The sequence below is a fragment of the Dasypus novemcinctus genome, chromosome Y (genome assembly GCF_030445035.2).
Source record: "Dasypus novemcinctus isolate mDasNov1 chromosome Y, mDasNov1.1.hap2, whole genome shotgun sequence".
NCBI lineage: Eukaryota > Metazoa > Chordata > Mammalia > Cingulata > Dasypodidae > Dasypus > Dasypus novemcinctus.
The window spans coordinates 21,225,837-21,370,015 of record NC_092216.1 but is presented as its reverse complement, the minus strand read 5'-3'; the positions used below and the strand labels follow the sequence as shown (position 1 = coordinate 21,370,015).

Below are 144,179 nucleotides of genomic sequence, written 5' to 3'. Positions count from 1 at the left end.
GAGCAGTAAGTGCGACTCCTTTGCTGACCTTCCGACTCTTCTTGAAGTATCTTAACCATGTAAACTCATTTGTCTTTACCATGTTCCCCTATTTTTCAAGGTTTTTTCCTAGTTGCATCTCCAGCTGGTGATTGGGAGTAATCCCTGGATACCAGGCAGGCTGATCTGCGGGAGTCACGTCCCATGCTGGGGGGGAAGGTAACGCATTCACATGCTGAGTTTGGCTTAGAGAGTGGGAGGTAACTCTTAGGCACACTGCAGCTCTAGGCCTAGTTGGAATTTCAGACACACAGGCTCATAAGCATAGTCATTAGCATCAAGGGCTCATCACTGGACCATCCTTCCTCACTGGTCTTTGCCCTTGCACCTGGGGGATTGTTGCTGTTCCACTGGGGAATATGGCAGAGCTCCCCTGGCTACAAACTCAGCAATCCCTCAGTTGTCGTTTTTAACTCTACTATGAACTTGCCCAATGAGTATCGGAACATTTTTATATACCCTATCTACATGCCCTGGAGAACACCCTCTCAACCATGTGTCCACCATCAAAAATACGCCGCACCCGTGTTCCTCTCCCACCATAGTTCTACCTCTCAAAAATGAAGGCTAATATATTGCCAAATTCAATTACTAGGAAAATGAAATAGTAATGTTAGGTTTAAAGGTTAGAAATAGAATACATATTAATTTAGAAAAACTAAAGTAAAGCTAAAAAATAAATTGGGGTATTAAAAAATGAAAAATGTCATAAAACTTTGTTTTTGACATTTTGCCTTTTATCACTGTAGTAGGTGTTGCCTTATATGTACAGTGGCTGGTAATTTCTTTCATTCCTTCCTCAGTGTCTACATCCTTTTATTTTAACTTTTTAATTTTTTCTTCAAAAATGTATTAGATCAATTTAAATCAATATACAATATAGGAGACTCGCATTTATCCAAAATCAAACCCTTTTACCTCCTCCCCAGCAATGATATTTTTACATGTTCATGTTTTATTGGCCGCAGCTGATGTACTGATATTGAAACATAGCTACCAAACATGTTGCATTTTGGTTTATATTATGGTTTATATTTTAGACTGTGTACTTTTCTAAATTTTTAGCTACATTATGTTTTACATTATGGTTTACATTTTAGACTACACACTTTTATACATTTTTGGTAAAATTTAACATGTCCTATATCCATCATTGCACAGTCTTGTGGAACACTTCCAGTGCCACCCAGTTACCCCTGCTTCCATCTATTCTGTTTCTCTCTGCACCTCCCCTCAGGGCCCACATTGACAACCAAGCTTCACTACTTGGGTACTAGGTTCACAGATATGTGTAGCAAATGCTGAGGGCTTGATGTACTAGACTGTCCTCCCATATTGGGAGGGACCAATTCTCTCTCTCTCTTTTTTTAAGATTTATTTATTTATTTCTCTCCCCTCCCCACTGCCCTCCCTCCGCCGGTTGTCTGTTCTCTGTGTCTATTTGCTGCATCTTCTTCTTTGTCTGCATCTGTTGTCAGTAGCACAGGAATCTTTCTTTTTTGTTGCGTCATCTTGTTGTGTCAGCTTGCCATGTGTACGGTGCCATTCTTGAGCAGGCTGCACTTTCTTTTGCACTGGGTGACTCTCCTTATGAGGCACACTCCTTGCACGTGCGGTTCCCCTACGCGGGGGACAATTCTGCGTGGCTTGGCACTCCTTGCGCGCATCAGCACTGCACATAGGCCAGCTCCACATGGGTCAAGGAGGCCCGGGGTTTGAACCGCAGACCTCCCATGTGGTAGACGGACACCCTAACCACTGAGCCAAGTCCACCACCACCAATTCTCTCTTGAGACACCCTTCCCTCTGTTTAGAAGATCAGGCCTCCCCAGGATGGGGGAACACCTTCTCACACATGGTATGGGTCTCCACCCAGTGCTGTAACACACAATGACAAGATGAGTGCTCACACCCTCCCTAGAAGTCTGCCCTTGTGCCAGATGCCCCCTTAAAGTACCATAAACAAGTAACCATTCCTTATTAGATTTGCCAAAGACCTATCTCAACATTATAGTTTCAACCATATATCCTGTAATCTCCCATTTCCATCTATTTCCCCAACCCTCCCCCAGGTACTTTGGCCATCTGACCCATCTTGCCAACCCTAGCCCCATCAAGTCTGCAAAGGCCTACCCAATAGTAACCTTATGCCCCCACCTTATCCATTCCCTGTACAACTTCTTACCTCCATGTAATCATAGATTTCACCCATGTAGGCATCAGCTCACAAACTTCTTCTCCCCACAATTTCCTGTAAGCCTATCATCCAGCCTCTTGCTGTCTGAGACAGCTTGGTTTGCTAATTTAATATTAGAGAATTCATGCAGTATTTGTCTTTCAATGCCTGGCTTGCTTCACTCAACATAATGTCTTCAGGATTCATCCACCTTATCCCATGTGTTTGTATTGTATTCCTTCTTACAGCTCAGTAGTATTCCAAGGTATGTATATACCTTACTTTGTTCACCCTTTCATCTGGTGATGGGCGTTTGGGTTGATTTCAACTTTTGGCAATAGTGAATAATGCTGCTATGAACATTGGGGTGCCTATATCACCCTTGTTTTCAGTTGTGTCCTTCTTTTCAGTTCTTCTGGATATATACCCAGGAGTGGAATTGCTGGGTCATGTGGTAAATCTACAGCTAGTTTTTTTGAGGAACTGCCAAACTGTTCTCCAGAATGGCTGGATCCCTCTGTGTTCCCACCAGCAGTGGATGAGGGTTCCTATTCTTTCCTATCCTCTCCAACACTTGTAGTTTTCTGTTTTTTTGTAATAGCCGGCAGTACAAGTTGTGATAGATCGTATCTCATTGTACTTTTGATTTGCATTTCTGTAATAGCTAGTGATTTTGAGCATCTTTTCATGTGCTTTCTAGCCATTTGTATTTGTTCTTTGGAGAAGTATCTGTTCAAATCTCTTGCTCATTTTTTAAATGGATTGTTTGTCTTTATATTTTTGAAATACAGGATTTCTTTATATATGCAGGGTATTAGTCTCCTACCAAGTATATGGTTACCAAATATTTTCTCCCATTGGATAGCCTGTCTTTTCACTTTCTTTTCAAACTCTTTGGAGGTGCAAAAGGCTTTAATTTTGAGGTGGCCCCATTTATCTATTTGTTCTTTGCTGCTTATGCTCTGGCTGTGAAGTTCATGAAGCCATTCCCAATTACAGGGTTTTGTAGATGCCTCCCTACATTGTTTTCCGAGGTCTTTATGGTCTTGGCTCTTATATTTAGGTTCTTAATCCATCTAGTGGATTTTTGTGTAAGGTGTGAGATCGTAATCCTCTTTCATTTTTTTTGCATGTGGATATCCAGTTCTCCAAGCACCATTTGTTGAAGAGGCCCTCTCTCCCAGATGAATGGGCTTGGTGGCCTTGTTAAATATTAGATGAATGTGTATGTGAAGATCTATATCAGAACTCTCAATTCAGTTCCATTGGCCAATATGTCTACCCTTGTGCCAATACCATGCAGTTTTGACCACTGTTGCTTTATAGTATATTTTAAAGTTAGATAGTGTGATTGCTCCAATTTCATTTCTCTTTTTCAATATGCCTTTGGTTACTTGGGGCCTCTTTGTTTTCCAAATAAATTCAATAGTTAGTTTTTCTAGTTCATTAAATAATGCTGTGATGAATTTTATTGCTATTGTATTAAATCTGTAGATTAGTTTGGGTAGGATAGCTGTCTTAATGATATTTAGTCTTCCTATCCATGAACAGGGAGTATTCTTCCAATTACTTAAGACTTCTTTGATTTCCTTTAACAGTATTGTGTAGGTTTCTGTGTATAAGTCTTTTACCTCTTTAGTTAAATTTATTCCTAGGTACTTGATTTTTTAATTTACTATTGTAAATGGCAGTTGTTTCTTCAGTTTCCTCTCAGATGGCTCATTACTGGAGTTCAGAAATGCTCCTGATTTTTGCATATCGATCTTATAATCTGTGACTTGACTAAACTCATTTATAAGTTCTGAAAGTTTTGTTGCAGATTTCTCAGTGCTTTCTAGGTATAGGATCGTGTTGTCTGCAAAAAGTGAAATTTTGACTTTGTCCTTTCCTATTTGGGTGAATTTTATATCTGGTCTTGCCTCAGTGCTTGAGCAAGTACTTCTAGCACAATGTTAAATAGGAGGGCTAATAGTGGGCCTCTTTTTCTTGTGGCTGATTTTAGAAGGAAAGATTTTAGGATTTCATCATTGTAAATGATGTCAGCTGTGAGTTTTTCATTACCACCCTTTATCATGTTCAGAAAGTTTCCATCTATTCCTATCTTTTGCAGTGCTTTCATCAAGAAAAGGTGCTGTATTTTGTCAAATGTTTTTTCCGTGTCTATAGATATGATCATGGGGTTCTTATCCTTTGATCCTTTGATCTGTTTATGTGGTGTGTTACATAGATTGATTTTCTTATGCTGAACCATCCTTGAACACAGGGATGAGATCCACTTGGTCATGTTGTATAATTCATTTAATGTGTTGTTGAACATGATTAGCAAGTATTTTGTTGAGGTTTTCGCATCTAGATCATTAGAGAGATTGGTGTGTAATTTCCTTTCTTGTGGTGTCTTTGATGGGCTTTGGTATTATGTTAATTTTGGCATCATAGATGAGTTAGGCAACATTCTTTCTATTTTGATTTTTTGAAAGGGTTTGAGCAAGAAAGGTATTAGTTCATTCCGGCATGTTTAGTAGAATTCAACTGTGAAGCCATCAGGCCCAGGTCTCTTCCTAGACAGGAGGTTTTAAGTGACTGTTTCTATCTCTTTTACTTGTGATTGGATTGTTGAAATCAGCAATTCCTTCTTTTGTCAATGTAGGCTGCTTATGTGTTTCTAGGAATTTCTCCATTTCCTCTAAATTGTCCTTCTTGTTGGCATACAGTTTTTCAAAGGATCCTCTTATGATAGTCTGTATTTCTGTGAGGTCAATGGTGATATCCCCATTTTTGTTTCTTATTTTGTGTATTTGCATCTTCTCTCTTTTTTTCCTTCTTAGTCTAGCTAAGGGTTTGTCAATTTTATTGATCTTCTCAAAGATCCAGCTCTTTGTTTTGTTCATTTTTTCTAGTGCTTTCTCATTTTCTATTTCATTTATTTCTGCTCTGATCTTTGTTCTTTCTTTCTTCTTCCTTTCGGGGTGGTATTTCATTTATTTGTTTATTTTTTCTAATTTATCTATATGTGCAGTTAGGTCTTCAGTTTTAGCTCTTTCTTTTGTTTTGATGTATGAAAGTTTATCTATGAATTTCCCTCTCAGAACAGCTGTTTCTGCATCCCATAAGTTTTGATAAGCCGTGTTGTGATTTTCATTAGTTTCGATGTAGTTACTGATTTCTTTTGAGATTTCTTCCCTCACCCACTGTTTGTCTAAGAGTGTGTTGCTTAACTTCCATTTCTTGGTGACTAATCTGGGTCTATGGCCCTTTCAGAGTTCCAGTTTCCTTCTGCTGTGGTCAGAGAAATTATTTTGTATGATTCAATCTTTCTGAATTCATTGAGATTTTCTCTATGGCTTAGCATATGGTCTGTCTTGGAGAATGATCCATGGGTGTTTGAGAAGAATGTATATCCTGCTGTATTTGGGTGGTATGTTCTGTAAATGTCTGTTAGGTTCAGCTCCTCTAATACATTGCTCAAAGTCTTTGTTTCTTTATTGAGTCTCTGTTGAGATGTTCTGTCCAATGGTGATAGTGGTGTATTAAATTCCCCCACTATAATCGTGGAGTCATCTACTCCTCCACTTAGTTTTTCCAGTGTTTGCCTCATATATTTGGAGGCACCCTGCTTAGGAGCATAAATGTTTATGATTGTTCTTTCTTCTTGTAAGTTTATCCCTTTCACTAATATGTAGTGTCCATGCTTTGTCTCACTGAACGGTTTTTCTTTTAAAGTCTATTTTGTCTGATTTTAACATAGCTACACCTGCCTTTTTTTGGTTTACTATTTGCTTGTAAGATTGTATTCCAGTCATTCCCCTTCAACCTCCTTGAATCCCTGGGTCTACGATGGGTTTCTTCTAGAGAGCATATAGGTGGGTCATATTGCCTTATCCATTCTGCCAGTCCTGGTGCCTTGACAGGTGAGTTTAATCCATTGACATTCAGTGTTATTACTCTCAAGGGAATTACTTATATTTTCTATATATTCTTTGGATTTGTGTATGTCATATGTTGTTGTATTTTCTTCTTCTCTTTCTGTATTTTCAGTTGTTCTAACAGTCTCCTACAACTCTTTCTCTCCTATTTTTTCTTTCATCCTGCAGAACTCCCTTCAGTGTTTCTTGAAGGACAAGTTTCTTATTGGCGTACTCTCTTAGTTTCTGTCTCTCTGTGAATATTTTGAACTATCGGTCATTTCTGAATGCCATCTGTGCTGGATAGAGTATTCTTGGGTGGAAAAAAATTTTTTTTCACAATGTCATACCACTGCCTTCTTGCCCCTGTGGTTGCAGATGAGAAATCAACACTTAGTCTTATTGAGCTTCCCTTGAATGTGATGTTTCTCTTTTCTCTTGCTGCCTTTAATATTTTCTCTTTGTCTTGAGCATTGGATGATTTGACAACTATATGTCTTTGAGTAGGCTTGTTGGAACTTATGCTTTTTGGGGTGTGTTGTGCTTCCTGGACATGTCCTTCCATCTCCCTCAGTAGATTCGGGAAGTTTTCAGTCATTATTTCCTCAATACCCCCCTGTGTCCTTTTCCTTCTCTTCTTCTTCTGGGATGCCTGTCAGGCATGAGTTTGTGCATTTTGTGTTGTCATTCAGGTCCCTACGTCCCTGCTGTATTGTTTCTGTCTTTTTATCTATCACTTCTACAATCTGTTTGATTTCAGGTGTCCTGTCTTCCACATCACTAACTCTTTCCTCTGCCTCTTCAAATCTGCTGTTACTTGCCAAGAGTGTGTTTTTGATTTCTTGGATTGTGCCATTCATCACCGTTATATCCATTATCATTTTGCATAGGTTTACAATTTCCTCTGCTTGCTCTCCAGGTGTTTTCTTAATACCCTTAGTCTCTTGCTTCACTTCATTAAATCGGCCCATGATATTTATTTTGAGATTTTTGATTAGTTGTTTGATGTTCTGCTCCTTTTCCTGGTTTTTAGTTTGTTCATTGGATTAGGCCATGTTTTCCTGATTATTGGTGTGGTTTGTAATTTCTCTCTCTCTCTCTTAAATGTTTCATTCAAAAAATATAAGAGGTCCGCATATACTCCCCTCCCCATTCACACCACTCCTTTCACATCAACAATCTCTTTCATCATTGTGGGACATTCATTGCTTTTGGTGAATACTTTTTGGAGCACTGCTGCACCACATGGATAGTGGTTTACATTGTAGTTTGCATTGTAGTTTACATTCTCCCCCAGTCTACCCAGTGGGCCATGGCAGGACATACAATGACCAGCATCTGTCCCTTCAGTACGATGCAGGACAACTCCAAGTCCTGAAAATGCCCCCACATCGTATCTCTTCTTCCCTCTCCCTACCCTCAGCAGCTACTGTGGCCACTTTCTCCACATCAATGGTACAATTTCTTCCATTACTAATCACAATAGTTCCAAAGTAGAATATCAGTAAGTCCACTCTATTCCATACAGTACTCCTCCAGGCTGTGGACCCTGGGATGGTTATATCCACTCTACCTCTTTATCAAGAGGGGGCTTAGATTCCACATGGTGATGGATGCAGTTCTCCTGTTTGCAATTGTAGGCACTTTTGACTCCCTGGTGTGGTAGTTGACCTTCTTCACCTGCCTGTTAGCTGGCCAGGGAAAGTTCAATAAACCAGAGGGTAGGAGTTGGAAGTGTGCTGCTGACCGGGGCCTGGCTGCCACATGGACAGTCCAGAGATTCAGGTCTCCTGAATAAACACCAACCCCAGGGTCAACCACAGGTCCATTAAAAGTGACAAAAGAGACATGTGTAGAAAGGTCACATCTGAGTCCAACTCCATCACACACAGGAACAAAAACTCCAAAGTGGGACCCTCTGACCTGGCACTGAACTCCAGAGCCATCTGCCATGACCGTAGAAGCTGTGGGTCTCTGTAGCCCTCAGGAGAACCAGTACCTGGGCTTGTATCTACTTTGGCTGTGTCTGCAGCCCTGCTGCGGTGTGCATAAGTGTGACCCCTCTGATGTTACTGTCAGGTCATCCTTTTATGTTGATGGGGTTGCTCAGTTAGTTAGCTTCTCTGTCTAGTCGTGGGGTTTATTTAGGTGCTTTTGTGTGTGTGTGTGTTAAGTCTTCGTTCTTATTCTATTTCTTTGTTGTTGTCTAAGTTCTCTTTATTGGGGCCAGGGAATGCAATAGAAGTAAGAAAAATATATATATAATAGTCGTATTGGTAGTAAATGTAGGCAGAAGAATTATGTGACAACTATGAGAATGAATATTAAACTCATGTAACCTGGGTAGATTTATAACAATAAAAATGTGGAGAACGCACAATAAGATGGGAAACTGAACATGGAGAATATTGTATCAATTAGAAAGCCAGTGCTGTCAGGAGAGAGGGAAAGAGAAAAGAAAGGAAAATAGCATAAAGAGTGAATAAAAGATTGAAACCAGAATAGAGGTGTTAGAAATAAAAGTCAGAAACATTTGGGCTAAACAAGGAGAGGTGGAATGTGTGAGAAAAAACAGAAGATGGAAGATAAGATAGATATAAAGGAAAGGGGATAGTTAGCATTGGTAGCTAAAATCAGCATGCATAGAAAAGAGGATCTAAAGGATGAGGAAACACAACAAACAACAAACACTGCCTGCAGCACTTAATAGGAAAAAAGAAAAAGAAAAAAAGGAAGAAAAGGGGAAAGAGTGAAAAACAGTGTGTGTGGGGGGGTGGATAAAAGGAAGGAGAAACAAGAAAACAAACAAACAAAATAGACCAGACAAGGCCTCAAGCAAGGAGTCCTCTTTGCAATTGAATAAACTGCTCAGGGGGAAAGAGTGTAGACTACAATGTAGACCACTGTTCATGTGGTGCAGCAGTGCTCCGAAATGTATTCGCCAGGTACAGTGAATGTGCCACGATGATGGAAGAGGTTGCTGATGTGGAAGGAGTGGGGTTTTGGGGGGTTGGGGAGTATATGGGGACCTCATATTTTTTTTAATGTAACATTTAAAAGAAAATAAAGAAGAAGAAGAAGAAAAAGAATCTGTCCTTTCTCTTTCCCCCTTCCTCACTTCACTCCCTCCCAGGGCAGCAGGAAGCCCATGTGAGAGCTCGCCTCTGAAATTCAGATGGGATCCTGGTGAAACATCTCACCACAGATCATGACACTTCATCTCTTTGAGAGAGCCCACCCCTTGCTGGGAGCTCTAAATATGCTTTTAGAAGCCTACCAAGCATGTCCTACTGGATCCCTCCCTTAGGTGTGTTGCATAGTTCTAGTTCATTGCCTGATTCCACCTTCTCCCAAGCCAATTTTCCCTATCCCAGGGCATTTAGGTAATTTGGGCCACCTCAGCAGATTCACCTCTCATCTCTTCTTAGCATCTCCACAAGCCAGCTGTCATGCTCCTCATGGCAGAAGGGAAAAGAATGTACCTAAGCTTTTCCTGTATTTTGCTATTCCTTTAATCAATATTGAATATCCACTCTTCATTTTTCAAATATTTACCTTAACACTTTATATTTAGCCTTGTCTTGGCGCCAAGAACTAAATGTTTAGAGGACCCATTTCCTAAGTTATTTATTTTTCATTACCATCTTAAAGTTTTATTTATGTAAAGTGGAGAACAGTAATTGACTGATTAATTCCCTTCCCCACCTTTGGTCTTTTTCTAAACGTTTTTGTTTACCTATTTTTTATATCAATGTTACAGGTTACTCAGTTAACACAAGACTACCACTACAATAACCACAAATATGCTCTAGTCAGTAGTTACATTCCCCCTTCACTTTTGTTCATTTTTTAATCTTGATGGGGCAATGCTAGTTCTGACTGGCTCAAGCTGAGGAGGGATATAGATATTACGGGGAAGTGGAAAGGAATTGTTTTGCTTGCAGTTGAAGATAGTCCTTGCCTTCAGGAAGAAGCTGGTCCATTTTCACCATTTTATTAGTTGACAAGGGCAATGCTGAAGAATGGGAGAGTGGGAGTTTGACCATATACCTGCTAGGTTGAAGGGCTCAACTGGCATAGAAACAGACTGAAGGCTTTAAGACTCTCAGAAAAATACTTACAAGTAAATTGAAGATTATAGCTTCAAATAAAAGAAGAATCATGATTAGGTGATTTATAAATGGTAGAACTATGTGATACAGATGAAGTAGCTTGTCTTACTTTTCCAGATAGAGCCCCTGGAGGAGGTGTTGATTGTAAACATATGGCTTGCTTTTGGTGTCTAGCCCTTGGGAAAACTTTAGTTTGAGTTTTTCTTTACATGGCACTCTGTGAAATCTACCTGACACCTGCATAAGCGTAACTCCTAGAATGATCTCCTGGCTCACTTTGATATCTCTTAGCCATAAAAACTCTGTTTTATTCAGTGTTTCCCCATTTTGGCCTAGGTCTTTTTCCAAATGCATTGCTGATTAATGCTTGGTAATCTCTCCATGCCAGGGAGGCTCATGTCTGGGACTCATGACCCATCCTGGGGGGGCAGGTAGGGACTGTATTAATGGAATGCAGCTTAGAGAAAGGCCATACTTGAGCAAGTAGGTGTTCAAGAGGCAACCCCTACTCATTAATTATATTTAGGCATTGCTTAGTATAGGAATAAGATTCATAGGTACAAGCATTAAGATTGAGGGGTTGGCTTATTAACCTGTTTTCTTTTACTAGGCAGTTGTATATATTCCAGAGCTTTTAGCCATGTTATTTGAGAAAATAGCAGGTATTTCCCAGGTGGGAAGTTAATATTTTTTAAGGTACTGTGAGGGCAGTAACCTTGTGGCAAGGAAAGGCCTCTCTTCAGAAAGCATACCCATGACAAAAATGGAAACATTTATATCCCACAGAAGTATGTACCTATATAAAGTTCAAGATGTTCAAAGGCCCTGTCCATTGAGACACTTGACCTTGCTCCATGTTTACCTTTTTCCAAGGGTTATGTTAATTGACATGTAGAACCTAATTGATATAATTGCCTTGCTTCTCATGTACACTTCTCCTAGCTCATCTTTTTTTCCCCTGAAGATGAAGCTTTGACCTGCAGCTGGCCACATGCACTTTCAAATAAGCCTCAGAGTAAAATATTGTAACTGACAAGGAAATGTGCTTGTTTCTGTGTCATGGAAAATTATTCTATAAGAATTAAAAATACAATATTTCTGTTCACCCACCCTATTGTCAACAGTTAACATTGGTGGTACCTTTGTTACAATTGATGTGAGAATGTTAAAAATATTACTGCTACTATAGCCCATATTTTGCTTTAGGTGTATTTTTCCATATATACCACCCTATTATTAACACACCGTATCGGTGGCATATTTAAGAACATTCTTACATTTTTATTATTAAGCACAGTCATCCACAACAGGGTTCACTGTGTTATACAATCCATGGTTTGTCCTCCAGCTTTCCTTCTAATTACAGCCACAACCCAAAACTTCTCCTGTCAACCACGTTCACACAAATACTTCATCACTGGTAATTACACTCACAATAACATGCTACCATCTCCTCTGTCCTTTTCCAAACAGTTTCTATCAACCTACTTATAAACTCTGAAGCAGCTAAGCATCAGCTCCCATTCTCTACCTCCATTCTATCTCCTGGAAACCTATCGTCTAGGTTCTATATCTAATAATACATGACAATTAGTTCACTCATCATAAGGTCTTTGAGGTTCATCCATGTTATATGTGTCAGTACTTCATTCCTCCTTATATCTGAATAATATTCCATTGTATAAATATATACTACATTTTGTTTACCCATTCATCTCTTGATAGACACTTGGGTTTCTTCCCTCTTTTGGCAATTGTGAATAATGCTTCTATGAACGTCCGTGTGCTAATAGCTTCCTGAGGAAATGCCAAGCTGTCTTTCACAGCAGCTGAATCTTTTTGCAATCCAAATCTTTTTGCATTCACTGCTGAGTGAATGAGTGTTCCTATTTTTCCATATCGTCTCATACATTTTTAGGTTTCTCTTTTTTTTTTTTAAGGTGGCCAGTCGAGTAGGTAAAATATGATCTCTCTTTGTGGTTTTAATTTGCACTTTCCTGATTGCTACTGATGTTGAACATCATTTCTGAGTGTTTTCAGCCATTTGTATTTCCTCTTTGGGGCTACTGACTTTACATTGTAGAGCTGTAGGATTTCTAGGTATATTCTGAATATTAAATTTTTATCGGGTATGTGATTTCCAAATATTTTCTCCCATTTAGTGGATTGTCTTTTCACTTTCTTAAACTCCTTCGAAGCACAAGTGTTTAATTTTGAGGAGGTCCCATTTATCTCCTTTTGCTATCATCACTTACGTGTTGAGTGTAAATTCTAGGAAACCATTAATGACGGAAAAATCTCAACGATGCTTTCTTACAACTTTTTTCTAGGTGTTTTATGGTTCTGGCTCTTAAATTTATGTCCATTTTGATGCATATTGGATTAATTTTTATAGGGTATGAAATAGGTTTCCTCTTTCATTCTTTTGCATATGGATGTGCAGTTCTCCCCACATCACTCATTGAAGAGACTATTCTGTCCTAGTTTAGTGACCTTGGAAGTCTTACAAAATATCAGTTAGCCATAGATGGGAGGGTCTCTTTCTGAATTCTCAGTTCAACTCCATTCATCAGTGTATCTACTTTTATGCCAATACGATGCTGTTCTGACCACTGTAGATTTGTAATACGCTTTAAAGTAAATAGTAGGAATCTTCCAACTTCATTGTACATCAAGATGTTTTTGGCTCTCAGGGGCTCCTTACACTTCCAGTCAAATTTGATAATTGGGTTTTGATTTCTGCAAAAAAAGGCCACTGCAATTTTATTGTGATTTTTATTGTGATTTCAAACTTGATAATTGGGTTTTGAGTTCTGAAAAAAAAAAAAAAGGTCATTGGAATTTTTATTGTGATTTCATTGACTCTTTAAATCAATTTGGGTAGAATTAACATCTCAATAATTTTTGGTCTTCGAATCTGTGAACATGCAATGTCCTTCCATTTATTTAGGCCTTCTTTTAACAATGTTGTGCAGTTTTCTGTGTACAAGTCTTTTACATCATTGGTTTACATTTATTCCTATATATTTGCTTCTTTTTCTAATATAACTGGAATTTTTTCTTGATTTTCTCCACAGATTGCTCATGACTAGTGTATAGAAACACCACTAATTTTTGCATGTAAATCTTCTAGCCTGCTGCTTCGCTGATCTTGTAGCCTTGTTGTTGATTTTAGTTTTGTCATTGTGATTGTGGCTTTGTGCTGTCATTGTAGTGTTGGTATTTGACTTTGTGTTGTCATTGAAGCTTGGTGTCCATTTAGCTTTTTTTTTTTGCTTTTAAAAATTTATTTTTTAAATTGTATTTTGTTGCAGATACATAGAACAAAAAAGTGTTACATTAAATAATGTAAGAGGTTCCCATATACCGCACCCCCCCCACCTCTCCTCCCACATTAACAACCTCTGTCACCATTGTGGCACATTCATTGCATTTGGTGAATACATTTTGGAGTACTACTGCACCGTGTGGATTATAGTTTACATTGTAGTTTACAGTCTCCCTGAGTACATGCAGTGGGTTACGGTAGGGTATATAATGTCCAGGATCTGTCCACGCAGTATCCTTTAGGACAACTCCAAGTCCCGAAAATGCCCCCACATCTCCTCTCTTCTTGCCTTTACCTGCCCTCAGCAACTACCATGGCCACTTTCTCCAGATCAATGCTACAGTTTCTGCCATTACCAGCTGCAGTAGTTCTGCAGTAGAATACCAGTAAGTCCACTCTAATCCATATTTTACTCCTTCATCCTGTGGACCCTGGGAAGGTGATGTTCATTCCATCTCTATATTTAGCTTTGTGTTGTCATCATAGCTGTTGTTTCTAATAGCTTTGTTGTTGATTTTTGAGAATTTCTATATATACGGGATTATGTCATTTGCAAGTAGAGAAAGTTTTATTTATTCCTTTCCAATTTGGATGACTTTTCCTTCCCTAACTTCTCTACTAAGAACTTCTAACACAATATTAAGTAAGAGTGGGGACAAAGGACATATTTGTCTTGTTCCAAATATTATTTCATTACTGAATGTGATGTGGGTTGTGAGCGTTTCATATAAGTACTTTATCACATCATATCTATGTCTGTGTTTCAAAGTGATTTTACTAAGAGAGAATGCTGGGTTTTTAAAACACTTTTCTGCATTGACAGAGTTGATCATGTAATTTTACCCCTTCAATTTGTTAATGTAGTATATTACATTAATTGTTTTACTTGTAGATGTAAGACCCATTTGATGATTATGTTTAATTCATTTAATATACTATCGGATTTGATCTGCAAGTATTTTTGCATATAAATTCGTTAGAGAAATTGTAGTTTTCTTTTCTTATTGCATCTTTATCTGACTTTGGTTTTAGAGTGATGTTGCCTTCAGAGAATGAGTTAGGTTAAGTCTTCTCTTGTCATTATTTTTGAAGAGTTTGATCAGAATTGGTATTCTTTTTGGAATGATTAATAGAAATTATCTGTGAATCCATCTGGACCTGGACTCTTCTTTTCTGGGAGGTGTGATGGTTAGGCTAATTTGTAAACTCAAGCAAGTAATTGTGTTCAATTGTTTTGTCAATCAAGCACTGGCCTAATCATAATAGAAGGATTTTAGTAATCAGTGCGCTTACTGCATTGATGACCGATCACATCTAAATCAACCAGGGAGACTGCCATCCACAATGAGTGATGCTTTATTCGACCAGTTGAGTGCCTTAAAAGGGGAAGCAATTTCAGCATCCAGAGAGAATTTCCCAGCTTGCCTTTGGACAGGCAACATCTCCCAGAAGCTCATTGGGCTTCCATCAGAGCCCCTGGTTTACAGCCTTCCTGCCGAACCTGTGGTTGTGCATCCTGAAGGTCATGTAAGAGACTCTTATAAAATCTCATACTATTTACAGGTATCTCCTGTTCATTCTGTTTCCCTCTAGAACCAGGTTTTGATGACAGATTCAATTTCTTGACTGTGATGGGTCTATTGAGGTATTCTCTTTCTACTTGATTGGTGTAGATTATCCATGTGTTTCTATCCATTTCACCTAAATGTTTAAATTTGTTGTCCTACAGCTTAGAGTAACCTCTTGTGATCCTTTTTACTCCTGTAGGGTGTGGGATGATGTCCCCCACATTTTTCTTTTGCAAATTGATTTTATTGATACATATTAATAAATCATACAGTTCACCCAAACTAGACAATCAGTGGTATTTGGTAGAATCACACAGTTGTGTATTCCTCACTTCAATCATTTGTAATGGATTTTCATTATTTGAATAATGCTGCTATTAGTAAACCAAAAACCAGACAAACTAGAATCTTTATCACCTCTCAATTTCTCTGATTCCCTCCTGTACATAGCCGCAATTTCTGACTATTATTGCACAATTATTTGCTTACTTATTAAGCAGTTTTAATTCAGATATATTCACATACCATACACTCTATCTGAAGTCTATAATCAATGGCTTTTAGTATAATCACAATGTTGAGCATTCATCATCACAAAAGTTTTAGAATTATTTCATTATTTCAAACAGAAAAACTCCACACCCCTTAGCATGCCTTGCCTAGCCTTACATGACCACTAATCAAAGTTAATCTCTGTAAATTGATATATATTTACATTTTATATAAGTGGAACCATACAATATGTTACGCAGTGTCTTTGGCTCATAGTAACACAATCATACAGTATTTGTCCGTTTGTGTCTGGCTTGCTTCACTCAACATAATGTCCTCCAGGTTCACCTATGTTGTCATATGCTTTATAAGTTCATTTCTTCCTACAGCTATGTAATATTCTATCACGTTGAATATACACAGGTTGTTTTTCCATTCATCAGTTGATGAACACCTGGGTTGTTTCCAACTTTTGGCAATTGTGAACAATGGTGTGCAGATGTTTCTTTGTGTCCCTGCTCTCAGGTCTTCTGGGCATATACCCAGTAGTGGTATTGCAGGGTCACATGGCAAGTCTATATTCATCTTCTTTAGGAACTGCCAAACAGTCTTCCCCAGTGACTGTACCATTCTGCATTCCCATTAACTGTGATAAGTGTTCCTATCTCTCCACATCCTCTCCAACACTTATAGTTCTCTATTTAATAGAAGCCATTCTGATAGGTGTGAAATGATATCTCTTTGTAGTTTTGATTTGCATTTCCCTAATCATTAGGGATGTTGAACATTTTTTTCATGTGTTGTTTTGTCATTTGTATTTCTTCTTTGAACTAATGTCTATTCAAGTCTTTTGCCCAGTTTTCAATTGGTCATTTGTCCTTTTTGTTGCTGAGTTGTAAGATCTCTTTATATATCATGGATACTAAATCCTTATTGGACATGTGATTTCCAAATGTTTTCTCCCATGAGCTGGCCATCTTTTTAGTCTTTTGACAAATTCCCATGAGGTACAAAATTGTTTAATTTGAGGAGATCCCATTTATCTATTTTTCATTTTGTTGAGTGTGCTGTGGGTGTATGGTCCAAGAAGCCACCATTTTTCACAGATCTTTAGGATGTTTCCCTCCATTTTTTTTCTAGCAGTTTTATGGTCCTATTTTCATATCTAAGTCTTTGATGCATTTTGAGCTGACTCTTTTATAGGGAGAGAGATAGGGCTCCTCTTTCATTCATTTGGTTATAGATATTGAGTTCTCCCTGCAACATTTGTTTGAAGAGACTGTTAGTCTCCTTAACATGTATTTGGTACATTTGTCAAAAACTAGTTGACCGTACAGGTGAGGGTTTATTTCTGGACTCAATTCTATTTCACTGATTGATGTGTCTATCTTTATGCCAGAATCATGCTGTTTTGACAACTGTAGCTTCGTAATACATTTCAAGGTCCGGCAATGAAATTCCTCCCATGTCCCTCTTCGTTTTTAGAATCCTTTGGCTATTTGAGGGCACTTTCCCATCCAAATGAATTTGGAAACTGCCTTTGCTAATTCTGTAAAGTAGGTCATTGGAATGTTGATTGGTATTGCATTGAATCTACAAATCTGTTTGGGTGGGACTGTATCCCACAATATTTAGTCTTCCAATCCATGAACATGCAATGTCTTTCCATTTGTTTAGGCCTTTATTGATTTATTTTAGCATTGTGTTGCTTTCTGCAGGTAGGTCCTGTACTTCTTTGCTTAAATTAATTCATAGGTATTTGAGTCTTTTTGTTGCTATTGCAAATGAATTTTCCGACCAATTTCCTCCCCAGATTGTTCAGTACTAGTGTACAATAACTTTACTGGTTTTGCATGTTGATCTTGTATCCTGCCTCTTTGCTGAACTCATTTATTAGCTCAGATAGCTTTGTCACAGACATTTCAGAATTTCTGAAATACGGGATCATGTCATCTGCAAATAATGAGAGTTTTACTTCCTCTTTTCCTACTTGGATCCTTTAATTTTTTCCCCTTTTCTAATGTCCTAGCTAGAACTTTTCTCTTTTCTAATTGTCCTCGCTGGAACTTCAAAATTGAATAACAACGGTGACAGTGGGCATCCTTGTCTTATTCCCAGTGTTAGAGGAAAAGCGTTCAACATTTCTCCATTGAGTATGATGTTGGCTTTGGGTTTCTCACACATACCTTTTATCATTTTGAGGAATTGTCCTTGTATTCCTATCTTGTGAAAGGTTTATTATCAAAAAAATTGTGCTTGATTTGGTCAAATGTCTTTTCTTCGAGATGATCACGTGTTATTGGTTTTTTTCCCTTCAATTTCTTAATGTGATGTATTACATCGATTGATTTTCTTATGTTGAACCAGTCTTGTACACCAGGAATAAACCCTATTTGGTCATGTGCGGTCACCCCTCGGGCTGAAGTGTGGTTTGCAGGCCTGGCGGGGGAGCGGCCACGGCAGGCCAAGCCGCTGCCCCCATAATAGGGTGGCTGGTCGGACTCACCGCCACCCCTGAAGGAAGCTCGGCATGGGTGCAGAGTGCCCTCGGGTCTCCCCTTCTCGGCAGCCATGCTTCCGCGGCCGCCCCTCCTCCCGGATGGCGCCACCCGATGCCTTGTGGGGCGGCACTCTTCTTCTTCCTTCTCCCTGAGCAGGCGCAGGGCGGAAAATTCCAGTCTGCCCTTTTCCCCTCCCCCAACAGCAGCAACAGCCAGGCGTGGGCGGAAAAATCCAGTCTGCCCTTTTCCCTCCCCCGACAGCAGCAACAGCCAGGCGTGGGCGGGAAACTCAAGTCTGCCCTCCACCCCAGCAACAGCAGCCACCAATCCCTAAACCCTGCCCCTTCCCCCAGCAACAGCGACAGCCAATCCCTAACCACCACCCCTCCCCTGTCCAGTACCACCCACTGACCTTTCGCCGGCAACCAATCAGAACAGGGCGTGGCTTCGACCAATCAGCCTTCCCCAGCCCCTATAAAACTGTTCCCTCTCCCTCAACAAAGTGAACTTGCGTGTTTACCTTGTCTCCGCGGTAGTTCTTCTGCTGTGCGCCCTCCAGTCCTGAGAGCCCCCGACAAGGGCCTGGCCTCCCTTGTCCCCAGTTCGTCGCCTGCTTCTCCGGGCGACCCCTTCATCGCCGGCTTCGCCAGGCGACCCCGTCAGCCGAACCGCGCAACCCCTGTGAGACTGATCCCTCGTCTGCTGCTGGACCGACCCCTGGTCCCAAGTGGGACCGACCCCTCATCCAAAGCGGGACCGACCCCTCGTCCGTAGCCAGACCCCACCTCTGCCGACTGAGCAAGCCATAGCAGTTGGCGCCCAACGTGGGGCAGTGCAACCCCACCTCTACCGACCGAGCAAGCCGCCGCAGTTGGCGCCCAACGTGGGGCAAGGCAACTCCACCACAGCCTCACTCCATAACCTGGCGGGCCCCCCCCTCCTCTCTTCTCACCATGGGACTTCTCTCATGCAACATTGCTGCTACCTGAGCCTTGGCTACCTCATACGATCCACGGCAGTCTGGGAGAATCGCTGGATGGCTTTCTCCTTCCATGTTGGGGGCTTATACCGACCCGCTATGATTAAGAGGAGCCTTGGATTTCTCGGGAGCGCGCGCTTGCACGTCTGAAGTAATCCTACCACAGCCCTACGCCCTCCTCTCTTCTCACCTTGGGACTTCTCTCGTGCAACATTGCTGCTACCTGAGCCTTGGCTACCTCATACGATCCATGGCGGTCTGGGAGAATCGCTGGATGGCTTTCTCCTTCCATGTCGGGGGCTTATACTGACCCGCTATGATTAAGAGGAGCCTTGGATTTCTCGGGAGCACGCGCTTGCACGTCTGAAGTAACCCTTCCATAGCCCTACGCTCTCCTCTCTTCTCACCCCTATCTTTTCGCTCTGCATTGCTGCTCCTGAACCTTGGTGACCTCATACGATCCACGGCGGTCTGGGAGAATCGCTGGATGGCTTTCTCCTTCCCTGTCGGGGGCTTATACCGACCCGCTATGATTAAGAGGCGCCACTAAAGCTCTCAGGAGCACGTGCCTGAGCACCTCCACCCCTGCCTTCACCTCTGCCTCCTCCCCTCCGTGCTTGCTCCCCTTTGCCTTGCTCCACTGCTCGTCGTTCCGCCCTCCCCTCGTCGGGGCCTTCTCTTGGCCCGTGACCACCATCGGAGTCCCATCGGCTCCAAGCCCTCGTCTCACAGCGCACCTCGGCTCCCATTGCCGCGCTCTCAAGGATGCCGCTCAGCCAATCTGGGTCCCCGGGAGATACGTCAAACCCGCCACCTCAGCAGCGGATGTCCCGCAGGGAACGGCGCCAGATGCGAGTGATCCAGCACCAACTGAGCCAGCTCACCCTCCACCCCGAGAGGCAACCATCCAACCCTGAAGTCCGTTCGCTGCTCGCACTCTACCATCAGTGCAGACGCCGCAACCCTCGCCATGCTGCCAAGCCAATTAACATAGTCTCTCTCCTTCTCCTTATGCTCTCCCTCGCCACCTCTGGCCAAGCTAACCCCTCTCACCAGCCCCGCTAAATGGCCCGCAACCTGCTTTCCCTGGTCCGCGGCTTGCGGAGCTTCCTCCTGTCTCGACCTCACTCCTCTTCTCAGCCATCCAAAGCATCCTTTCTCGTCCCCCGCCCCCTCCTTTTTTTTTGCCTGAACCCCCACTGCGTTGCAGATTGGGCTGCCCCATGTTGGCCCGCCCCATTAACATCGGCCTCTCTCGCACCTGTGAAGACTTTGGCCTTCTTATTGTCCTCGCCTATGTCTCCACCACTCCCGACGCTGCCGCCACCACCATCGCTGGTGCCCTGACGTGACTTGTCCTCACAGCTGCGATCCTCCAGACCATCACACAGTCTGCCTCTGCCGCTCTTCACCGCCAAGAAGAGATCAACTACCTGTAATGCGCTGTCACCCTGGACTTTTAACAACGGATGGATCTTACAGCCCCCGAGATCAACAAGAATTAGACATTGGCCACCCTTGCTTGCAATGGCAAAATACCGCCCCCTAAATTGTACATTTATATCCCAGTCTTACTCACCTCCCTCTACAGCCCCGCCTCTTGGGCCTCGGCTACTTGTTACTGCTGCCATCCTGGCCCTTATTTGAAAAGAAGGGGGAAATGCGGTCACCCCTCAGGCTGAAGTGTGGTTTGCTGGCCTGGCGGGGGAGCGGCCGCGGCAGGCCAAGCCGCTGCCCCCGTAATAGGGTGGCTGGTCGGACTCACCGCCACCCCTGAAGGAAGCTCGGCATGGGCGCAGAGTGCCCTCGGGTCTCCCCTTCTCGGCAGCCATGCTTCCGCGGCCGCCCCTCCTCCCAGATGGCGCCACCCGATGCCTTGTGGGGCGGCACCCTTCTTCTTCCTTCTCCCTGCGCAGGCGCAGGACGGAAAATTCCAGTCTGCCCTTTTCCCCTCCGCTGATAGCAGCAACAGCCAGGCGTGGGCGGAAAAATCCAGTCTGCCCTTTTCCCTCCCCCGATAGCAGCAACAGCCAGGCGTGGGTGGGAAACTCAAGTCTGCCCTCCACCCCAGCAACAGCAGCCACCAATCCCTAAACCCTACCCCTTCCCCCAGCAACAGCGACAGCCAATCCCTAACCACCACCCCTCCCCCGTCCAGTACTGCCCACTGACCTTTTGCCGGCAACCAATCAGAACAGGGCGTGGCTTTGACCAATCAGCCTTCCCAGCCCCTATAAAACTGTTGCCTCTCCCTCAACAAAGTGAACTTGCGTGTTTACCTTGTCTCCGCGGTAGTTCTTCTGCTGTGCGCCCTCCAGTCCTGAGAGCCCCCAACAAGGGCCTGGCCTCCCTTGTCCCCAGTTCGTCGCCTGCTTCTCCGGGCGACCCCTTTGTCGCCTGCTTCTCCGGGCGACCCCTTCGTCGCCGGCTTCTCTGGGCGACCCCTTCGTCGCCGGCTTCGCCGGGCGACCCCGTCAGCCGAACCGCGCAACCCCTGTGAGACCGATCCCTCGTCTGCTGCCGGACCGACCCCTCGTCCCAAGTGGGACCGACCCCTCATCCCAAGCAGGACCGACCCCTCGTCCAAAGCGGGACCAACCCCTGGTCCGCAGCCAGACCCCACCTCTGCCGACCGAGCAAGCCGTCGCAGTCGTGATATATAAGTCTTTTGATATGCCCTTGGATTTGATTTGCAGATATTTTGTGGAGAAATTTTGCATCTATGTTCATTTGAGAGACTGGAATGTAATTTTCTTTTTTTCTAGTATCTTTATCTGGCTTTAATATTAGATTGATGTCGGCCCCATAAAATGTGTTGGGTAATTTTGCCTCCTCTTCCATTTTTTGGAAAAGTTTAGACAGGATTGGTGTTAATTCTTTATGCGTGGAAGAACTCACCTGTGAAGCCATCTGGCCCTAAATTTTTCTTTGTTGGGCGATTTTTGATTATGGAGTCCATCTCTTTAAATGTGATTGGTTTGTTAAGTTCTTTTGTCTCTTGTGGCATCATTGTGTGTTGTTTGTGCATTTCTAGGAATTTTTCCATTTCATCAAGGTTGCCTAGTTTGTTGGCATACAGTTTCTCAAAATATCCTCTTATTATCCTTTTAGTTTATGTGGAGTCAGTGGTAACTTCTCTTTCATTTCTCATTGTATTGATTTGCATTTTCTCTCTTTTTTTTCAGGCCAGCTAAGGGTTTGCCAATTTTATTGATCTTCTCAAAGAACCAGCTTTGGTTTCGTTGATTTTCTCTATTGTTGTTTTTTGTTTGTGTGCGTGTGCATGTGCGTGTGGATTTTTCCCCCCTCAATTTCATTTATTTCTGTGTTAATCTTTATTATTCCATTTGCTTTGGGATTGGTTTGTTGTTCTTATTCTAGTTTCTCTACACTCAGTTAAATCTTTGAGTTTAGCTCTTTCTGCATTTTTAATATAGGCATTTGGGCCTATAAATTTCCTTCATAAGACTGCCTTTGCTGTATTCACGTAAGTTTTGATTAGCTGAGTTTTCATTTTCATTTCTCTCAGTGTATACACTGATTTCCCTTGCAATTTTTTCTTTGACTCACTGATATTTAGGAGTGTGTTGTTTAGCCTCCACACATATGCAACTTTACCTTTTTCCTGTCTATTATTGATTTCCAGTTTCATTCCATTTTGACCTAAGAAGGTGCTTTGTATAATTTCAGTCTTTTAGTATTTATTAAGACCTGCATTGTGCTCTAACATGTGGTCTATCCTTGAGGAAGATCCCTGGGCACCAGAGGAGAATGTACAACCCAGTGAATTTGGATGTGGTGTTCTCTCTACGTCTCTTAGATCTAACTAGTTTATCACATTGTTCAAGTTTTGTTTCCTTGTTGGTCTTTTGTCTAATTGTTCTATTTCATGATGTGAATGGTGTGTTTAAGTCTTCAACAATTATTAAAGAGATTTGTACCCCTACCTTCAGTTTTGCCAGACTTGGTCTCACTTATTTTGAGGCACCCTGCTTAGGTGCATAGATATTTATGACAATTCTATCTTCCTGGTCAATTGTCCATTTTATGAATACATAATGATCTTCTCTATCTCAGTACTTTTTGCATTTAAAATCTGTTTTGTCTGATATTAGTATAGCTACACCTGCTCTTTTTTGGTTACTGTTTGCAGTGGGTTATCTTTTTTCAACCTTTTACTTTCATCCAGTTTGTATCCCTGGGTCTAAGATGAGTCTCTTTAAGCAGCATAACATAAGGGATAGCTTATGTTTTTTTGTTTTGTTTTATCCATTCTGTCAGTCTATATCTTTTGATTGGGAAGTTCAATCCATTCACATTCAATGATATGACTGTAAATGCCTTATTTATTTCCACCATTTTATTCTTTGGTTTTCTCAGGTCATATCAAATTTTTGTCTGTGTTTTTACACTTTTGGTTATGCTTTTTACTATTCTTTCTTCTATACTCTCCTTCAGTCCTATTTCTCCTGTCTTTTTTCCAAGTCCTAAAGCTTCCTTTAATATTTCCTCCAAGGTGGATTCTTTGCTTACAAACTCTCTTAGTTTCTGTTGGTGAATATTTTACACTTATCTCCATACATGAAGGACAATTTTTCTGGATAAGGAATTCCCAGCTGGCAGTTTTTCTGTTTCATATCACTGTCTTCTTGCCTCCATAGTCTCTGATGAGAAAGCCACACTAAATCTTACTGGGCATCCCTTGTATGTGATGATTTGCTTCTTCCTTACTACTCTCAGAATTTTCCCTTTATCTCTGACATCAGACATTCTGAGTAGTATGTGTCATGGATGAAGTCTTTTAGGTTGTATTCTTATGGGGTACAGTGTACTCCTCGGATATGTAAGTTCATTATTTTTTATGAGAGTGGGAAATTCTCTGCTGTTATTGCCTCAAGTACACTTTCTGCCTCCTTTCCCTTCTCTTCTCCTTCTGGAAATCCCAAGACACACATGCTGTTCAGTTTCATGTTGTCATTCAGCTCCCTGAGCACTTGCTCAAATTTTTCCATTCTTCTCTGTCTCTGTTCTTTTCCCTCTTTAATTTTTGCTGCTTTTTCTTTAGTAGAACTTATTCTTTCTTCTGTCATTTTGAGTCTGCTCTTTGTATACCTCTACTGTGGTTTTTTTTTTTTTTTTTTGGGGGGGGGATTCTACTGTGTTTTGTTTTTAGCATTTTATTTTTATTTTTTATAGGTGCTTAGATTACATAAACATCATGTTAAAATGTAAGGGATTCCCATTTACCCCATTCCTACACGTCCCACACTTTCCCACATTAACAACATCCTTCACTACTGTGCTACATTTGTTATAATTGATGAACACCTGTCGGTGAATTGCCACTAAGTACGGATGGTAGTTTACATTATAGTTTAAACTCTCTCCTGCACATTTTTGTAGGTTATCACAAGATACATTATAGCCTGTATCCACCACTGCAACACCATTCAGGACAATTCCAATATCCTGAAAATGCCACCATATTACACCTTTCTTTTTTTGTTTAAAGCTACTTAGGTTATACAAATGTTACATTAAAAAAAAAAAAAGGAGATTTCCATATGCCCTGCTTCCCACACCTCCCACATTTTCCCACATTAACAACATCCTTCATTAGTGTGCTACATCCATTGCAGTTGATAAACACAATTTATCTCTGCTCTAGCCTTTGTTTTCCCTTGTTTTTGGCATCCTTTGGTTTCTCTTTCTAGTCTCTCCAGTGGGCAGTTAGGTCATTGATTTAGCTCTTCATTTTTAATGTAGATATTTAGGGCTATACATTTCCCTCTTAGCATTCTTTGCCCTATCCCATAAGTTTTATATCTTGTGTTCTCATTTTCATTTGTCTCTGGATATTTACTAATTTCTGGTACAATGTCTTCTTCAACCCAATGATTGTTTAAGAGTGTGTTAACCTCCACGTATTTGTGAATTTTCCACTTCTCCTCCAAGTATCAATCTCCAGCTTCGTCCTGCAGCAGTCAGAGAAAGTGCTTTGCATAATTTCAGTATCTTAAATTCATTGTGACTTGTTCTGTGTCCTACTGTGTGGTCTATCCTGGAGAATATCCACGATCCCTTCTAAAGAATATATATCTCCTGATGTTTTGGGGTGCAGTGTTTCTGTATATGTCTGCTAGGCCTCGTTCTTTTACAATATTATTCAGTTTCTCTGTTTCCTTATTGACCTTCTGTCTAGATGTTCTGGCTATTGCTCAGAGTTGTGTATTGATGTCTCCCACTAGTACTGTGGATATTTCTATTTCTTCCCTCAGTTTTGCCAGTGTTTGACTTATGTATTTTGCAGCAGCTGAGTTAGGTATGTAATATTTGTAACTGTTCTTTCTTCTGGATAGAGTGTCTCTTTTATTAATATGTGGTGTCCTTCACTTAAATAAAAAATATCAGGTTTGCCATTTAAAGTCTGTTTTGTCTGATATTAAGGATAGCTACCCCAGTTCTTTTTCTTTTTATTAATTTTATTATTATTATTATTGGTTACTGTTTGCATGGATTTTCATTTTCCAACTTTTCATTTGCAAACGTTTGGTATCTTTCAGACAGGATGTAGATAGCTCTCTTTTTTCTTCTATTTGCCAACCTATGTCTCTTCCTTGCAGGGTTTAATGCAGTAACATTCAGTATTATACTGTAATGGCAGTACTTTCTTCAGCCATTTTATTCTTAGGCTTTTATATATCATAACTCATTCTTGTCTCTCTTTTTACCCTTTTACTCATCCTTACTGATAATCATGATTTCTCCACTCTCCTTGAAACTTTCCCTCTTGTTTTTCTGTTCATTCTGCTGAATTCCCTTTCATATTGCCTTTAGGGAAAGTCTCTTGCTGATCAATCCTCTCAAATTCTGTTTTACTATGAGTATTTTAATCTTTCTCATTTTTGAAGAACAATTTTGCTGTATGTCTTGGCTGACAGTTTTTTCTCTTTCTGTTCCTTTAAAATGTCATACTACTGTCTCCTCACCACCATGGCTTCTGATGAGAAATCAGCACTTAATTATATCAAGAATCCCTTGTATGTGATTGATCATTTTTCTCTTGCTGCTTTAGGGATTATGTCTTTATATATGGCATCTGACAACCTGATTACCATGTGTCTTGGCATAGTTCTGTTAGTATTTATTCTGTTTGGTGCATGATGCACTTCCTGGATATATACGTCCATATCCCTCATAAGAGCTGGGAAGTTTTCAGCCATTATTTACTCAAATGCTCCTTCCACCTATTTCCCTTCTTATCTTCCCTTTGAGACGCATATCATGAATTTCATGTTGTCATTCAATTCTGTGGAACTCTTTTCAAATTTTTTCCAGGTCTTCCTCTATCTCTTCTGTGTGTTTTCAGAATCTTATCTCCTAGCTCACCAATCCTTTCTTCTGCCTATTCAGATCTGTTGATGTAGCACAGGAGTGTGTTTTTAATTCAAATCTGCTGAGGGATGACTGGATTGTATTTTTAAACTCATGAATTGTACCTTCCTTTTTCATTATCCTAACTTGTTATTTTTCTTTGCCTGTTTTCAAATTTTTTCTTTATGTTAATATCCTTCATCATTTTTCACCTCCTTGAATAGGTTTAGGCAATTTGTTTGGTCATCTTTAATGGTTCCCTCTGTCTTTTTCATCTGTTTCTTCAACTAGGAAATATATTCCCATTTCTTAGTATGGCTTATAATTTTTTGCTGATATCTAGCCATCGATTCGATTGTCTTGATGAATTTACTCTGATGGTCAATGCATCTTTCTTAGGATTTTGTTTTGTATGTGTGTTAAGGCTCTTCTTTGACACTTAATTCAACTTATTCCAAATCTTTAGAATTGCCTGGGTTTAACTGATCAAAACTATGCCAGGGACACATGAGGTTCTAAAGGGACTTTTCCTTTCTTTTTTGACTTTGCCCAGTAGTTTGTGCTTTTTGTCCAGTGGTTCACCACTGCCCTAGCAAGGGGAGTGTTTTGCTGTTGGGTTTTTCCCTGTACAGCATCCGCTCTTATCAGGGTTGGTGTTGCAAACAATGCCAAGGGGGAGGTTTGACCTGGCCATCTGGAATTGCAAGTCAGCTGACACCATGGGATCAAAACATCTGATCAGAAGCCTGGCTTGGCCGTTGTCCCTGCCCCAACCTGTTTCCAGGGAGGAAGGTTCCTCTGCCCACCTCAGTTCATGACAGCTAGCCATCCCCAGTCTGTACCTGAGGCTGCTCGTCTCAAGGGTTGGGGATGGGCACCAAGCTGGAAAGCAGTTGACTCATACTTGTCCTGATACCTGGCTTGCTTCTTCCTAGATGCTGTACCAGGTTCTCTAGCCTCCAGAGTTTGAACACCACCACCTCAGGGATTTTCTGCCTATATTTTTTGACATTTCTCAAGGAGGAATGTGCCCTGCTGTTACCTATTCTGATATCTTGAAACACCTAAATTCTTTTCTATAGCAGCATGAAAGTGAAAAGTAATCCAAGTAGGGCATGCAGAGAAAGAACTATTAAGGATAGCTCAACCTCATCTAGATGATCAAAAAGAGTGAAATGTGTATGAAATCTTCAGGGAAGAGAGTGGTGTATTTAAAGCCTCAGACTAAATAAATCAGGATATTCCAGTTTTGGATTACTGTAAGGGAAGCATGTAGAAGGACAGAAAGGAAACCATTGTTTATATACTTTCAAGTGCTGATTATCGAAGGACAATAGGGAGAGGAGAGGAGTACTTAGCCTCAGATCATGTCTAGCCTTAAGATACCATTGTTTTTAAAATAATTCATGTCACCATACCTCTTTGCAAGGAAATTTACCTTCTCTTATTGACCAAAACCTATGGAAGGGGAAATTGAATAAAATGTTGTTGTAAAAAGGTGGTAACAGAGACAAAACGGTCATTAAGTGATGGTGGGCTGATACAGGAAAATATGAAACAATGAGATAGAGAAAACTAATTTTCTAATTCCTCACATATAATTTATGCGGCATATGGAATTCAACATGAGACTTAAGGCCTTCATACTTACATTACGTGGTGACAACATTACATGGTGTCAACACAAAAAAGAGAATTTAAATGTAAGAATTCAGATAATTGAGCTCAATAAAGTGGGAAATAAAGTGTACCAAGTTTTATGAAGAGAGTGTAGCTCCACTATCATCAAGCAAAACAGACTTTATGTAAAGAAACACTGAGAATCATATAGGATTCTTTCATTTATCCTAAAGTCAATCCACCAGGAAGACACAACAATCCAAGTCAGTGTATATCAATAACATAGCTTCCCGTCCTATAACGGAAGAGCCATCAGATGTAAAGAAGAAATAGGCGGATCACAGTAATAGTCTATGTCCTTTGCTGATAGAACAGACACTAAAGAACGTAAGTGGGGATACAGAAGTGATTGATCAGATTAACAGAATGAAACTCATTGATATGTACAAAACAAGAAATCTCAGAAGATAACAGAATTTACTGTCTTGTCAACTGTACATGGGAAGTTATCCAGTAGAGGCAAGTAGGGAATTAACAGGCTTTTTCCACAAGTGAAGAAAGGAGAAGATGTATTCATTTTCTATTGCCACGTAAAAAACCGACACACATAGAGTGGCTTAAAACTACACCTGTTTACTACCTCATAGCAGTTGAGTAGTTAGTATTCTGGGCAGAACTTAGCTTGGTCCTCAATACGAGCTCGCATGGGACTGTACCCAACATGCGGGCCAGCTCTGTTCTCATTTGGAATCTTCTGGAAAAGAAATGACTTCCAATATCATCCCAGTTGGTGGCGGAATTAATTTTCCTCCACCCAATAAACTGAAGGCCTGGGTGCTTGCTGGCTACTGTGTGAAGGCCTCAACGGTAGTCGCTAAGTTCTTCAAGTCAACAAAGAGAGTCCCTCTTTCTCTGGAAGAAAAAGAAGGCTCTAAGAGTTGACATGTAATAACTCCAGGGACATCCATCATCCTTGCCATATTGTATAGGTTAGAAGCAAGTCACATATCCCTCCCACATTTAAGGGTGTGGAATACACAAAGGCATGGGCAAATAGAAGAAGATCCTTAGGTGTCTCCTTTGTGTCCCTCTAGACACCACTGAGGAAGACAGGTCCTAGGTTTCCTGGCAACATAAGCATATCAGAGAAGGTATCTTATTTCTGTTCAGCTTTTCCCACCTAGCAGTAGCACAGAGGATCTTTCTTTAGCGTTTTCTCCTCCTAAAAAGGAAGTTCCCTCTAGCAAGAGATAAGCATTCTCCTAGCAACCTGAGAACGCCGCAATACATCTGTGCTGAACATTGCGATAGCCATTATCCCTGGATAGTTTCAACTGTACCATTTTGTTTCCTTTAATATTTAGTGTTTTATACCCATGAGTCAAAAATAATCTACTATCCTAGTATTTACTTTGGTGGTGGAACTTCCTTTATAGCATTTCTAAAAATACTGTGGAGAAATGAAATCTTCTAAAATATGTTGTGAGTGGTTTTTACCAGATCATATACCCATCTCATAAACAAAATCCAGATCACGCATACAGTGTTCGGAAAAACTCCTAAAGTTCTTTCATCCCTTTCCAAACAAGTGCCATCACCCAGGTACGATTTCTTTTCCATAGTACACAAAGAGGCACTTGCCTTTACCACCTTGCCTTATTTGTGCTTTACTCCCCAGCAAGTTTCTATTTACAGAAAGGTCATGCCAGTGGGCAGCCCAAGGGTTTACTATCAAAAAAGAGCCAGAAAGTGTCCGCAAACCTGCATTTGGTTAGATGCTATAAATGGTTGCTTAGCCTTGTCCTTTTACATTTCTCCATTCACTGACACAGAGACTCAAAGACAATTAGTAGGGAGAGTTGAGGCAGCAAACTGTATCTTCTCTGTGATCAAAACCCACACGCATAGAGACATACATCAGCTGTATTTCCTTGACGATTTACTTTTTGTAACCCAAGAAAAGGGGTCATCTAATAAACAGTAAAGAATTGATCGGAAAAAACAAAGAAGATTTTTTAAGAAGTAAGTGAGAAAGGGAAAACAAAAAGTCAAACAAAGTAATGAACATAATTTGAGAAAAAGCGTGAATCTGAAATTCTAGAGAGGTTTCCTGAAATCCTGAGGATTGTCTTTAACAGCTATCAAAGTTGTTCCTGAGTAGATTTTTCTCTCAGGATTTTCAGATGTGGAGACCCAGTATTCAAAACTGTTCCAAAGTCAGATCTGACAAACACTTCGAGTGCCAACTTTGGGATTTGAATAAATTGTTTTTTGAGTTTATCATTTTTATTTATTTCTGTCATTTTTTATACAGAGAGTAAAGGGAAGTGAAGGAAATTAAAATTATGTTTTTCCTCCTCAGATGCAAAATAGGATCGATTATTCCTTGCAGATTTTATTAACGTATTTACAGTTTTACCTTCATTGCCCACTAGTTAACTAGCTCAAAAGTGTTTTACCTTAATAAACATTAAAGATGTGTACATTACAACGATAAAAAGAAAAATTGAAGGATTATCTATAGTGTGGATAAAGTATATTATACATATTGCTTCTAGAGTGTATTGAGCCTGAGCCGTAAAGCATTTCCCCAAGTTTCCTTTTGGTGGCCTTTACGCAGTTGCCTGGATGAAAATCTGAAGGCAAGTGGAGACAGATAAGCCTCACAGGTCTCAAGGCTGTCCATTGTGAGCCCACACGTCTGGATTTTATCCCAGCAGCAAAGGGAAACGGTCCACTAAATCTGGCCCTCATGCCTTGGCTGGAAGAGGCCAAGGAAAAAGCTCTTTAAACAGCAGGCCACATTGCCACTAATCATTACTGCAGCACAATGGATATAGCTTGTGGAGCTAAACTGCTGATGTTATGATATACACAACACAAAACATCACAAATGCAAGTGATGTTGATACCCTATAGGATCTCACTAGCTATTCCTTCAATAAACACTCCCTCATCATGACTGCTTTCTCCTTCTTCCCTGAATTAATTAATGCAGGCCCTTTCTACTGTGCCTTCATATTTCAGAGCATTCAAATGTTTGAATTTCTTAACACAAAGGTGACATCAGATTTCTGTTAACTAATAAATGGATTCGTTTGAAATTTTCTTAGTTTTTGAATAATCATTTTGATCTTGAAAAATGTTGGTGCATAAGTCTTAAATTGACTGTCATAGTATTCAGAAGACCTTAAAATTTTATATTTACAACCACTTCCCTTCATACAAATCTATTAATATCTTTAAATATTTGTAAGATTAAGAATCCTTGAATGTCAGTAATATCAAATTTGAATTTTACCGCGGCTTCTGCTTCATCACATGGAAGTAATTAACAGTTTACTTCCCGACCACGGGAAGGGAGGGAAATATTCTCTCTCGGGAGAAAGTATTTTATCAGTAAGCCTTACAAGATATGTACCACGAAAGGAAAAATAATAATGGGAAGAGGGTGAGTATGGAAAAGCAGAACAGACGCTCCAGAAGAACGACTTCCAGGAAGTCACGGTCCTGTGAGTAAGTCCACACACGGTGATGAAGGAGCCCCTCTATCAGTCGTTTTCATAATTGGATAGGCTCAAGAATGAAGACCCACCTTCCCCTAGCTTAGGAAAGACTTTTTTTTTTGGTTTCCTTGTCGTCCTCCCTGCCGTCTTTTCTCTTCAATGAGGCAGGTGTATGGGCGAGGGGGGTTTCAGGTAGGCGGCCTAGCGCCCCCAAAATGAAACTTAGGGGCAGAACAGAGCGCCTTTCCGGGCACCGGTGCTCGGCTGCCAGGGCGCAGTTTTCCCGGCTCCGCTTAGGTTTTGTGGGCGGGATAATCGCTGCGGGCAGCCAGATCCTGTATGGCGGGGTCTGCCTCCATGGCTTAGGAAATTCCGCCCCAGAACCAGCCGGGGTCCCCGCGCGGGCCCTGACCTGACCTTCACTGAGCGCCACGCACGTTCCCCACCAGCCTGCTGGAGGTGAGCAGCGCCCTGCAGACTCGCTCCCTCGAAGGCTGGGCTGCGGGTTGCAGGCGCAGGCTTTGCTCCAGCCCAGTGTGAGGGCGGGGCAGGAGCGGGGAAGGGCAGGAGCGGGAGGGGCCAGGGCTCTGCGCCGCCGGAGGGGTGGGGGGGGGGGGAGCGGCGTGGGGCGTGGAAAGCGCGGCTTTCCCCGTCACTGGCCGTCGTGCCGTCACCAAACGCTGCGCATGCGCCCAGGACGTCTCCAACGCCACAGGCTGCCGGGGCCCACCCGCGTAGCTAGGGGGCGCTGCTGTACCCGCGGGCGTGGCCTGGGGAGAGCGTGTGCGGGGTCTTTCCCTGCACCGGCCCGGGCCACATGGCGAGTGAAGCGGGTCCTGGCGAAGGCCCGGCTCCCCAGGCACGCTCAGAACACCTCGTTGGCCTGGCAAGCGGCCCTCTGGTAGGAGAGTCGCTGGGGCCTGCCGGCGAGCGGTCCCCACAGAGCTGCAGGGCAGGGCCGGAGGCACAGGCCCCAGCTGGAGGGAAGGAGTCGGGGGAGGCCCCGGTATGTGGGGAGGTAGCCTTCCAGGCAACCGAGATCCGGGGAAAGAAAGACGAGGCAGAGGTGGGGAAGGATGTGGTAGTGGAGAATATACTGGAGGTGGCGGTTATAGTAGTAGAGGAGGAGCGAGAGGAGAAACTAGCGGAGAGGCGGAAGCAAAACAGGCAGGCACGGCCAGAACGTGGACCCACCAGTACCCGACCCTCCTTGGAGCAGCTGTTAGCCCTCAGTTAGATCTGGAGCCAGTGAATGCCGAAGCCAGCAGGGCCTTCTTTCGGCTGAAGCGTACCCTGTGGCAGAGGCGCAAAAAACACATGGACAACAGAAAAGCCGTCATCCAGGGTATTCCTGGTTTCTGGGTCAAAGCCGTATCCTTCCTATTGCTCACACGTGGTGGCCTCCATGGGGTTCACCTAGGGAAATGGTGGTTAGAGAGGGCACTGCCAGTTGGCGAGGGGTTACTCACAGCTGGGGTGGGTACAGTTGGGAACCAACGGGCCCAGGGATGAGACAACGGCCTTTCTTGAACCACACTCACGCAAATCCTAGGCAAAAGGTGCCTGAAACCTTTGGGCTTATGCGTAATGTGGGGAAACTTCGTGGGTGTTTACGTATGTGTGGAGATCTGTATGCAGCATTAAAAACAGCATAAAGAAACTTTCACATACAGCAGGTACGTGTAGCACACTTTTTCGTGGAAAATAACCGACCGGATGTTGTGCAAACTCCCATCCTGTCATGTACGTGCTGTGTTGTCACTGCCACTATTTCCTTGCCAAACACCACATTTTCCAAACAGTGATTTCCTTTGTGCTACAGCTGCTGTCCCTTGCTTGGCACCATCTTCACTGCATGCGCTCTTCCTCCAAATATATATGCCATCTCCTTGTACTGTGTGATGCCAGCAGAGCTCCAAACATAGCCATGTAGCTCATGTTAAACCAGAGGACATTTTTCAGGTCATAGCCTTATGTGAACATCCCCACGTCCTCACTGAGAGCCCAGAGAGCACACATCCAGACCCAAGAAGTATCAGGGCAGAAGAGACAGGAGGGCACATAGGAGAGAGAGGGATCAAGAGCTCCTTAGAAACAAACAGTCCATATGTGAGTACAGACAGCCACAGAAAACCGAGAGGACCGTAGAGCCTAAGCAACCTCTCATGAAGGATGGCAATTGAGAGAGAGCTCTACAATGGCAGATTATCTGGTAGATGTCCTGCCTTATGTTGGTCGCTTGCCAGATATGCTTTGCCTGCTTTTAACCCTTTCATTCCTAGCTTAGAAGGCTCCTTGACTCAATGCAGATTCTGAACCATCCCCAGATATCAGCCATGATCACTGACCAAGATGAAGACATGCTTAACTACATGACCAATCTGGAGGTGAGGCAGGGAAGACTGAGGTGCTGGAGCTGGGTGGGGGCCAGCAAGGGGAAATAATTCATCCATGGAAACAGGCAGGGGTCTTCTAGGAAGAGATTGTACATGTCTACTCCATGTCGTCATGGCAGGTGGAGAACAGCCAAGCCAAGAACCACTGCAAGATCACGTTTTTCTTTAGGAGAAACCCGTATTTCCAGAATGAAGTAATCATTAAGGAGTATGACTTTAATGTCACTGGTAAGAGATGGCTTTCCAGGTGGATCATGGCAAATGGTAGGGGTGGGCCTTAAACCGAAAGGATCCAGTCCCTGGATCACATTTTCCTCTTTCTACAGGATATAGGCCCTCTCATTCCACTCCAGTCCAGTGGTTCCGGGATTATGGACGCCAGGCCTCCCGTCACAGGCATCACAATGATAACTTTAACTTCTTCAACTGGTTCTCCGACCACAACTTTGCAGTGTATAACAGAATTGCTGAGGTGGGGCAACTCTGGGAATCATCAGAAGTGGCCTTTGTTGGCCTGCCCCTAGCTGCTTGGGGAATGAGGTTCTTACCCTGGCCTAACCCTACCTGTTTCCTCTATCAGATCATCAATGAGGACCTGTGGCCCAATGCCCTGCAGTACTACCCAAGGGAGGAAGGGACCAGCACAGAGAACGGAGAGGATGGGTGAGGATAATGGGCAGTGGGGACTGAAATGCAGTGGTCATTTGCTGGGAAATTCATTTCTGTGGTGGAGGAACTGAGGTTAAGAGTAAGACTTTATGCACCCCAGGTCAGGCAGGGAGTCATTGTGAGACAGGAACATTGGAGAACTGTTTCAAAACAGGTTCTGGATGGGGAAGTTTAAGCCTAATAAAGGAGCATGACCAGCCCAGGCCACTCATATGGATGGAAGGCTGAATCTTTAGCTCCATTTCCCTGAAACATCATTCCATGGGTTTCATTTCCACAGTCAAACTCCTACATTTAGGTTTGGCTCACCCTAAGGCTTTATAACCACCTTCTCCGAAAATGACTACCAATCTCTATGGAATTACTCACTAGAGTGTTCCATCACTTTTCTATTCATATAATCAGTCTTTTAATTGTCATGTCTATCTCCTGACCCCTCCCACAGCAATATGGATAATATAGGCATGCAGGGATTATATGAACTCATGGGGGAGAAAGTTTAAGAAATCACAAGTGATGAAGGAATAGTCTCCAGTACAGGACCTGTAGGAATTAACTTAATATTCTAATATTGCCCAGGAAAAAAATACAGCTTTTAGTGTGTGTGTGTGTATGTATGTGTATCTGTATACTTTTCTATGTGTTCATGTTTCAGGGCTCGTAGAGCTTTTAATATGAAAATGATAGAGCAAATATCAGAAGGCATAAAGAGCTACTTCAGAAACAAGAAATGGTGGCAAGATGCTTCTCCTGGGCAGGAGAGAAATGAAGAACTGGGTAATAAGAGAGGAAGACACTGAAGTGATAGTAGTTAGAAATAAACACAAACACGTATGTCTGTCTTTGTGTGTGTATTTATATGATTTTTTTTTTTTTTTTTTTGGAGTAGATGCAATAAATAGAACTCCTTGTTTAGGGCTTCTTAATATTCTCTAGGAAATTCCTAGTCTGGAGAGAAGGAGCCAGGGAAAAGGGCTTGGCCTACAAATGTGGATCGTATGTATTATGCTTTGGGTGTCTAAATGAGGGCACAATTATTTCTACTAGTAGAGGCACTGGGGAGGACAAGAAGAAGAGACTAGTTGCTAGAGATAGGTGTTCTTTATTTCTTAGGAAAGTTCTGGGTTTACAGTGAAATCATGCATAAAATGCAGAATTCCCACGTACCACCCTAATAACACCTCACATCAACGTGGAACACTTATTACAATTGGTGAGAGAACATTTTAATAATCATAATATTAACTATATTCCATGATTTAACTTGGTGTTTCCTGTCTGTATAGTGTAGTTCTATGGATTTAAAAGTTTATTCTGTTACCAAACATATGGTCTAATATTTTCATTTTAAAAATCATTATAAACTTCCGAGAAGTTTTAACTACAGAAAAGTTACATCAAAAGTATAGGGGATCCCTGTATTACCTATACCCACCCTCATACACATTTTCCCATTACTAATGCCATTCATTAATGATGGATATTTGTTCGACTTGATGAACCAAATAGAAGCACTGTTACTAACCAAGGTCTATAGTGTGTCTTTTGCACTTCACACTGTTTAGTTTTATAGGCTTTGGCAAACGTATAATGCCCTGTGTCTGTCACTGCAGTAACATACAGGACAATTGCAATGCCCTAAAAGTAGTGTTCTGCCTGCTTATCATTCCTTCTCCCTCTGAAACTCTGGTAGTCACTGTCTTTTTATCAATGTTAAAAGTTCTTTGTTACCACATGATACCAAAAACAATAAGTCTACCTAAGTCCATGATTAACTGTTTTGCTTGTAACTGTAAATTCTCCCCACTTGGGGGATGGACTTGCCCACCATCATCATTTCGTTAGTTGTCCTGGACAAGTCTGAAGAGCTGGAGAGTAACTGTTGGTCACGACTCTGCTGGGATTGAGGGCTCAATTGGCATACGAACAGTTTGAAGATTCACATCTCTAAGACATATGTTTGATGGTTGTGAAAACTACAGATGGAAGTAAAAGGGGAGAAGAATCACATGTAGGGAATTCCTGTGTAGCCAGCTGAACAGGTATGGATTTCATGGACCTCGGTGCCTTGCATATAGTGTAGAGATGTCCGTAGGGCTTTTGTTTGAAGTTTTGTTTAGTGTGGTAATTAGTGAAGTCCCCCAGAGGATCTGCATTCATTATCTAAAATTTTTCATAAATTAAACATTTTCCTTTTAAACATAACTCTCCATTCTCTTTTCCCAGCCTTCTAATCTACTTTCCATCTCTTAATTATTTTAGATGCTTCCTAAAGGGTAATCAACAGTATTCATCTTTTTGAGTGTTGTTTCATTCAGTACAATGTTCAGAAGATTCATTTGTGTCATGGCTTAAGAACTCTATTCCTTTTTATGACTGAATAATGTTTTATTATTTGCCTATACCAAAGTTGTTTTTTTTTTAATCCATTCATCTGCACTTGAGTTTTCCACCATGACATAATGTCTGGGATGAACTCTGCACTTTTTGAAGTCTTTTGGCCATAAAACATATTTAATGCGCCCTCATTTTGGTCATAGTCTATTTCCACATGCATATTTGGTTGTTGGTGCTTGGTAATAAACTCTCAGTGCCACGAAGCTCATCCCTGGGAGTCATTACATTTTCCTTTCAGTAGCATTCAGGTATCTATATGTACTTCGGTGGTAATAGCATTTACAGCGTTGTGCTACCATCGTCACCATCCATTACCACAACGTTCCATCCTTCCAAACAGGATAGAGGATATCTTAAATTTTAGTCCATTATTGAAGAAAACATTCACCAAAGATTTTTGAATGCAAGAACCCTTTGCAGTGACTACCAGTCACCCTGTCAGGACCACTCTTCAAAATTAGAGTTTAGGGACTTGATGTGAAATATATTCACAGGCACTTTGGGAAAAGGAAACTTGCATGTGGAAGGTTCAGATTTTCCAGGGCTTCTGAGTCTGGTGAGTACAGGAAAATCAGAACTGCAAGAAGAAAACATTTCTCATAATGAAAAGTGCAGTGCTACCTTTCCTTTCTTTGCATTTCATTTTTGGTGCAAAATGGATCTAGTCAGAGGTAATGAGATCTAAGTGTGCATGCTGGTGTAAACAAGTGTCAGGCTACCCATGTACACTCCTTCCATGATGACCCTAAATGTAATCACTTTGTTTTTAGCCCTCTTCTGACAGCCTTGAATCTTTTGCCCAAAATCAGCATTGGGTGACTCCACATATTGCTTTGCATTTCCCCACAAACCTTCAAGTTCTTTTCCCTTCTAGTCACAGCAGCCTTTCACTTCTTAAAAGTTCCACAGCAAGCCTTGAGAAATAATTTTGTGAGCTCATGACTGACAGTTTTAATCTATATGCTTAGACTACTCTCCCACAAACTAAGAATACACTGATCTTTGAACTGCTTGACTACTTTTGTATCAGTTGCCCCTATGTGTAATGACTAAAGATGTAACTTCAGCCCTACTGACAAACCTTGAAAATGCTCATTTTGGGTAATTGTGAAAGTGTAACTTCTGCCCTGTTGAGAAATATTGTCAGTGTCCAGTCCTCAATTATCTGTCCAGAGCGCTACATTTTAAAATCATGCTTTCCATGCATATGCCTGTGGGAAACAAAGGCATTTGTTTCCGTAACAGCAAGTTACTTCCGTAATAACTGGGCCATGCTGTCCCTACAGGTGCACGTGCCTGGCGGAACCAGGACTTGATAGCACGAACGACCTGGGCAACAAGATTTATGAGTGTATTTGTTTCAGTAACATAATAGAATATTGTGAGCTTTGGTCACTATCTAATCCACCGTATTCTTAAGGATAACATAATGGTAATGGTTATCTAGAATAGTTCCTGCTAGTGGTAATAGTTATCTAGGATAGTTCCTCTTCTCACGACCTGTTGGGGTATATAAACAAGCCCCTGAGACTAATAAATTTGTCTGACGAGCTTGAGGCTTCAGTGTGATCGGGGAGGACGTGGTGCTGGAGAATATCATGGAGGTAGTGGAGGGAGTGGCCGAAGAGCAGGTGCAAGAGCAGGAGCGAGAGGCGGAGCAGAAAAGCCTGGAGGAGGGGCAGGAGGAGTGCGGGCGGGCCCAGCCAGGGTGCGATGCCGCGGAGGCCAGGACATCCCTGCAGGCGCTGGAGGTCCTGCAGTTAGAGCTGAGCAGCCTGCAAGCCCGAGCCAACCGGGCCCTGTGCCTGCTGAAGCGCAAGCTGAAGCGGAGGCTTAAGCCGCACCTGCAGCGCAGAAGCAGCATCATCGAGGGTATTCCTGGCTTCTGGGTCAAAACCGTATCCTTGTGCAACTGCGTTTAGCTAAAGTCCAAGCGCAGGCAAAGCTCCTTTCTGGTGATAGAAAGTGCAGCTTTCTTAAGTGCAGGGAGGGAATTTGGCCGAAGAGACGCAAAGAAACTTTTGGGGGTGGTGAAAATCTGCTAAATCCTGTTTGGTGATTATGTGGGTGTGTAGAGTTGTGGCTACTGAACAGATTAAGGGCTGGACATTTTATTATATGTTGATTATATTTTAATACAAAAAGATGATAAAAGCCCTCCCCCAAAAAACACCAAAAAAAAAAATACCAACAAAAAACGTATCCTTACTGCAATTCCAAGGGGAGTGGACTAGGGGTGAGGGTCATGGGAGGAAGTCACAGCTGGGGAAGGAGGCAGTCCTAGTTGTGAGAGGCAGTGGTGCAAGAGGAAAGAGGTCCTGTTGAGGAAAAGGGATGGACACAGCCACACACAGGGGTCTTGGGAGGATATTGATTCTGTGGGTAGTAATTTTGTCTTCCTTCTTCATGTGTAGGATTTAGCTCTATGTACTGCTTACTTAGGCGGATACATTCAGCACATGAAGTCCTATGTACACTTTTGCACCCTCACCAGGAACTCAGAGACTGCCTTTCGTGCATAATTAGTAGCATACAGACCCCCACAGATTTGTAAGAGAGCGCTCAGGATCTCAGGAAACAGACTTTCCAAGTGTGAGAGCAGACGGCTATATGGGAACAGAAAGCCAAGAAAACAGTAGACGAAAGGTAGTCTATGATGAAGGGTGTGATTGAAGGAGACCATCCAGCAATGCCTAGAAATCTGGGAGGTGCACTACCCATGTCTCATTGCTCTGTGGATGTACACTGCTTGCATCTATCCCTTCCATCCGTAGCATGTTAAGGCTTCTTGACCCGGTGCAGATTCTGAACCACCTCAGATGTCAGCCATCATCACTGACCAAGATGTGGACATGCTCAGCTACATGATCAATTTGGAGGTGAGTCTGGGAGCATCAGCCCTCAGGGATGAGCTAGCTATTGAGGGCAAGTGGTACTGATTCAGAACCGAATCAGGGAAAGGCTTGTTCCATAGGGAGGGGTCACCTTTCTCTACCTTTCCCTGTCAGGTGGAAGAATTCAGCTATCCCAGGAAGAGCTGCAAGATCACATTTTCCTTTCGGAGCAACCCCTACTTTGAAAATGAAGCCATCATTAAGATTTATGACATTACCATCACTGGTAAGATGTGGTTTTCTGGATGGGCCAGGCACGGAGGTGTTCAGAATCTTTTCCCACATCTTCCTCTTCTTCCAGGATACTGGGAATTTTACTCCACTCCGATCCAATGGTTCCACACTTTTGAACACCAGGCCTACAACCGCAGCCACCACTGCACCAATTTTAAGCTTTTTAACTTGTTTTCTGACCACAACTTTGCAGAATCTAATAGGATTGCTGAGGTGAGGCCATCATGGGGAGCATAAGAAATGGCCTTGGAGGGCCTCCCAGCTACTTGGGTAGTGGGAATAGGGTCCATACCCTGGTCCCACCATGCTTTTTCCACTACCAGATCATCTGTAAGGATCTCTGGCTGAATCCCCTGCAATACTACCCAAGGATGGAGGAGGCAAGAAGAGGGAACAGAGAGGCAGACAGGTGAGAATGGGATGCAGTGGGGGTTAAATCTGTGTGCCAGCTGCCTGGAACTTTCGGTTCTCTAGTGAAGGAACTAAGGGTAAGAGAGAAGCAGTGAGTAACCCCAGGTCTTCAGGGAGTTATTCCAAGATAGGAACCCTGGAGTAGTGTAATGAAAACAAAGTTGTCACTGGAGAAGCTTAATCCAGCTAGAAAGCAAGTCCAGCCGAATACACTTAGATGCAGAGATAATCTTCTCCACTCCTAAGCATAGTAACATGGGCATCAGCCCCAGCCCCAGCTCCAACATTTTGGTTTGCTCACCCTAAGATTGAGCTTGAATTGAAAACTGTCAACTTACCTTTATTTTCTCTGACCTACCTGAAATCCAGTATTCCTTCACTTTTGAATTAAGCAGTAGATTACAGTAGTGTTCATCTCATGTCACATGACAGTTGCATAAGTTGAAAAATCACTAATAATCGTGGTTTTTTTAAATTACCATAGTTGTTAGACATGACACTTGTTGAGTATCTTAAAACTCTCTGATGCTACATTTTGAGGAAGCGCCCATGATTTTCACCTGACTGACCAAGGGATCCATGGAACACAATAAGTTAAGAATTCCTGTTTTAGACTTTTCTAAATTGCTGCATAAAAATAACTTACCTATGGAAAGTAGGGTCTCTAATGGTGAAGTGAGGGGGTATAGCAGCCATGGAATTATAATTTGGGGCATAGTGGTTCCTACCATTTCATGGACTAGGGATGATGAGAGAAGAGAGAGGCCAATTAATTTTGGGTTATCGTTTTTACAAGGGGAAGAGAAGACAAAAGGTATAGTGAACAAGCAGCTCACGGGTTGGTAAAACCTTTATGTGCTTAATTTTTGATGTTTCACCTAATATCCTTTCATCCTGAATATTCTTATGAAAATGAACAAAACACAAGATGGAGGAAATCTTAAAACTTTTCACTTCTAAACAAAATGTTTTCCAAATCTGTATTAATAACACAGTTCTTCATAGGGCAACTTGTCAAGATAGTGTTTCTAAACAATAGTTTGGGCAATTCAATGTATTTAAAGATTACTGAGTCAGTGTCTGAAATTTGGATTAACTCTGTGGACACAGGCAGATTTTGTTAATTAGTTGCACAACTAATTATGAAATATTGTGCATAACAAGCAACTTCAAGAATCTCAGCAGCTTACAACAAAAATATATTACGTGCTAATGATGCATTTTTATTTACGTGCCTGCATCAATAGGTGATAATAGTGTGTCAGCATGTATGTGTTAAGTATAGCAAGTTCATTCTCAAAACTGAGTCTGATCTCAAATACCTGGATAAAATGCATATTGCTGAGTGCCACCCAGAGAGATACTGACACAGTTCAGCTGGCGTGAGGCCCAGCACTTTATTGTTATAATGAGGTGAGTATAATACAGGTGATTTATGCAGAACACACTTTCAGAAACAATGGAATAATTGTTTGAATAAGCTCTAGGGACAGGCTACTGGTGCTTCAGTTCTAGGCTTAGGCAAGAAACTTGCCTCTTTTTTTTTTCCCTCTTTATTTTTTTTTTAAGTTACATTTAAAAAATGTAAGAGGTCCCCAAATATCCCCCATAGCCTCCCCCGCACTCCTTACACATCGACAACCTCTTTCATCATTTTGGCACATTCATTGCATTTGGTGACTACATTTTGGAGCACTGCTGCACCACATGGATAATGGTTTATATTGTACTTTACACTCTCCCCCAGTCCACCCAGTGGGCCATGGCAGAACATATAATGTCCAGCATCTGTCCCTGCAGTACCACCCAGGACAACTCCAAGTCCTGAAAATGCCCCCACACCATATCTCTTCTTCCCTCTCCCTACCCTCAGCAGCTACCATGGCCTCTCTCTCCACATTAATGCCACAATTTCTTCCTTTACTAATCTCAGTATTTCCATAGTAGAATATCAGTAAGTCCACTCTAATTCACACTCTGTTCCTCCATCCTGTGGATCCTGGGATGGTTATATCCACGCCACCTCTGTATCAAGATGAGGGTTAGATTCCACATGGATGCAGACTTGCAACTCCTACACTCTGGATTATTGGACTAAACTTGCCTCTCTTAAACTGAGTCCTCTCATCTCTGAAAAATGAACCATAATAATACCTACCTTGTGAGGTGGCTGTGAGGATTAAATGAGATCATGCATTTAAAATATGTGTCTACAATGTAAACCTTAATCCGTGCTTAGTGGCAATGCTCCAAAATGTGTTCATCAATTGCAAGGAATGTACCACACTAAAGAAGGATATTGTTTATGTGGGAAAACGTGGTAGGTGTGGGGACTGAATCATGTGTGTCCCCTATTTTTCTTTAATGTCCCATTTATGTAACCTAAGTATCTTAAAAATAAAACAGGTGTAATATGATGGCCTTTTATGACATTGGAATTGTCTTTAATGATGTTATAGTTACAGATACAGGCCATTGTATATTTTGCCATAACTTATAAAAATGTGTGGCAGAGATTTTAAACTATGATGTAAACTATAAACCACACTTAATAGTGTCCTCCAGTATGTGTTCATCAATTGTAAGAAAAGTACCACGCGAATGAAGGATGTTGTTAATGTGGGAAAGTGTGGGAGGGGTAGCGACTGGGAAATATGGGAATTGTCTGCATTCATTCATTTATGTAACATATATATAATCTAAGTATCTTTTAAAAGGTATGTCTCAAAAAATGCAGGAAATGTAGATTCCTGAGAGGAGGTGGTAAAGGTGCCATTGATCTTGGTAACTAATGGAAAGGGGATCTATAGGAAAGAAAGAGATTGGCTCATAATTGCCTGGGCTCAGCTGAATTCCTTGTTTTACTCAGGCCTCTCCATTGGGGATAGAAGGTGGAATGGCAAGTATGCAGATGCAAGGTTGTCCCCAGGGTATTCCTAGTGATGACACCAGGTATTTTACCTCTGTTAATAGCTCTCTTGTCTACAGGCAGGCTTAAGTGTTGTGCCAAGCCCAGCAGTAGGTGGTTCATAGGAAAATGTGGGGTCTCTATGCCCTCTGTGAATACACTTCTTGGCCATGAAACCCTCTATTAGAAGTCTCCTACTTATTGTACGGTGCACCACACAGTTGCTATCACAACCAGTGCTTGTGCATCTGGTGGTCCTGTCCTTTCCTATGTCGTCATTTAATAATGCATTAAATTCAAAGAATGGGACGGTCTCCTGCAGAAAGACCCACACCTGGGAAAACTCCCTCAGCAAGGGCAGACACTTCAGCTCTTCCTCCCTGAGAGTGTAATATCCTCCCAGAAGCAACTCTAGTCCATGGGAACAACAAAGGGGAGACCCTGCCCATAACTGTAAATGGATATTCATTGTTTCACCCAGGAACTCCTCCCCATGATCAGGTAAGAGTCCACATGAGCATCTCTGTCATCGCCATAACTATATTGACATTGCTGGCTCTATATCGACTCTGTCCCCCCTGCTAATTTTATGGCAGACTTAATGTTGTGTATCACAGCAGCACTGTCAAGGCACAGGATTTGATATCAGAATTCATGGATCTTCCTTGCCCCTCAAGCATTAGATATCACCTCCTCTATGGATTTGACATTCTAGAAGATGCCGTGGCCCCCTTTTTAAGGGGGGAAGCTTAAACTCTAGAAAAGAAGCCTAGATCAGCTTTGGCTGCTGTTCCTATCACTCACCCCACAGATGGGACTGACAGAGGCCTTTCCAGTTCCAGAACTTTAGATTTCAAGGGGCCCTTACAGTTCTTATCATGCTACTGATATGGGCTATGTGTGGGGGCTGTGTGTTTCTTCATGAATATCTGGGCTGTTTGTGTAAACTTGCTAAAACTTAAAATTCCAGCAGAAGCCATGTGTGCATGCAAAGAATAAGAACTGCAGCCCCGCCTATGGCCAATGGTTCTGGTGCTGTACAAAGGACAAAGAGACTAGAGTTCATATGCTTGGTATCTGCCCATCCATTTCCATTATTACAAAAAAGAAAAAGAAAAAAAAATGAAAAGAAATAAAAAGAAAGACCAAAACACCCATGACTTATACTGCCAAGAAATTCCAATTCACATCCCTTGAAGCATAGAGGGGGTTGAGGGATTATTCAAGCAGAACCCACTTGTCTGTTCAGGGACAAGATGTCTGGGGTTTATACAGGCAACGAGTGCACATCCTAGATAGGGAAGGATGCCTGGAAAAGGATATGAGCTAAACAGGGTCCATATAACCGGAAAGTTGTGGCCATATACATGCAGAAGGATTCCAGCGTTTTTATACTTGGAAAGCCCACGTAGATCTATACTTTAGGGAAAAAGGAAAGGATCACTCACACATGTCAAATATGCAGCTTCTCTAAAAACAGTCTTCTGTTAAATGTGTTAATATGTAAATATCATACAACCCAGCAATTGCAGCCTGGAGCTTACGCTGGAGATGTGAAAACCTGTGTTTCCATAAATCTGCACAGGCATACCATAGCAACTTCTTCTTTAAAAGCCAAACACTGGAAAGAACTCCAAGATTCTTGAATGGTGACTGTTTAAAAGTGCCACGGCACCTAATGTCATGGAAGAGTAATCAGCAAGGAAAGGGATTAACATATTGACCCCTTAGTCCCACAGCCGGCAACCTCACTTTGGAAATTCAGTTAAGCAGGTGAGCAGAGCTTAAAGTGGCCATTTGTGCTGCGTCTCCAGGGGCTGAGGATGACTCTGCATAGAACAGTGCCAAGGGACCAGATGAAATGCCCCATGTTACAGATGATGCGTGACTCCATGTTTATTAAATCCTGTGTCGGGCAAAATTATGGAATTTAGATGTTTTCATGTCCCACTGTTAAGGGTAGGACGGGAAGCAGGTGATACGGCTCTTTGCTGCGGTATGTGCCACGTACCACAGCACTACTGTAACCTACTAATAGTAGGGGAATCTGTGTGTGGGTGTGTAAGGAGGATGGGGCAGGAATTCCCGGAATTTCCAGTGGAAATTTTCTGAAAACGTTTCTAAAAACAGCTTTTATGTCTAAGTCGGGGGTGGGGGTGGGGGGGCTTGAGGTGGTGAAAATGTCCTGTGGTTGTGGTATTGTGCTAGAGTTTTTCTTTTAACCAGATATTACCTGTGGGAGACAGTAACGGGTCCAACGGCTTTGGATTCGCTCACTGGCGCACGTGAATCCACAAGGAGGTGACTATAGAGTTAATTAAACGAAAACAATACATCTGAACTGCTGGCGTTCGCTGAGGCTGCAGTGTACTTCCCATCGCTGCTTGGAAATCCTGGCAGCAGACGGGAACCCAGTCAGCGTTCCCCTTAACAAAGACAGTCCTCCCTCAAGCTCCAGGACAGCAACTCGTGGCTCTGCAGGAGAACCAGGCAACAAGAGAGCAATTCCCCAGAAGAGGAGGCAAGCGCTCCAGGAGCAGCCTGCAACAAGGAAGGCACTGAGACCTAGGAGTGGGCCTCGCCCTTCCCGCGCCGTCTAACCTCGCCCTTACTTCCTGGCCTCAGCGGTCAGACCTCCTACTGCGAGGCAGGCTGGGCGCAAGGCCATCCGCCCTCAGCCTCCGTGGCCTCCCTACGAGCCTGCGACGTCCCGCAGCTGCTGTATAACAAGTTTGGGGTGTAACGGGCGACTCGGTCCAGAGTCAGTGTACAAGCACCCGGTAACGGTGCTCCTGCTGCAGAAGGACTGCCTGCTCTCTCAGGCAGCTGGAGGCCAAGGGCGAGCGGAGCTTTGAGCCGGACAGGCGGCTGGAAGGCTGCAGGCGGGGCCGCTTGCACCACGGGACCCACTACCGCGAGGTCCGCCAGGTCCGCTCTGGCCGCCACCGGGTACGCTTCTTCTTCCTCACCGCGTGTGCGCCCGGTGCGCGGAGAGCGTCCTGGACCACCTGCGACGGGGCGAGCACGCCCCGACGTGGCCGTCATGAGCGCCTGCCTCTGGGACCTGTCCAGGTACGGCCGGGGGTCCTGGCGGAGCTACAGGGAGACCCTGCGGAGGGTGTTGGGTGGTCTGAGCCGCGTGCTGCCCGCGCCCTGCCTGCTGGTGTGGACACCGCCGAGCCGCTGGCTCAGACTTGTCCGCGGGCTTTCTGCCGCGGGAGCGCTAGCCCGGGGCCGCCCGCCTGCGTCGTGGGAAGGCGTTGTGGAGGCCAACTTCTCCAGCGCCCTTGAGGCCCGCAGACGAGGATTCGAAGTGCTGACTTCCGCTTCCACTTCCCGCAGACCGCGCAGCACCGGCAGCAAGCCGGCGTGCGCTGGGACCAGCGAGCTCACGCCATCTCTCTCAGCTGCTGCTGGGCACCTGGCTGACGCCTGGGGCGTGGACCTCCCGTGCCGCGCGCGTGCGGGCAGGTGGATCCTGGACGGCGCGGCGAGGGGCCGTCGAGAAGGCGCAGCCGGCAGGGAGCCCCAAGACAGCCGACATGGACGCAGTGAACGAGCTGCACCTCCCTTGCCGTCCAATCCCAGGTCTCTGGGCTCCCTGCGGCGCCCGGGCCGCCCAGGCCCCAGGCTAGACCAGGAACCCTCCACCCAGGCAAGGCACCTCTCTAACCTCCCACCTAATCCGCAGGGTCGGCCTGCATCTGGGGTCCTCATCACGCCGCACAGATGAAGCACGCGAATCCAGCTGCATGGCTGGAAGACACACCCCAGCAGGCCAGGTTCCCACAACTTCTGGTCCTCACAGCGACCGCCGAGTTCACGGGGGATCCCCAGGTGATCGCCCGCGTCCCTCGCCCTCCTCATGGAGAGGACGCGGCAGGCTTTCAGAGAGAAGTCCTGGGCGGGGCCAGAGGCAAAGCCTCGGAAGCCACACTTAGTCCAGTACCCTCCCGAAGTTGACAGGGCGTGCCTGCTGCCTGCCCTTCCCCTCCCCAGACGTTTTCTGAGTATCTGATGTTGTGGCCATTACCAGCCCTGCCACGACGGGGACCTTTTGCCCCTTGTTCTCACAAGTGGGCAGCCTGGCCAATCCTGTTTGCCGGTTGCCGTCCTCTTCCTTGAGAGAGGGTGGGACCTGCCTGGATCCCCACTGCCTTTCTCTTAGGATGCAAAAAATGAAAACAAAAAGCTCTTGCTGAAACACTGTGGCTGGCTTTGGGACGCCTTTCTGGGGCTGCACCCTGGGGCTTTGTCTCTATTTCATGGAAACTGCTTTGCTTTTCCATGGGCTTGAATATCCATTAGGCTTAGGACTAGGTGGGGCTCAGAGCAGTGCTGGGGTACCCACTAAATACGATGTCCAGAATGATTGCTGGGCTGGGGGTGTGGGCAGGAGCTACATCGAACGTGTCGTTCTCTGTGCAAACTAGCAGGAGCTGAACCTCTTGGCCTCGTGGTTTCCTGGGGCTCTCAGAGCATCGCTGACACATCTAGGTATGCAGAAGACATAAGTTTCAGTCTTCAGGTTACAGAGAAGAGAGGAGAGGCTGAGAGGTGAGTAAGTCTTGTTGACGGTCAAATAGCTGACCAGCAGCTCCATCAGGGTGTGTACCGTGGACTAGAAGTCCCTGCCTCCAGGTTACACTCGCCAATTCTAACAACACAGGGGTGTGCCCTGAGGAACACAATACCATGAGCTGAGGGTGGAGTCTGGCAAAAACCTAGGCAAGCCAGGTTTTTGATGGGTGACGCCTCTTGCAGATTACTCTAGCTTTTCAGTAATATCTGAACTGTGGAGATGGGAGTACTCCAATTCTGATGCTTTGGGATGGGTGTTCTAGAAAGACAAATGCATTTTATTGGTATACCCATTAATATTCTGCATGTACCTACACAGTTGCATGCCCACTGTGCTAAACAGCCATGCAGATAAGCTGTCAGTATCCTTTTGTTTGCCTCTATGATTTGGCCTTTTATAAGTGTGCAGGCCAGGATGCTAGGAGCATCCATGATACAGGAGCCTAGGATAGAGCATAACCTCTAAAACTCACATCTAGATACAAGGCAAAAGCAGCCAGTGTCTGTACCACAGGGAGTGCCCAGGTCCACCCAAAGAGGAAATAGCTTAGAATAACAACCTAGAAAAACTCTCTCAGAGTCAAGAAATAAAGGTCCAGGGATTATAAAGTTTAGGAAGATTGCATTCATATGCAGGAGAATAGGTTCTAAGGGAACATCTTACAATGATGAAAGAAACGAAGCAATATTTGTTTTTAATTTTTTAAAAATTATTTTATTTTATTTCTTATTTGGCCTTGTTTTGGGGGAGATTTTGGACTGCAGATGGGTTGCAAATGTGCAGGGGAGGATTACTGGTGGGGGGCGGTGGTGGGGGCATGCCCCTATGGAACATGAATGTGTTCAAGTGCTCATGGGTTGTTGTCTTGGTGGATGAGATCCTTACAATAACTGAAGGGATATTGGATGCCCACTCTGGGTACTTCTGCTTCTCTCTCTGATAGTGTGGCAAGAGTCCCTAGAGTACATGGGCAGTGCCTAGCAAAGGAGGACAGACCAATACACCAACCTCTTGATATTGACGCTTGCAGGGATGAACCTTTTTTTGTGAAATGGAAACTTAGCCAGTGATACATATTGCCTAAGAGTTACCCTCTGAAAGCCTCCTTGTTGCTCAAATATGGCCTCCTGTTTGGCCAAACTCAGCATATAAACTCAGTATCTTCCCCCAGGCTGGTGCATTGTTGCAAACTGAGGCATAGTGGTCTCACAGGGAGACACTGCTGTTTCCATGGCTACGCTTGCAACCTAAGGAATGCAGTAATTAAGAGTTCCTGGCAAATAGGATGAAGCTGTTAAAGGCTGAAAGAAAAGATGAGCACATACCTTTTGAAGTAAATAGAACACTTAGACTTTGTACCTTGAGATAAGATTTTTTTGAATTCCTTAGACTATGAGTAATGCTGATAGTTAAGTGCCTGTTGCTGCTTATTGTCATGTAGGCTAAGTGTTGCTGCTTGTCACATAGACTGGGGTATATAGACAGCCCCTTGTAAACAACAAATTGTCTGATGAGTCTCTACTAGCAGACACCCTGCTCCTAGCTCTCTCGTTCGTTCTTTTTCTTCCTTTCTTTCTTTTTATTTCACTCTCTTTTTTCTCTTTCTTTCATTCCCGATACCCTTCCGGTTCAAATCTCCAACAGTGAATGGTTCCTGGTGGTGAGTCTCCCTGGCACTGAGAGATTATAAGCAAGTGACTACTAGGAATGCTTGGGAAAAAGACTGTGGAAGGGGGAAATATTAAATGCATATGAGTTTTTTATATGGCTAAGGTATTATTTCAAATGGAATCGAGAGTTCATTCCAGAGCTTATGGTTATGCATGTCTTAGGAGGCTCTCACTGAATGTCACAGCAAACTGTGCCCAAAGCACAGGAGCTCCTGAAGGTTCTGGAGACATCTTGACACTATAGGCAGGGCAGACAATCCCAGAGAATTGGCATGCTGTTGTTGGGCCTTTCCTTGGAATATATGATGGCCCATTTGTCCAGGGTTTCAGAATTAGACTCACTTATAGTTTTCCTATATGGTTCTTCTACCCCTTACACTTGAACCCACAGTTAGCGCTATACCCATTTAATCTATGTCCCAGAGACTTAAACCTCCTAGCTGTTCATAGGTTGAGCCCTGAATCTCAGCAGAGTTACAGTTCATTGCACTCACCAAGGACAGCTAACACAAGGTGAATGATGGACAATGCCCACCTACAATTGTGAGCAAGATGGTCCCCTTCATCTACCCCACAGGATCTAAGCCCCCACAATCGGAAGGAGAGTGGGCATCACCATCCCCAAATCCTGAAGATTGAGGAACAAACAGAACATAAGATGGGAATGCATCTATGGACTAGTCATTACTATTCCAGAAATGGAAGAACTTGTAACAGTGACATAAAGACAGTTGTCACCAGAGGTTCAGAGGGAAGGGAGAGGGGGGAATAGATGTAACACTGGGCATTTGGGCAACATTGAAATTGTCCTGCATGACATTGTAATGATGATAGAGTCCTTCATATATTTCATCATAATCTATAAAACTATGCAGGGCAAAGTGTAAACTATGATGCAAACTGTAGTCCATGGTTAGTAGCAATGCTTCTATATGTGTTCATCAATTTTATCAAATGTTCCACACTAAGGAAAGCTGGTGTTAATGGGGGAAAGCATGGGAGGGGAAGGAGTAGAGTATATGGAATCCTCCAGATTTTTGATGTAACATTTATGTAATCTAAAGCTTCTTCAAAGTAAAGAAAAAGGAAAAAAAAAAAGAATACTAGTTTAGGAAATACAGAAGCCTGCATTTGAGTAGCTGGAAGCTCACAGCCATATACAAAAAGGTAATTCAGGGTTTATATATTCTGGAAGTCTATGTCAAATAACAGTGATCAATATTCAAGACCTCATCAGCCTAAGAAGCTCGCACTTGAGTATAAGGTTCATTCAAGTTAGGTTTATATAGCAGGAAAACTAGCATTATATCCAGTTAAGAAAAAAGCCTGAATTTATGTGCTCACATTCACAGGCAAAGAATTGGAATGCAGTTATATTCAAGAATAATGGAACCCCAGAAATATTCAGCTAGGAAGGTACACCAAATGCACAGAAAGAAACATGATTTGTTTACCTAGGAAGATCATACCTATGTGCAAGAAGGAAGTAGGCCGGGGTTTATACACATGAGACCTTTCAAACTTACTGAAATGAGAAGGAGGCCAGGGCTACACAACTGAGAAACTTATACAAATATCCAAAGAAGTGGCTATGGACATTTGCTCCAGAAACTTGAAACCCATATTTTACACCGAGACCTCTTTTCTTTGCCTTTTTTCCTTTGGTATTGCGTGCATCTCCGCCCACTGAGACAACACCCAGTGACCACAGGAACACATTCCTATTCCCTAGCAGCATGTCCCAGGTGCACCCATCCCCACACATCCCCCCGCGATGGGCACCCTGTGCTAGGGACTCTCACCTGCCACTGTTGCCAAAAGAATTCCCCCACAATGTTTTCTAAGCCACAGTCGTCCGCTGACAGAGTTCACCTGGGAGTGGGTTTCCTTCAGCCATCCCCCAGGTGTACAGAGAGCCAGCCTAAGGCTTCCCTGCTCGCTCTTGGGAGTGTGAATGGTCTAAACCTCTTTGGTGTTTGGAATCCTAAAAATCCATTTATATTATTTGAAGCAAACATACATTGAAAAAAGAAGAAACAGAGATAAATGGGTTAGGCACAATTTGGAAAAAAAAAGTCAAACACAATATACTGACAGTATTAATAATGTATAAGTCACATTTCATAAGCCCAAAGTATTGAGTGAGAAAAAGAGGAAGAGCATAAAATGCTAAAATACAAAATAAAATACCTGAAATATATACTTCTTCTGTCACAAACATAGAAGAGATGCAAAGGGTGTGAATTAATCAAATTTAAATTATAGTTGGAAATTTGGATACACAGATTCAGCAATCAAAAAAAAGTCAACTACATACTAATACCATTCCATACAAACTAATAATATCATCTTTTCAAGATAAAAACATTTATCAGATATTCAGGTTTTAGTGCACTCATTTCTTTATACTTTATTTGCTTCTTTGGTATTTTTAAAAGAAATTATGAGTTTAGAAAGCAATCATACAAAAACAGATAGGATTTCCATACATTACCACACCAACAATTCCTTGCAATGTTGTAGAACATTTGCTACAATTGATAAAAGCACAATTTTTAACTATGGTGTTAGCTTAACTTAGGTATGATTTCCTCATAAAGCATCCTATTATTAACAGCATGTATTTGTATTGGATATTTGTTACAATTCATGTGAGAAAGTTCACATAATTATATGGTAAACCACAATATATCTTCCACCACAGGATTTACTGTGGTATATAGTCCCATGATTTGTGCAATCCATCACAGGTGTATACTCAGTGGCTCTCATTTTCATTACAAAGTTGTGTTGTCATCACCTCAGTCCATTTTAGAACATTTTCATTACTCCAGAAAGAAAAATTCCTTACCCCTCCTCCCCAAATCCACAAATGTGGATGATACCTACCTTTTAATTTTAAATTTGACTTCCAAAAGATAAAGGGGTCAAATGTTTCAAAGCTGAGGAATCTTAACTCCTTGAAAATGTAAAAATAATCAGGCACCTTGAGCTTCACTGTTCCCATTAGTGTTTAACAAATAAATTTTATTGTAGATACATGTTAATACTCCATAAATCCATATAACGTGTACAATCATTGGTATTCCATATAATGACAGTCATACATTCTATACAATCACTTAAATCGTTTTCAGAGCATTTTCAGTATTCCAGTAATAATAATAACACTAACAAACAAAAACAGAAGTAAAAAACTCATCACCAATTGATCTTTCTTTGCTTTCACACCATACATAGTTGCTATTCTGTTTTCTTCTTTCTAGTTGATATGTATAAATGGAATATCATCCATATGTTTATTTGACATGAGGTTTCACCATGTTATACAGTCCCATGTTATGTTTTTAGCTTTCCTTCTAGCAATATACATGACCTTAGACTTTCCCTTTCAACCACTGTCATACCCATGTAATAGCTCTGCTAGTCACTAACACTATGTTGTGCAATCACCATTTCCATTCATTTCCAAAGATTTACAAAGAATATTTTAACCTATTCTGCACAGATTTACCGTCAGCTTTCCATTCCTTACCTCATTCTAATTTCTGGTGACCTATGTTCTAATTATTATATCCATGAATTTACATAATGTATTTAATTCACATAGTGCAATCCTACAGTATTTGTGCTTTTATGTCTGGGTTCCTTCACTCAACAAAATATCCTCCAGGTTCATGCATGTTGTCGTTTGCTTCACAACTTCATTTCTGCCTACCACTGCATAACATTCCACTGTGTATGTATTCCACTGTTTATGACTCCTGGCTTGTTTCCAAATTTGACTATAGAGAATAATGCTGTTATGAGCATCAAAGTGCATATACATATTATGCCACTGCTCTCATACCTACATTCTTTTCTTTTCTTTTCTTTTTGAATTATGATGTATATTTTATTGAAAACTTCAACTAGAATATAAGAAGAAATTTTACTATGCATAAACCAATGAAATGAAAAAGAAGTCCCAGAAATACACGAATTAGCCAACTGATTTTGACAAACTTGAAAGTAACATCAGTGGAAAGAATAGTGTATATTTAAAGAAATGATACAGTAATAATTGGGCATTCCTATAAAAATAATAGAAACAGACACATAAGGTACACCTGAAAACTTAAAAATACAGCTCTTAAAGGGACATGGAAGTCAATGCAACATATAAAACAATAAATTCAAGAAAAATATACTGAAAATATTGTCCCAACCCAAGTGGTTAGTATTTTTTCCCTTTTATACAGAACTTCATTCACTCTCCTGGGTCCCCAAATATTTCCTCCCCACTAAGCCCAGGAAGCCCTTGGCACTTGTAGGGTCTGGGATTAGACATCAATAGGACCAGCTGGAGCCTTCCTCGCTCACTAGCTGATGGTCTCTCTCCTCTCTCAGGGGAGAGCAGGATGGGGAGAAGGCAAGACTCCCTCACTCTCTAGCTCTGAGCCCCTGCCAGACTAATTGCCAGGGCATATGCCCAGGGTATATAGTAATGTCTAGATATACTCATAGTGGAAACAATTAAAAACAATAGCTGGGGGGGGGCGGTACTGGGCCCCTGGCCGAGGGGTCACTGTTGTGGACCCTGGGGAGCAGCGGCAGTTCCCCAGGTGCAACAGCAAGAACCAGGAAGGAAGGAGGGCCCAACAGTGGGCTCCTGATACTTATGGCTATGCTTTTGAGCCTATACACCTCCAATAAGAATAAGGTCTAGAGTAGCACTGTGCCTGGGAGTTTCCTCCTGACGGCCTTCATGATACTCAAATGTGGCCACTCTCACAGCCAAACTCAGCATGTAAATGCAGTGCAGTCCCCCCAGCGTGGGACATGACACCCGGGGATGAGCCTCCCTGGCACCGAGGGATCACTACCACATATCAGCTGAAGATGCAACTAGAAAAGGACCTTGAATTAAAGGTTCAACACGGATCAGCAGAAAATCCCTGTCTACATATAATAACATGACTTCAAAATGCTGTTTGACCTAATGTAAGGGGGAAATGGAAAAGAGAAATGAGAATATAAGGCTATGAGTCTCTAAAAAAGAGTCTGGAGGCTGTCAGAAGGAATGCCCTTATGCACAAATGAGCAGAGTCTGAGAGACAGATAAAGTAGATACAACCCCAAGTATTGGTTCTTTTGAGGAATAAAGAGACCCACGGGTTCTATGATCATGGCAGATGGGGTTCACTGCCATGGCAGATGGCCCTTCTCTGGAACTGGTGTTTCTGCGTGATGGAATTGGACTCAGAGGGGATCTCTTTTCACAAGACTTGCATGCTACTTTAATGGAATTGTAGTTGGTGCTGGGGTTTTAGATATATTTAGGGGATTTGAATCTCTGGACTGATAATATGACACCCAGGCCCAGAACCTCAACAGACTTCAGCTCCTACACTTTGATTTATTGGACTTACCCCACTCAGCTAACATCGAGTTGAAGAAGGTCAACCACCACACCATGGAGCCTAGAGTGTCTACAACTGAAAGCAGGAGGAGTGCATCCAGTATCCATGTGGATTCTAAGCCCCCACTTGACATAGATGTGCAATGGACACAACCAATCCAATGTCCACAGAGAAAATGTGGAATGGGTGTGGGAAGGGTAGCAATAGTGGCTGCTGGGTTTGGGGAATGGGAGGAAGAGATGAGATGTGGAGGCGTTTTCGGGACGAGGAGATGTCCTGGGTGGTGCTTCACGGAAAATTACGGGACATTGTAGAGCCCCCCAGGGCCCACTGGATGGAACATGGGAGAGTGTGGGCTATGATGTGTACCATTGACTAGGGGTGCAGCGATACTCAGAGATGTACTTACCAGGTGCACAATGAGGGAAGAGAGTGTTGCTGTGGGGGGAGTGGGGGGTGGGGGCGGTGGGGTTGAATGGGACCTCATATTTTTTTAATGTAATTTTTAAAAATAAATAATTAAAAAAAAAAAAAGAAATGCTGAGAATTCATAAAGCCAGATGCTCAAGATGGAGGAGATAGACCTAGGGGTAGTCAGGTGGGAAAAAGTATCAGAGGACTGGCCTTTTCTTCTACACTGTGCAAATGTGCAGGAGCATGGTCCCAGTGCCTGAGCCTGACATTCAGCAGGCCAGCCCCAACCCACACCTGAATCCCAATTCTACTCTGATTGTCCTGATATTACAGGCATTGTCACTGGGCAGAGGGCTAGCAAAGAGTCTTGATTTTAGGGAGCTTTCAATCACTAGCCTGACCATCCTGCCCTTCTTCAGGGGCGCATAACATACCCTCTGTCTTTCCTTTTTTACTTTATTTATTTTAGTTTATTATTTTTTAAATTATCTTTCTTAAAATTAAAAAGGATCATGCAAAATGTAACATTAAAAAGCATAAGAGGTTCCCATATATCCCACTCCCAACCCTCCATCCCTTTCAATTTTTTAACTGTATATTTTTGAAGATACCTAGATCATAGAAAATGTTACATTAAAAAACATAGGAGCTTCCCATACACCCCACTCCCCACCCGTCCAACCCCATCAAATTTTTAAATTGTATTTTTTGAAGATACCTAATCAGAGAAAATGTTACATTCAAAAGTATAACAGGTTCCCATATACTTCCCACCCCACCCCCTCATCCCACTCCTCCCACGTCAACAACCTCTTTGATCATCATGGCACATTCACTGCATTTGTTGAATACATTTTGGAGCACTGCTGCTCCACATGTAAAGTGGTTTACATTATAGATTGTACTCTCACCCAGGACATTCAGTGGATTATAGCAGGATGTGTAATGTCCAGCATCTGTTCCACAATATCATTTAAGATGAGTCCAAGTCCCAAAAATGCCCCCATATTACAACTCCTCTTCCTTCTCCCTGCTCTCAGCAACTATTGTGGCCACTTTCTCCACATCAATACTACAATTTCATCCATTGCCGGTCACAATAGTCCCATAGCACAATATCAATAAGTCAACTCTAATCCATATTTTATTCCACTGTCCTGTGGAAACTGGGTTGGTAATGTCCACTCCACCTCTATATTGAGAGGGGGCTTAGATTCCACATCGATGTTGATTGCAATTCTGCTTGCAGTTGTAGGCACGCTCGGTTCCCTGGTATGGTGGTTGACCATCTTCACCTGCCTGTTAGCTGACCTGGGAATGTCCAACAAACCAGAGGAGTTGCCCAGAGGCTCAGGGCCCAGCTGGCATATGGGCAATTCAGAGATTCAAGTCTCCTGAGTATTCAACAACCCTAGCAACAACCACAGGTTCAGTAAAAGTATCAGAAGAGGCATGTGTAGAAAGGACATGTTGGAGTCCAACGCCATCAAACTCAGGCACATGAATTCCAAAGTAGGATCCACTGACATGGCACTGAACTCCAGAGATGAAAGACAAAATGTCAAAGACAAAGCTTTATAATATTCTTCATTTTTTAATACTGGAATTTATGGCAGATGGCTCATACCTTCTTTTAAAAGTTATTTTGGCTATTTGGGGCCCTTTACTCCTCCAAATAAATTAGATTATTGGAATTTTGATTTATGCAAAAAGGATTATTAAGATTTTGATTGGAATTGCATGGCTCTCTAAATCAGTTTGGATAGAATTATCATCTTAACAATATTTAGATTCTAGTCCATGAATATGGAATGTCCTTCCATTTATTTTAGTCTTCAGTTTCTTGTAGCAAAGTTTTGTAATTTTCTGAATACAGGTTCTTTATGTACTTGGATAACTTTAATCCTCAAGATTTGATTCTTTTAGCCATTATTAAAAATGGATTTTTTTTTCTGATTTCTGCCTCAGATTGCATTTCAGAAGCATATAGAACAGCTATTGATTTTTGCATATTAATCTTATATCCCACCACTTTATTGAACTCATCTATTAATTCTAGAAGCTTTGTTGTGGATTTTTAAGGATTCTCTAAGTATATGATCATATCGCAAGGGAATAGTGAAAGTTTTACTTCTCTCTTTCCTATATTTGTGCCTTTTTATTTCTTATCTAGCCTAATTGCTCCCATTCAATTTTCTAGCACACAATTCAATAATAATGGTGAGAGTGGGCATCCTTGCCTTGTTCCTGATCATGGTAGGAAAGCTTTCAGTCTTTCTACGTAGAGTACAATACTAGTTGTAGGTTTTTCCTACAAGCCCTTTCCTTTATTGAGAAAGCTTCTTTTTATCCCTATCTTTTGGAGTGTTTTCATCAAGGAAGTGTGTTATATTTTGTCAAATGCCTTTTCTACATCAATTGAGAGGATCATATGTTTCTTTTTCATCAAATTTTCAGTGTGGTTAAATACACTAAATGATTGTCATGTGTTGAACTACCCTTACATACCTTGGATAAAACCCACTTGTGATGTGTGATTCTTTTTAATGTGCTTTTGGAGTCCGTTAGCAGATACACTTTAATTTATACTTCCTAATCTTCATTTTTAAACTCTTCTCCAAGTCTCTGGTCCATGTTTGTTTGGTTTTTTTTTTTTTTTTTCCCTTTCTGACTGCAGAACTCTCTTTAGTATCTTTTGTATTTCTTGTCCTTTAGTAAGATATTCTGTCAGTTTTTGTTTGTCTGTGAATTCTTTGAACTCACCCCCCAGTACGTGGAAAAATTTTAATGAGTAAACCTAGAAGTGAAAAATCACGCAGAAGGCTTTGTTAATCAGGACACCAGTGCCTCACTGGTCGGTACTTTTCATATTTCAGAGGGATTAATGAGAACTAGAACAGTGAGCACATTGCCAAATGTGTTTTCTGACAAATAACAGATAGGGTGCACTCCAGGGAATATTGTGGTCTTCCCTGGGAAGGCTGGACACTTTCTTGAGGACTGGCACATAGACCTTGCAAAGTAGTGCCCAGGGAGAATTGTGGTCTTCCCTGGGAAAGCTGGACACTTTCTTGAGGACTGGCACATAGACCTTGCAAAGTAGTGCCCAGGGAGAATTATGGTCCTCCCTTGGAAGGCTGGACACTTTCTTGAGAACTGGCACATAGACCTTGCAAAGTAGTATCCAGGGAGAATTGTGGTCCTCCCTTGGAAGGCTGGGCACTTTCTTGAGGACTGGCACATAGACCTTGCAAAGTAGTGCCCAGGGAGTATTGTGGTCTTCCCTGGGAAGGCTGGACACTTTCTTGGGGACTGGCACACAGACCTTGCAAAGTAGTGCCCAGGGAGTATTGTGGTCTTCCCTGGGAAGGCTGGACACTTTCTTGGGGACTGGTGCACAGACCTTGCAAAGTAGTGCCCAGGGAGGATTATGGTCCTCCCTGGGAAGGCTGGACACTTTCTCAGGAATTAACACGTGAACCTTGGGAAGTACTGCCCAGGGAGTTTTGTGTTCCTTCCTGGGAAAGCTGGACACTTCCTTGGGAACTGACGCAGCCCCCTCAAGTTGGCATCTATCGTATCAATTTCATTGATTATGAGCCAAATGAAAGGGACAGGCCCTGGTCAGGACAGTGAAGTCCACCCTGGCAGAGGGTGCTCTGCACAGGTGTTGCTTTCACTCAAGACTCTGGTTTTGGCTGCTGACTTGGGGCTTCCCAGCCTGAGATAGATGTTGGGGAGTTTTTATTAAGACTCTTCTATTTCTCTCTTATTTTGTGAGTCTCTTCAATGATGATTTCATCTTTTCACTGATTGTGGAATTCTTGTCTCTCAATCTAATTGTCAAGATAAACTTATTAAACTAGATATGTATATACAAATTTATTTTTCATCCATTTGGGACTCTGGCCAGAGGTGGGCCAGGTATGTTGGTGTGTCCCCTGGAGAGCCAGGTATGTCAGTGGGTCCCCAATTTGGTGAGCTCATATCTACATCATAAAGGATTATGATGTAGCAGTTGGACCCCTGTTTGTAGACAATCCTTTCCCTATTTTATATGCTCCCAAATATTAACCAAAGTTTATAAATAAATAAATAAATGTCATGCATGTCTTTCTTATGCTTGAGTTAATTGAATAATTATATCAATCTCTTTCTCTCTACTCATATATCTATATAGAAAGCTTTTATCTAGCAGAAAATTATGGCATAATTGGCAGGATTCAATTACTATTACATTAGCAGGATGACTCTTTTCTAGCACTCTCAGGTAACAGAGGGAAATCATGTTGAACCACCTGTGCAGGGAAAGGTTAACTCACAAATCAACATACTGCACTTGCAGAAGTGCTGAATAAGGTTGCACCAAGGAAGTCTTTGTTCTGGATAACAGAGTCTTGGGGGTGGGGGTCTTCCAGCAGCCATCTGGGGGGTTACTGATGTCCACGTGGACTCTTTGCCAGGTTCCAGTTCTATCTATTAATTCCCTATCTTACCAGCCTGCTTCATTCCCCCCCTCAGAGAGTTTTGCTGAAGGAAGATGCTCTTTCTTCTGTAGCTACTTCCTGCTGATTAGGGGCTCACAGACCCTACCTGACAAGGTGTAGAACTCTCCTGCTTCTCTATCTTGACTGGAGGAAGACGAATCTGGTATCCTGTATGAAGATGGATGAAGTCCCCATATGGCTAACAAGATGTTGATCCTGGGAAAAATAAACTTAATTAGAATTTTGAGAATATGTGGTCCTACTGAGAGGACACCGGACCACAGGAGTAGAAAAGGCCAGGTGTTTATAAAGGCTGCATTTCCCTGACATCCTTGGGTTTATTTTCCAGGTTTTGAATACTGTTTGGGACTATTTTAGAGTAATTTACATAGAGATTGCATTTTTCCTTAAGGAAAGGACAAACCCTTCCCTGTGCTGCAGTTAGCATTTTAAGTGTCCTATGATTTTGCATCACCATAGCTGCAAGAGAGTTTGCTTGCTGTTTTAGAGCTTTTAAGGCATGACTGGTTTCATTTATGCTGTTAGTTATTTCTAGGGAGTAATTGAAATAGATCATTAGATTTTGTATAGATTGCCAACCCCAATTTTCAACAGTGGCAGTTATGCCTAAAGCAGTTAAGAGAGGGATGAGAAGGGACACTGCCTTTTTCAAAAGAAAACAGGCAAGGATTTTTAAGGGATGTTTGGTTTGTTCTCCCCTAGCAGTAGACTTTGAGCTAGAGTTAGTGGAAACAGCTGATTTTGATACAGACACTATTTAGCTTTTGTTCTCAAAGAGGCATGTCAGGCCATCCAATGACTGGCACTTGTACATTCCACAAGGTGCTTTTGGTGAGCTGGCACTTTCCTGGACCGATGATTTCATTCAGGATTAGTGCACCAAGCTGAATATTCCATTAACTTGAATAAGGGCTATGAGGGAGACCTGGGCTAAGCACATTCATTAGTTACTTAGAAAATGATGTTTACCAGGACTTTTAACATGTTTAATGTCCCTCTGCACAGGATCTAATAGAAAAGATAACACTGTAATCATCAGGCATATATTTAGAACAGGATACAGGTACAATACTTAATGCTAATTAATGTACTACTAAATGCATAAGTTTCTCTTTGAACTCCAATTAATAAATTCAAGTTTCAGATTGGCAATACCTTACATGTTATCTCTCCACAGGAGCCGGCCATAATGCCAATTTGCAATTAAGCTCTACTTGCAGAACTCTGGTTAACTATGGCTTCACTTGATATGTCTTTCACACAGTGAGCAAGCCACAATATTGTTGATCCTAGAGAGAAACTAAGAAGGTAATTTCAGTATTTTACTGGCCTGATACATAGCATTCTTTGACACTATGAAACAGTGCAAGTTTGGAGGTGGTATCCATGGCACGTTTTGCTATATTGAGCCCCCATTGGCTGCTTCAGGAGTTTGAAACTGCAACATAGTTTTCATCAACTTCAGAAGCACAACCAGAGATATAGTAAATATCTTTCTTGTTTGAGGGGTCAGTGACCAATCTAGTGAATAACTCATATAGAGAGGGAACCTGCAATGTATTCAAGGCCTGGTTTGAATGTACAAGAGAGTTTGACAATGCTGAAGTCTATCTCTTGATTTTTGTATACCTTAAACATTTCCAGTGCAATGTGTTACATATCAAATGAACTTAACTTTTTATTACTTTGCTTTTTACTCCTACACTTTTACTAGGAAGATTTTATTTTACTTTAGCAGTAGAAGCAAATTATTTTTTCCATTTTTAAAATGAAAACTGAAGCTACCCAATGGAATTAAGGTAACTTGTTATTATTACCCCTTGAATATGTACATCGAGGAGAATTTTAGGCAGGTTTCATTGCTATGAAGTAACTTTTTGCCATTAATATCAATCTAGGTTTTAAACTGAGAAGTTTAAGGTTTATGTCCTCATTTCTTTAAGGAGACATGACATGAGGTTCCTGGGCCTCAGATTTATCTGTTTTCTTTTTTTACAGTGATTTAAATAGAATTCAGGATTCTATGCAGAGGCTGCTCTTAGCTATACTGTGGTCATGTGGACCAGCAGTAAGCACAGTTTCTGATTCCTACAAGACTCCTAAGGGGAGTTTGCCAATAGGCTAGAGACTTAGAGCGTGGTGGGTATCTGAAGAGAGACTTCAGTTCCCCTCATGGAAGATACTGATGTGAATTTTTACAGTACATCAAAAGGTAAGGAAACATTAGTTCATAGGGAGGGGATTAGTGTCCAGAGTACAGTCTTGGGTCAATAAAGGGCTGTAAAAGTGAATTCTTGTGTATGGCTTGGTGGTGTGTTGGACTAGGAGGTAGGATTTTCTTGGAATGCAGGAAGGTTTGATGGCCCAAAAGTAATGAGGGCCTTTATCTACTCCATTCCCACTGTGATATGGCTCATTCCTGGGGAGAGATATGGTACCTTCCACAGGTAGGCAGTTTGCTCAGTCGATCAGAATGGAGCCACAGCATTATGACCTAGTAACCATGAAAAACCTCTAACTGAGGTCTCAATACATCACTCTCAGCATTGGATAGAACATTTGGACAAAGGATCAGTAAAGAAATAGAGAGCTTGAATGGTATGATAAATGGACTAAAACCAATAGATATGTACACAACATTGCATCCCCAAAGAGCAGGATATGCCTTCTTCTCAAGTGCTCATTGTTCTCTCTCCAGGATAGACCATATATTGACTCATAAAGCAGATCTAAATAAACTTAACAGTATTTATACAAAGTTCTTTGTCTGATTGTAATGGAATAAAGTTGGAAATCAACTATAGGCAGCAAAAAGGAAAATTCACAAATATATGGAAGTTAAACAATGCACTCTTAATCAGTTGGTCAAAGAAGAAATTGTGAAAGAAATAAAATATTTTGAGATGAATGAAAATGAGAATACAACATAGCAGAACCTATGGAATGCAGCAAATGCAGTTCTGAGAGGGAAATTTATAGCCCTCAGTGCTTACATTAAAAATAAAAGAGTTGAAATCAGGGACCTAACTACACATTGAGAGCAACTAGGTGAAGAATAGCAAACTATTCACAAAGCAGAAGGAATGAAATAACAAAGAGCAGAGAAGAAATAAAACTGAGAATAAAATCAATAGAATTAACAAGCCTAAAAGTTGGTTTTTCAAGAAAATCGATAAGCCCTTAGCTAGACTGACAAAGAAGAAAAGAGAGATGGTGAAAAGTCAAATTTGAAATGAAAATGGGGACATTACTATTGACCCCACAGAAATAAAAGAGATCATAAAAGAATACTATAAACTGCTATACACCAACAAAATAGACAATGTAAATGAAATGGAAATTTTTCTAGGAAAATACAAACAGCCTGTACTGGCCCTAGAAGAAATAGAAGACCTCAGCAAACCAGGCCCAAGTAAAGATATTGAAATAGTCATCACCCAACTACCCAAAATGAAAAGTCCATTACCAGAGGGCTTCACAGATGAATTCTACCAAGAAATCTAAGAACATTTAATATCAGTCTTACTCAAACACTTCCAAAAATTGATAAGGAAGGAATGCTACCAAAATCATTCTTAAAGCCAACATAATCTAATACCAAAGTTAGATAAAGACACTGTGCAAAAACCAAATTACTGACCTCTATCCCTAATAAATAATGAGGCAGAAATCAATAAAATGCTCTCTAAACAAGCCCAACAGCACATTAAAAGAATTAGTCATCCTGATCAAATGGGTTTTGTACCAGACATGAAAGGGTGGTTCATCACAAGAAAATTAATCACCATAACATACCACTTTAATAAATCAAAGGAGAAAATTCCCATGATAGTCTTGGTTAAAGCCAAAGAAGTGTTTGACAAAAGACAGCATTCTTGCTTGATAAATATACCTTTAAAGATAAGAATTGAAGGATATTTTCTCAACATGATAAAGAGCATGCATGAAAAACCCACAGCTGAACAAGTAGAGCAAGAAAAAGAAATAAAAGGCATGAAAATTGAAGAAGAAATAAAACTTTTACTCTTCACTAATGATACAGTCATGAGAAATCTACAATAAAACTTCTAGAAACGGGCTCAGGAGGATGGAAGATAACATATAAAAATCTGTAGGGTGTAACAAATTAACACCAATGGAAAAATGTTGGTAATGGGGGAAAATGTGAAAGGGCTGGAAGTGGAATATATGGGAATCCCTTGTATTTCTGATGATGTAACATTTACATAATCTAAAGCTCCTTTAAAAATAAGGAATATTAACATTAAAAAATCTGTAATATTGTACACTAGTAAAGAGCATTTTGGGGAGGAAGTCAGGGTAAAAAACTGTGTTTACAATAGTGACCAAAAGAATCAAATATTTAGGAATAACTTAAAGAAGGACATAAAGCATTTACTTAGAAAATCATAATGCATTACTAAAAGCAATCAAAGTAGATCTAAATACATTGATGAATACTCTGTGTTCATTGATTGGAAGATTAATTATCACTGAGATTTAAATTCTACCCAAATGGTATACAAATTCAACGCAATCATGATAAAAATTCCAACATCCTTATTTAAAGAAATGGAAAAGGAAAACCCAAATATCAAATGTATTTGGAATGGTAAGGGGCCTTGAGTAGCCAGAAACATCCTAAAAGCTACAGTGGTAAAAATGTTGTATTTGCATAAAAATAGACAAACCAATAGAACAGAATTGATGGATCAGAAACAGACCCATTCATCTATGGTCAAAAGAATTTTGATAAGGCTAAGCCAACCCAGGTCAATCATAACAGTCTGTTTTAAAAATTGTGTTGGGCGATCTGAATATCTATATCCAAAGGAAAACAAAAGAGGACCTCTATCTCATACATTATACAATAATTAACTCATCTCTTAGTTATTACAGAAATATTGAGGGAAAAACAGTAAAGCATTTGCTTTGTCAGTGAAGTGGAATCATGGTTTAACTGATCTGCCTGTGGTTCATGCAGCTATAATAGCTTAGGTACTAGTGATAGTGTACAAGCCACTTTAAGTCTTTGTTTTGTCAAGTAAGTTTTTTAATCAAAACAATTTTATTGTTACATATTAATAAAGTATAAATCCATCCAAAGAGTGCAATCAGTGGTATCTGGTTTAATCATATATTTGTGCATTCATCACCCCAATCATTCCCAGAGCACTTTCATTTATTCCAATTAAAAAAAAACTCACCTCTCAATCTCTCTATGTCTTGCCTGCCCTCCGTAGCTGCTATTCATTTTCCTTATCTCTAGTATGTTTTTATTTATATTTTGTAAAAAAGAGTTTTATATATGCAATATTCCCCATATTTGTGTTTTATGTGATAATTTACTTTACTATACAGTCCTATGTGATAATTTTTAGCTTTCCTTCTAGTAATATACATGACCTTAGACTTTTCCTTTCAACAACTGTCATACCCATACAAGAGCACTGCTAGTTACAAACATCATGGTACTTTCACCATTTCTATTCATTTCCAACAATTTTCAAACAACCTTTTTACCAGTTCTGCACAGTAAACCTCAGCTTTCCATTCTCTACCCTCCTATTTTCTGGTGACCTATACTGTAATTAACTCTGTGAGTTTACACAGTACATTTATTTCATAATAGTGCAATCATATAGTATTTTTCCTTCTATATCTGGCTTTCTTCACTTAACATAATGTCCTCCTGTTTCATCCATGTTGTCATGAGCTTCACAGCTTCATCTCTTCTTACCATTTCATAATATTCCACCCTGTGTATACATCGCAATTTGTTTATCCACTCATCAGTTGAAGGACACCTGGGTTGTTTCCAAATTTTGGCAATTGTGAATAATGCTGCTGTGATGCCTGTTAGTGTCTTTGCTCTCAGTTCTTCCCAGTATATCCCTAGTAATAACACGGCTGGATCCCATGGCAAGTCTATATTCAGCTACCTTAGGAGGAGCCAAACATTCCTCCACAGTGGCTGTACCATTCTACATTCCCACCAACAGTGTAGAAGTGTTCCTAGCTCTCCACATCATCTCCAACATTTACAGTTTTCTGACTACTTAAGAACAGTCAAATAGGTATGAAATGATATTTCATTATAGTTTTGATTGACATTTCCCTAATCACTAGTGATAAGTGTCTCTAACTTTTGAAGGACAGTTTTGCCAGATACAGAGTTCTTGGCTGGCAATTTTTCTTTTTCAGTACCTTAAATACATCTTACCACTTTCCTCTAAGCTCCATGGTTTCTGATGATAAGTCAGCAATTAATCTTACTGACTTTTCCTTGTATGTGATGCTTTGTTTTTATTCTTGCTGCTTTCACAACCCTCTTTTTATCTCTAATATTTGACATTTTGAATAGTTGGTGTCTCATGGTAGGTCTGTTTGGATTTATTCTGTTTGGGGTGCATTGCCCTTCTTGGATACTGATATTTTTGTCTTTTGTAAAGATTGGGAAGTTTTGGTCATTATTTCCTCAAATATTCTTTCTGCCCCTTTCCCAAATTCTCTTCTTCTGCAACACCAGTAATGTAAATATTTCAGAGTTTAGCTTTGTCATTCAGTTTTCTGGGACTCTGTTCTATTTTTTCCATTCTCTTTCTCTTCTCCTGTCTCTTCCATTTGAGATGTCCTGTCTTGGAATTACTAATTCTGTCTTTGAGGAGTTCAAGTCTGCTCTTACATGTCTCTAATGTATTTTTATTGTCATCCATTATGTCTTCCTTTCATTCCCATAAGCTGGTTACCTTTCTGTGTTGGCTTTCAAATTGTTCTTTATGTTCACCCAGTGTCTGTGCTCACCAGTGTTTTAATATTATTTATTTCATTAGTGGTATTTTCTTTAAATTCTTTGAACTGATTTAAGGGTTGTGTGATTATCAGTGATTAATTGTCTTAACTCCTATATCGGCTCAGGGTATTTGGTTAGTTCCCCACAACACGCCCCCTCCCCCCACCACCCCACAGAATTTAAAGAATACTTTATTAGTTTCTATAATAAAACCCATGTAGATAAGACCAAACATATTTAATACAGTACATTACAATGGAAAAAGATTAAATTTAACATTTCTGCATCAATATGCTTGTTAATTTATGTATAATCCCAACTCACCATGTACAATTGGGATAGCTTTTCAAAAGTTGACAGCACAGCTGAAGTTTCCAAATGGCTAGTTCTTTATCTTGGGCCATCTTTTCCTGTTTCCTAGTATGGCTTGTAATGTCTTGCCAATGTCTAAGCAACTGAAAATGTTGGTGAATTTACTCTTATGGTCAATTTCTCTATTTTGCCTATGTATTTTTCCCCACAGCTCTTTGATATTTGGCTCAACTCTGTCTTTATAATTGCACAATTTAAGTTATCAGAATCAGACCACACACTCACTAGTGGTGTTCAGATTTTCTCCTCGGGTTAGAATACAGAGTGAACTGAGAACAGATTTGTTCATGCAATTTCCAGACCATCCAGGAGATGGTGCACGTGAATGCACCTCTCCAAGGAGGTGTTTCAGTCTGGGATTTTCTGTGTGGAGATTCAAAGCAGGCAAACTCTCCAAACTCTGAAGAAAAGCACCTCTATTCCCCTTTCTTTTTCCTTTGAAACTCCTGACAGAAAGAAAGACGTCTCTTCTCTCAGTCAGCTGTGGTAAGCCATGGATTTTACCCCAGTTTATAACTTGGAGATAGAGGAGGGGATCCCTTTCCAGTCACCATGGGGGCTTAGTAGCTCATTTTTGATGTTGTGGCTTCTTTGTCTCTGTCTCTCACCTTTTTGGGAGTTGTGTAATGCTGTCCTGGCCTGCTGAGCACCAAAACATTTCCTGCAGACAGCTTTGGGCTTTCTTTATTGTTTTCATGCGAGCTTTGAGCTCAGCTTGTTAGTTTGACTTCATCTTCCCACACTTTGCCAAGTATACTTTAAAGATAACATTTACCAGGTTTGCTTTTATTAGCTTTTCCTTTGTTTTGGAGTATACATCTTAAACTTTTGCTGTTGCAGTAGTGATTTTTAGTCTTAGTAGCATTTTTTGTTGAGGAAGAATTGTGGATAAATGGAATCATTTTGAGATTTCCTTGTAACCTTAAAAGAACATTCTTAGACCATATCTGTGGGAAATACAACATTTTAAACTCATAAAAGTTTATAAATAATTTCCTAGAATATTTTATTCCACAAAACTGCCTTTTTTCCCAATTTTAATTTTAACTATTTTTGTACCTTCATTAAATTTTGTAAGCTGTCATGGCATGTGTTATAATAATTTTTTTTGAAAGGGTTCTGGACCAATTAAGTATTTGTATAAAGAATACATAGTTTTCTGAATATTATAAAATAGGATGCAAATTAAATTATTTCTTTTGTAACAATAGGATATAGCAACTTATTAAAATGTCATATTCTGATGATACCTTGTGCTCATTGTGTTTTATTAGCTGATAGATATCTGAAACATGGCCTATTACCCATGCCTGATTAGAGTTAAAGAAATATCCAGTGATAAATTAAAATGAGCACTTTTACTATCAGTTATGTTTTTTTAGTGCTTGAAACTTTGATGATCATTATTATGATAATCCAAATTTACTAGCTAGTTCTTTGAAATAATATTCATTTGTTTTATTTGACTTCATTGTTTCACTAAATCATGGCCATGAATTTGTTGGTTTTTGTGTAAAGATTTAAGCATTTTGTTTTTCTCCAATTCCTTCTTTTCTTTCTAATCTTTAAAGGAAATATCATTCTGCAGTGGAAGCCTATAACAACTTTTGATGACAGAAAACCTTCCTTCACAAGTAAAAGCTATGGTATTATAACAGTTAGGTATATAAAATTTACTTTTAATTATACATTAATGTGAGGAGGTTTCTCTTCTGATGAACAATATTTATTTACCCTTCTCCTTCAAAGGCAATTTTCATTAGAAATCTTTTTTTAATGTTTATAGTTGACATATTTTGCTATTTTCTTTGTCTCTAACATAACATGCATGTCAAATGTGTGATTTATGTGTTATGTTTTTCCATTCTTTATCCATTGTTGGTGTAATTAATCTGAACCCATCAAATATCCATCTACAATGCTTCCTACAGCAAATCCTTTGAAATTCCCAAATTTATCCCCCAACACTTGACCACAGGAGGAATTAAAGTACTTCCTTGAGCTTACCATGCTTGGAAGCTAGAGGTACTAAAATTATTCACATAGCCTTTGTGTGGGTGTTAAATTTTTTTCATAGTTTGTTGAAATGTAAATTATAGGAAACACGACTATAAATTACAAAATATCTAACACTGTAGCTTTTCAAAGCAGTTTGTTCTCAAATGTAAGATAAAGGAGGAATGCTAGCCGTAAGAATTCTCTCTTTATCTGTCAGACGTTAGTACTCATATTCCCAACTGTTTATTTTGTTGCTTAGCTGTCTTGGAGATATTTAATATTTGGGTGCCTTGTTGTTTTTGTTGAGTGCTTTTTATATTTTCTTTTTTCAGTTTTTTTCTTTTTTATTGTTTTTTTTTAAATGTTACATGAGCTAGTAGTTCATTCATAATTTTTAACCAATTATGGAATTATGAATGTTTTCATAATGTATATATGTTGTTTGTACTTTCAAAAACAGTTAAGAATATTCCTTTTTCTTCATATTAATGTATATCAAATGAATGATTTTGATGTAAGTATTATGATATGAAATGGAGGAATATCTTAAGTTTTTTTTCAATTAAACCTCTAGAAATGTTTATTAGGACACTAGAAACATTTGTATGTTCATTGTTAGTTAAGGAAATGAAGTGTTGACTGTAGAATAGACAGGTCATTCATTCTAATAAAATTTTAATGCAAATTATTCTTTTAAGTATTTATGAATTCCTGCTTTACTGAAAAAAATGTGTCATAAGAAAAATGCACATACCTTTGAAACTAAAGAAATAGATTGAATGATTTTGGTATCATCTGTGTCTGAATATCCATTATATTAGACTATAAACTATATTTCAGAGCATATAAAAGGAAGCTTTTGGTGCTTTTATAACTACATTCTTTGATGAACATAAGTATACTTTCCTACTTGATTTTATTTGTATATTGAGCCTCTTTGGCTGTTTGCCAATGACACAAACATTTCCCTTTAGGTCTCAGTTTCATCAGGTCTTTTTCTTATTAATAGTAACAAGAGAATTAAAGGAAGAGCAAGGAAGAATACAAATGTATTGTTGTCTTACTAATATATAGTTTCATAATCCATGTTTTCTGTAGCATAGCTACCATTTTAAAAATAGAAATAAGGGATATTTATTTTATATATCCTATATAATTAGAGGTGAAATTTAATTTATTCACAACTGAAATATTGCTTCTTATTTAATTTGATGGTTTCATATATACTACTACATCATCCAGTCTTTTGATTGACCATGTAGTATAGCCAGAATTGTAAGTATTTATTAAGCAAAAATTTGGGCACTTTCCTATAACTTTGATAGTTTCCAATTTTGGCTTTGTAATTCAAGCTAAATTAATAAATTCACTGAAATATTTTAATTTTACTGCTTCATATTCTTAAAACTAGAACAATATTTGTATCAGGGATAATTGCTTTTAATGTTTTTATTTTAGATTTGATGCATCATAGATCTACTAGGAGACAAAGTCACTAAGGAAAGCAATGCTATTCAATATCTGCAAAGGTCTCTGGAGACAGAGCTTAATTCTGGCCAATCTTGTTACTTCCTTGGAAGGTGATACTTACTAGATACTGTGTGTGCCTTTGTTTATTTCTGCTTGAGAGTTGATTTTCAGTCTAAAATGTTATGTAGTATAATCTGGCCAGTGACTCAATATTTTAAGTACATTAAAACAAAAGATTTCAGGAGTGGATATTAGGCAAGTGGTTGAGCTTTCCATGTGGAAGATACTGAGTTTAGTTGCTAGTGCCTAAAAAAAGAAAGAAAGAAAGAAAGAAAACAACAAGCAAAAAATAACCGGAAAAAAACCCAACAACCTAGGAGAGCTGATGCGGCTCACTAGCAGAGTGCTGGCTTCCCACATATGAGGTCTCAGGGTCAGGTTCAATCTGATATCTAAATAAATAAATAAATAAATAAATAAATAAATAAATAAGATTTCTGGGAGGTAAAATTGATACCAGCTTTGTTTGTACTTTCTAATAGGATGAATTGCTTTTAGTGAGTCATTTCTTACTTTCCTCATTAAATTTTGTTTTCATCCTACTAGAATTGCTGGTTTCTAAAAAATCTTTGTCCTTTCAGAAATCACTTGTATGATTTTTCTATTAAATAATTACATTCACTCTGATTTCTATCATTTCTTAATATATTTACATAAAAGAAAAGAGAATTGATTTCTTTATAGCCAGAAGACTGTTAGTAGCTTGAAGAAACTTGTTTTTTAATTGTGATTACCAGTTTTGCACCTTACTGTGGAAATACGTGCATTAAGCATATATCTCAGCCACAGTTCTACTTGAAATCTTAAATTGAGAAAATGGGTTTGCAGGGAAAGTTCATGTAATAATAGATTTTTGCAATCCAAAATAACTTGGCCTTTCCTTACTTGGAGTATTGAAGTAAGAATCCTAAAGTTTCAGTCTTCTCAGATATCACTATTATTATTTTTTTCTGCTTGTATACCTGCATATATAATGTAGATGAAGCTGATAGATTATGTGTTTTATTACCATCAGATTGTATTTTGGTATGGTGGAAAGATCAGTGCCTGAGAGCTAAGATTTGGATTCAAGTTATGAGTTTACCACAGACTATTTGTGTAATTATTGATTTTCCATATAAACCAGTTGATATCTTAATTTTCATTAACCTATTAAATGAGAAAATTAGATTTAATCTCCCAAGTTCCATTGTACAAGTTATTAAGGTGAATTTTAAATTCCCCGGAAGTTGCCTCAGCTCCCAAACACCTATCCAATTTGAACATATTTCCAACTTTGCTCTTTCTTTTGACGTTTTGCCACAAGTGCTATATCTATTTATCCATCCATCCATCCATCCGTCCATTTTCTAAACATTTGAGAATGGATTGTGTACATTATGCTCCTTGAAGATATAATACTCTCATATGGAACAAATATCTTCAATTATGTAACCATCCAAGTGCATTTAATCAAGTTGAAGTAATTTAACATCGATATAAACTTTACAGGGTTTTTTAAATTTTTAATTTATTTTTTTAAAAGAGATATAGATCACACAAAATGTTACATTAAAAAATGTAAGAAATTCCCATATACCTACTCCCCACATCCCCCACTCTTCCAACATCAACAATTTCTTTCATTAGGACTTTACAATCTTTATATGCCACTGATTTCATTTGTCCCAATAATGTTCTTTGGAACCTTTCCTCCTCTTTTCTTAGTTTCCATCTAGGATCAAGTTTTGCACTTAATTGTCATTGTCTCTTTAGTTGCTGTTTCCTTTTCTTTTATTGTGAGAACATACATATAATATAAATGTTCCTATCTCAGCCACTCCCAAGCATACCATTCAGTGGGATTAATCACATTTGCAGTATTGCTAAAGCCTCACCCTTTCATTCCTAAAACTTCCCCTTCTTCCCTGATGGACATCCTGAATCCCTGTGTGTTAACTCACCATTACCCCTGACTCTCATCCCTAGCACCCATTCTCTCAATTCTGTCGCTCTAAATGTATATAATAATTTATGTAGTTACTATGGGCTTAAATTTAACATCCTAAACCTTTTAACAAACACTTGTTTAGATACCGCCTTAATTTCAATAATTTATGCAGTGTTTCTGTACCTCTCAATTCCCCCACCTTTATGAAGTTATTATCACAAGGCACATGTTTTTATACATTATGACTTACCTTACAGTCATATATTTACTTTTTAATTCATTTAGGAAAAAAAAGTGAAGTTACAAACCAAAAAATACTATCAACCTGGTATTTACATATACCCATGTTGTTACCCTACAGGAAATCTGAAATCTCCATTTCTTCATGTGGCTTAATTTTATTGTGTAATATCTTTGCCTTTCAACGTACATATTCATCTGCACTTTGTATATGGCTGATCTCCTCTAGTTTTTGCTTATCAAGGTGTCTATCTTAAATCTCTCCCTCTTTTCTTAAAATAAATTTTACTTATTTTTCATTGTGTAAAATATGTAAAACTTATATTAACCATTTTTCATTGGTCAACCCTTAGGTAATAAGTACGTCAACAATTTTATGTAACTTTTACCACTCTGTTTCTAGACTGTTTTCATCATACCAAATTGCTATTCAAGTTTTAGAAAGATTCAAGATGACTTCATATCTTGCAGGCAATCTATTGATCAATCAGAAGCAAGTGTAGATACCTGGTGTTCAATAGGGTAAGTCTATTTAAGAAGTTTAGTTGATAGACAAGGAATATTCACTGATAATACTATATAATTTGTAATATAAAATCAAGTAGTCATATTTAGTCAGCTATTCTTCATTTCTCTTTCCACTGTACTGTATCAGCAGCAAAACCAGCCTATGGATGCCCTACAGGCACCTATTTGTGCTGTACAATTAGATTATGGGCATTCTGCAGCCTGGATGGATCTCAGCATTCTGTATGCATTCTGCAGCCAACCTCAGGATGCCATTAAATGCCATTTAAATGCAAGTAGAAGCAAATATTGTCATAATAGCTTTGCCCTTGCAGGAAGATTTAAATATTTACAGGTATTATTTTAAAATAGCTTATTTTAAAAGACACATTTTTCTCCATGATACACAGTCAGGAGGAGGGTGGCTGGAATATTTGTTTAGCTGTGCTTTTATTTCAATAACTTGTTTTCTTATTTTGTAATAGTTTGTGGTATTATTTTATTTTTATATTTTAAATAAGATATGGTATTTTTTTTAAATACATTTTTCCACATTTACATTTTTGCTGGGTAAGAATTTACTTAATTTGTCTGTACATTGTTTACTTTTTAAGTTGTGATAATTTTGTTCTTTTTTCTTTTATTTACTTATTTTAATGTTACATTAAAAAAATATGAGGTCCCCGTATAACCTCCACCCCACTTACCCCAGCCCTCCCACATCAACAACCTCTTTCATTATCATGGCACATTCATTGCATTTGGTGAATGCAATGGTTTACATTGTAGTTTACACTCTCACCCGGTCCACCCAGGGGCCATGGCAGGACCTACAATGTCCAGCAACTGCCCCTGCAGTACCACCCAGGACAATTCCAAGTCCTGAAAATGCCCCCACATGATATCTCTTCTTCCCTCTCCCTACCCATAGCGGCTACCATGGTTGCTTTCTCCACATCAATGCTACATTTTCTTCCATTACTAATCACAATAGTTCCAGAATAGAATAACAGTAAGTCTACTCTAATGCATACTCTGTTCTTCCATTCTGTGGACCCTGGGATGTTTATGTCCGCTCCACCTCTATAATCAAGAGGGGGTTAGATTCCACATGGATGATGGGTGCAGTTCTCCTGCTTGCAGTTGTAGGCACTCTTGGCTCCCTGATGTGGTGGTTGACTTTCTTCACTTCCTTTTAGGCGGCTGGAGTAAGTTCATTAAACCAGATGGTTAGGAGTTGCAAGTCTGTTGAGGTTCAGGGCCTGGCTATCACATGGACAGTTGAGAGATTCAGGTCCCCTGAGTATACACTAAACCCCAGCACCAACCACAGTCTGGTAAAAGTTACCAGATAGGCTTGTGAATAAAGATCACATCTGAGTGTTCCATCACACTCAGGAACACATTTTAAAGAAACAAACACAATTTGTTACTTGTGCTTGAAATTGTGTGAAGATGCCTGTGAGAACTCTGTAAAAGAGTTCAGCTTTGTTCTCATATTCACAAAGTATATTCTGCCTGGTCTTTATACTATCATCTTTCTCAAAGTCCCAAAATTAGAATCTGTTTCTTTTTGAACAAAATAAGCAGCTAGATTCTTGACGGAGATTTAGTTCACTTGCTCTTACTCAAATGGGCTTGTATTAATTTGCTTTTTACATAAATTTTCCTAGGGTCAGTTGTGTAACCTTCCACAATATAAACAAAATTACTTCCTAGTATAGAGGAGGTATGGAGCCTACCAATCCCCACAAAGCTTTCCTCCAGGCAGGGTGCCTTGAACACAGTACAGCAGGTGAGAAGTGACATAATAAGTTCTGTAGGTGCCCAGCTTTAAGGGTTTTTTTCATTCTCTAGTGGTCAACCTACTTTACTAAGTCTAGAAAATCTTTTATTTAAGTGAAGAGATAATGAATTCAAAATAAAATTCCCTCCAATATGGGAGGAAATTTGAATACAAGTTTAAAACCTTTTTTATTCTCATGCATTTGAAATTAAGGTTTCAATAAAAATATTTTAGGGGTTAATTAAAAAACAAAGCAAAATGTGGTTTTCTAAGTAGATAACATTCTTCCATTGGTGATTCCTTTGATTTTGATTTTCAATATTTACAATCACTTATGTCCACATCCCTTTGAAAAGTATGCAGCTTATAAGTGTCACAAGTTTAAAGGAATGAATTAAGAATATCCAGAACCAGGTTTTTGTCTTCCCCTGTGATTCTTAGGATTTTAAACCTCATCATCCAAATACTGAACCTGTATTAGGCCTCAATCATGCGCCAATTTCACAGCACTCCTTGCCAGTACACATGATGACTTCTAGCCAAGTAGATGTCCTGTGCAGTCCTGTCAAGAGGAAAAGAACATTTAGTCCAACAAAGGTATAGGTGCACTTTAGAAAAACTAAAAAATTCCAGTCAATAAAGAAGCTCCAACACTCCTGAGGTTATGTACTAGATAGTAGATAGTGTAGTAGACAACCTGTCCTGTGCTTTAAATTTGTGGACATTAGGGAGTGAAAAGATTTTAAACTAACTTGCTTCTTTTTTAAAAGGTTTTCTATCCCGGAATCTTAGCATTCTATTAAATAAATAAAGTAGGGGATAAGTTTATCAAATAATTATTTATCTTCCTGATTTTATAATCCTAACATACTTTTCACTATAATTTATAACAATGAAATAAAATGAATGTTGGAGTTAATGGACAGCCTCCTTAGATACATTGGTAATGGTTTAGGTATGAACCTTTTTGGGTAGTTTAAGGAATCAATACATGTTTTAAATGTACAATTTTCCAAATTGATTATGTGTATTATCCTATTACTTATTTAAAATAATAAATCCTTTTTACCCAAGTGAATATTAAATATATATACTCAATTCATAGTCATTTGATTTCCCACTAGTCATTACTTTTATTATGAGGATTTAGCCAAATAGTCTTTAATTTTTTAAATAATTTTTCTTTAGAATATTTCTGATACCTGGAGTAGTGGCCATATTGTTTCACATGCTCCAGAACAGCAACAAGTTCATTTGTGGTGTCTGACACCACAGAAATTACAGGTAAGGATATTATTCTGAGTTTTCTATTTCTATGTTAAAGCAGTAGAGGCACTTTAATTCTTTCAGTATTATTAAAATTTGAATGGCAGTAAATTAAGTAAGTGTATACATAATTAAAATGAGCCTCCATTTTCCAGTGTCAGAAATTATGCTTGTTGTGTTTTGTATTTCATAAAGAAGTAATATATTCATGTGTTATTAAGAACTATTAGAAAGTAGAGGATATATAAGGTAGAACCTCTTTAAAGTTCCTTCTCTTAGCCACATATTTCCCTTTGCCAAATACACCTAGTCTTCTTAGTTCCTTATTTTTTTCCAGAGGTATTTTGTGCATGCATAAACATATATGACCTTTTTCCCTCATATATTCCTTTTTGACTTTCTTCTATAAATGAAAGGTAAAATGCCTTATGAGTGTATAGGATAGGACTTTGTTTTTTCCTCAAGAATGTAGCTGTGAGACCTTCCCATGTCTATGTAGAGCATTTCTGCTTTTATTATGTCTATACATTATACAGACTCAGTATGTATATTAATGCATCCATTATTTGGTGAGAATTCTGTTATGGGTCATCCACATCATTTCCATTGTCAGTATTATAAACAATTCTGCCTTAAGCACTTAACACTTAAATCTCTTTCTATGTGAAGATTAGAAATTCAAACTTCACAGTGCACCCTTGTTCAGGTGGTGAATTTTTTCATTTTTTCCTACTTTTCTCAGACTTCAGAAAAGACATGGAAAATTATTGGTCAGACATTACTATCTTTGACCAGAAAAGTTCTGAGTTTTATCAATAAGGGTTTGTTTTATAACATGATATTCATTAGATTTGTTTCATAATATTCTTCTTTTCTTTCTCTAGCATTTGAAACAGCTGCGTGTGAATAGAGATAATTTAAATCCAGCACAGAAACTGATGCTGGGACAGTTAAAAAGTTAGTTTGTCTTAATGCAGCAACACCAAGTGTGTATAGCATTTATATTCTAAAATTTATCCCTGTATGTTAATGATTCATTTTACCTTCTGACAGCGTTCTGTAGAATTCTTTAATCAGAACATTTTAAAATAATAGTGGACAGAGCTTTTTAGAGAAAATTGTCATAAATTAATTTAGTACAAAAAACCTGGGGCACTACTATGTTTTATGTAATATTTGATATGCATTGTAAGCAGTTAGAATTTTTATTTACTTCATAATTAAATATCCCAAATTTAGGAGGAAACATTTTAAGGTTTGTTGGATTAAAGGCTTTGGCAAGTATGTACAATTGAATGGAATTTAGAAATCCCTCATTAGATAGTGAGAAAAGGATTTATAAATTTCTGATTCATTATTTTTAATTTTCAGTTATTTTCTTTTTTTTATTATGTTGTTAATAAATGGTCTTTCCTTTGATTATAAAATTAAACAGATTTCTGCTCTACTCTACAAGTGTGATAGCTAAAAATGAACATAATTTCTTGTTTTCACAGTGTATATATTTTTTAACATAGAGTAATTAAATGTAGAATAAAATTGGAAAGAAATTGGTTATATATTTTTGAAGTCACACAAGCAGGTTTTATTTCTTGTTTTTGAACATGAGACAAACAGGAGTTGCTTACTTACAATCTACTGGAATTCCTAACGGGCCAGTAACTGACTCATCACTGCCTCCAAACTCTATCTCAGGCCAGCAGCCACATGCTGCTGTGACCAGAGAGCCTAGCATCTCTCACCCTGGAGTTCGCCCTGCTTGTCCTGGGCAGCCTTTGTCCAATGGACCTTTTCCTGCAGGCTGTGTTCCTTGCAGCACATCCAAAATGCTAGGGAGTTCAGAAATTATTTTGATAGGCAGTAATTGTATAAAAGGAAATGGAAGTGATGGAAATGTGCCTTACCTACAGCGAAACACACTCAATCTACCCATAACTGCACAAACTTGACCAGCAGTACAGAGGAGCCATGGAGAAAACAGCTATCTAATTCCATTCAGGTAACACCAACACTAGCTGTTTTGTTAGTTTCTCATAGAATATTTCTTCCTGTGATATGTGTACATTTTGGAGGAATAAGAAAAAAATTAGGAACTGATTTTATCTATAAAACTATTTTAAACAATTCATAATTATATGAGAGTTTTAAGTGTTACTATGTGTTTACTCACTATAAAATTAATATACTTATATAATATGTCGGATAATCTGAAATACTTATATATTCACAATTCCCTATTTACCAGATGCTGAGTGTTATGGGTTCATGCTAATAGGTGAAAAACTAATAAAGTTTCAGTTACCGTTAATTACAAGGAATAGTGTAAGTATGAGAATGCTGAGTAATTAGGGGGCCATGATATTAGTCTCAGAAAATTGAGGGAATTTGGAAGGAGAAAGGAAAGATAAAATGAGGCTAGTGAAGTTAAGAGTATGAAATGTGAGCATTTAGTTTAGAGTCTAGAATTTCATGAATGTCCTTTTTATCAGATATATGATATATTTGCTCCATTGTTACTTTGTTTTTAAACCTTTTACTTCTGTATATTACACTATGATGTGTCATTTTTATGCAGTTGTTCTTCTGTATTTTTTGGGTTTATTTCCATAGTGAGTGCCCAGAGTGGAATTGAAGACTCAGATGGTTAAAATTCTAGCATATTACATGTAGAGACTTTATTATTCAACCATAGAGGAAATATGTAGCTTCTTGCTGGAACACATTCTAAACAGTGTTGTTGTAGGTCATTTAGTAAAAAGTAGATTAAGTATTTTTTTAAATTCAAGTAATTGTGAAAAATCATGTGTAACATATAGGATTTCCAAATAGCACCGTATTATTAATTATCACAACTTGTATTTGTGTGGTACATTTGTTACAATTGATGAAAACACTTTTTCATAATATATTAGTTCATGATTTAGCTTACGGTTCAGTGTGTTATGCTGCTACATAGATTTTGTTTTCCCTAAAACTAAGATTAATTTTATTAATTTTTATGGAGGAATAAGATGGTGTAATCACAGAATTGTGTATTCATCACTACCGTAAATGTTTTGCATTTTCATTACTCCCAAAAGAAAACCCCCTAATGCTTAGCAGTTACTTTTCAATCCTTTTATCCATCCCCTGCCATACATATCTGATAACTTTACGTTTTTTCTTGAAATACAGTCAAAACTTGTCAGAGACGAGAGGTACAGAGTTCTGGACACTGAACATTCAAGAGTTATCATAACAAAGAGCAAGATCAGGAAAGGCTTCACTGAGGTGCTGACATTTGATTAAATACTTCAAAGAGTTGCTGACAAACCAATGAAGATCATTGGGATAACTAAGGAGCAGTGGGTCCTCAGCTGATTTGAGGAGAAACAAGAAAGCCACTTAACTAAATAGTATAAACCAGGAGTAATCTGAGAAAACTGAAGGTTTGGGTAGTAATGTGATATGTAGGATTTGACAGATGGGGATACTCACCACTATACTAATGAGGACACGACTGTAGAATTTGTTTAGCCATGTGAGTCACTATACAGACATTGGATTTTACTCTTAAAAAAGGAAAACTGTAGGAGTGCTTTGAATTGATGAATGGCATGATCCTTTTTTTTTTTTTTGCTTAGTTTATTAAGGATAATTTCCAAACTATTAAATTTACCCACTTTCAATGAATAAAGTTATATTTTGACATTGGATACAGTTGAATATCCATCAACAAACTAGTTTTAGAATATTTCCCTAACCCCTAAATGTTCCCTTGTTCTCTTCAGTCAGTTCTTACCAATATCCCTAGCTGAGGCAACACTAATCTGCCATCCATCTCTACAGTTTTACTTTTCAAGGAATTTCATACAAATGGTATGATAAAACATTTAGTCTTTTATACCTATATTCTTCTACTTAACATGTTTTTGATGTTAAATTTCATTGTTATATATAATAATAAATGCTTTTTATAGCTGAGTAATATTCTCATGTATATATAGCAACTTTTTATTTAACCATTTACTAGATTAGAAAATTTTTTTTTTTTTTTGGTGTTATATGTCATGTTACTGTAAGCATCCTGAAGTCTTTTGATGGGTTTTATTTCTCTGTCTAGGGGTAGAAACCTGTGCATGGAATTGCTGTTTTGGGTGGTACATATATGTTAAACTTTCAAAGATTCTCCCGAACTCCAATCCAAAGTGGCTGAACAATTTTACTTCCTATAAGCAGTATAAAGTGATTCCTGTCAAAGCAGATTCTTTTCTCCTGGTATATCTTTAAATTCAGTTCCTGGATTTAAAAGACACCAGTCACTCAGAGAGGAAGTGTTCATTTAATTGCACAAACAATGGAACACAGTAGCTTCGTGGCCAAAACTGTCTCCAGATTTGCAGAAATTCTCTATTTAAAACACCAGGATGCCAATGAGTAATTGGGGTGGAGTTTGAACCGGTTCTTTCATTAATAAACATTAAGGGCTGCAAAGGATGGGGGTAGGTGTGGGGGTGGTGGTCTGTGAATCACAAAGGTAAAACCATTATCAGAGATCAAGACATCCAGGAGAGGGGAATACTAAAAATCAGTTACATGATTTTTCATATGGCTATCAACCAGAGGAAGGTGGAGTGGTCACCCTATCAATAGAAATGTTCATATACAAAGGTAAGACTTCTCTAGAGTAACCATTACAATGGTAGGTTTATAGTTGGAAATGGTCACATATAAAGGATAAAGTCACTGTAGACATTTTCAGTAACTTCCTATTGCTATGAACAATGGTGTGTAAATATTCTTTTTTTTTTTAAGATTTATTTTTCTTATTTCTCCCCCCTCCCCGACCTCTTTCCCCTCATTGTCTGCTCTCTGTGTCCATTTGCTGTGTGTTCTTCTGTGTCCACTTGTATTCTCATTAGGTGGTTCTGGGAACCAATCCTGGGACCTTCCAGAGTAGGAGAGAGGCTGTTACTCTCTTATACCACCTCAGCTCCCTGTTCTGCAATGTCTTCTCATTTTCTCTCCTCTGTTTCTCTTGTTGCATCATCTTGCTGCACCAGTTCTCCATGTTGGCTGGCATTCCCCTGTGGGCTGGAACCCTGTGTGGACCATCTCACTGTGTGGGCCAGCTTGCCCTCACCAGGAGATCCTGGGCATCAAAACCTGGACCTCCTATATGGTAGATAGGAACCAATTGGTTGAACCACATCATTTCCCCACATATCCACTTAATCCCTCTTTTGAGGTCTTTGGGTTATATATGTAGAAATGAAATTGCATAACATACTGCTATCTTATTTAATTTCATAAGGAAATACCACATTGGTTTCCACAAGGTCTGCACTATTTTACATTCCCACCACTGATGTACACGGGTTCCTATTTCTTCATATCCTTGCTTTTCATATTCTTTTTTTTTTTCCAATAAAAAATAGCCATCCTAGTAGGTGTGAAGTGGTATCTCATTGAGGTTTTGATTTTCATTTTCTTAGAGGCTTATGATTTTGACCATCTTTTTATATGAGTATTGGTCATTTGAAAATCTTTGCAAAAATGTGTATTCAAATCCTTTTCATGTTGTTTAATTAGGCTGTTGTCTGCTTGTTACATTCTAGGGATTCTTAATAAATTTTGGATATGAAGTGCTTATTAGATATATTACTTGCAGTATTTTCTACCTTTCTGTAGTCTTGTCTTTTGCCTAATAAAAGGCCCTGAAGGTTTTACCTTATGTTGTCTTCTCAGAGTTTTGTGTTTTTAGCATTTATTTAGGTCTTTGATATATTTAGAATTAATTTTCCTATATGGAAACATTACAAAATTGTATTCTCTAGGTGACATCAAGAAATTCCTGGAAACACAGAAACTACCACAGGAGGAAATGGAATAAATAGTTCAATAAACTTTAACTAGTGAAGAGATTGAATCAGTAATTGAAAACCTCCCAACAAAGAAAAGACTAAAACCATATGACTTCACAGTAGAATTTTCCTAAACATCCAAGAATACTTAATTCCAAACCTGCTGAAACTCTTCCAAAAAATTAAAGAGGGTCAACATAAGAAAGTAAATTAATACATTCCATCATCATCCTAAAACCAAATCCAGTAAAGATATCCCATGAGAAGAAAATTACAGACCATTATTTCTAATGAATACATAAATGCAGAAATCCTCAACAAAATACAAGCAAACAGTACTTTAAAAGAGTTATAAAAAAGGAAAAAAAAATAATTAGACACCATGATTTTATAGGAATTATCCCAGGTGTGTAAAGGTGGTTCAACATAATAACATATTTAATGCACCACATTAACAGAATGAAAGGGGAAAACATGATCTTTACAATTCATGATAAAAGATATTTGACAAAATATAGCTCCTTTCTTGATTACAAACTTAGAAAACAAAGAATAGAAAGACACTTCCTCACCTTGAAATAGGGCATTTATGTAAAAACCTACAGCTAACAACAAAATAAGTGGTAAAAGACTGAAAGCTTTCCCTCTAAAATCTGGAATAAAGCAAGGAAGCCCCGTGACCCCTGTAATTCAATATTGTTCGAGACATTGAAAATTAAACTGAAGGTGCCACATTTGAAAGAAATAAATGCTTTTCCTATTTGCAGATGACATGATTCTGCAGCAGAACCTTCTAAAAAATCCACAAGAAATTTCCCAGAACTAGTATGAATTCAATGAAAGGGTGAAGTACAAAATCAATATGCAAAAATTAGTAGTGTTTTTAGCACAAAACAATAAGCAATCTGACAAAGAAACCAAGAAACAAATCTAACTAGAGTTATACAGGATTTACACTCAGAAAACTTCAAAGCACTTCTAGGAGAAATCAGGATGTACCTAAATAAATGTAAGAACATTCCATGTTCATGTATTGGAAGACTAAATATTGTTAAGATGTCATTTCTCCCTGAAGCAATGTACAGGTCAATACAAAACCCATTAGAATGGCTAAGATTAATATTTTAAAAACTGAAAATTAAAATTGTTGGAGAGTGCTTCTTTGACTTTTTTTTCCTCCCTCAGTATTCATTCCCGTTAAAGAGGCTCTGACAATAGGATTAAGATGTATTCTGAATGAAATGTATCTCACTTTAAATGAAATTGTCTCATCATAAATGTCCTCCTTTACATGGACCCAGGAATGGATTAAATTTAAGAACATGTTTTTCTAGGTACGTCCAGCTTCAAACTACCACATTCTGTGATCCAATTTCTAGGTAGAGACCTAAAAGAAAAGGACTCAAACACATAATTGCACACCGATGTTGAAATGGTGGTATTGTTCACAATTGCCAAAGGCTGAAGTAACTTTTTTTTTTTTGTCCATCAACCTTGAAGGAATAAAGAAAATGTGGTATGTAAACATAATGGAGTAATGTGTACCCATAAAAAGGAATGAAATTGTGATACAGGCAACATTGAAAATGCTGAACACAAAGAGTACAGTACTGTATTATTTCACCGAATGAATTAAATATAACAAACTCATAAAGGCAGAATCAATACCAGTGGACTGGATGTAGATGTGGAGACATTAATTAAGCCTTAAATTATCCTATTTTCTGTTTGGAAATATGGAAATGTTTTGGTAATAAATTGTGATGAGAGAAGTGCAATGTAATTAATGGCACTGAATTACATATTTAAATATAGTTAAAAGGGGAAATTTTTTGTATTCTATATATTACTGGATAAAAATTTTTAAATTTATGGAATTGCAGAGCACAAATAGTGAAGCCTGTTATACACATGGAATGTCATTAAAAGTGCAATTATAGAAATGTGCTTTCATAAATTTTTACAAATTTACATGAGAGCAGTTTTAATAGGATGGGAATCCTAAATTGCATGCATTTTTTTTGTAAACACACATCTTTAATTTAAATTAAAAAAATTTAAAAAGTATGTTTTTTCCAAAATCTTCTCTTAAGAATGTCATTTCAGTTTTTTACTTTAAGTGGGCCATTGTTTTCTGTTTTTTTTTTTTTTTGTATTTTTCTTATTAAGTCTCTCTTATTTGTTCATTAGAGTTTGTTCCTTAATCTTGTATTCAGCTATTGTTGATAAAGAGCCTTCTCTGCATGCCAGAAAGCAACAAAAAAACAAAACAAAAAAGGAAACTTGCAGATTTGCTCTTCTTGCTTTTGTCCTTCAGCATTTACATAGCCTTTTATAGTACCTAAAGAACTATCCAAGGTGAAAACATATGGGTGTTCTAATTTATTTTCTGTGCAATTTATCTTGTCCTAGCCAGAAGCTCATAGTGTTACCAATAACTGCATTTACACAGACACTTTGAATATTCCAGATTGCCCCTACGAAGTATTCATTCCTTCAGTTCTGGGGTCCTGTACCATATATTAACTAATATCTTGCTTCACACATTTGTGGTTTGGTTGTCTTTTTGATGTCTCACTGCCCTTCCAGACACAAGAACATGTCAGAATGAATTCTCAGATCAGCAATACAGGGGTGAGTGTGATAGATCTGTCCTTCCGGCTGCCACTGACAGCTCTCCTCCCTGCAGAATATGGAACCAGGAAGCTGTAGGTGAATGTGGACTGTTGCCCGCCAGTGTGAGGAGGAGGATAGGGGAAGTACCATTCCAACCCCTGAAGATTTTCTTCTTATTTTTTGAAAAATCTGTTTTATTGATATATGTTAATAATGCATAGCTGTGCATCCACACTATACAGTCTCTGATATTTGGTATGATCACATAGGTGTGCATTCATCACTTCATTTATTATTACTACTATTGGAATAGAGCAATTTCATTGTTTCAGTAATAACAATAAACAAAAACCAAACTCTACCCCTTAATTATCATCCCTTAGTCTCTCTAACCTTCCCTTGCCATATAGCTGCTGTTCTCTTTCCATCTCTCTAATCTATTTGTAGTTACATTTTGTATAGGTGGAGTCAAACAATATGTAGTATTTTTGTCTACTTCCCTTCACTTAATTTATTTCCTTTTTTGATTACCCTTAATCTAAGATTATTAATATATTACTATACACTACTGTCCATAATTCCTCTGGCTATATTTTTGCTTGATATGTACATCTTCTAACAGCTTATTTGTTCAATTTCAAGAAAACACAGTCATATATGCAGTATTATCCATATTCATTCTTCACGTGTGGTTTTGCCATACTATACAGACCCATGTTCCACATTTTTAACTTTCCTTCCATTAATATATGCAACCATAATCTCTCCCTTTTGACCACATTAAACCTCTATATTAGCACAGCTAATTAATGAACTTTATGATGTGCTCTCACCATTTCTATTCATTATAAAGATCTACAGCCTCTTTACCCAGTTCTGTACAGAATAAGCCTCAATTTCCATTCTGTTCTCTTTCTAATTTCTATATTCTAATATACTCCATGAGTTTTCATTATATACTTAGTCCATAATAGTGCAGTCATACAGTATTTGATCTTTTGTGTCTGGCTTATGTAACTGAATGTAATGACCTCCAGTTTCATCCACATTATCAAATGCTTTATTCTTCTTACAACTGAATAATATTCCATTGTATCTGTACACCACAGTTTCTCTATTTGTCAGTTGATGGACACCTAGATTGTTTCCTTCTTTTGGCAATTGTGAATAACACCATTATGACCATTGAAGTGTAGGTGTCTGCTCATCTCACTGCTGTCAGTTCTTCTGGGTATATATTAATACTTTGTAGTGCTATTTCCGGCTCACATAGCAAATCTACCTTAAAATTCCTTAAGAACTGCCAAACGGTTCTCTATAGTGGCTGTACCATTCCACACTCCCATGAGCAGTGAATGAGCATTCCCATCTCACCCCATCCTTTCCAACACTTGTAGTTTTCCCTCCCTTTAATAGTGGACATTCTAATAGGTATTGAAATTATATCTTTTTATAACATTGATTTCATTTTCTTAATTACCAGTGTTATAGAACACTCTTTGTGTGTTTTTCCAGCATTTGTGTTTCTTCTTTGAACAAATGTGTTTTCAAGTCTTTTCCCAATTTTAAAAATTCAGTTACTTGTCTTTTTATTTTTTCATTATAGCTTCTCTTTATCATGGATATTAAATCCTTATTGGATAAGTAATTTCCAGGTATTTTCTCCCACTGAGTTTGCTGCCTTTTCACCCTTTTAACAAAGTCCTTTGTAGTTCAAAAGTGCTAATTTTGAGCAAGTGCCATTTTTTTATTCTTTCTTTTATTGCTCATGATTTGGATGTAAGGTCTAAGAAACTACCACCTACCACAACATCACTTTTATTCTAGTTGTGTTATTGTCCTTGCTTTTATACTTAGGTCTTTCTTCTATTTTGAGTTGATTCTTGTATAGGGAATGAGAAAAGCCATTGTTTTGGCTATTTCCCAGCACCATTTGTTGAAAAAACTGTCTTATTCTGGGAACATGAACTTGGTAGGTTTGACAGAACCAGTTGGCCAGAGAGGTGAGATTTTATTTCTGGACTCTCAGTTCTTTTCTTCTGATCACTATGTACATCTTTACACCAATACCATGCTGTTTTGACCAGTCTCTTCGTAATATGTTTCAAGTGAAAGATCTCTCACACTGCTCTTCATTTTTAGAGTGTTTTTGGCTATTTGGGATGTCTTTACCCTTCTAAATAAATTTGATAATTGCCTTTTGTATTTCTAGTTCCATAAACTAAACTGTTGAAATTTTGATTGGTATTACATTAGTCAGCCAAAGGGGTACTGATGCAAAATACCAGAAATATATTGGTTTTTAGAATGGATATTTATTTGGGGTAGAAGCTTGTAGTTACTAGGCCATAATAAAGCATAAGTTACTTCCCTCACCAAAGTCTCTTGCTACTTGTTGAAGCACAGTAACTTCTGATATCTGCAAGGTTTCAGGCTTCCTGTGTTCTCTTCCTGGGAGCAGGAACTCTACCTCATAGTGACATGACCCAGTCAAGGCTTCTTTCTTTTTTTTTTTTTTTCTGCACCCATGCCTTCTTATTTTTATTTTTTACTTTTTAAAAGATACTTAGGTTACATAAATGCTACTTTAAAAATATAGGAGATTCCCATAAGCCCTGCTTCCCACATCTTCCCCACTTTAACAACATTCCTTATTAGTATGGTATATTCACTTACTCATTAGTTTATCAAGTGAAAGTGAAACCTCTGAATCCAATCCAATCTGATATGCCCAGAGGAAAAGATCATCTCAGAATCCCAATTCAGTAGCTATATTTGGAATTCATAAAGAATAACAAACTGCTACACATTGAATCTTTACATCAGTTTGGGTAGAATTATCATCGTCACAACGTCTATGAATATTGAATATCTTTCCATTTATTTAGGTATTCATTGATTTCTTTTAGCATTGTTTTGTAGCTCTCTGAACATAGGTCCTGACATCTTTGGATAAATTGGTTCCTAAGTATTTGAGTTTCTTTGTTATTATTGTAAATGATTTTTTTTCCTTTTTTACTCCTTAGATTAAGTGCTAGTCTACAAAACATTGATTTTTGCGTGTTGATCGTGTATTCTACCACTTACCTGAACTCATTTATGAAGTCAACTGGCTTTATCATAGTCATTTCAGAATTTTCTAAATATAGAAACATGACATCTGTAAATAGAGAGGGTTTTAGTTTCTTATTTTGGATGTTTTTTATTATTTTTTCTTGTCTAATTGCTCTATCTAGAAATTGTAGCACACTGTGGAATAACAATGGTGACAGGGATATCCTTTTCTTATTCTCATTTATAGAAAGTTTCCAATCTTTCTACTTGTATGATGTTGGCTGGGGGATTTTCATACATGCCATTTATCCTAGTGAGGGTATTTCCTTTTATTCCTATCTTTTGAAAGTTTCTTATCAAGAAAGGATGGTGGATTTTGCTGAATTCCTTCCTACATCGATTGAGATGATCATGTAGTTTTTCCTTCAAGTTGTTAGTGTGATGATAATTATATTTATTGATTTACATATATAGAAATACTATTTGCATACCAGGAATAAATCCCACTTGGTTGTGGTATATAATTCTTTTGATATGCTTTTGGATACTATTTGCAAGTATCTTCTTGAGAATTTTTGTATATATCTTTAGAGAGATTGGTCTGTAATTTTCTTTTTTTGTAGTTTATCTGACTCTGGTATCAGGTGATGTTGGTCTCCTAAAATATTTAGTGATTTTTATCTTCCTATTAAGTTTTCTGGAAGAGTTTAAACAGGATTGGTATGAATTCTTTTCAGAATGCTTGTTGGAATTCATCTGTGAAGCCATTTGGCCCTGGGCTTTTATTATTTGGGAGTTTTTTTTTTAAACAAATACTTTTATTGTTTAATATTAACAACGCCTACAATTCATTCAAAGTGTATAATCAGTTGTATTCAGTAGAATCACATAGTTGTGTATTTTTGCTTGTTTTGTTGTTTTATTATTAATATTGAAATAAGGAAAATGCTCTTAATGATTGATGTAATGAAAGCAACAACTATTTTGAGAAATTGTTGATGGATAATAGGTCTCTTTTAAGTGTGATTGGTTTTTTGAGTTCTTGTGTTCCTCGTAGTCATTGTCGGTTGTTTATATATTTCTGTGAATTTGTCCACTGCTTGTAGGTTGTCTAATTTGTTGACATGCAGTTTCTCTTAAAATCCACTTAGGATCCTTTTTATCTTTCTGTGGGCTCACTCATAACTCACCCACCCTTCACTTCTGACTTTATTGATTTGTATCTTCTCTCTTTATTTAAAATTCTATTCTACCTGAGGGTTTGTCAATATTGTTGATCTCAAAGAATCTACTTTTGATTTTGTTGGGTTTTCTCTGTTGATTTATTGTTGTTATTGTTCTCTATTTCATTTATTTCTGTTCTAATATATTAAAAATGTAGAGGATTCCCATATGCCTAACCTCTTACCCCTCCCACACTTTCCCACATTAGCAACATCCTTCATTAATGTGGAACATTTGTTACAATGGATGAATTGGAGCATTGCCACTAAGTGTAGCTTATATTTTACATTACAGTGTTAAACTTTCACACAAGTTTGTAAGTTATAACAAGATACATAATGGCCTGTACCTGTCATTGCAAAATCATGACAATTCCATGGTCCCCAAATGCCTCCATAATACAACTGTTTTTCCCTCTCTCTCCCCTCAGAATCTCTGGTGGCCAGTGCCTCAACATCAGTGATGTAAGTTCACAGTAAGTTTGTGGTACAATAACAGTAACTCTACTCATGTCCATCGTTCATTCCTGAATCCTAAGGATTCTGGGATTGTGATGCCAACTCTGCCTCTAATTGAGAGGGGGCTTAGATCCCATGGGGGCAGATGGACAGATCTATCTTGCTTGCAGTTATAGACTCTCTCTGTTCCTTGGGATGGTCATTGTCCATCATCATGTCCTTGTTAGTTGTCGTAGATGAGTCTAATGAACTAGAGATTAGGTGATGTAACTTTTCTGAGATTCAGGGCCTGATGGGCACATGGAAAGTGGAAAAATTTAAGTCTCTTAGGCATGAACAGCATAAACTATCAACTCTAGTGATGTGGGCTATGGGTTGGAGGCTCTTTTTCTCTTTGGAGATAACCTTAACCTAAGCTGTCTGTCTTGACTTGTGGGTGTGGGATGAGAGGCTGCAGTCCTGCCCTTGGTGACCATGGCAATGACTCCAGTCCCAGGAAACAGTTTATCAACGCAAACTCTATGAACTTTAAATAGTCAGGGGAAATGCAAACCAAATGTGCTAAAAGCTTATCTAGAATATATGAAGTCCATGCTAAAAGCTTAGCTAGGATGTAGAAAATATATGCTAATTCAAGCCTATTGAGAACTGAAACAAAAGAACAATTTGGCCTTTCCTCTCTGTATAAAAGGGACTAAAAAATCTTGTTCGGGGCTCGGGATTGAAACTCCTGAGTCCAGCTGGCTATCAATAAACCATTTTTCTTTCTCAAAATCATTCCTGAGTCCTGGCCTTTCTATATGCAAATCATTGAACCTCTCTCAAATTCTACAGCACTAGTACCAACTATAGTTCAAATATAAGGGGCAGGTGAGACAGATGGAGGGAAATCACCACTGAGTCCATCTCTGTCATACTGAGGTGCATGAATTCCAAAGTAGTGCTCACTAGCAGGGAACCAAACTCCTGAGCTGTGAACCCTATCATCCAGGTTATGGATGTTTCAAGAACCTTCAGGAACCCCACTATTTGAGGCATTATTTACTGTGGTAGTCAATGAGATCCTGTGAATACATACATAAATGTAACTTTTGTAATGGTCTCCCCACTCACTTTGAAGTCTCTTAGCCATATAAACTCATTTGCCTTTCCTTTTTTCCCTTTTTGGTCAAGGTCTTTTTCTAGGTGCATTGCTACTTTGTGCTTGGTAGTAATCCTTTGGTGCCAGGGAGGTTCATCCTTAGGAGTCAAGCTGAGGTAATATGCTGAGTTTGGCTTTGAGAGAGGCCACATTTGAGTAACAATGAGTGTTGGAGTTGACAGACCCGAGGGTATCAGGAATGAAGGGCAAAGAAAGATTGGGTTCAGGGGATCTGCAAGCATTGAAGTCTCAAGCTCATTAGACAAATTTATTAATCTCAGGGGCTTGCTTATATACCCCAACAGGCCATGAGAAGCAGGAACTATTCTAGCTAACTATTCCCATTACCTCATTCTTACTAACACAGTGAATTAGATAGTTACCAATGTTCATAATGTTCTACTATATTATTGAAACAAATATACTCATTAATCTTGTTGCCCAGGTTACTTGAGATATCAAGTCTGGGTTCTGCTGGAATGTTATGTTTCCCAGAGAGATTAGCCACCTGCACGTATATCTGACCCAGAGGTCAGAAAGTAACTTGCTTCCATGGAAACAGCATGCCTTTGTTTCCCAAATTTCCCCCTTTTGTTTTAGTCAGGGTGGCTGTGCCTGTCTTAGGCTGCCCTCCTCTGAGAGTCTTACCTGTCATTGACTACCAGCCAAGTTCTCTGACCATGGGGAACTATATCAGATTTTTTGCAAGTACCAAATTATTAGCTTGTCCCATTGCATCAGCATGGTGCAGGTTTCGGCATATTTCTCATCCCAGGCAAATGACAACAATGAGCAACAAGATTAATACACAAAATCCTATTCCTAAAGCTGATAAAAATGTTGAGACTTCCACCAATCTACTGGATTAAACTTATTAAAATGAGAAATTAAATCATTAAAGATATCCTTATCTTCAGCTACATAAATCTGATTTTGAGACATTTCTAATATCTTTTTCTGTAATTCTTCTATCTCTAATGACATATTACTTTTATGACCTATCAAATGATTTTTAATCTTTTCCCAAACAAATATGGAATTATTATAAGCAAGTGGAGTAATACAAAAGTTACTTTCATTCCAATCACATTTCAATCCCCTTAAGTTTAAATTATACAATTGATCTCCAATATGCAAAACAGCTGATTCTAAATTATTACCTCTACTGTTTAATTCTCCATCAATATATTCTTGACTATGCCATAAGTCACTAGCATTCTTATGCCATTCATGCACGTATTGTTGAGTCTGCACTGTCTCATGCAAGGCTACAGTAGCTGTAGCGGCAGCTGCAGTGACACCAATCAGTCCTAATATGCCAGCTATTATCAGCCCCACAAATCATTTCGAGTGCTTCAGGATTTCTTGAGCCACATGGAACAGCAGTTGACTCTCAGGTGATGATTGCCAAATTCAGTTCAGTCGCACTGGAATCCATACTCTGCGCCGCCTCTGAGCCATTGTAATGAAATCTCCATTCTGTAAAATGTTCTCAGACAAACAGGTATGCAAAGCCCCACTTTTATAAAATAGAGCATTCTCAGTTATAGTCAATTTTCCAACCACAAACACATAAGGATCTCTTACACATGCCTGAAGATGATAATTTGATCTAAATGCAGATATTGACCCCTCTTACTATTATTCTCAATCCATTCTATAGTAAGAGCTATTCCTAGAAAAACTTTCCAGGGATTCTTTTATGTATAGATGTAATGTTACACTATGAAGAAGGGATCTGTTTCCCTTTCTGTTTCTAAATATTATTATTTTTAGTGAAAATTATTTTTTGTTGTCCTTTACTATTTAGACCATACCAAATAAATCTGTTATTATATTCAATGGGACTTCCCATAGGGGCACTTTCCCACACTATTCCATAGGAATCATTAAAATGACAGCTCCTCTTCTTATATGGCACTTTTGCCATCCTTCTTTATCCCTACTGTCTTTTTGTGGATAATCATAAGTAGGATTTTTGGTCATGAATAAATTGGAAGAGGGAAATAAAGTCACAATAAACTGAGTATTATTATTTTTGAAGATAATTATGGCCCAATTTTTAACATACATACAGGAAGGATGGTTACCAATGCATAAGGGTTGATAATCAAATGATAATATGAGTTTATCAATTCTTTCTTCTTCTTCATAGGGTTTAATTGGCAGTCGATCATCAGTTTGTCCAGGGAATATATGGATCTTCTTCCGATATATATGAAAGAATGGATCTTTTCGGGTTAACACTCTAAGTAATGGGGGGTTAGGTATATACACCCACTAAGTGTAATTACCAGCAGCTTCCTCATTACTTACGATCACCATCATCAGAAGTTGCAGGAGACCCATCTCTTCATTCTGGGGTTTAATCCTCTTCACAGGTAACCAAATTTGTTCTCCATTTTCTGAAATGATAACAGCATAGCCTCACCCCCATACTTTAATCTTGTCTTTTTTTCATTCATTGCTTAAAATATCTTTTCAGAATATTGGTTGATCTTCATTTCCTGCATCCACTGTAGATGTTTGACATTTTCCAAAGTGACATTCCACAGGTGTCAATGAATTATAAACATTAAGAAAATTTAAAGTAAATAAAACTTTTGCCAATTGACCTTTTGGTGTTATAATACCATCATCTCCCCCTTTTTGTTTTAAAAACATAGTTTTTAGAGTATGATGGCTGTGTTCAACTATGGCTTGACCTGTAGGATTATAAGGAATGCCAGTAACATGTTCAATACTATATTTTAAACAGAAATATTTAAAGGATTTACTAATGTAAGGAGGTCTATTATCAGTTTTAATTTTCAGAGAGCATCCCATTACAGCAAAAGCAGACCATAAGTGTGAATGAACATGATGAAAACGTTCACCACTTTGTGCAGTAGCCCACATAAAATGAGAATAAGTGTCAATATAAACATGAACACATTGTAGTTTACCAAAGGATGGTATGTGAGTAATATCCACCTGCCTTAATTGATTAGGAGTCAGGCCTCTGTGATTAGTTCCAGCCTGAAAAGGCACCACTGTTAGTGGTCCACAAGTAGGACAAGTGCGAATAATTTCTTGCACCTGTAGTCTTGTTAACTTTTGATATTTATTTCACAGGCCTTTAGCATTAATGCAAGTTAAAGCATGGTAATCACAAGCACTTTGTAAACACTTTACTAATAAATCAGCTCAAGCATTATTTGCTGTCATAGGACCAGGCAAAGAGGTATTAGAGTGTATATGAGTAATGTAAATAGGATGCTGTCTTAACCTAATGAGACATTGCAAGTTAGTGAAAAGTTGAGATAACTCATCAGTAGCAAAGATATGAGCTCTTTCAATATGCTTGACAGTAAGACATACATATTCAGAGTCAGAGAAAATGTTTAAGGGCTCTCAAAACATTTGTAAAACTTTAATGATGGCTGAAAGCTCTGTGCGTTGAGCAGATGAATAAGGATTTTGCCAAACCTGTTCTTTTTGAGAATTAACACATGCTGCTTATTATTATTATTACTATCAGTAAATACTGTACAAGATGGTTGGGCTGTGCACCTAGTCCTGAAAAGCACTGTAAAAGTTTATTGTTGTTGTTTTTTTTTTTACAGATAGAGGAATGTAGCTGGCTTGATTTGTCTAAGAAGACACTAAAGAAAGAAAGAAAGTCTTAGCAAGTTTTAAAACAAAGTGATAGCAATACAGCTGGACATTAACTTTTTGCAACAAACTAGCAGTGTTTGGGATTGCTGCATACTACAGTGTTGTTACTTTAATCTATGATAAGAGATTCTTTCTGTGACACATACTCTTTTATAATAATTAAAACCATAATTAACCACATTGTACTTCACTTTTATATTATGCTGAAATATTGGCAACTTTATACACTCTTAAGCATTAATAGAAACCTTTTACTCACACAACTTTAATTAACAGAGGGTTAAAGGAAAGAAAAAACTTGTTACTTTTATAACACTTTAAAACACTTTTTAATTTAAATTTTAACATATTAAATGAACTCAACTATTTAATTTTTCTTTCAAGGTAAAAGAACAAATCTCTTATAATTAGTTTGGAATAAAAGGCTATATTTATGATTTGATTTTGAGATAGCAGCTTTGAACATTATGTTTCTTTAAAAGAGATAAGACTTTTCCTTTTTTGAACACTGAGGAAATGATAAGGTTAAAGCACAAGAATCTATTTTGATAAAATAGGCTTTCTTTGTATACTGATTATTGAGGATAAGAACTTTTACCAAAAAGAGATTAATGATTTGAGAGGCTTTAAGAAAGAACAAAATTTTAACTTTGCATTAGTATACTACTTGATACTAAAGCCTTTAAAATTTTATAGATAGACCCATCAAATCTTATTCAACTTTAACCATAAAAATTTCTTTTCCATGAACCTTCTGCACTTTCAGTATTCACTCAGGCTTTGTTCCATATTTTATTCTTTCTTAATAACCAATCATTTTATCTTAGGACAAAATTATTTCCTGTTTCCTTAATAATAAAAACATATTTCATATAGCCACATGCAAAATTATCAAGCAAACTTCTTATAACACTGTCAGCACTAAACAAGCTTGTTAAAATAATAAACTTTTCTTTACTTTAAATACTTAGTAGCATGCAATATTAGAAACAGTTTCTTAGAAGCAAGTTGTCAAGGGAGGCTGGCTGTAGCAAAGCTTTTCTGTTATAAAATTACCTTTTATTATTATTATTATTAATTCAGGTTTGTTTAATAATGACCTTTTGGAATTACCACTTAAACACTTTAATTTAAACAATGCTTCATAAGACTTTTTATAATTATTTATAACCATATAGACTATAATTATATAATTTTAAGACAAATTTTACCTTTACAGAACACATTTCTTTACTTAAAGTTACCACAATACTTTCTACAAATTGCCACATGCATTTAAGTTCCAAGAGTTTATGAAAATTAGCCATCCTGCTTTAGGACAAAACACACTATTTGCAAAAACTTATTAAATTTCAGTTAGCATTCTCACAAACTTTTAACTTTTTAAATATTCATTTAAGTTTTACATCCTTTATATTATCCTGTGAAGAAAAATAAGCTATTCATTTTAATCTAGGCAAGAACAACTTTTTATAAAAGGACTTATAGTAATTTTGTTAATCAAGACATGATTTTTATCATTGCAGAGATCTTATTAACATTTAAACTTAAGTATTAATATAAGCACTTATTTAATTTTTGGCCATTTGAATAGAGCTCTTTTATAAAGTTTTATTAATTTATATTACCATCCGGAGGTATCAAAATATACACTGACTTTGAATGAATAGACAAACAGAATAATCACAACACAGTAAAAGAAACATACAGTTTACAATTAACCCATAATTCTTACTTTCTTGGTATAGCTGTTTTTAAGTTCTCTGTAATATCACATCTTAGATTTTACCTTTTAAGATTTCTTCTGGAATCCATGTTGCCTGTAACATGCAAGCTTGTGCTTGGAAACATTTTTATTAGTTATCAGCAATCAGTTAAGATAATTTGAGCAGCAGAAATGTAGCTAAACTCTTATTTAGCAGTTTAGACAGACCGTTAACACACATTTTTGGATTATTACTCTATAAGACTATACTGAGACTTGAAATTCAGGAGTAAACTATTGATTTAAAACTGAAAATTCCTTTTTAAACCCTGATAAAAATTTTGTACTAATTTTATTATCTTGGTTAAATACGCCCAATTAGAATTAGCATGAAAACAAAACAGAATACCAATGTTGCCACGTTTTTCTCTTTTTTCAGTGGCTTAACTCTATTAACCCCAACTAGCCCACAGCTACATTGTCATGTAGACAGCAGGGGGTTTAAAGAGTTGCTGCCAGAACAGTTTCTTTATTTTAGTTAACACTTAACAGAGCGCTTTCTTACAAGCCTGATTTCACTAACAAGGACTTTATTTAGTATCTTTACCCATTTTAAATCTTTCAATAGTTTAAAAGATATTGGCTCAGGATGAAACTCAATACCCCCTTGCAGATTCTTTGTATCTGGTGGTATCGCATGTAATGTTACAGTGAAAGCAGATAATAATTGTTTAACATAAGGCAAAGCATTGGCAACATCTGAAAACATTTCTAATTTAGGCTTAGTAACAGAAGACAATTCAGTAGGTGCAGAGGATTGTACTGGATACACAGAATATATTTCATTAGGACACTTCACTGAGCTTTTATTGATGAAAGGGTTAATATCAGGATGGGGGAAAAAACCTGATGATTCCCCATTTGTCTCAAGTTCCTGTTCTTGTTCCAATTTACTTTCTTTCATTTCACATTTACTTATGGGCTTAGAAAATATAGTAATTTCATCTTTCTCTCCTTCTTTAGACTGTAAAGGATCTAAGGCTGCCACTATCTGGTGGCATAAGGCCCATGCTGATAATGGAATGAATTCCCTTTTTTGATATGCTCTTCGTAAAGCATTCATTACATGTTTCCACTGTTTCAAATTTCAAACATTACACTCCTGAGTCTGAAACCAGTAACAATGTTTCTGAACTAAGGCAAAAAGCTCAAGTAAATCTGCTGTTTGTTTTTTTTAATTTAATTTTATTTATTCATTTTTTAGAAAATATAACATTAAAAAAATATGAGGTCCCCATTCACCCCCACTGCCCCCACCCCACCACTCCCCCCACAGTAACACTCTCCCCTATCATCATGAAACATCCGCTGCATCTGGTGAATACATCTCTGGGCATCGCTGCACCCCATGGCCAGCTGTCCACACCATAGCCTACACTCTCCCATGTTCCATCCAGTGGGCCATGGGAGGACATACAATGTCTGGCAATTGTCCCTGCAGCACCACCCAGGACAACTCCAAGTCCCAATAATGCCTCCACATCTCATCTCTTCCTCCCATTCCCTGCACCCAGCAGCCACCATGGCCACTTTTTCCACACCAATGCCACATTTTGTCATGAATCTGCTGTTTTTACTGTGATGCCAACTGTAGGTAAAAGTGTTTTTAAAACTTGTGAATATTCTTCCAAGCATCCTGGCTGATTACCCATACCCTGATGCTAGTGGAAACAACATTAAAATATATTAACACACTGCAATGCCAAACCCAGGTTACTGCTGATTGATGCTCTTACCTTAAAGAAGGCTTTTCTGTTTCCGCATTCCTGATACTGTTGTGGAAGAATCTCTGCTGAAGTTATTGCCTTGGGCCCCACATTGGGCAGCACTTGTTGGAGTCAAAGGACCCAACAGAATTGGGAATGAAAGGCAAAGAAATATTGGGTTCACGGAATCTGCGAGCATTGAAGTCTCAAGCTCATTAGACAAGTTTATTAATCTCAGGGGCTTGCTTATATACCCCAACAGGCCGTGAGAAGCAGGAACTATTCTAGCTAACTATTCCCATTACCTCATTCTTACTAGCACAGTGAATTAGATAGTTACCAAAGCTCATAATGTTCTATTATATTATTGAAACAAAGATACTCATTAATCTTGTTGCCCAGGTTACTTGAGATATCAAGTCTGGATTCTGCTGGAATGTTATGTTTCCCAGAGAGATTAGCCACCTGCAGGTATATCTCTAGGGACAGCATGACCCAGTAGTCAGAAAGTAACTTGCTTCCATGGAAACAACATTCCTTTGTTTCCCACAAATGAGGCTCTCAGGAGGTATCTCTTAGGTAAAATACAATACTTGGCTAAGATTAAATTTCAAAGGAAAGACTCAAAATCACCCACTGGGGTCATAACTTCTGTCACTTTTATTGAACCTGTCATTGGTGGTAGGGTTGGTGAATACTCAGGAGACTTGACTCTCTGGACTGGCATGTGCTGTCTAGGACCTGAGACTAAGCAGTGTTGCAACACCTATGCTCTGGCTCATTGGGTTTACCCAGTCAGCTAACAGGAAAGTGAAGATGGGTAACCACCACACCAGAGAACCGAGGGTGCCTACCATGGCAAGCAGGAAAATCCCATCCATCAGGCAGGTGGAATCTAAGCCCCCTCTAGATTTAGAGGTAGAATGGACATCACAATCCAAGGGCTGACAAGATAGAGGAATAAAATATGGATTAGAGTGGGCTTACTGATATCCTACTATAGAACTATTGTGACTCAAACAATGCAAGAAATTTTATCCTTGATGTGGAGACAGTGGCCACAGGAGTTGCTGAGGGCTGAGAAGGGAAAGAAGAGATGTGATGTGGGGGCATTTTCGGGACTTGGAGTTGTCCCGAATGGTATTGCAGAGACAAATGCTGGACATGACATATCCTGCTTTATCCCACTGAATTGCCTGGAGGAGAGTGTGAGCTACAATAAACTATAATCCATGCAATGTAGCAGTGCTCCAAAATATATTCACCAAATGCAATGAATGTGTCACAGTGATAAAAGAGGTTGTTGATGAGGAAGTAGTGGGGGGATGGGTGTAGGGTATACAGGAAACTCATATTTTTTAATGTAACTTTTTTTGTGATCTATGTATCTTTAAAAAAAACTAGGGAAAAAACAACAACCCATTTCTGAAAAAAAAAAAAGGAATGATTCATAGTACAATCATCAACATGGACCCAAGAATGGTCCTTCCTCCTTCACCAGTCCCTGCCACTGTACTGAGCATTCTTGCTCTGCCATTAGAAGTTGTGGCAGAACTCCCCAGGATGGGAATTGGATATTCTTTCAGTTATCCTGTAGATCTCCACCCACCATGACAGTGCCCCATAAACACTTGAACACATTTATATGACTTATAGTTACGCCCCAGGTGAAACTCTTCCCATGCCTCCTCCATCACATTTTATATAAGGTGTCAGATAGTGCCTCTCTCTCAATCTTTTGAATATGAATATCCAGTTCTACAAGCACCGTTTGTTGAAGAAGCCATTCTCTCCCAGTTGAGTAGGCTTGGTGGCCTTGTCAAATATCAGTTGAATGTATATGTATCTATAGCAGAACTCTCAGATCAGTTCCACTGATCAGTTAGGCTATCCTTGTGCCAATAACATGCAGTTTTGACCACTGTAACTTTGCAGTATTAGGTCGGTGCAAAAGTAATTACTGTTTTCCATTGTTTATGTTTCTTATTTGATATTGGCATATATTCTTAAATAAATGTGGTTATGTTACATACATCATTTTAATGTGCATTTCTCACTTTATTTTTTGCTAAGAACTTATTACTTGCTGTTTATATTTATTTTAAACTGTGGAAATGATGTTAGCAAATTTGATAAATTTTCTTATGTGAGTTCAGAATGGTTTGTAAAGCAGCAGAGACAACATCAACAACACATTTGTCCAGGAACTGCTAGTGAACGTACAGTGCAATGGTGGCTCAAGAAGTTTTGGAGAGGAGACAAGAGCCTTGAAAATGAGGAGCAAGTGGCCAGCCTACATAACTTGACAATGACCAATTCAGAGCAGTCATTGAAGCTGACGCTCTTACAGCTACATAGGAAGTTGCCAAAGACTCAAAATTGCCCATTCTGTGGTCACTGAGCATTTGAAGGAAATTGGAAAGGCAGAAAAGCTCTATAAGTGGGTGCCTCATGAGCTGACCAAAATAAATTTTTAAAAAGTCATTTTGAACTTTCATCTTATTTTATTCTATGGAACAACACTGAAGCATTCCTCAGTCGGATTGTGATGTATGACAAAATGTGATTTTTATACAAAAACCAGTAATAACCAGCTCAGCAGTTGGACCAAGAAGAAGCTCCAAAGCACTTCATAAGTCCAAACTTGCATCAAAAAATGGTCATGGTCATTGTTGGTGATCTACTTCCAGTCTGATGCACTACAGCCTTCTGAATCTCAACTAAACCTTTACGTCTGAGATGTATACTTGGCAGATTGATGAGATGCACAGAAAACTGCAATGCCTATAGCTGGCATTGGTCAACAGAAAGGGTCCAATTCTTCTCCATAACAGTGCCCAACTGCATGTCTCACCACCAGTGCTTCAAAAGTTGAATGAATCAGGCTATGAAGTATTTCCTCATCAACCATAATCACCTGACCTCTCCCCAGCCACTTCTGGAAGCATCTCAACAACTTTTGCAGGGAACACACTTCCACAACCAACAAAGTGCAGAAACTGCTTTCCCAGAGTTTGTTGAATCCAAAGCATGGATTTTTATGCTTATGGAATCAACAAACTGTTTTCTCATTCACAAAAAATGTTTTGATTTTAATGGTTCCTATTTTGATTAATAAAAATTTTATTTTTATTTCTCCCTCTCCCCCCTGTTGTCTGCTCTCTGTGTCCATTTTCTGTGTGTTCTTATGTCTGTGTTTGTATTCTTGTCAGTGGGACCAGGAATCTGTGTCTCTTTCTGTTGTGTCATCTTGAAGCATCAGCTCTCTGTGTGTGCAGTGCCACTCCTGGGCAGGCTATACTTTTTTGCAAGGAGTGGCTCTCCTTGAGGGGTGCACTCCTTGCATGTGGGGCTCACCTATGCAGGAGACACCCCTGTGTGGCATGGCACTCCTTGTGCACATCAGCACTGTGCATAGACCAGCTCACCACATGGGTCAGGAGGCCCTAGGTTTGAACATTTGACCCCTTATATGGTAGGTGGATGCCCTATCAGTTGAGCCAAATCTCCTTCTCTGAGCCTAGTTATAAGAATTTAAAATTCACAGTCTAAAACTGCAATTCCTTTTGCACTTACCTAATATGTTTTTAAATTAGGTAGTGTGAGTCCTCCTATTTTGTTTTTCTTTTTCAGTATGTCTCTGGTACTTGGTGCCACTTGCTCTTCCAAATAAATTCCACAGATAGCTTTTCCAATTCAGTAAAAAATAGTTTGGTAATTTTTATTGTGATTGCATTAAATCTGTAACTCAGTTAGGGTAGGATATACTTTTTAGTGAAGTTTAGTCTTCCTGTGCATGAACAGGCAATATTCTTCCATTTAGGTCTTTTTGATTTCCTTTAACAGGGTTTTATAGTTTTCTGCCTAAGAGCCATTTACATCTTTAGTTAAATTTGTTCTTAGGTATTGGAGACTTTTCATTGCTATTGCAAATGACTTTTTTTCCTTGATTTCTTCATTTTTCTTCTTTCTTAATATAAGTGTTTAGGGTTATTATTTTCCCTCTCAGCCTTTGCTGTAACCCATAAGTTTGTTTTCTATAGTTAATTTTTTTTACTAATTTTTAAAGAAGTTTTGGTCTCATTTTCATTCATCTCAAGATATTTACTAATTTCCCTTACAATTTTTTCTTTCATCCACTATTTAGGAGTGTGTTGTTTAGTCTCCACACATTTTTTAATTTTCTCTTCCCAAATAGTTCTGATTTCCAACTTAATTCCAGCTTCAAGGTGCTTTGAATAATTTCATTCCTTTTATTTCATTGAGACCTCCTTTGTGACCCATTATGTGGTCTATCTCAGAGAAAAAGATCTGTGAACATTGGTTTAATCCACTGATTTGGCATGCAGTGTTCTGTATATGTCTGTTAGGTCCAGCTGGTTTATAATATTGTTCAAATTCTCTCTTTCCTTGTTGATCTTCTGTCTAGTACTTCTATCTAATGATGTGAGTGTTACATGAAATCTCCAACTAATTATTTTAGAGATATCTATTTCTCCCTTCAGTTTTGCCAAGTTTTGCCAGAGTTTACCTCATGTGTTTTGGGACACCTTTGTTAGCAGCATAGCCATTTATGAGTTACTCCTTCCTGGTGGATTGTCCTTTTCTTAGTATATAATGACCTTCTTCTAAGTCATATAACACTTTTGAATTTAGAGTCTTTTTTTGTCTGACACCATTAAAACTGCCCATGCTCTCTTTTGGTTGATGTTTGCATGGAATATCTTTTTCTAACCTTTCTCCTTCAGATGGTCTGTTTCTTTGGGTCTAAGCTAAGTTTCTTATAGACAGCATATGGATGGCTCATGTTTTTTTATCCATTCTGTCAGCCGATTTCTTTTGATTGTGTGTTTAATCCATATATTCAATTATATTATTGATAAAACATTATTTACTTCCACCATTTTATTGTTGGCTTTTATCTTATTTTCTTCTGTCTTTTTAATCTTTTGGTTTTCCATTCTCCATTGAAGTCCTCCCTTCTATACTCTCCTCCAAGCTTCTCTTTCTTTCCTGTTATTAATCTCCCTTTATTGCTTGCTACAAAGCCAGACTCTTTTAGTTTATGTTGGTGCATATTTTAAACTCATTTTTCTATTTGAAGGACAAAATTACTAAATAATGAATTCTTCGTTTGCATTTTTTTTCTTTCAGATTGTACAAATCTTTTTATTTCCTTGGTTAAATTGTTCCTAGATATGTATATGGGGACGGGGGGGGGGAGGAAGGGGAGGGGGGGGGAGGGGGTACTTGTTAAGTCTCGTTCCCCAGAATTTTGCTGAATTTATTAGCTTTAGTAGGTTTGAAGTTTTCTGTGGTAATTGCATAAATCATCACATTATCTGCTTCTTTACCATTTTGGATATTCTTTATGGCATTTTCTTGCCTTGAAATTTTTTCTAGTACTTTTGGTATAAAGTTTATTAACAGTGATGGAAGCAGACATTCTGTCTTTTCACCCTCAAGTGTTATAGTAATACTTTAAATACTCTCTTAAAGTGGTGAGTTATTTTCCTGGGCTGCTTTTGGATATTCCTCTGTCAGCTTTTAGCAGTTTGAATTTGATGTATTAAATGGTAGTCTTTTTTTTGCTTATTGTATGTAATATTGTATTGTAATCCTGGGTCTTTAAAATTGTTTTTTCAATTTGTGTGTTTTTCTTTGTGTGTGTTTTTGGTTTTATTTTTCTGAAATTTATTCCTTCCATTCCTTTTTTTTAGTAACTTGTATAACTTGCAAAAATGTGTTTGTGAAATCTCCCTTACACAATGCACCAATTTTTATCTCTATTCTTTGGTTTTAGCCTTTTATTTTATTTTTTAGAAATAGGTCCCTGAGTTTCTTACATTTGTGCATAGTTTGTGCATAGGTGGTCAGCTAATTATGAGAGCAAGTGGTTGTGCCATTAGTGTACTGTCATCTGCTTATGGAGCTTTGTATAGATTGGGGAATGTATTTGAAGTTGCAGGCAGTTTTCAAGTCTTCCTTTGCTTTAGATTTTCTTTGGACTCTTTCTACCTTAAAATATTTTTTTGCTAAAGAAATAACAGCAGTGTTACTTTTTCACTTGTCTCCTTACTTGCTAAATGATAACCTCTGAATTGTAATTTTGATGATGTCAGTGTTTGACAATGATGATAAAGAGTGGGTTTTTAATTTTTCTGCCCACGTCCCTTTTTTGTGGTATTTTGAATGTGATTTGAGTACAGTATTTGGTATTTTTATTTTATGGAAACAGTTTATTCAACTGAAGAATTACTGTTAAATTATTTCTGTAATTATTTCTTTACTTTCTTATTCACTAATTAAAAACCAAATTGCATCCTTTTGCGTTCTTACTCATTCTTTTAAAATACCTGATTTTTAAGTAAACAAATTAATCATAAGTAATATTTTTACTTAGAAACATTGTATTCAGAGATGTTTTTTTAAATTATAGAATTGTATTTCACAGGCATCCTGGCTGACTTCAAAAGTTAAAATAGCTTATAAAATAAATTTTTATTATTTTATACTTTGACAAATTTATTTTCATGTGTAAGTAAAATGACTTTATCCTTGCCTTTGAAGCAATCACCAGCTTAAAAAGAACAATTCTAAAATGTCTCTAGGGTTTAAAATTTCTCTTTCATATTCTGAACATAATATTTTAACATTTCCAAGGCAAAGTGTTAATAATGGGGTGTATATGGAAACTTTACGTTATGCATGATTTTTCCATAAACCTACAACTTCTGTAGATATAAAGTACAAAATAACTATATCCCTCAATATTAACTGAATAACTGTTGTTGGAGCAAATTATTCTAGGATATTAACTGAATTGTTTCAAATTTTTAAAAATAGCTGAACTCTAACATCTAAGTTAAATATAGTATGCCAATATTCTAGAAAGCTTAAAAATATATTAATGTTTAAATAATCTTTCAACAGTATTTATTTTTGATATGTTGTTATTAGAATCATGTGGAAACTATTAAATTATTGTTTGCCTATCCCCGTATTTCTTAATTATTATTGCTGAGAAATATGTTTTCTTTTTCAGTAAAATAAAAGTCTTCTCAGAGCAGTTTGTGACTCTAAGGCTATAATCTAAGCAGAATTATTCATCTTATTTCATTGTGTAATTCATCCCATGAAATAACTTTCCTCTAAATTCAGTACTATGGTAACTTCTCCCTCAAAATACTTTTCCAGTATGATCATATTCTCTAATTAGCTGAATTTGGGGAAACTTACCTCTATATCTCTTTATAAATCCTTAGTGGAGAGATGCTATATTTCAAGTGTCTTTAGACATATGAGTGGAATCTGTGGAATCTGTTTCTTGAAATATATTCATAGAGTTAGTAATTTTGCCTTTGATTAAGGATTACTATTGTCTTAACAGTTTTAATGGTGATTTTCCTTTTTAAGTTGGTGCTGGGGATTGAACCCAGAACCTTATTAGAGAAAAGCAGGCATTTCAAACATTGAGCTTCACCTGTTCCCCTTGATGATTTTTAAAGATTAATGAATATATAGTTTACCTTTATTAAATGTATATATCTTGGACCAGTGATTTGGTTCATTTTGATTTGTGTCCTTGGCTTTAAATGATAATGACCATAGGAATGTGTTTCTTCTTTTCATTTTTCAGTTATGATTTTTAATATTCAAATATTTAAATCAAAGTTGAAAATTTAAATTTTAAACCTATTTTTGCTTTCTGTTTCTTTCTAGGAGCTTCAGAGAGATCAGAGTTCACATTTGGCAGACCCTAATGGTGAACAATCTCTGTTTCACTGGACCTCCCCAGAATCTCCAATCAGCTAGCACTAGTATTCAAAATCAGAAGGGACATTCCACCCTGCCTAGTAATTCATTAACAGAGGGATCTGCTCTCAGTCCTTTCACCTCTCACACGGCTACCTCAGGTGTACAACAAGTCATTACTCTTACCAAAGAGAGCAGCAAGCCGTCAAGAAATACATCCTTAGTGCCTGATAAGAGCAGGCACAGTGAAGGGTCATCCGATGGCTGTGCCAGTGTCAAGGAACATCCTAATCATGTTCATCAGCTGATACCAGATGGTTCTTTCAGTCCTAACCATGGAGATTCCATGTCACCAAATTTACTAATTTCAGATGATTCTCGGCTTTCCACCTTGATGATTGGAAAGGCCAGTGACAATGTAGATACCAGACCCTGTGACAAATAACATCTTCCCAGCTATTTGTACAAAAACTGGCGATTCTGTTACCTCTTCACCATCTTCAGCCATTTCCACAGCAACTCCGTCTCCTAAGTCAACTGAGCAGATGACCACACAAAGTGTTCCCAGCCTTAATAGTCCTCACTGTGAGCTACATAGAACCAATGGAGAAGGGGTAGAGGACTCACAGAGCCACAAAGAAACAGATTTCCCTCAAATTAGCTACAAACCTAGTTCTCAGATCATACCATCAGTGTCTGTGTCCATATATTCCAGTTCAGCAGAAGTACTGAAAGCATGCAGGTTAACGTGGGTATGTTCCTCACAAAGTGAAATTGTTGACTAATGGTCCCATTAAAAAATCTCATTTATAATTTGAATCACCTAAGAAATGCAAAGTTCACCAAAGGTTGATATATTTACTTATTTAAAATAACAGCTTAATAAGGTTCTTGGTTATGCTTCAGTCTTCTGGTTATACCTTATCAATGTATGTGATGCGACAAGCATTTGGGTAATCTGAGATATGTCTTTGTGTAATGCCATTTCCCTCTTCTGATTTCTAGGATTATAAGTTTCAGTGTGATTGACTTTATTTTGAAGATTGTCACAAAGCTTAAATCATATTTCATAGATAATTGCAAGGCCTGGAAAACCCTACTACTCATTTTCTTTTCTGGAAGTTGTTGGAGTTTCGAGTAGATATGAATCTCATTGATTATTAATATTCCACTTTGTTTATATTTGAAAAAACATTTTGTCTCATTTGATGAGGTAATAAAATGGGCACAGAGGAGGGGAAAACAGAAAGAAAACATGAGAGGTCTGTTAGTCATTCTGAAGAGAACAGCCATGTTCAGCCATTTCTGTGGCTACATGGATTATTCCAGAAAGTGTATCTCTCGGTTTACTAAAGATACCCACCTCCCACCCCAAAAAGGAAGGGGAAGGAAAGAGGAAAGATTGTAGAAAGGAAGGAACAGTTTATGAAAAATTGGGGTAAAAATTATTTTGAGGCTGAGAAAGAACCAGTAAGAAATGGTATTTGTCATGTCAGGTCCATATTGATTCTTTCAATAATATCTGTACTAAACAGAAGTCTGAAAGTAAAAAGAAGTGATAAAGAAACATAGACTTTATGATTTAATGTCCCTGATTAAGAAACTTCATGAGGAAATATAATTAATTGTACATGAGTTTTATCTGTAAAGTAACTTTTCATTTCTCTACCAAATGATAAACTTGGAATTTTAAAGAAAGCTATATTTAAAAAGCACTTTTTAAAAGAAGTTTTAAAATATTGACTAATTTCTCCAATAACAAATAAACTAATGATTAAGAAGTTTTCAGAATGGGTTAAACTGTTAATCTTTTCCAAACCTGAGTTTTTCTTCACCTTCATTTTTTTCTCACTGAATAATTCTGGTGAGGTTCACTATTTTGTCTCCAACAATTTTAGGCATATACATGTTCAAAAAATAGTCTATTTCTCTTGTCAACAGGGCTGTCCTTTTGAATTAGGGTAATAGTATATTTTAAGGGAGAAAGATTGATATTTCCCATAGATTAGTGGCTTTCACAAAAATTCCTAATTTCTGACTTGGCCATAGGTAGTAAATATTTGACATATTAAAAAACTGCTAGATAAGATATAGCACTATTTATTCTGAGTATTCTGTTCCTATATTCCTAGTTTGTCTTTTTTAAACTAGCTCTCATTTGTTTCATCTTGCTTGTGCAGTCAGTGCTGTAAATTGAAAGTATATGAATTACAGCACCTAAGATTCTCACAATATTCAAGTGATAGAAAACTTGAATTTGGCTCCCTTCTATTTGCTACATCTTTATAATACAGACATTTGCACTTTCCATTGATTTAATTTTCTATGTAACCACTTTTTTCTATCACACAAATGTACAAACTGCAGTGACTATACTGTTTATGCTTTCTAGTCTCATTTCTCATATCATGGATGTTGAATAAGCTTCAATTTTGGTAGCACGTAAGTTAGCATAAACATGTTTTCAAGTACAATTTTAACACTGGATCATTCTCAAAATCACTTCAAATAGTTTTTATGATATATTGCATCTTAACTGCTGACTATAAACAAGCTTCATGTAATCAAACAAATGAACCATATTTTGTTTAAAATATAAAAGTGACACGTGTCATAGGCAGTGAAATCAGTTTCTTTATTGTATAAATTATAATTGGCATTTTAATCCCATTAGTTTAATGAAGTTACTTGAATTATTCCTTTATCAGATACAGTGCAGCATTTTTCTGTTTGTTAAAAACAAAACACCTGTGCAGTTTATAATTTAGGTCCATTATGTATTTAAATTTCAAAATTTAATGTGTATCATACCTAACTCTAAAAATTACATGATCATCATGCATTGTGAAGAGATGTTGAAATTTGGGTAGTGCTATAGCTTATATTCTTAATTGTTAGTTATAACTTATTTAGTTTAATAAGCAATTTCACACTCTTGTATTTATAAAACAAAATTCAATAATTCAAGTGGTTGAATGCCTAACTCCCACATGGGAGGCTCTACGTTGGGTTCCCCTTGCCTTGCCTCCTGAGAAAAACAAAAAACAAGCAAAATAAATCAAACCAACTCAAGGAAGCTGAGTGCTGGCTTTAAAAAGGTAATAACCACCCAGGACAACTCCAAGTCCTGAAAATCCTCCCACATCATATCTCTTCTTTCTCTCCCTATCCTCAGCAGCTACTGTGGCCACTTTCTCCACCTCAATGCGAAAGAAAGAAAGGAAAGAAAGGAAAGAAAGGAAGAAAGAAGGAAGGAAGGAAGGAAGGAAGGAAGGAAGGAAGGAAGGAAGGAAGGAAGGAAGGAAGGAAGGAATTTTTATAGTAATAACCATTTAATAAAATATATATGTAGCAGAGCTATATCTAACTTCATGGGGAAAATTAAATATTTCATTGAGAGTTAATATCTAATGAAATTAATGGAAAAAACAAAAAAGGTAATAACATTCTTGAGTCAAAACTTTCAAGCCTTTGTTTTCATTAGCACAATGAAAAAGGGGTAGCAAAATTGACAAAGAGACAAATTTTACTAATGGTAATATTGATATCTAGACTTTTGGTGCAAGTTATTGTTTAAATATTTATTGGTGAAAACCAAAGGGTAAAAGATATTAAAGGAAAAATTGGGGTCCATATTTGTTCTTTAGGTTAGAGAATAAATTGGAAAATTATGGGTAAAGAGTGTAATTTTGTCATTCATTTATATGAAATGTAGATAATGTATTTTGTTTAATTTTTCTTAAATGATGTAAGAACTCAAATTATTTTAAAAATTATCAAATGTTCTTAATTACGAGTCCAAATATCCTGTAATTACAGTGTATTTGTAAATGCCCTATAATTAAACTGGGATTTAATTTAGGCTTTCTTATTTTTCTCTTAGTTTTCAAAATAAATATACAGCCCTTGTTTCTTCTAATTTTTAAAAAAGGAATCTTGGTAAAAACAGTTTGTCTAACAGCAGCATTTTGTTGGATAAATGTCCACCTCCAAGGTTACAGTCTACACCATACTCATCCTTGCCAAAGGACACATTGAATCTACTCACACCTGGTATTTATGTGAGCCCCAGTTTCTTAGAAATAAATGAAATCAGTGTTGGAATTTAATATCTTTAGAAAATAGAACACACTAATTATATATGTATGTATTTAAATCAGAGAGTATGCATGGACATATCTTGAAAGTTTTGGGGTAAATATGTAGTATTCAAGGGATGAGAATACCTGTCATCAATCCTCAGGCAAAATTCCTAATTGTATTTTTTTTAAAAGATTTATTAGAACACAGGCATGTATTTTATTTTAATTTACATGGAGTGTGTATGGTTGTTTTCATTCAAAATATAATGGAAGTCTACTTAAAGAACTCTCTGAAAATACTTAAAACAGTTAAAAATTTTAAGTATAACTTTGTGAACCATAATATTATAATGAGAGATGGATAATACCATTTAAAAATAAATCAAATTTTAAAATGAATTTATTTACCAGAGACATTTTTAGGCCTATTATATCATAATAATGAAAGTAAGGTCTCTTAAATAGTGTCTCTTAAATCAAGAGATAATGATAAAATATTAAAATTTATACCAATAAAATATCAATTGTTAGCATTCATTGTAGATTTTACAATGCCAGATGGATGAGAAAATGAATATGGAGTTGCTATTAATAATTAAAGAGTCATTTTTCTGAGATCTAACAAAATATTTAATTTTGCAGTTGGAAAATAAATGTGATGCTTTCTTTCCTCCATTACATCAATTTTGTACAAATCCTAACAACCCTGTTACAGTAATCCCTGACCTTGCTGGAGCTCTTAAGTTAGGTAAGCTTTTAAAAGTGATAAAAAGTTTGTATGTTTTCTCTATTATCTTTTTTCTATTAAATATTTTTAAATTTACATATGCCATTCATACATGAACATAATTGTATAGTAAAAATTGTGAACTTACAAGAGAGTCACGCATATCATCATACAGGACTTTTTTTCCCCCAGGATTTTCAGTTTTTATTTTGATGGTGTCTCCCCACACCCCTCTTCCCTTATATATATAACATTTTAAGCATATGATATAAATAGAAAAAGGTGAAATTATTGCTGAAATTTTAGAGGCATTTAAAATGTTTAATTTCATATAAACTATGCAAAGTTAGTGCTTTTTATCAGATAATAGAAGTTTTGAACATAGGAAAAAGATGAAATTAGACCCTACTTATAAATACTATACTTCTTCAGAGTACTGAAGCATTATGGTTAGATCCAGGGTTTCAAGGGATTGTTTTGCAAATTTGAGCATCACATGATTCAGTGAAATCTTTTAGGAAATGTCTGGAGCTCCATGAAGTGTTATTTCTTTTTTATTTTTTTAATACTTTTGAAATACATTTACAAATTTAATTGTAGTTACTAACAACACTTATTTATCTATGAAGATCTTGGACTTCACCAAAACTTTGGTAGGAGCTAACAATGAACATATGGTAGAAGGACACAGTTGCTGCAACCAGTAGATGAAAACTGGGACCCTACTGGAACAAAGAAAATATGGTGTTGTGAAAGTAATAGATCTCATACTACAATTGCTGAATATGTACAGTACCAGGCTGCCTCATTTCAGGAGTCTTTGAGAGTAAGTATTCAATATGGAGATTTTTATTGGAGTTGTAAAAGGGCACATGACCGCTGCAATATATTTGTTTTATGCATATAAATTATACATAAATTTTATAATTTGCAAACTTATTAAACAAGACTTTCACAAACTTTAACTTGATTAAATACACATGATTATATAGAAATAAAAATTAGTCTTAACAAGGCATCTCCCTCATTTGTGTAATATTTCTATTTAGATGGATAACCATTTCTATTTAATATTTGCTGAATAACATTGTAATTATGAAAGGAATTATGTGTGCATCTCACACATACAGGCATGTTTCCATTGTTTTTAATCTGAAAGACACTTCACCAAAAGCATTAGTATCGTAAGATGAATCTCAGTGGGAAAAGTAGAAATTTTACAGAAATGTCTCATAATTTGTGGGGAATAAAAATTATCAAAAAAAGCATAACCATAGGATTGTTATTAAAGACTCAATAGACAGTAAATAGGTTTAGAATTACGAACCTTGTGAAATCTTTTGCAAGTAAAGTATCTATTGTGATTTTCCTATTAAATATATTTTAGTTTGTTTTTTCAGATCTCTATTAAACTATGAAACAGAACTTCTGAATAGTATCACAGATTTAAAGTTGCAGAAATGTTATTTCTTAAATGCTCATCTTTATTGTTTTAAACTTCATCAAAATTTTATAACTGAAATGATTAAAACCTTTAAATTTTTAATCTGCTACTAGTTTATGTTTAGAAAATGTTTGAAAGTCAACCCTCAGTTCACATTTTTTAATCTGGTTGAAATAATTAAAGCAAATATTGTGTTCTTTTCTGAGTGATACTTAATAAAAGCTGTTAATGTAATTTTTTGTGAGTGGTAGAGTTCCCATTTTTTTAAAAAATGTTAATTGTTCTACTTTTGAGGTGCTTCAACTACAGGATTATGTATTGTCAGAAAAGAATAAGCAGCTAACAGAGATTAAGGTAAATTGTTTTACAATATTTGGAACTGAAAAAAGAGAAAAAATATTTTATTATCTTTTGCAGCAATCAACATTTAATGTGAAAAACTTCACAGATATTAAGGAAGTATACATTTTTTATTTTTTTTTAATTTATTTCTTCCACACCCTACCTCCCCATTGTCTGCTCCCCTGTCCATTTGCTGTGTGTTCTTCTGTGTCCTTGTTAGGCCTCAAAGCAAGGCCTTTATGGATAACCAGAGATGGCATGAAGTAAACTTCAACATGAGAGCTAGGCAAACTCACATTTATTACATCCGCAGAGGTAAGGAGCCAAGGCCAGTCCAAAGTGACTCAGACCTGACTCCCCGTGCTGCAGTTTCACCCTTGCTTAAATATCCAAGTTATTACTTAGCATTTGCTTTATTAATTAGTTTTTATACATATGAATGAACACACATAGTTGGTATATAATTGTGTGATTAGTATGCTCAGGAAATCATGCTTGCACATACATTCATGATCAAGAAAGGGGTGGATAACTCCTCCCCTGGGTGGGAATTTTACTATGTTAATTAAGCAAGTTGAAGTGAGGACAGCAAGGGGCTGTTTCTGTGCAGGTCCGGCCAACTGGTTGAAGCTGATTTTCATACTTCAATGCTTCAACAGGATATTCTTGACCACCAAAAGTGGAATTTGGCCCAAAGAGAGGGTTGCATTTCATTACCTTCTGATTTACATACAATTCTTTTCTTTGTATCATAGTAACAGGGAGAGAAACAAGTTACTTTCAGGTATTTGGTCATCCTACATCCATCATCCTCTTGCATTCTCAGCAACACCGTAATCTGTGTCTCTTTTGGTGCGTCATGTTGGTGCATCAGATCTTTGTGTGTGTGGCACCACTTCTGGGTAGGCTGGGCTTTATTTGCATGGGGTGGCTCAATGTGGGGCACCCTCCTTTTGCGTGGGGTCCCCCCTATGTGGGGGACACCCCTGCGTGGCACAGCACTCTTGTGCACATGAGCACGGAACATGGGCCAGCTCCACATGGGTCAAGGAGGCCCAGGGTTTGAACTGCAGACCTCCCATGTGGTAGGTAGATGCCCTATCCATTGGGCCAGGTCCACTCCCCAAGTAATATGCTATTACATATAGCATAATCTTTTTTCCCCTTAATTATTTTTACATTTCTCTTTCTTTTCACATACTGTTTTCATTTTTCATATCTTCTTAAATTTCACTTGCTATCACTGTAAAGAAAATTGATGTCATTTAGAAAACTTTTTCAAAGTAAATTTAGAATAGGCACATACTTCCCTTATAAATTATCCTATTACCTGAGGTTTATATTAACTTTATGACTGATGGGAAAGTTTAAGTAGTATGTTATTGAGCTTTGAGTTTTCTTGAGTTTTTCTTTAATGTGACCATTAAAGATATTTTCATATGAAATCAGCCTATAGAAAATTAGTTTCTGAACAAACACTACTCATGTAGAAATCAGCATTTATTCATGTGAATTAGGAAATGATATAATATTCTAAGCAGGAATATTTTTGCTTGAACTATAGGAAGAAAATGAGAAAAGAACTCATCAAAAAGACTATTTGGATAATGAATCCACATCTTCACATAATTATGTAACTTTTGGGGTCCATCATGATTTCCATTAAAAGGCATGAATTTAATATTTTCTCTCTTTTTTTTTAATATCTGGGAAGAGGAATATAGAACCCTTTAAAACCATAAAGTCTGGGACCAACATTGACCTTTCAAATGATAAAAAGTAAGTAATTTCATCAGTAATATTTCCTTGAACTAGAGCAAAGAGAATTAAGGACTGGAAATTGTCTAGTTTCATACTCTTTCATTCCCAGTCATTATTCTTTCACTTTATAAAGCTTTATCTAAAAGTTGTTGTAGTCTTAAATTATTTTAAAACATTCTGCAATTAGGCTTTTTCTTCTTTCTTATGAATATAAAATCCCTCATTATATGTTAAGTATAAAATAAAATATAAACGATTTCATCCATTTACTACATTCCTTTTTAAGTAATTATTTTTACACAGTATTTGTTAGAAATTTTTCTTGGGAATATATTGAATAGTCCAGTACTTTGTGAAACTGCAGTAGTAAAATATTTATAGATTTAATTGCTTTTCTGATTGGAACATGAGATTTATGAGGAAATGGCTACACTGTATCTCACAGATGTTTATGCCATGATTTTACTTTTAATCTACTATTTAATTTCAGCTAGAGAATACAGCTACATGAGTTGACCAAATTTCTTGCTGTTGTTCATGTGGTGCAGCAGGAAATGTTTTAAGCCATGTGGGTCATACCATACTGTGTGTGAATACAGTTCAACTCTTCATGAAGTTCCAGGGAGTCAAACACCAGGTGATTTTTGAGCTAACATATCTTGTACAATTGAAAAATTAGTTTATCAAATGTGAAATATGCAGGGAGAAAACAGATTCTTTCCATTTATAGTGAATGAAGTTCTTGTAATAGCTATATTACTTAACATATGTAAAAATGTTGAGTTAGTTTTGTAATTTAGGTTAGAGTGTGCTTTTATCCTTTTTACATATAATGACCTGAAACAGAAAATTGTAAACTAGAAATGGGTGTGTCATTAGGGTACTGACTGAATGAAGCCACTTATGACTTTATAGAACAAATCTTCTTCCTGTTTATTGCAAGATAATTGTTTTTCCAGAGGTTTTCCATCACATTTGAAATAATTTATTGTGTATAATCACAATGTCATGACCAGCACTTAAAATCTGTGATATACTTATATTTTGTTCTCTATTATGTTTCATTTTTCTAAAAATGTAATTCACAATTCCCTAATGTGTAAGTTAGCAAACTTGTTCCGTAAAATCATATAGTAAATTCCTTAAGGCTTATAAGGCAAGAGGTTAAACTGAGGGCATTATGTAAGTCCTAGCATGTAAAACAAGAGAAAAATCTCATTTCCTGAATTTGTATTGGTGAGTATCAAAATACAATAGTTGCGTGTAGTTTTTCTGGTAAAAGTTCTTGTTTAACTTTAAACAGCATAGGAAGCATACCAGGCAGGTTCATGTTACTTATACTAAAAAATGTCATGTTATGATTTTGTGTTGGGTACTTTTTTAGGTTAGTTCTAACTTGCCTAGTAATTTGTGGTTGAATTGATTAAGAAACATTATGAAGCATGTCACAAAAAAAGGTCAATTAGTGGATAGTGACATGGTGAATTTTTGGTCTTCTTATTCAGAAAAACTAGATTCTCAGTCCACAGCTCAGAAAATTGCAATAAAATGTCACTGTTGCTGTTTTTGATAGGGCAAGTCAGGTTATTAAGCTTCACATTTCTGATAAAAAATCATGGAAGTAATGGCTAAGTCCATAAGAATGACATAAGAATTTTTTGGCTAATGAATAATATGTATAACAATAGGCTTTATATTTTGTAAAAGTTTTATAAATGCTTCCATTAAGGTTTTTTCACCATCAGTTGTAAAATATCTTTAGACTCTTGCCACTCTATTAGAGAAAGAAGCAAGACAACCCAGAGTGGGCATCCAGAATTCCTTCAGTTATTGAAAGGATCTCATCCACCAAGACAACAACCCATGAGCACCTGAACACATTCATGTTCCATAGGGGCATGCCCCCACCACTGCCCCCAGCAGTGACCCTCCCCTGCCACAGATGCAACCCTTCTGCAATCCAAAACCTCCCCCAAAACAAGGTCGAATAAAGAAATGATATAATTTTTAAATATTAAAAACAAATTTTTGCGTCGTTCCTTTGTAACGTCGTTCCATTGTAAGATCCTCCCTTATGAACCTATTCTCCTGCATATGAATGCAATCTTCCTAAACTTTATAATCCCTGGACCTTTATTTCTTGATTCCGAGTGAGGTAGTCTATGTTGTTATTCTAAGCAATTTCCTCTTTGGGTGGACCTGGGCACTCCCTGTGGTACAGACACAGGCTGCTTTTGCCTTGTATCTAGATGTGAGTTTTAGAGGCTATGCTCTATCGCAGGCTCCTGTATCATGGATGCTCCTAGCATCCTGGCCTGCACACTTATAAAAGGCCAAATCATAGAGGCAAACAAAAGGATACTGACAGCTTATCTGCATGGCTGTTTAGCACAGTGGGCATGCAACTGTGTAGGTACATGCAGAATATTAATGGGTATACCAATAAAATGCATTTGTCTTTCTAGAACACCCATCCCAAAGCATCAGAATTGGAGTACTCCCATCTCCACAGTTCAGATATTACTGAAAAGCTAGAGTAATCTGCAAGAGGCGTCACCCATCAAAAACCTGGCTTGCCTAGGTTTTTGCCAGACTCCACCCTCAGCTCATGGTATTGTGTTCCTCAGGGCACACCCCTGTGTTGTTAGAATTGGCGAGTGTAACCTGGAGGCAGGGACTTCTAGTCCACGGTACACACCCTGATGGAGCTGCTGGTCAGCTATTTGACCGTCAACAAGACTTACTCACCTCTCAGCCTCTCCTCTCTTCTCTGTAACCTGAAGACTGAAACTTATGTCTTCTGCATACCTAGATGTGTCAGCGATGCTCTGAGAGCCCCAGGAAACCACGAGGCCAAGAGGTTCAGCTCCTGCTAGTTTGCACAGAGAACGACACGTTCGATGTAGCTCCTGCCCACACCCCCAGCCCAGCAATCATTCTGGACATCGTATTTAGTGGGTACCCCAGCACTGCTCTGAGCCCCACCTAGTCCTAAGCCTAATGGATATTCAAGCCCATGGAAAAGCAAAGCAGTTTCCATGAAATAGAGACAAAGCCCCAGGGTGCAGCCCCAGAAAGGCGTCCCAAAGCCAGCCACAGTGTTTCAGCAAGAGCTTTTTGTTTTCATTTTTTGCATCCTAAGAGAAAGGCAGTGGGGATCCAGGCAGGTCCCACCCTCTCTCAAGGAAGAGGACGGCAACCGGCAAACAGGATTGGCCAGGCTGCCCACTTGTGAGAACAAGGGGCAAAAGGTCCCCGTCGTGGCAGGGCTGGTAATGGCCACAACATCAGATACTCAGAAAACGTCTGGGGAGGGGAAGGGCAGGCAGCAGGCACGCCCTGTCAACTTCGGGAGGGTACTGGACTAAGTGTGGCTTCCGAGGCTTTGCCTCTGGCCCCGCCCAGGACTTCTCTCTGAAAGCCTGCCGCGTCCTCTCCATGAGGAGGGCGAGGGACGCGGGCGATCACCTGGGGATCCCCCGTGAACTCGGCGGTCGCTGTGAGGACCAGAAGTTGTGGGAACCTGGCCTGCTGGGGTGTGTCTTCCAGCCATGCAGCTGGATTCGCGTGCTTCATCTGTGCGGCGTGATGAGGACCCCAGATGCAGGCCGACCCTGCGGATTAGGTGGGAGGTTAGAGAGGTGCCTTGCCTGGGTGGAGGGTTCCTGGTCTAGCCTGGGGCCTGGGCGGCCCGGGCGCCGCAGGGAGCCCAGAGACCTGGGATTGGACGGCAAGGGAGGTGCAGCTCGTTCACTGCGTCCATGTCGGCTGTCTTGGGGCTCCCTGCCGGCTGCGCCTTCTCGACGGCCCCTCGCCGCGCCGTCCAGGATCCACCTGCCCGCACGCGCGCGGCACGGGAGGTCCACGCCCCAGGCGTCAGCCAGGTGCCCAGCAGCAGCTGAGAGAGATGGCGTGAGCTCGCTGGTCCCAGCGCACGCCGGCTTGCTGCCGGTGCTGCGCGGTCTGCGGGAAGTGGAAGCGGAAGTCAGCACTTCGAATCCTCGTCTGCGGGCCTCAAGGGCGCTGGAGAAGTTGGCCTCCACAACGCCTTCCCACGACGCAGGCGGGCGGCCCCGGGCTAGCGCTCCCGCGGCAGAAAGCCCGCGGACAAGTCTGAGCCAGCGGCTCGGCGGTGTCCACACCAGCAGGCAGGGCGCGGGCAGCACGCGGCTCAGACCACCCAACACCCTCCGCAGGGTCTCCCTGTAGCTCCGCCAGGACCCCCGGCCGTACCTGGACAGGTCCCAGAGGCAGGCGCTCATGACGGCCACGTCGGGGCGTGCTCGCCCCGTCGCAGGTGGTCCAGGACGCTCTCCGCGCACCGGGCGCACACGCGGTGAGGAAGAAGAAGCGTACCCGGTGGCGGCCAGAGCGGACCTGGCGGACCTCGCGGTAGTGGGTCCCGTGGTGCAAGCGGCCCCGCCTGCAGCCTTCCAGCCGCCTGTCCGGCTCAAAGCTCCGCTCGCCCTTGGCCTCCAGCTGCCTGAGAGAGCAGGCAGTCCTTCTGCAGCAGGAGCACCGTTACCGGGTGCTTGTACACTGACTCTGGACCGAGTCGCCCGTTACACCCCAAACTTGTTATACAGCAGCTGCGGGACGTCGCAGGCTCGTAGGGAGGCCACGGAGGCTGAGGGCGGATGGCCTTGCGCCCAGCCTGCCTCGCAGTAGGAGGTCTGACCGCTGAGGCCAGGAAGTAAGGGCGAGGTTAGACGGCGCGGGAAGGGCGAGGCCCACTCCTAGGTCTCAGTGCCTTCCTTGTTGCAGGCTGCTCCTGGAGCGCTTGCCTCCTCTTCTGGGGAATTGCTCTCTTGTTGCCTGGTTCTCCTGCAGAGCCACGAGTTGCTGTCCTGGAGCTTGAGGGAGGACTGTCTTTGTTAAGGGGAACGCTGACTGGGTTCCCGTCTGCTGCCAGGATTTCCAAGCAGCGATGGGAAGTACACTGCAGCCTCAGCGAACGCCAGCAGTTCAGATGTATTGTTTTCGTTTAATTAACTCTATAGTCACCTCCTTGTGGATTCACGTGCGCCAGTGAGCGAATCCAAAGCCGTTGGACCCGTTACTGTCTCCCACAGGTAATATCTGGTTAAAAGAAAAACTCTAGCACAATACCACAACCACAGGACATTTTCACCACCTCAAGCCCCCCCACCCCCACCCCCGACTTAGACATAAAAGCTGTTTTTAGAAACGTTTTCAGAAAATTTCCACTGGAAATTCCGGGAATTCCTGCCCCATCCTCCTTACACACCCACACACAGATTCCCCTACTATTAGTAGGTTACAGTAGTGCTGTGGTACGTGGCACATACCGCAGCAAAGAGCCGTATCACCTGCTTCCCGTCCTACCCTTAACAGTGGGACATGAAAACATCTAAATTCCATAATTTTGCCCGACACAGGATTTAATAAACATGGAGTCACGCATCATCTGTAACATGGGGCATTTCATCTGGTCCCTTGGCACTGTTCTATGCAGAGTCATCCTCAGCCCCTGGAGACGCAGCACAAATGGCCACTTTAAGCTCTGCTCACCTGCTTAACTGAATTTCCAAAGTGAGGTTGCCGGCTGTGGGACTAAGGGGTCAATATGTTAATCCCTTTCCTTGCTGATTACTCTTCCATGACATTAGGTGCCGTGGCACTTTTAAACAGTCACCATTCAAGAATCTTGGAGTTCTTTCCAGTGTTTGGCTTTTAAAGAAGAAGTTGCTATGGTATGCCTGTGCAGATTTATGGAAACACAGGTTTTCACATCTCCAGCGTAAGCTCCAGGCTGCAATTGCTGGGTTGTATGATATTTACATATTAACACATTTAACAGAAGACTGTTTTTAGAGAAGCTGCATATTTGACATGTGTGAGTGATCCTTTCCTTTTTCCCTAAAGTATAGATCTACGTGGGCTTTCCAAGTATAAAAACGCTGGAATCCTTCTGCATGTATATGGCCACAACTTTCCGGTTATATGGACCCTGTTTAGCTCATATCCTTTTCCAGGCATCCTTCCCTATCTAGGATGTGCACTCGTTGCCTGTATAAACCCCAGACATCTTGTCCCTGAACAGACAAGTGGGTTCTGCTTGAATAATCCCTCAACCCCCTCTATGCTTCAAGGGATGTGAATTGGAATTTCTTGGCAGTATAAGTCATGGGTGTTTTGGTCTTTCTTTTTATTTCTTTTCATTTTTTTTTCTTTTTCTTTTTTGTAATAATGGAAATGGATGGGCAGATACCAAGCATATGAACTCTAGTCTCTTTGTCCTTTGTACAGCACCAGAACCATTGGCCATAGGCGGGGCTGCAGTTCTTATTCTTTGCATGCACACATGGCTTCTGCTGGAATTTTAAGTTTTAGCAAGTTTACACAAACAGCCCAGATATTCATGAAGAAACACACAGCCCCCACACATAGCCCATATCAGTAGCATGATAAGAACTGTAAGGGCCCCTTGAAATCTAAAGTTCTGGAACTGGAAAGGCCTCTGTCAGTCCCATCTGTGGGGTGAGTGATAGGAACAGCAGCCAAAGCTGATCTAGGCTTCTTTTCTAGAGTTTAAGCTTCCCCCCTTAAAAAGGGGGCCACGGCATCTTCTAGAATGTCAAATCCATAGAGGAGGTGATATCTAATGCTTGAGGGGCAGGGAAGATCCATGAATTCTGATATCAAATCCTGTGCCTTGACAGTGCTGCTGTGATACACAACATTAAGTCTGCCATAAAATTAGCAGGGGGGACAGAGTCGATATAGAGCCAGCAATGTCAATATAGTTATGGCGATGACAGAGATGCTCATGTGGACTCTTACCTGATCATGGGGAGGAGTTCCTGGGTGAAACAATGAATATCCATTTACAGTTATGGGCAGGGTCTCCCCTTTGTTGTTCCCATGGACTAGAGTTGCTTCTGGGAGGATATTACACTCTCAGGGAGGAAGAGCTGAAGTGTCTGCCCTTGCTGAGGGAGTTTTCCCAGGTGTGGGTCTTTCTGCAGGAGACCGTCCCATTCTTTGAATTTAATGCATTATTAAATGACGACATAGGAAAGGACAGGACCACCAGATGCACAAGCACTGGTTGTGATAGCAACTGTGTGGTGCACCGTACAATAAGTAGGAGACTTCTAATAGAGGGTTTCATGGCCAAGAAGTGTATTCACACAGGGCATAGAGACCCCACATTTTCCTATGAACCACCTACTGCTGGGCTTGGCACAACACTTAAGCCTGCCTGTAGACAAGAGAGCTATTAACAGAGGTAAAATACCTGGTGTCATCACTAGGAATACCCTGGGGACAACCTTGCATCTGCATACTTGCCATTCCACCTTCTATCCCCAATGGAGAGGCCTGAGTAAAACAAGGAATTCAGCTGAGCCCAGGCAATTATGAGCCAATCTCTTTCTTTCCTATAGATCCCCTTTCCATTAGTTACCAAGATCAATGGCACCTTTACCACCTCCTCTCAGGAATCTACATTTCCTGCATTTTTTGAGACATACCTTTTAAAAGATACTTAGATTATATATATGTTACATAAATGAATGAATGCAGACAATTCCCATATTTCCCAGTCGCTACCCCTCCCACACTTTCCCACATTAACAACATCCTTCATTCGCGTGGTACTTTTCTTACAATTGATGAACACATACTGGAGGACACTATTAAGTGTGGTTTATAGTTTACATCATAGTTTAAAATCTCTGCCACACATTTTTATAAGTTATGGCAAAATATACAATGGCCTGTATCTGTAACTATAACATCATTAAAGACAATTCCAATGTCACAAAAGGCCATCATATTACACCTGTTTTATTTTTAAGATACTTAGGTTACATAAATGGGACATTAAAGAAAAATAGGGGACACACATGATTCAGTCCCCACACCTACCACGTTTTCCCACATAAACAATATCCTTCTTTAGTGTGGTACATTCCTTGCAATTGATGAACACATTTTGGAGCATTGCCACTAAGCACGGATTAAGGTTTACATTGTAGACACATATTTTAAATGCATGATCTCATTTAATCCTCACAGCCACCTCACAAGGTAGGTATTATTATGGTTCATTTTTCAGAGATGAGAGGACTCAGTTTAAGAGAGGCAAGTTTAGTCCAATAATCCAGAGTGTAGGAGTTGCAAGTCTGCATCCATGTGGAATCTAACCCTCATCTTGATACAGAGGTGGCGTGGATATAACCATCCCAGGATCCACAGGATGGAGGAACAGAGTGTGAATTAGAGTGGACTTACTGATATTCTACTATGGAAATACTGAGATTAGTAAAGGAAGAAATTGTGGCATTAATGTGGAGAGAGAGGCCATGGTAGCTGCTGAGGGTAGGGAGAGGGAAGAAGAGATATGGTGTGGGGGCATTTTCAGGACTTGGAGTTGTCCTGGGTGGTACTGCAGGGACAGATGCTGGACATTATATGTTCTGCCATGGCCCACTGGGTGGACTGGGGGAGAGTGTAAAGTACAATATAAACCATTATCCATGTGGTGCAGCAGTGCTCCAAAATGTAGTCACCAAATGCAATGAATGTGCCAAAATGATGAAAGAGGTTGTCGATGTGTAAGGAGTGCGGGGGAGGCTATGGGGGATATTTGGGGACCTCTTACATTTTTTAAATGTAACTTAAAAAAAAAATAAAGAGGGAAAAAAAAAAGAGGCAAGTTTCTTGCCTAAGCCTAGAACTGAAGCACCAGTAGCCTGTCCCTAGAGCTTATTCAAACAATTATTCCATTGTTTCTGAAAGTGTGTTCTGCATAAATCACCTGTATTATACTCACCTCATTATAACAATAAAGTGCTGGGCCTCACGCCAGCTGAACTGTGTCAGTATCTCTCTGGGTGGCACTCAGCAATATGCATTTTATCCAGGTATTTGAGATCAGACTCAGTTTTGAGAATGAACTTGCTATACTTAACACATACATGCTGACACACTATTATCACCTATTGATGCAGGCATGTAAATAAAAATGCATCATTAGCACGTAATATATTTTTGTTGTAAGCTGCTGAGATTCTTGAAGTTGTTTGTTATGCACAATATTTCATAATTAGTTGTGCAACTAATTAACAAAATCTGCCTGTGTCCACAGAGTTAATCCAAATTTCAGACACTGACTCAGTAATCTTTAAATACATTGAATTGCCCAAACTATTGTTTAGAAACACTATCTTGACAAGTTGCCCTATGAAGAACTGTGTTATTAATACAGATTTGGAAAACATTTTGTTTAGAAGTGAAAAGTTTTAAGATTTCCTCCATCTTGTGTTTTGTTCATTTTCATAAGAATATTCAGGATGAAAGGATATTAGGTGAAACATCAAAAATTAAGCACATAAAGGTTTTACCAACCCGTGAGCTGCTTGTTCACTATACCTTTTGTCTTCTCTTCCCCTTGTAAAAACGATAACCCAAAATTAATTGGCCTCTCTCTTCTCTCATCATCCCTAGTCCATGAAATGGTAGGAACCACTATGCCCCAAATTATAATTCCATGGCTGCTATACCCCCTCACTTCACCATTAGAGACCCTACTTTCCATAGGTAAGTTATTTTTATGCAGCAATTTAGAAAAGTCTAAAACAGGAATTCTTAACTTATTGTGTTCCATGGATCCCTTGGTCAGTCAGGTGAAAATCATGGGCGCTTCCTCAAAATGTAGCATCAGAGAGTTTTAAGATACTCAACAAGTGTCATGTCTAACAACTATGGTAATTTAAAAAAACCACGATTATTAGTGATTTTTCAACTTATGCAACTGTCATGTGACATGAGATGAACACTACTGTAATCTACTGCTTAATTCAAAAGTGAAGGAATACTGGATTTCAGGTAGGTCAGAGAAAATAAAGGTAAGTTGACAGTTTTCAATTCAAGCTCAATCTTAGGGTGAGCAAACCAAAATGTTGGAGCTGGGGCTGGGGCTGATGCCCATGTTACTATGCTTAGGAGTGGAGAAGATTATCTCTGCATCTAAGTGTATTCGGCTGGACTTGCTTTCTAGCTGGATTAAGCTTCTCCAGTGACAACTTTGTTTTCATTACACTACTCCAGGGTTCCTATCTTGGAATAACTCCCTGAAGACCTGGGGTACTCACTGCTTCTCTCTTACCCTTAGTTCCTTCACTAGAGAACTGAAAGTTCCAGGCAGCTGGCACACAGATTTAACCCCCACTGCATCCCATTCTCACCTGTCTGCCTCTCTGTTCCCTCTTCTTGCCTCCTCCATCCTTGGGTAGTATTGCAGGGGATTCAGCCAGAGATCCTTACAGATGATCTGGTAGTGGAAAAAGCATGGTGGGACCAGGGTATGGACCCTATTCCCACTACCCAAGTAGCTGGGAGGCCCTCCAAGGCCATTTCTTATGCTCCCCATGATGGCCTCACCTCAGCAATCCTATTAGATTCTGCAAAGTTGTGGTCAGAAAACAAGTTAAAAAGCTTAAAATTGGTGCAGTGGTGGCTGCGGTTGTAGGCCTGGTGTTCAAAAGTGTGGAACCATTGGATCGGAGTGGAGTAAAATTCCCAGTATCCTGGAAGAAGAGGAAGATGTGGGAAAAGATTCTGAACACCTCCGTGCCTGGCCCATCCAGAAAACCACATCTTACCAGTGATGGTAATGTCATAAATCTTAATGATGGCTTCATTTTCAAAGTAGGGGTTGCTCCGAAAGGAAAATGTGATCTTGCAGCTCTTCCTGGGATAGCTGAATTCTTCCACCTGACAGGGAAAGGTAGAGAAAGGTGACCCCTCCCTATGGAACAAGCCTTTCCCTGATTCGGTTCTGAATCAGTACCACTTGCCCTCAATAGCTAGCTCATCCCTGAGGGCTGATGCTCCCAGACTCACCTCCAAATTGATCATGTAGCTGAGCATGTCCACATCTTGGTCAGTGATGATGGCTGACATCTGAGGTGGTTCAGAATCTGCACCGGGTCAAGAAGCCTTAACATGCTACGGATGGAAGGGATAGATGCAAGCAGTGTACATCCACAGAGCAATGAGACATGGGTAGTGCACCTCCCAGATTTCTAGGCATTGCTGGATGGTCTCCTTCAATCACACCCTTCATCATAGACTACCTTTCGTCTACTGTTTTCTTGGCTTTCTGTTCCCATATAGCCGTCTGCTCTCACACTTGGAAAGTCTGTTTCCTGAGATCCTGAGCGCTCTCTTACAAATCTGTGGGGGTCTGTATGCTACTAATTATGCACGAAAGGCAGTCTCTGAGTTCCTGGTGAGGGTGCAAAAGTGTACATAGGACTTCATGTGCTGAATGTATCCGCCTAAGTAAGCAGTACATAGAGCTAAATCCTACACATGAAGAAGGAAGACAAAATTACTACCCACAGAATCAATATCCTCCCAAGACCCCTGTGTGTGGCTGTGTCCATCCCTTTTCCTCAACAGGACCTCTTTCCTCTTGCACCACTGCCTCTCACAACTAGGACTGCCTCCTTCCCCAGCTGTGACTTCCTCCCATGACCCTCACCCCTAGTCCACTCCCCTTGGAATTGCAGTAAGGATACGTTTTTTGTTGGTATTTTTTTTTTTGGTGTTTTTTGGGGGAGGGCTTTTATCATCTTTTTGTATTAAAATATAATCAACATATAATAAAATGTCCAGCCCTTAATCTGTTCAGTAGCCACAACTCTACACACCCACATAATCACCAAACAGGATTTAGCAGATTTTCACCACCCCCAAAAGTTTCTTTGCGTCTCTTCGGCCAAATTCCCTCCCTGCACTTAAGAAAGCTGCACTTTCTATCACCAGAAAGGAGCTTTGCCTGCGCTTGGACTTTAGCTAAACGCAGTTGCACAAGGATACGGTTTTGACCCAGAAGCCAGGAATACCCTCGATGATGCTGCTTCTGCGCTTCAGCTTGCGCTTCAGCAGGCACAGGGCCCGGTTGGCTCGGGCTTGCAGGCTGCTCAGCTCTAACTGCAGGACCTCCAGCGCCTGCAGGGATGTCCTGGCCTCCGCGGCATCGCACCCTGGCTGGGCCCGCCCGCACTCCTCCTGCCCCTCCTCCAGGCTTTTCTGCTCCGCCTCTCGCTCCTGCTCTTGCACCTGCTCTTCGGCCACTCCCTCCACTACCTCCATGATATTCTCCAGCACCACGTCCTCCCGATCACACTGAAGCCTCAAGCTCGTCAGACAAATTTATTAGTCTCAGGGGCTTGTTTATATACCCCAACAGGTCGTGAGAAGAGGAACTATCCTAGATAACTATTACCACTAGCAGGAACTATTCTAGATAACCATTACCATTATGTTATCCTTAAGAATACGGTGGATTAGATAGTGACCAAAGCTCACAATATTCTATTATGTTACTGAAACAAATACACTCATAAATCTTGTTGCCCAGGTCGTTCGTGCTATCAAGTCCTGGTTCCGCCAGGCACGTGCACCTGTAGGGACAGCATGGCCCAGTTATTACGGAAGTAACTTGCTGTTACGGAAACAAATGCCTTTGTTTCCCACAGGCATATGCATGGAAAGCATGATTTTAAAATGTAGCGCTCTGGACAGATAATTGAGGACTGGACACTGACAATATTTCTCAACAGGGCAGAAGTTACACTTTCACAATTACCCAAAATGAGCATTTTCAAGGTTTGTCAGTAGGGCTGAAGTTACATCTTTAGTCATTACACATAGGGGCAACTGATACAAAAGTAGTCAAGCAGTTCAAAGATCAGTGTATTCTTAGTTTGTGGGAGAGTAGTCTAAGCATATAGATTAAAACTGTCAGTCATGAGCTCACAAAATTATTTCTCAAGGCTTGCTGTGGAACTTTTAAGAAGTGAAAGGCTGCTGTGACTAGAAGGGAAAAGAACTTGAAGGTTTGTGGGGAAATGCAAAGCAATATGTGGAGTCACCCAATGCTGATTTTGGGCAAAAGATTCAAGGCTGTCAGAAGAGGGCTAAAAACAAAGTGATTACATTTAGGGTCATCATGGAAGGAGTGTACATGGGTAGCCTGACACTTGTTTACACCAGCATGCACACTTAGATCTCATTACCTCTGACTAGATCCATTTTGCACCAAAAATGAAATGCAAAGAAAGGAAAGGTAGCACTGCACTTTTCATTATGAGAAATGTTTTCTTCTTGCAGTTCTGATTTTCCTGTACTCACCAGACTCAGAAGCCCTGGAAAATCTGAACCTTCCACATGCAAGTTTCCTTTTCCCAAAGTGCCTGTGAATATATTTCACATCAAGTCCCTAAACTCTAATTTTGAAGAGTGGTCCTGACAGGGTGACTGGTAGTCACTGCAAAGGGTTCTTGCATTCAAAAATCTTTGGTGAATGTTTTCTTCAATAATGGACTAAAATTTAAGATATCCTCTATCCTGTTTGGAAGGATGGAACGTTGTGGTAATGGATGGTGACGATGGTAGCACAACGCTGTAAATGCTATTACCACCGAAGTACATATAGATACCTGAATGCTACTGAAAGGAAAATGTAATGACTCCCAGGGATGAGCTTCGTGGCACTGAGAGTTTATTACCAAGCACCAACAACCAAATATGCATGTGGAAATAGACTATGACCAAAATGAGGGCGCATTAAATATGTTTTATGGCCAAAAGACTTCAAAAAGTGCAGAGTTCATCCCAGACATTATGTCATGGTGGAAAACTCAAGTGCAGATGAATGGATTAAAAAAAAAACAACTTTGGTATAGGCAAATAATAAAACATTATTCAGTCATAAAAAGGAATAGAGTTCTTAAGCCATGACACAAATGAATCTTCTGAACATTGTACTGAATGAAACAACACTCAAAAAGATGAATACTGTTGATTACCCTTTAGGAAGCATCTAAAATAATTAAGAGATGGAAAGTAGATTAGAAGGCTGGGAAAAGAGAATGGAGAGTTATGTTTAAAAGGAAAATGTTTAATTTATGAAAAATTTTAGATAATGAATGCAGATCCTCTGGGGGACTTCACTAATTACCACACTAAACAAAACTTCAAACAAAAGCCCTACGGACATCTCTACACTATATGCAAGGCACCGAGGTCCATGAAATCCATACCTGTTCAGCTGGCTACACAGGAATTCCCTACATGTGATTCTTCTCCCCTTTTACTTCCATCTGTAGTTTTCACAACCATCAAACATATGTCTTAGAGATGTGAATCTTCAAACTGTTCGTATGCCAATTGAGCCCTCAATCCCAGCAGAGTCGTGACCAACAGTTACTCTCCAGCTCTTCAGACTTGTCCAGGACAACTAACGAAATGATGATGGTGGGCAAGTCCATCCCCCAAGTGGGGAGAATTTACAGTTACAAGCAAAACAGTTAATCATGGACTTAGGTAGACTTATTGTTTTTGGTATCATGTGGTAACAAAGAACTTTTAACATTGATAAAAAGACAGTGACTACCAGAGTTTCAGAGGGAGAAGGAATGATAAGCAGGCAGAACACTACTTTTAGGGCATTGCAATTGTCCTGTATGTTACTGCAGTGACAGACACAGGGCATTATACGTTTGCCAAAGCCTATAAAACTAAACAGTGTGAAGTGCAAAAGACACACTATAGACCTTGGTTAGTAACAGTGCTTCTATTTGGTTCATCAAGTCGAACAAATATCCATCATTAATGAATGGCATTAGTAATGGGAAAATGTGTATGAGGGTGGGTATAGGTAATACAGGGATCCCCTATACTTTTGATGTAACTTTTCTGTAGTTAAAACTTCTCGGAAGTTTATAATGATTTTTAAAATGAAAATATTAGACCATATGTTTGGTAACAGAATAAACTTTTAAATCCATAGAACTACACTATACAGACAGGAAACACCAAGTTAAATCATGGAATATAGTTAATATTATGATTATTAAAATGTTCTCTCACCAATTGTAATAAGTGTTCCACGTTGATGTGAGGTGTTATTAGGGTGGTACGTGGGAATTCTGCATTTTATGCATGATTTCACTGTAAACCCAGAACTTTCCTAAGAAATAAAGAACACCTATCTCTAGCAACTAGTCTCTTCTTCTTGTCCTCCCCAGTGCCTCTACTAGTAGAAATAATTGTGCCCTCATTTAGACACCCAAAGCATAATACATACGATCCACATTTGTAGGCCAAGCCCTTTTCCCTGGCTCCTTCTCTCCAGACTAGGAATTTCCTAGAGAATATTAAGAAGCCCTAAACAAGGAGTTCTATTTATTGCATCTACTCCAAAAAAAAAAAAAAAAAAAAATCATATAAATACACACACAAAGACAGACATACGTGTTTGTGTTTATTTCTAACTACTATCACTTCAGTGCCTTCCTCTCTTATTACCCAGTTCTTCATTTCTCTCCTGCCCAGGAGAAGCATCTTGCCACCATTTCTTGTTTCTGAAGTAGCTCTTTATGCCTTCTGATATTTGCTCTATCATTTTCATATTAAAAGCTCTACGAGCCCTGAAACATGAACACATAGAAAAGTATACAGATACACATACATACACACACACACACTAAAAGCTGTATTTTTTTCCTGGGCAATATTAGAATATTAAGTTAATTCCTACAGGTCCTGTACTGGAGACTATTCCTTCATCACTTGTGATTTCTTAAACTTTCTCCCCCATGAGTTCATATAATCCCTGCATGCCTATATTATCCATATTGCTGTGGGAGGGGTCAGGAGATAGACATGACAATTAAAAGACTGATTATATGAATAGAAAAGTGATGGAACACTCTAGTGAGTAATTCCATAGAGATTGGTAGTCATTTTCGGAGAAGGTGGTTATAAAGCCTTAGGGTGAGCCAAACCTAAATGTAGGAGTTTGACTGTGGAAATGAAACCCATGGAATGATGTTTCAGGGAAATGGAGCTAAAGATTCAGCCTTCCATCCATATGAGTGGCCTGGGCTGGTCATGCTCCTTTATTAGGCTTAAACTTCCCCATCCAGAACCTGTTTTGAAACAGTTCTCCAATGTTCCTGTCTCACAATGACTCCCTGCCTGACCTGGGGTGCATAAAGTCTTACTCTTAACCTCAGTTCCTCCACCACAGAAATGAATTTCCCAGCAAATGACCACTGCATTTCAGTCCCCACTGCCCATTATCCTCACCCATCCTCTCCGTTCTCTGTGCTGGTCCCTTCCTCCCTTGGGTAGTACTGCAGGGCATTGGGCCACAGGTCCTCATTGATGATCTGATAGAGGAAACAGGTAGGGTTAGGCCAGGGTAAGAACCTCATTCCCCAAGCAGCTAGGGGCAGGCCAACAAAGGCCACTTCTGATGATTCCCAGAGTTGCCCCACCTCAGCAATTCTGTTATACACTGCAAAGTTGTGGTCGGAGAACCAGTTGAAGAAGTTAAAGTTATCATTGTGATGCCTGTGACGGGAGGCCTGGCGTCCATAATCCCGGAACCACTGGACTGGAGTGGAATGAGAGGGCCTATATCCTGTAGAAAGAGGAAAATGTGATCCAGGGACTGGATCCTTTCGGTTTAAGGCCCACCCCTACCATTTGCCATGATCCACCTGGAAAGCCATCTCTTACCAGTGACATTAAAGTCATACTCCTTAATGATTACTTCATTCTGGAAATACGGGTTTCTCCTAAAGAAAAACGTGATCTTGCAGTGGTTCTTGGCTTGGCTGTTCTCCACCTGCCATGACGACATGGAGTAGACATGTACAATCTCTTCCTAGAAGACCCCTGCCTGTTTCCATGGATGAATTATTTCCCCTTGCTGGCCCCCACCCAGCTCCAGCACCTCAGTCTTCCCTGCCTCACCTCCAGATTGGTCATGTAGTTAAGCATGTCTTCATCTTGGTCAGTGATCATGGCTGATATCTGGGGATGGTTCAGAATCTGCATTGAGTCAAGGAGCCTTCTAAGCTAGGAATGAAAGGGTTAAAAGCAGGCAAAGCATATCTGGCAAGCAACCAACATAAGGCAGGACATCTACCAGATAATCTGCCATTGTAGAGCTCTCTCTCAATTGCCATCCTTCATGAGAGGTTGCTTAGGCTCTACGGTCCTCTCGGTTTTCTGTGGCTGTCTGTACTCACATATGGACTGTTTGTTTCTAAGGAGCTCTTGATCCCTCTCTCTCCTATGTGCCCTCCTGTCTCTTCTGCCCTGATACTTCTTGGGTCTGGATGTGTGCTCTCTGGGCTCTCAGTGAGGACGTGGGGATGTTCACATAAGGCTATGACCTGAAAAATGTCCTCTGGTTTAACATGAGCTACATGGCTATGTTTGGAGCTCTGCTGGCATCACACAGTACAAGGAGATGGCATATATATTTGGAGGAAGAGCGCATGCAGTGAAGATGGTGCCAAGCAAGGGACAGCAGCTGTAGCACAAAGGAAATCACTGTTTGGAAAATGTGGTGTTTGGCAAGGAAATAGTGGCAGTGACAACACAGCACGTACATGACAGGATGGGAGTTTGCACAACATCCGGTCGGTTATTTTCCACGAAAAAGTGTGCTACACGTACCTGCTGTATGTGAAAGTTTCTTTATGCTGTTTTTAATGCTGCATACAGATCTCCACACATACGTAAACACCCACGAAGTTTCCCCACATTACGCATAAGCCCAAAGGTTTCAGGCACCTTTTGCCTAGGATTTGCGTGAGTGTGGTTCAAGAAAGGCCGTTGTCTCATCCCTGGGCCCGTTGGTTCCCAACTGTACCCACCCCAGCTGTGAGTAACCCCTCGCCAACTGGCAGTGCCCTCTCTAACCACCATTTCCCTAGGTGAACCCCATGGAGGCCACCACGTGTGAGCAATAGGAAGGATACGGCTTTGACCCAGAAACCAGGAATACCCTGGATGACGGCTTTTCTGTTGTCCATGTGTTTTTTGCGCCTCTGCCACAGGGTACGCTTCAGCCGAAAGAAGGCCCTGCTGGCTTCGGCATTCACTGGCTCCAGATCTAACTGAGGGCTAACAGCTGCTCCAAGGAGGGTCGGGTACTGGTGGGTCCACGTTCTGGCCGTGCCTGCCTGTTTTGCTTCCGCCTCTCCGCTAGTTTCTCCTCTCGCTCCTCCTCTACTACTATAACCGCCACCTCCAGTATATTCTCCACTACCACATCCTTCCCCACCTCTGCCTCGTCTTTCTTTCCCCGGATCTCGGTTGCCTGGAAGGCTACCTCCCCACATACCGGGGCCTCCCCCGACTCCTTCCCTCCAGCTGGGGCCTGTGCCTCCGGCCCTGCCCTGCAGCTCTGTGGGGACCGCTCGCCGGCAGGCCCCAGCGACTCTCCTACCAGAGGGCCGCTTGCCAGGCCAACGAGGTGTTCTGAGCGTGCCTGGGGAGCCGGGCCTTCGCCAGGACCCGCTTCACTCGCCATGTGGCCCGGGCCGGTGCAGGGAAAGACCCCGCACACGCTCTCCCCAGGCCACGCCCGCGGGTACAGCAGCGCCCCCTAGCTACGCGGGTGGGCCCCGGCAGCCTGTGGCGTTGGAGACGTCCTGGGCGCATGCGCAGCGTTTGGTGACGGCACGACGGCCAGTGACGGGGAAAGCCGCGCTTTCCACGCCCCACGCCGCTCCCCCCCCCCCCACCCCTCCGGCGGCGCAGAGCCCTGGCCCCTCCCGCTCCTGCCCTTCCCCGCTCCTGCCCCGCCCTCACACTGGGCTGGAGCAAAGCCTGCGCCTGCAACCCGCAGCCCAGCCTTCGAGGGAGCGAGTCTGCAGGGCGCTGCTCACCTCCAGCAGGCTGGTGGGGAACGTGCGTGGCGCTCAGTGAAGGTCAGGTCAGGGCCCGCGCGGGGACCCCGGCTGGTTCTGGGGCGGAATTTCCTAAGCCATGGAGGCAGACCCCGCCATACAGGATCTGGCTGCCCGCAGCGATTATCCCGCCCACAAAACCTAAGCGGAGCCGGGAAAACTGCGCCCTGGCAGCCGAGCACCGGTGCCCGGAAAGGCGCCCTGTTCTGCCCCTAAGTTTCATTTTGGGGGCGCTAGGCCGCCTACCTGAAACCCCCCTCGCCCATACACCTGCCTCATTGAAGAGAAAAGACGGCAGGGAGGACGACAAGGAAACCAAAAAAAAAAAGTCTTTCCTAAGCTAGGGGAAGGTGGGTCTTCATTCTTGAGCCTATCCAATTATGAAAACGACTGATAGAGGGGCTCCTTCATCACCGTGTGTGGACTTACTCACAGGACCGTGACTTCCTGGAAGTCGTTCTTCTGGAGCGTCTGTTCTGCTTTTCCATACTCACCCTCTTCCCATTATTATTTTTCCTTTCGTGGTACATATCTTGTAAGGCTTACTGATAAAATACTTTCTCCCGAGAGAGAATATTTCCCTCCCTTCCCGTGGTCGGGAAGTAAACTGTTAATTACTTCCATGTGATGAAGCAGAAGCCGCGGTAAAATTCAAATTTGATATTACTGACATTCAAGGATTCTTAATCTTACAAATATTTAAAGATATTAATAGATTTGTATGAAGGGAAGTGGTTGTAAATATAAAATTTTAAGGTCTTCTGAATACTATGACAGTCAATTTAAGACTTATGCACCAACATTTTTCAAGATCAAAATGATTATTCAAAAACTAAGAAAATTTCAAACGAATCCATTTATTAGTTAACAGAAATCTGATGTCACCTTTGTGTTAAGAAATTCAAACATTTGAATGCTCTGAAATATGAAGGCACAGTAGAAAGGGCCTGCATTAATTAATTCAGGGAAGAAGGAGAAAGCAGTCATGATGAGGGAGTGTTTATTGAAGGAATAGCTAGTGAGATCCTATAGGGTATCAACATCACTTGCATTTGTGATGTTTTGTGTTGTGTATATCATAACATCAGCAGTTTAGCTCCACAAGCTATATCCATTGTGCTGCAGTAATGATTAGTGGCAATGTGGCCTGCTGTTTAAAGAGCTTTTTCCTTGGCCTCTTCCAGCCAAGGCATGAGGGCCAGATTTAGTGGACCGTTTCCCTTTGCTGCTGGGATAAAATCCAGACGTGTGGGCTCACAATGGACAGCCTTGAGACCTGTGAGGCTTATCTGTCTCCACTTGCCTTCAGATTTTCATCCAGGCAACTGCGTAAAGGCCACCAAAAGGAAACTTGGGGAAATGCTTTACGGCTCAGGCTCAATACACTCTAGAAGCAATATGTATAATATACTTTATCCACACTATAGATAATCCTTCAATTTTTCTTTTTATCGTTGTAATGTACACATCTTTAATGTTTATTAAGGTAAAACACTTTTGAGCTAGTTAACTAGTGGGCAATGAAGGTAAAACTGTAAATACGTTAATAAAATCTGCAAGGAATAATCGATCCTATTTTGCATCTGAGGAGGAAAAACATAATTTTAATTTCCTTCACTTCCCTTTACTCTCTGTATAAAAAATGACAGAAATAAATAAAAATGATAAACTCAAAAAACAATTTATTCAAATCCCAAAGTTGGCACTCGAAGTGTTTGTCAGATCTGACTTTGGAACAGTTTTGAATACTGGGTCTCCACATCTGAAAATCCTGAGAGAAAAATCTACTCAGGAACAACTTTGATAGCTGTTAAAGACAATCCTCAGGATTTCAGGAAACCTCTCTAGAATTTCAGATTCACGCTTTTTCTCAAATTATGTTCATTACTTTGTTTGACTTTTTGTTTTCCCTTTCTCACTTACTTCTTAAAAAATCTTCTTTGTTTTTTCCGATCAATTCTTTACTGTTTATTAGATGACCCCTTTTCTTGGGTTACAAAAAGTAAATCGTCAAGGAAATACAGCTGATGTATGTCTCTATGCGTGTGGGTTTTGATCACAGAGAAGATACAGTTTGCTGCCTCAACTCTCCCTACTAATTGTCTTTGAGTCTCTGTGTCAGTGAATGGAGAAATGTAAAAGGACAAGGCTAAGCAACCATTTATAGCATCTAACCAAATGCAGGTTTGCGGACACTTTCTGGCTCTTTTTTGATAGTAAACCCTTGGGCTGCCCACTGGCATGACCTTTCTGTAAATAGAAACTTGCTGGGGAGTAAAGCACAAATAAGGCAAGGTGGTAAAGGCAAGTGCCTCTTTGTGTACTATGGAAAAGAAATCGTACCTGGGTGATGGCACTTGTTTGGAAAGGGATGAAAGAACTTTAGGAGTTTTTCCGAACACTGTATGCGTGATCTGGATTTTGTTTATGAGATGGGTATATGATCTGGTAAAAACCACTCACAACATATTTTAGAAGATTTCATTTCTCCACAGTATTTTTAGAAATGCTATAAAGGAAGTTCCACCACCAAAGTAAATACTAGGATAGTAGATTATTTTTGACTCATGGGTATAAAACACTAAATATTAAAGGAAACAAAATGGTACAGTTGAAACTATCCAGGGATAATGGCTATCGCAATGTTCAGCACAGATGTATTGCGGCGTTCTCAGGTTGCTAGGAGAATGCTTATCTCTTGCTAGAGGGAACTTCCTTTTTAGGAGGAGAAAACGCTAAAGAAAGATCCTCTGTGCTACTGCTAGGTGGGAAAAGCTGAACAGAAATAAGATACCTTCTCTGATATGCTTATGTTGCCAGGAAACCTAGGACCTGTCTTCCTCAGTGGTGTCTAGAGGGACACAAAGGAGACACCTAAGGATCTTCTTCTATTTGCCCATGCCTTTGTGTATTCCACACCCTTAAATGTGGGAGGGATATGTGACTTGCTTCTAACCTATACAATATGGCAAGGATGATGGATGTCCCTGGAGTTATTACATGTCAACTCTTAGAGCCTTCTTTTTCTTCCAGAGAAAGAGGGACTCTCTTTGTTGACTTGAAGAACTTAGCGACTACCGTTGAGGCCTTCACACAGTAGCCAGCAAGCACCCAGGCCTTCAGTTTATTGGGTGGAGGAAAATTAATTCCGCCACCAACTGGGATGATATTGGAAGTCATTTCTTTTCCAGAAGATTCCAAATGAGAACAGAGCTGGCCCGCATGTTGGGTACAGTCCCATGCGAGCTCGTATTGAGGACCAAGCTAAGTTCTGCCCAGAATACTAACTACTCAACTGCTATGAGGTAGTAAACAGGTGTAGTTTTAAGCCACTCTATGTGTGTCGGTTTTTTACGTGGCAATAGAAAATGAATACATCTTCTCCTTTCTTCACTTGTGGAAAAAGCCTGTTAATTCCCTACTTGCCTCTACTGGATAACTTCCCATGTACAGTTGACAAGACAGTAAATTCTGTTATCTTCTGAGATTTCTTGTTTTGTACATATCAATGAGTTTCATTCTGTTAATCTGATCAATCACTTCTGTATCCCCACTTACGTTCTTTAGTGTCTGTTCTATCAGCAAAGGACATAGACTATTACTGTGATCCGCCTATTTCTTCTTTACATCTGATGGCTCTTCCGTTATAGGACGGGAAGCTATGTTATTGATATACACTGACTTGGATTGTTGTGTCTTCCTGGTGGATTGACTTTAGGATAAATGAAAGAATCCTATATGATTCTCAGTGTTTCTTTACATAAAGTCTGTTTTGCTTGATGATAGTGGAGCTACACTCTCTTCATAAAACTTGGTACACTTTATTTCCCACTTTATTGAGCTCAATTATCTGAATTCTTACATTTAAATTCTCTTTTTTGTGTTGACACCATGTAATGTTGTCACCACGTAATGTAAGTATGAAGGCCTTAAGTCTCATGTTGAATTCCATATGCCGCATAAATTATATGTGAGGAATTAGAAAATTAGTTTTCTCTATCTCATTGTTTCATATTTTCCTGTATCAGCCCACCATCACTTAATGACCGTTTTGTCTCTGTTACCACCTTTTTACAACAACATTTTATTCAATTTCCCCTTCCATAGGTTTTGGTCAATAAGAGAAGGTAAATTTCCTTGCAAAGAGGTATGGTGACATGAATTATTTTAAAAACAATGGTATCTTAAGGCTAGACATGATCTGAGGCTAAGTACTCCTCTCCTCTCCCTATTGTCCTTCGATAATCAGCACTTGAAAGTATATAAACAATGGTTTCCTTTCTGTCCTTCTACATGCTTCCCTTACAGTAATCCAAAACTGGAATATCCTGATTTATTTAGTCTGAGGCTTTAAATACACCACTCTCTTCCCTGAAGATTTCATACACATTTCACTCTTTTTGATCATCTAGATGAGGTTGAGCTATCCTTAATAGTTCTTTCTCTGCATGCCCTACTTGGATTACTTTTCACTTTCATGCTGCTATAGAAAAGAATTTAGGTGTTTCAAGATATCAGAATAGGTAACAGCAGGGCACATTCCTCCTTGAGAAATGTCAAAAAATATAGGCAGAAAATCCCTGAGGTGGTGGTGTTCAAACTCTGGAGGCTAGAGAACCTGGTACAGCATCTAGGAAGAAGCAAGCCAGGTATCAGGACAAGTATGAGTCAACTGCTTTCCAGCTTGGTGCCCATCCCCAACCCTTGAGACGAGCAGCCTCAGGTACAGACTGGGGATGGCTAGCTGTCATGAACTGAGGTGGGCAGAGGAACCTTCCTCCCTGGAAACAGGTTGGGGCAGGGACAACGGCCAAGCCAGGCTTCTGATCAGATGTTTTGATCCCATGGTGTCAGCTGACTTGCAATTCCAGATGGCCAGGTCAAACCTCCCCCTTGGCATTGTTTGCAACACCAACCCTGATAAGAGCGGATGCTGTACAGGGAAAAACCCAACAGCAAAACACTCCCCTTGCTAGGGCAGTGGTGAACCACTGGACAAAAAGCACAAACTACTGGGCAAAGTCAAAAAAGAAAGGAAAAGTCCCTTTAGAACCTCATGTGTCCCTGGCATAGTTTTGATCAGTTAAACCCAGGCAATTCTAAAGATTTGGAATAAGTTGAATTAAGTGTCAAAGAAGAGCCTTAACACACATACAAAACAAAATCCTAAGAAAGATGCATTGACCATCAGAGTAAATTCATCAAGACAATCGAATCGATGGCTAGATATCAGCAAAAAATTATAAGCCATACTAAGAAATGGGAATATATTTCCTAGTTGAAGAAACAGATGAAAAAGACAGAGGGAACCATTAAAGATGACCAAACAAATTGCCTAAACCTATTCAAGGAGGTGAAAAATGATGAAGGATATTAACATAAAGAAAAAATTTGAAAACAGGCAAAGAAAAATAACAAGTTAGGATAATGAAAAAGGAAGGTACAATTCATGAGTTTAAAAATACAATCCAGTCATCCCTCAGCAGATTTGAATTAAAAACACACTCCTGTGCTACATCAACAGATCTGAATAGGCAGAAGAAAGGATTGGTGAGCTAGGAGATAAGATTCTGAAAACACACAGAAGAGATAGAGGAAGACCTGGAAAAAATTTGAAAAGAGTTCCACAGAATTGAATGACAACATGAAATTCATGATATGCGTCTCAAAGGGAAGATAAGAAGGGAAATAGGTGGAAGGAGCATTTGAGTAAATAATGGCTGAAAACTTCCCAGCTCTTATGAGGGATATGGACGTATATATCCAGGAAGTGCATCATGCACCAAACAGAATAAATACTAACAGAACTATGCCAAGACACATGGTAATCAGGTTGTCAGATGCCATATATAAAGACATAATCCCTAAAGCAGCAAGAGAAAAATGATCAATCACATACAAGGGATTCTTGATATAATTAAGTGCTGATTTCTCATCAGAAGCCATGGTGGTGAGGAGACAGTAGTATGACATTTTAAAGGAACAGAAAGAGAAAAAACTGTCAGCCAAGACATACAGCAAAATTGTTCTTCAAAAATGAGAAAGATTAAAATACTCATAGTAAAACAGAATTTGAGAGGATTGATCAGCAAGAGACTTTCCCTAAAGGCAATATGAAAGGGAATTCAGCAGAATGAACAGAAAAACAAGAGGGAAAGTTTCAAGGAGAGTGGAGAAATCATGATTATCAGTAAGGATGAGTAAAAGGGTAAAAAGAGAGACAAGAATGAGTTATGATATATAAAAGCCTAAGAATAAAATGGCTGAAGAAAGTACTGCCATTACAGTATAATACTGAATGTTACTGCATTAAACCCTGCAAGGAAGAGACATAGGTTGGCAAATAGAAGAAAAAAGAGAGCTATCTACATCCTGTCTGAAAGATACCAAACGTTTGCAAATGAAAAGTTGGAAAATGAAAATCCATGCAAACAGTAACCAATAATAATAATAATAAAATTAATAAAAAGAAAAAGAACTGGGGTAGCTATCCTTAATATCAGACAAAACAGACTTTAAATGGCAAACCTGATATTTTTTATTTAAGTGAAGGACACCACATATTAATAAAAGAGACACTCTATCCAGAAGAAAGAACAGTTACAAATATTACATACCTAACTCAGCTGCTGCAAAATACATAAGTCAAACACTGGCAAAACTGAGGGAAGAAATAGAAATATCCACAGTACTAGTGGGAGACATCAATACACAACTCTGAGCAATAGCCAGAACATCTAGACAGAAGGTCAATAAGGAAACAGAGAAACTGAATAATATTGTAAAAGAACGAGGCCTAGCAGACATATACAGAAACACTGCACCCCAAAACATCAGGAGATATATATTCTTTAGAAGGGATCGTGGATATTCTCCAGGATAGACCACACAGTAGGACACAGAACAAGTCACAATGAATTTAAGATACTGAAATTATGCAAAGCACTTTCTCTGACTGCTGCAGGACGAAGCTGGAGATTGATACTTGGAGGAGAAGTGGAAAATTCACAAATACGTGGAGGTTAACACACTCTTAAACAATCATTGGGTTGAAGAAGACATTGTACCAGAAATTAGTAAATATCCAGAGACAAATGAAAATGAGAACACAAGATATAAAACTTATGGGATAGGGCAAAGAATGCTAAGAGGGAAATGTATAGCCCTAAATATCTACATTAAAAATGAAGAGCTAAATCAATGACCTAACTGCCCACTGGAGAGACTAGAAAGAGAAACCAAAGGATGCCAAAAACAAGGGAAAACAAAGGCTAGAGCAGAGATAAATTGTGTTTATCAACTGCAATGGATGTAGCACACTAATGAAGGATGTTGTTAATGTGGGAAAATGTGGGAGGTGTGGGAAGCAGGGCATATGGAAATCTCCTTTTTTTTTTTTAATGTAACATTTGTATAACCTAAGTAGCTTTAAACAAAAAAAGAAAGGTGTAATATGGTGGCATTTTCAGGATATTGGAATTGTCCTGAATGGTGTTGCAGTGGTGGATACAGGCTATAATGTATCTTGTGATAACCTACAAAAATGTGCAGGAGAGAGTTTAAACTATAATGTAAACTACCATCCGTACTTAGTGGCAATTCACCGACAGGTGTTCATCAATTATAACAAATGTAGCACAGTAGTGAAGGATGTTGTTAATGTGGGAAAGTGTGGGACGTGTAGGAATGGGGTAAATGGGAATCCCTTACATTTTAACATGATGTTTATGTAATCTAAGCACCTATAAAAAATAAAAATAAAATGCTAAAAACAAAACACAGTAGAATCCCCCCCCAAAAAAAAAAAAAAAAAAAAAAACCACAGTAGAGGTATACAAAGAGCAGACTCAAAATGACAGAAGAAAGAATAAGTTCTACTAAAGAAAAAGCAGCAAAAATTAAAGAGGGAAAAGAACAGAGACAGAGAAGAATGGAAAAATTTGAGCAAGTGCTCAGGGAGCTGAATGACAACATGAAACTGAACAGCATGTGTGTCTTGGGATTTCCAGAAGGAGAAGAGAAGGGAAAGGAGGCAGAAAGTGTACTTGAGGCAATAACAGCAGAGAATTTCCCACTCTCATAAAAAATAATGAACTTACATATCCGAGGAGTACACTGTACCCCATAAGAATACAACCTAAAAGACTTCATCCATGACACATACTACTCAGAATGTCTGATGTCAGAGATAAAGGGAAAATTCTGAGAGTAGTAAGGAAGAAGCAAATCATCACATACAAGGGATGCCCAGTAAGATTTAGTGTGGCTTTCTCATCAGAGACTATGGAGGCAAGAAGACAGTGATATGAAACAGAAAAACTGCCAGCTGGGAATTCCTTATCCAGAAAAATTGTCCTTCATGTATGGAGATAAGTGTAAAATATTCACCAACAGAAACTAAGAGAGTTTGTAAGCAAAGAATCCACCTTGGAGGAAATATTAAAGGAAGCTTTAGGACTTGGAAAAAAGACAGGAGAAATAGGACTGAAGGAGAGTATAGAAGAAAGAATAGTAAAAAGCATAACCAAAAGTGTAAAAACACAGACAAAAATTTGATATGACCTGAGAAAACCAAAGAATAAAATGGTGGAAATAAATAAGGCATTTACAGTCATATCATTGAATGTGAATGGATTGAACTTCCCAATCAAAAGATATAGACTGACAGAATGGATAAAACAAAACAAAAAAACATAAGCTATCCCTTATGTTATGCTGCTTAAAGAGACTCATCTTAGACCCAGGGATACAAACTGGATGAAAGTAAAAGGTTGAAAAAAGATAACCCACTGCAAACAGTAACCAAAAAAGAGCAGGTGTAGCTATACTAATATCAGACAAAACAGATTTTAAATGCAAAAAGTACTGAGATAGAGAAGATCATTATGTATTCATAAAATGGACAATTGACCAGGAAGATAGAATTGTCATAAATATCTATGCACCTAAGCAGGGTGCCTCAAAATAAGTGAGACCAAGTCTGGCAAAACTGAAGGTAGGGGTACAAATCTCTTTAATAATTGTTGAAGACTTAAACACACCATTCACATCATGAAATAGAACAATTAGACAAAAGACCAACAAGGAAACAAAACTTGAACAATGTGATAAACTAGTTAGATCTAAGAGACGTAGAGAGAACACCACATCCAAATTCACTGGGTTGTACATTCTCCTCTGGTGCCCAGGGATCTTCCTCAAGGATAGACCACATGTTAGAGCACAATGCAGGTCTTAATAAATACTAAAAGACTGAAATTATACAAAGCACCTTCTTAGGTCAAAATGGAATGAAACTGGAAATCAATAATAGACAGGAAAAAGGTAAAGTTGCATATGTGTGGAGGCTAAACAACACACTCCTAAATATCAGTGAGTCAAAGAAAAAATTGCAAGGGAAATCAGTGTATACACTGAGAGAAATGAAAATGAAAACTCAGCTAATCAAAACTTACGTGAATACAGCAAAGGCAGTCTTATGAAGGAAATTTATAGGCCCAAATGCCTATATTAAAAATGCAGAAAGAGCTAAACTCAAAGATTTAACTGAGTGTAGAGAAACTGGAATAAGAACAACAAACCAATCCCAAAGCAAATGGAATAATAAAGATTAACACAGAAATAAATGAAATTGAGGGGGGAAAAATCCACACGCACATGCACACGCACACAAACAAAAAACAACAATAGAGAAAATCAACGAAACCAAAGCTGGTTCTTTGAGAAGATCAATAAAATTGGCAAACCCTTAGCTGGCCTGAAAAAAAAGAGAGAAAATGCAAATCAATACAATGAGAAATGAAAGAGAAGTTACCACTGACTCCACATAAACTAAAAGGATAATAAGAGGATATTTTGAGAAACTGTATGCCAACAAACTAGGCAACCTTGATGAAATGGAAAAATTCCTAGAAATGCACAAACAACACACAATGATGCCACAAGAGACAAAAGAACTTAACAAACCAATCACATTTAAAGAGATGGACTCCATAATCAAAAATCGCCCAACAAAGAAAAATTTAGGGCCAGATGGCTTCACAGGTGAGTTCTTCCACGCATAAAGAATTAACACCAATCCTGTCTAAACTTTTCCAAAAAATGGAAGAGGAGGCAAAATTACCCAACACATTTTATGGGGCCGACATCAATCTAATATTAAAGCCAGATAAAGATACTAGAAAAAAAGAAAATTACATTCCAGTCTCTCAAATGAACATAGATGCAAAATTTCTCCACAAAATATCTGCAAATCAAATCCAAGGGCATATCAAAAGACTTATATATCACGACTGCGACGGCTTGCTCGGTCGGCAGAGGTGGGGTCTGGCTGCGGACCAGGGGTTGGTCCCGCTTTGGACGAGGGGTCGGTCCTGCTTGGGATGAGGGGTCGGTCCCACTTGGGACGAGGGGTCGGTCCGGCAGCAGACGAGGGATCGGTCTCACAGGGGTTGCGCGGTTCGGCTGACGGGGTCGCCCGGCGAAGCCGGCGACGAAGGGGTCGCCCGGAGAAGCCGGCGACGAAGGGGTCGCCCGGAGAAGCAGGCGACAAAGGGGTCGCCCGGAGAAGCAGGCGACGAACTGGGGACAAGGGAGGCCAGGCCCTTGTTGGGGGCTCTCAGGACTGGAGGGCGCACAGCAGAAGAACTACCGCGGAGACAAGGTAAACACGCAAGTTCACTTTGTTGAGGGAGAGGCAACAGTTTTATAGGGGCTGGGAAGGCTGATTGGTCAAAGCCACGCCCTGTTCTGATTGGTTGCCGGCAAAAGGTCAGTGGGCAGTACTGGACGGGGGAGGGGTGGTGGTTAGGGATTGGCTGTCGCTGTTGCTGGGGGAAGGGGTAGGGTTTAGGGATTGGTGGCTGCTGTTGCTGGGGTGGAGGGCAGACTTGAGTTTCCCACCCACGCCTGGCTGTTGCTGCTATCGGGGGAGGGAAAAGGGCAGACTGGATTTTTCCGCCCACGCCTGGCTGTTGCTGCTATCAGCGGAGGGGAAAAGGGCAGACTGGAATTTTCCGTCCTGCGCCTGCGCAGGGAGAAGGAAGAAGAAGGGTGCCACCCCACAAGGCATCGGGTGGCGCCATCTGGGAGGAGGGGCGGCCGCGGAAGCATGGCTGCCGAGAAGGGGAGACCCGAGGGCACTCTGCGCCCATGCCGAGCTTCCTTCAGGGGTGGCGGTGAGTCCGACCAGCCACCCTATTATGGGGGCAGCGGCTTGGCCTGCCGCGGCCGCTCCCCCGCCAGGCCAGCAAACCACACTTCAGCCTGAGGGGTGACCGCATTTCCCCCTTCTTTTCAAATAAGGGCCAGGATGGCAGCAGTAACAAGTAGCCGAGGCCCAAGAGGCG

General features: G+C 39.5%; 4 protein-coding genes and 1 pseudogene across 4 annotated transcripts; 3 read left to right on the top strand and 2 right to left on the bottom strand.

Moving 5' to 3' along the window:
* The first annotated feature begins 32,350 nt into the window (after window positions 1–32,350).
* LOC139438353 (testis-specific Y-encoded protein 2-like) lies at window positions 32,351–35,490 on the top strand. The gene is made up of 6 exons (XM_071213436.1): window positions 32,351–32,968; window positions 33,907–33,984; window positions 34,113–34,221; window positions 34,320–34,465; window positions 34,574–34,656; window positions 35,318–35,490. The coding sequence occupies exons 1-6, from the start codon at window positions 32,606–32,608 to the stop codon at window positions 35,460–35,462; spliced, it is 924 nt and encodes a 307-aa protein (XP_071069537.1). The 5' UTR covers window positions 32,351–32,605; the 3' UTR covers window positions 35,463–35,490.
* A 4,343-nt stretch (window positions 35,491–39,833) lies between these two features.
* On the top strand, window positions 39,834–44,629 carry LOC139438352 (testis-specific Y-encoded protein 3-like). The gene is made up of 4 exons (XM_071213435.1): window positions 39,834–39,938; window positions 40,068–40,179; window positions 40,255–40,400; window positions 40,511–44,629. Exons 1-4 carry the CDS (start codon window positions 39,879–39,881, stop codon window positions 40,598–40,600), a joined length of 408 nt encoding a protein of 135 aa, XP_071069536.1. The 5' UTR covers window positions 39,834–39,878; the 3' UTR covers window positions 40,601–44,629.
* A 2,606-nt stretch (window positions 44,630–47,235) lies between these two features.
* On the top strand, window positions 47,236–114,727 carry LOC139438282 (lysine-specific demethylase 6A-like; annotated as a pseudogene).
* A 4,368-nt stretch (window positions 114,728–119,095) lies between these two features.
* LOC139438281 (testis-specific Y-encoded protein 9-like) lies at window positions 119,096–126,208 on the bottom strand. The gene is made up of 5 exons (XM_071213408.1): window positions 125,959–126,208; window positions 124,952–125,028; window positions 124,711–124,822; window positions 124,490–124,635; window positions 119,096–119,158 (listed from the first exon to the last, which is right to left on the bottom strand). Exons 1-5 carry the CDS (start codon window positions 126,206–126,208, stop codon window positions 119,096–119,098), a joined length of 648 nt encoding a protein of 215 aa, XP_071069509.1.
* A 178-nt stretch (window positions 126,209–126,386) lies between these two features.
* Window positions 126,387–132,261, bottom strand: LOC139438280 (testis-specific Y-encoded protein 2-like). The gene is made up of 7 exons (XM_071213407.1): window positions 131,899–132,261; window positions 130,883–130,960; window positions 130,646–130,754; window positions 130,402–130,547; window positions 130,211–130,293; window positions 129,412–129,549; window positions 126,387–126,519 (listed from the first exon to the last, which is right to left on the bottom strand). Exons 1-7 carry the CDS (start codon window positions 132,259–132,261, stop codon window positions 126,387–126,389), a joined length of 1,050 nt encoding a protein of 349 aa, XP_071069508.1.
* Window positions 132,262–144,179: the final 11,918 nt, after the last annotated feature.

Excerpts from the sequence above, each read along its gene's own strand:
- LOC139438353 (XM_071213436.1), top strand. The coding sequence starts at position 32,606 with ATGTGGGGAGGTAGCCTTCCAGGCAACCGAGATCCGGGGAAAGAAAGA. Across the intron at positions 33,985-34,112 it reads ACTACATGACCAATCTGGAG|GTGGAGAACAGCCAAGCCAA; the intron begins GTGAGGCAGGGA and ends TCGTCATGGCAG. Across the intron at positions 34,466-34,573 it reads TGTATAACAGAATTGCTGAG|ATCATCAATGAGGACCTGTG; the intron begins GTGGGGCAACTC and ends TTCCTCTATCAG.
- LOC139438281 (XM_071213408.1), bottom strand. The coding sequence starts at position 126,208 with ATGGAGGTAGTGGAGGGAGTGGCCGAAGAGCAGGTGCAAGAGCAGGAG. Across the intron at positions 124,823-124,951 it reads GCTACATGATCAATTTGGAG|GTGGAAGAATTCAGCTATCC; the intron begins GTGAGTCTGGGA and ends TTTCCCTGTCAG. Across the intron at positions 119,159-124,489 it reads AATCTAATAGGATTGCTGAG|ATATTACCTGTGGGAGACAG; the intron begins GTGAGGCCATCA and ends TCTTTTAACCAG.
- LOC139438352 (XM_071213435.1), top strand. The coding sequence starts at position 39,879 with ATGTCAGCCATCATCACTGACCAAGATGTGGACATGCTCAGCTACATG. Across the intron at positions 39,939-40,067 it reads GCTACATGATCAATTTGGAG|GTGGAAGAATTCAGCTATCC; the intron begins GTGAGTCTGGGA and ends TTTCCCTGTCAG. Across the intron at positions 40,401-40,510 it reads AATCTAATAGGATTGCTGAG|ATCATCTGTAAGGATCTCTG; the intron begins GTGAGGCCATCA and ends TTCCACTACCAG.
- LOC139438280 (XM_071213407.1), bottom strand. The coding sequence starts at position 132,261 with ATGTGGGGAGGTAGCCTTCCAGGCAACCGAGATCCGGGGAAAGAAAGA. Across the intron at positions 129,550-130,210 it reads ACAGAGAACGGAGAGGATGG|GGCTCGTAGAGCTTTTAATA; the intron begins GTGAGGATAATG and ends TTCATGTTTCAG. Across the intron at positions 126,520-129,411 it reads CTGGGTAATAAGAGAGGAAG|GTGCACGTGCCTGGCGGAAC; the intron begins GCACTGAAGTGA and ends CTGTCCCTACAG.